General features: G+C 42.7%; 3 protein-coding genes and 1 pseudogene across 5 annotated transcripts; 2 read left to right on the top strand and 2 right to left on the bottom strand.

The window, feature by feature from the left end:
• Positions 1 to 20,824: 20,824 nt before the first annotated feature.
• Positions 20,825 to 23,223, bottom strand: Ripply1 (ripply transcriptional repressor 1). Its single transcript, XM_057760710.1, has 4 exons — positions 23,123 to 23,223; positions 22,181 to 22,256; positions 21,569 to 21,633; positions 20,825 to 21,080 (listed from the first exon to the last, which is right to left on the bottom strand). The coding sequence occupies exons 1-4, from the start codon at positions 23,221 to 23,223 to the stop codon at positions 20,825 to 20,827; spliced, it is 498 nt and encodes a 165-aa protein (XP_057616693.1).
• A 26,152-nt stretch (positions 23,224 to 49,375) lies between these two features.
• Cldn2 (claudin 2) lies at positions 49,376 to 50,202 on the top strand. The gene has a single exon (XM_057760328.1). It carries the CDS (start codon positions 49,497 to 49,499, stop codon positions 50,187 to 50,189), a length of 693 nt encoding a protein of 230 aa, XP_057616311.1. The 5' UTR covers positions 49,376 to 49,496; the 3' UTR covers positions 50,190 to 50,202.
• Positions 50,203 to 59,787: 9,585 nt separating this feature from the next.
• On the top strand, positions 59,788 to 60,402 carry LOC130868523 (negative elongation factor E-like; annotated as a pseudogene).
• Positions 60,403 to 63,539: 3,137 nt separating this feature from the next.
• Positions 63,540 to 122,640, bottom strand: Morc4 (MORC family CW-type zinc finger 4). Of its 3 annotated transcripts, none has more exons than XM_057759408.1 (18): positions 122,284 to 122,640; positions 122,082 to 122,154; positions 115,405 to 115,537; positions 108,388 to 108,605; positions 107,324 to 107,471; positions 104,740 to 104,872; positions 104,305 to 104,433; positions 101,968 to 102,087; positions 100,480 to 100,580; positions 89,071 to 89,164; positions 87,833 to 87,837; positions 84,647 to 84,775; positions 83,281 to 83,346; positions 82,771 to 82,822; positions 81,288 to 81,460; positions 65,559 to 66,234; positions 64,730 to 65,013; positions 63,540 to 64,420 (listed from the first exon to the last, which is right to left on the bottom strand). In XM_057759408.1, the coding sequence occupies exons 1-18, from the start codon at positions 122,383 to 122,385 to the stop codon at positions 64,267 to 64,269; spliced, it is 2,790 nt and encodes a 929-aa protein (XP_057615391.1). In that variant the 5' UTR covers positions 122,386 to 122,640; the 3' UTR covers positions 63,540 to 64,266. The 3 variants fall into 3 exon arrangements, with proteins under 3 accessions (XP_057615391.1, XP_057615392.1, XP_057615393.1); XM_057759409.1 differs by having other exon boundaries at positions 64,340 to 64,420; positions 64,768 to 65,013; XM_057759410.1 differs by lacking the exons at positions 63,540 to 64,420; positions 87,833 to 87,837 and having other exon boundaries at positions 64,711 to 65,013; positions 84,647 to 84,771.
• Between the last annotated feature and the right edge of the window lie 21,539 nt (positions 122,641 to 144,179).

The following is a 144,179-nucleotide window of genomic DNA, read 5'->3' as shown; positions in this document are numbered from 1 at the left end:
CTAAGTGTCTGATTTCAACTAGTGAGACTATCTCACTTCCTTGCCTACCACTCTTGGAGGAATCTCCTTATATGATTGCAATTAAAAGTTGTAGTTATCTATAGCTCTTATTTACACTAGCAGTCAAAGGCCACAGGTTATTAATTGTTCCTCTCTCCTAAATCAAAATACGAATGAAAACACTGAAAGTGATTGAAGGTGGGCTCTTTGTCTGATCCCTGGTTTGTAAAATACCAACAGTGGAATACAGCAAGACTGAAATGGGAACCCATGGATTTCTATTTTCTGTCTTCCATCCTCTCTGGATTTTTCATCATTTCTTTAACAATATTCAGTAGAAGTAACTCCTCTATTACTAAAATTTCTTCAACAAAAATTGTGTATATTTATGGAACACAATGTGAAAATTTCATTTGTGTATATTGGAATGAATAAATTAAGCAAGTTAGCATATAACACTTTAAATTTTTTTGTGATAAGAATACTTAAAATGTACTCTTTCTGGAAATTTAAAACACATATTACATCATGATTAACTATGATTCCTATGCTCTGCAATAAATCCATAAAACATTTCACTTTGACCCTCATACCATCTTTCCTCATTTCCTCCTCACCTATGAGGCTGTGACCTCCAGTGCTCTAAGTGCACCTGAATGATGGCTTGAAGGAAAACACAAACCATTCTTGTATCAACTTCTTTCAGTTGAACTTTTTAAAATGTACATGTACCTTTATGTTATTTGTCTTTCTGTACCTGTTACTTGTTATAGCAAGTGAACTAGATGAAAGAAATCATTTTAAACAGGTTTCTCTAGCTAATGAGTTTACTTTTTACATGTTTTGAATATTGGCCCTTTGTCAGATGAATAGATTGAAAGTACTTTCTTCTAATTTGTTGGTTTCCTCACTCTCCTGGCTGTTTCCTCAACGATACCAGTGCTTTTAGTTTGATGCAATCCCATGGTTTTGTTGTTGCCTGTTTTGCTTTTTGTTTTTTTTGTTTTGTTTTGTTTTGTTTTTGTTTTTGTTTTTTGATTCATAGTCAGGAAACTGCTTATGGCAATTTCATAGAGTTTTATAAACTTTAGTCTGTTGTAATAAGGAGCGGCAGGGCTGCGTCTCCGGCACCCGGCCGCCCACATGGCTAGCTTATGCCCCCAAATAATTACACGGAAACTGTATTCTTTTAATCACTGCCTGGCCCATTAGTTCCAGCCTCTTATTGGCTAGCTCTTACATATTGATCTAACCCATTCCTAATATTCTGTGTAGTACCACGAGCTGGCTTACCAGGAAAGATCTTAACCTGCGTCTGTCTGGAGTGGGAGAATCATGGCGACTCCTGACTCGGCTTCTTTCTCCCAGAATTCTGTTCTGTCTACTCCACCCACCTAAGGGCTGGCCTATAAATGGGCCAAGGCAGTTTCTTTATTAAATGAAAGTAATTCCTCCATCATTTCCCCTTTTTTTGTTTAAACAAAAAAAAAAGGCTTTAACTTTAACATAATAAAATTACATATAACAAAATGGTTATCAAGCAAGAATTACAGTTACAATATTTATATCTATTTTATCTCTTATCATAACTAAGGAAAACTATAACTATCTATCCATTCTTCAACTCCATCAAAGACTCCAGAAGGATATAATATTACCTAAGTAAACAAGAAATCCAAAACTCTAGAAATGACAGAGACATTTCGCTGCCTGGACAGTCACCCAAAGTTCCTCTGTACTGTTGGGGCATCCATCTTCAGCCTACAGGCCCATAGTATCCAGCAGACATTTTCATGAAGCAGGAAATTCCAAAGACAGTTCAGTCACTTTCTGCTGTGTCCTGCAGAATGTCTTGCAGACTCTTTTATGAGTCAGGAACCCCGAAAAACCATCTCACCTTTAGGCAAGTTCAGCAGTCCTCTTTCTGCGGGTTCTCTGTGTCCAGTTTATGCAATAGTCCAGGCAAGAACAGTTTCTTGCCCAAGTGGCTATCAAACTCCATAAGGAGCCTCTTCAATGCCCATCTTCCTCTTGAAGTAGCTGGTGCTGCCAGAAGCAGACGTGTCTCATTGTCATGAAAAGCCCTAAATTATTAAAACATTTAAAATGCCATATTCTGCAGTCTTTGAAAGATATGAAGAATGCCTATCTAGCTGAAATATATCTATGCACATCTAGAAAATTTAACTAACATGACTAAAAACTTGACAATTATCGATGATTATCCATTAACAACCTATATACATTACATTTTTAAAGGAACTATACAATCACAATACCTTAATCAAGATTAGAAATATGCATATACATATAACAAAATTGACCTTCAAATCCACACCAATGTAAATTATTCATATCTATATCATATCCCCCTTTAAATGTAAAAAAGAACATTTATAAACAATATATGGGAACATGGGCGCAGTTTTCTCTCCAAACTGCTTCCTGCTGAATGGGGGCGCTGTTATTCAGATCTTTCATGGTGTGACCTGTGTGTCAGGGTCATCTCGGTTGGCAGTTGAGTGAAGTAATTTTCTGAAGGTGTTCACAGCAACCTTTCAGGAGGGCGTGGTCTATCATACCACATTGGGATAGATGCAATCCACAGAGTCTCATCCTCTGTGAAAACAAAAGAAGACCCTCTCCAAAGCATCATATCCTTAGACCTATATTCTGAAATCATAATACCCTTAAATCCATTCTGGTTTAGCTTGGCAGCCCATGTAATGAAATGTCTCTCTGTCCTTAGCTCCTTTATAGTCAAAAATTTTAAAGAAAACACAATAATACAAAGAATCCAGACTCTCTGTGAATTTTCCATTTTTACGTGGCTTATTTTTCTTTATTTCTTTTAATCTATAACTATCTGTACTCTGTCTCTTTAAAGACTTTACCCTTTTTTTTAAGACATTAACTTTATTCTTTATATATATATTTTTCTCTCTCTCAAGCCTACGTACATTCATCCAACAGTGTCTGAATCAGTTCTATTGTGAATTAATTTTTTTTTTACTATCCAAGAGCACTTTGTTTTGTGCTTTTAAATCGCTAAGCACTTAAGAATCTAAGCTGTGACATTCCTAGGTCAAAAACAGGTACTGCTTGCTTGCCCTGCCCAGTCCAACATGGCGGAGCCGCTCGTGCCTCTGATCCTTGCACATTGCACCAGTAGCATGGTGGAGCTGTTTGTGCCTCTGAGCCGCAGCACAAAATGACTTCCTTTTAGGCACACAGTGAGTCTAGTTGTCATCAAACAAATCGTAGCACTTTACTCCAAATGCTCCATTCAAAAGCTCTGTCTCTTGCAGGAACCAGACAGAGATCACAATGGCGGCACAGCCCAGAAAGCCGGCATTTTAAAACAGCCAGTTTTTTCCTGTTGCTGAGTCAGGACAATTTCTTTGCGGCATGCAACCCACAAACAGCAAAAAGCTTTCTTAAATTCTCTCTCTCTCCTTTTTAAGCCCTCTCAGGTTTTACGTGGAGTTCATTAGCACGCTGGGCGCCACTCTGTTGTAATAAGAGCGGCTGGGCTGCGTCTCCGGCACCCGGCCGCCCACATGGCTAGCTTATGCCCCCAAATAATTACACGGAAACTGTATTCTTTTAATCACTGCCTGGCCCATTAGTTCCAGCCTCTTATTGGCTAGCTCTTACATATTGATCTAACCCATTCCTAATATTCTGTGTAGTACCACGAGCTGGCTTACCAGGAAAGATCTTAACCTGCGTCTGTCTGGAGTGGGAGAATCATGGCGACTCCTGACTCGGCTTCTTTCTCCCAGAATTCTGTTCTGTCTACTCCACCCACCTAAGGGCTGGCCTATAAATGGGCCAAGGCAGTTTCTTTATTAAATGAAAGTAATTCCTCCATCATTAGTCCATTTTGAGGTGACTTTATATGGCAAATATTCAATTGTCCTAATTTTTTGAAAAGACTTTCTGATCTGATCAACTTCATTAAAATCTCCCAGCCATAAGATGGGTGTGGTGGTGAAGGCCTTTAATCCTAGCACTCAGGAGGCAGAGGCAAGTGGATTTCCTTGAGTTTGAGGGCAGCCAGGGCTACACAGACAGACTTTCAAAAAAAAGATAAAAGAAAACAAAAAGATAAAAAACTGGAATAAATCTTCAGATTTATTTATGTACATAGCCTTATTCAAAAAATTGTTTAGGGGTGGTGATATAGTCATTGGTAGAGCACACGTACACTGCCCTGTGTTCTAATCTCAGCACCATAAAAATTAATAAGTGAAGCATTCTGTAAGGAAGGACATGCCCTATCTTCTCTTGATATATGCTTCAGTGAGGAGCAGTCCTGGCTGCCCCTAAGGTGTGTCCTTCTGTAGGCTTCTTGGTGTAAATTCTTGTGCTGATTCTCAGTACTGCTCAACTGTCTTCTTTACATATATTACATTATTTTCAAATAACAAAGTCTAGACAGATATTCTTGAAAAGCCAAATCTATAGTGACAAAGAAGAGCCCAGTGATTGCCCCAGGGTACTGGTAGATGTGACCACAAAGAAGCAACCTGAGTTTTAGGAATTGATGGAACTTTTCTGTATCCTGTAGTTAAGACTGGCCTCAAACTCATAATCCTCCTGCCTCTACCTCCTAAGTGCCACCTGCCTCACTACCATGCCCGACTTTGTTTTTTTTTTTTAATAATTTGGGGGATATTTTACAATTCTTAATCGGCAAGACAGAACATGTCCAGGCAAAGCAATATGAAACAAAAAGTCTCCAAAAAATACCATTGAGTTTTTCTTGGCTTGGCCATCTACTGCTGATCATGAGGCCCATTCTTAAGTGTGGTAAATGTACCCAGTGATTCTCCATTAAAGAAAACTCAGTTTTCCTTTGCAAGGAGATCTCAATTGGAGATAGATTCTTGGTTGGGTGTGGGCATCCATGTCCACTTCTCTCTGTCAAAACTAGGACCCCAGTCACAGGCCCTGGAAATTCTAAGTGACTTATTTTGCTCTATGAACCCCAAGCACACAGTTCAATGGACGCAGTCTTGCTGAATGGACATATTTCTTGGACACATTATAGAGCCCCGCCCCCTGCTGAGCCTTAGCCCTTTCTCTTCCCTCCAGAGATAATACTGATTGATTTCTAAAACCACAAAATTGTTTTGCAGATTTTTGAAAACTATATACATGGAATCTCACGGCCCTGATGAAATATGTATTCTTTCGTGTTTAGCTTCTTTGACTCAGCATTGTGCTTATGGAATGCTCTCCTATGGTGTCTCAACACAGCTCCCTTTATTATACTGTGAGAGTTCATTGTATAGATATAGTAAAAAAACAAAAGTCCTTCTACTTTTGATGAAAATTTGCCTGTCCAATTTGGGAGTATTATAAATAATGTGTCTATGAGGATTCTTGTATTTGGGTTTTTGTGCCCATATTTGTGCATTTCTTTGAGGTATTTTTATATCTAGAAATAGAATTACTGAGGCATATGGTAACTCCGTGTTGAATATTTTAAGGCACTGGCAGATTGTTCTCTAACGTGCTTGAGCAGCTTTACATTTTCAGTAGCACTGGATCAGGTTTCCACTGTCTCTGCATCCTTGCTAGCACCTGTTCTTTTCTGTCTTTTCATTACAGCTCTCTTAGGATATAGTAATATTTAGTTGCAGGTTTTAATTTGTCTTGCCCTGATGCTTAATATTGACCACCATTTTATGATCTTATTTGTTGTCAGGAGATGATCCTGTGTCCACCATGAAATCCAATCCCCATTACCTCATAATGTGACCATATTTGGAAACAAAGCTTTTAAGGAGTTGATTAAATTAAATATAAGGCCTTGTCCCAATACCCACCAAAAGCCAGTAGTCCCCTAAGGAGAGAAAGGGTCGCATGAGTCTTGCCCTCATTCATGACTGACTGTGCTCAAGCCCAGTCTTAAAGGGGCTGGGAGAGAGAAAGGAGAGAGTGAAGGATAAGAATCATCAGGATACATTACATGCACATGTAATGTTGTTGAACAATATATTTAATTTAAAAATGAGGCCTTTACATTGGGGTGTTTTGGGTCAAGAAAGACAGACCTGCACAATTTTATACATATGTAAAATTATCTGAAGTTGTTTTTCAGTAATTGATAAAAAAAATTGCAGCATGCATGGGGAAAGAATTCACAGGGCACTGGGGAGTACTGGGGGGTGGAGTGAGGAGTGGGGGGTAAATATTGCCAGTACATTGTATACCTACATTAAAATTTCAAAGAATGAATACAGATATTTTTAAAATATTTTAATTTTTTAAGAAAAGAAGGTTAGACACCAGGGGTGTGTGTAAACAGAAGGATGAGGATATGAAGAAGCCATGGGAAGGCAGCCATCTCCAAGCTGAGGAGACAGGCTTCGGAACCCAGCACTGTTAACATCTTGGTCTTGGCTCTCTAGCTGCCAGAATTATGAGACAGTTATTTGTACTGTTTAACTCACACAGCCTGCGCTATTTTGTTATGGCAGACCTAGCAATGGAATGTCGCTGATGATGCTGGACATCTTCCCATGTGCTGATTTGCCATCTGTATACTCCCATGGGCGAGGTGTTTGTTCGTGCCCTTTGCCCATTTCCTAACTGGTTGGCATATCTACTTCTCTTTTTTTTCTTGTTTAGTTTTTGCTGTTGCATTTGAGGACTCTATAATCTAGATGCCAGTATTTGTTCTTTGTCTCATGGAAATCGTTTCTCTGGCTCAAAGGCTCTTTAACAGAACAGGAGTTGTTATTTTAATGAGATCCAGTTTAGCCATTTTTTTCTTTGCAGTATCATAAATTTAATGTTGTATTGGCACTCTGCCTGCTTGGGGACCTCAAAGATTGTCTAGTTCCCATTGCTCTATGATGCATTTTTAAAAAATACATATATTTATTGTGTATATTACCATATATTTATTGTAAGTGCGTATGTGCATGCACACATATGCCATGACACACATGTAGGTGAAAGTAACTTGCTACGTAACCCTAGCTGGCCTGGAATTTACAAACTATCTCAGTATGCTTTACACTTAGAGCAGTCCTCCTGCCTCAGCCTCCCAAGTATGGGTATTATACAGTGGCATGTGCCAACATGCCCGGCTCTGTCAGCATTTTTCAAAACTACAACATATTGCCCATAACCATAGTTATCCTGCTATACAATAGGTCCCTTGAACTCGCTTGTCAGTAACTGAGATTCTATGTCCTTCCACCAATATCTCTCCAGCCTCCTTTCTTTGCTCTCTATCCTCTGCCCTAAGCAACCACCATCCTGTCTCTACAAGGTAAACTTTAGGAAATGAAATCAGTGTGTTGAAAAGATAATTATACTCCTATGGTCTTTCTAGCACTGCACACAGTAGCGTACAAATACAATAACTCGCAGGTGAATGGATGAGGCAAAGATGGTATGCATGCACCATGAATGCTGTTTGGCCTTTGAATGGAAAGCAACCCTGCCATTCGTGATGTCTGACTGGAGGGTACCATCCTAAGTGAAGCCACCCGCAGAGAGACAAATGGCAGATGATCTCACTTATATGTGGCATCTGAAAGAGCTGATTCACTTTGAATTTTTTAATAAAATAGGAGGTTAAATTCAAGCTTCGGATTTTGTGCCTCTGCCTGTGCAGTTGTTCCAGCACCATTTCTTTTTTCTTTTGTTTGTTTTTTTGTTTGTTTGTTTGTTTGTTTTTTGAGACAGGGTTTCTCTGTGGTTTTGGAGCCTGTCCTGGAACTAGCTCTTGTAGACCAGACTGGTCTCGAACTCACAGAGATCCGCCTGCCTCTGCCTCCCGAATGCTGGGATTAAAGGCATGCGCCACCGCCCGGCTTTTTTTTTTTTTTTTTTTTTTGTTCTTTTTTTTTTGTTCTTTTGGACAAAATCTTTTTCCCCCAGAATTGCTTCTGTGCTTTTGACAAAACTCAATTTGCTGTATGTATGTGGGTGGATTCACTTTCATTTTTAAAAGGCATTTTTTTCTGGATATCAACTTCTAGATTACTTTTTTGTGTTTGTTTATTGTTTCCAGGACTTTAACAAGATTATTCTATTGTGTTTGGCTTTTATTGATTCCATGCAGCTGCTAGTTCTATTGTGTCTCTTTTGAGACTAACGTATCTGGTGGTTTTTTTGTTTTGTTTTGTTTTTTCTTTTTTTGGCCTCTAGCAGCTGAACCCTTGACTTAAATCCTAAAAGACCAATGTAAGCCTTCTAAGGAGCATTTGGAAAACACATGTATATAAATTAAAATCTCACAGATATGCACTCATAGATATTGTTTGTGTATTTTAATGGTTAGTTTTCAACCCACCCCTTTCCTTTTGAAAATATCTATTACTTATTTATGAATTAATGGCAGGCTCTCACTATGTAATTAAGGCTAACCTCAGACTCACAGACTTCCTGCCTCCACCACCAGAGTGCTGGGATTACTGTTTAAGCCACTGTGCAAGCTTTGTTTCTCTTTTCTTTTTAACAATGTGTTTTTATTTTATTTTATTTTATTTTATTTTAGTGTGTGTATATGTGTCACATGTGTGGATGCTCAAAAAGAAAAGAAGATGACATGAGATCCCTTGGAGCTGAAGTTATATATGTTTGTGAGAATCCTTCTTGTTCCTATAGAGGATGCAGGCTCACTTCCCAGCAATCACATCTCCATGTCAGATGTAAAAATTCTCTTCAGATCTGGAGCTTTGTTGACTGCAACATGCTTCTTCTTCTTGGGCTGGTTCTACTCCCTGTTAGTAACTTTCCTTGGAAGGTATCCCATGGCCTTGGCATTTCCAACATCTTGGGGTCTCCAAAGCAGTCCAGGCTTCAACGTTACAGGTTCACACAATGGCCTCTCTAGTCTTCCTATCAGGGACACCCCTAACAAATGCCAGGCCTCAGCAGCTTTCCTTAGTTGAGGAGGCAAATTCCATAGCCCCTTTCTTCTATCATTAACTCCAGAACCACGTGGCTGAAACTGCCACGTTCTGCTGATTGCTGGGGCTGTAACATGGCCCCCTCATTCAGTAACATCTTCACCAACTTTCTGTTTTCAAATGTTACCTTTACCACCTAAGCTCTGCTGTCCTGAGACTGGATCTGTAGACCATGCTAGCCTCAAACTTCTGGTCTCTTACTCTGGAGTTCTGGGATTAAAGGTATACACCACCACATCTGGCTCTAAGCTTTTCTTTAATTACTCTTCACAAGTTGGAAACTTAGTTGAATAGGATCTTACCCTGAGGCTACCATTCCCTTTATTCCATTTCTAAATCTTTGAACATGGAATTTAGCTTCAATCCATTTCCTGGTGCTCCTTTTCTCCTCAAATTGTACATTTTATATGTTTCCTTGCTCAGCTTGCTCATTTTCATTGTATATCTTCATCAGAGTTAATACTAATAACCACATGACAGGGTCTATACTGGACTGTTTTAAGATGTCCTCTTCTAATGGAATTAATTCCAAGCTCTTCACTTTAGCTTCAGGCAGACTTTTTGGTCAAATGTAAAAACAGCAACATTCTTCACCAAAATATCAGAAAAACAATATCTAACCAACATACTAAAATTCTCCTCTGAAACCTCTTGAGCCAGGCCCTCACAGTTTGTCAAATCATACTCAGCACCACTGTCTTCCATGCTCCTACTAGTATGGACCATTAAGCACCACTTAAAGCATCCAACTGCTTGTCTAATCCACATCCCCAAGGTCCATATTCCTTCAAGCAAAAACATGTTCAGGCCCATCACAGCTATACCCCAGTCTGTGGTGCCATCTTCTGTTTTAGTTATGGTTTTTATTGCTGTGAAAAGACACCATGATCATGGCAATTTTTATAAAGAAAAACATTTACATGGGTGGCTTACAGTTTCAGAGGTTCAGTCCATTATCATCATGGTTAGATATGGCAGTATACACACAGACATGGTGCTAGAGAAGGAACTGAGAATTCTACATCTTGAGCTGCAAGCAACAGGAAGTGAGCTGAGACACTGGGCATATCTTAAGCATAGGAGAACTCAAAACCCCCCATGTGACACACTTCCTCTAACAAGGCCACACCTTCTCCAAAAAAAGTCACCCCTCCTAATAGCAACACTCCTATTGAGCTTATGGGGGCCATTTTCTTTCAAACCACCATAGGAGCAGAGTTAGAAGCAAGAAGATCTATAGCTCAAAGTTATCTTCTGTGGCTGCATAATATGCTCAAGACAAGCCTATCATACATGAGACCCTTCTCAAGAAACAAACAAAAGAGAATAATTTTGTGTTCTAAGCTTGTTTTGCTTTGTTTTAGCATGGGTCATAGTTTCCCAAGAATGTCCTGCTGATCAAACAGGTTTCCATGGTTATGTACAGATGGAGTTTTCACTGTTATCCTAAGGCACAGTCCCTACTCCCAGAGTTACTACATGATGACTGTGAGAATGCTGTGAACAACTGGAAGCTCGGCACAGCACTTAAATAAGAGAAGCACAGAAAAGCAAGTGCCATGTGTTCTTATTGGCATGTAGAAATATTAGAGCATCTCAGAGCACTGGAGGATGACAAGTGTATGAGAGGATGGGAACTGATGATTATTAAAGGGCATAGGAATACCGTTGAGTAGAAAAAAATGACTCCCTATGTTCTATGTAGAATGGAGGAATTACTGACTAACAAGGATCAATCAAATAATTCAAAATGACCAGTACAGAGTTTTAATGTTCCTAACATAGAAGAAATCTTTGTAGGAGATAGGTAAGCCAATTACCATGATGCTGTCTTTACTTGGCGTTATAAAAGTACCGGAATCCCCAATGATAGCATGCACCATTAGTGTGTCAGTTTAAACGTTATTAACTTATAAAAAGAATTTGAATTAAATTTGAATGTATGCTCCGGTTCCTCAGAAGTCAGTGATGGATGAGAAAGATGAATATGTGCCCCCTTTCTGCCCACGGCGGGCACAGGCTGAAAGAGACTGAAACCCTAGGTGCTGTAGGTTCAAAGTCAAGTTTTCATACCAGAGTCTTAACATTCACCCTTCTCTCCGACGAAGCAGAACATACTAATAAAACTTGATTTGAGAGTCTAGCATTGGCTTGTTGACCTCTTCTTTCCCCCAGCCTTTCAATTCGAGGGGATTCTGATTTTGAGGAATTGGGAAAAGGCAGTATAAGGACCCTTCTTTCTGAGCCTGAGAAGCCAAAGGCTTCAAAATGGATTTGGCCTGACCTAATAATCTAGTAGTGGATGGACTGTGTACTCACAGATGGGTATCAGTTCTTGCTATGATGACTCTGCTCACTAATGACAGGAGACCCAGGGCTTGATCTCCAGCTAATCCGATTAGTAACTCCCATGTAGAAAGCCTGAAGATAGGGATATATGAAGTGCCTGGAATTATGAGTGGAAGTATTTGCCCTCTGCCGTAGACCATGGCTAAAGCACGGAGAGAGGGTTAAAAATGTTCTGCTTCCCTAATATTAGACAGTGTGCACTTGCTGCTTCACAAATACCTATTGGTAAGGCATTGATCTCAATGCTGGCTCCATCACTTGGGTTGTCATGGTGATGAGAGAGTGAAGATCAAGTGACAGCACAAAGAGAAATTCTGTCATTCAGAAATACAGCAGGAGAAAGTAACAAGATTTTCCCTCTCCACAGAGCCGTGTTTGCCAGGGCTCCCATGTCAAATAAGGGCCAGGGAGGGGGTCTCTGGGCTCGGTATTTTATCTCAGTCCTGCTTGGATGATTGCCAGTGTGTTAGAATAGGAGGAGACAGCCTCTGGTACTGACTGTCAAGCCTACATTCTCTGCCCCTGAGTCATGTCAAGTGACACTGAGAGCTTTGAGTTGTTTATTATCATTCCTCTTCCCCCACCCCCACGCCTGCAAAGAGATGCTGCCACCGGGATTCGTGCTGAGGACAAACATCGGCACTTTGCAGTCTTTGCACGGGCTAGAGACAAGTTGCCCTTCTGAGACCCAGTGGTTAGTTCTAACACGAGACGAGAGGCTGACCCAAGCTGGCTGTGAGCACAGCCAATTGCTCAGAAGTGCACCGTGCTTGACCGAGGAGATAATGTTCATGTCGCTTCAGACCTGTCATGTAGCCGTTGAGTGTATTCTTGCCATGGGCTCGAGATGTGGCTAGTTTTGGTCACCAGGCCTGACAACATGCTGCCATTTCTTTTATGTGAAGATTCCTAGTTTGACCGTCTACCCAGAATACAACCTCAGCCTCTGTGGAGTATCAGAGTCCAGTGATGTGACTTTCAAGAGTCAGTCATGTGCTGGGGTAAAAATGCCTCATACCTGGGCAGAACTCAGGGCCATGGGTGACCACAGGGGCTGGTGGAAAATGCTGAGCTTGGCATGAAGGCTCTGGGCACCGGTCCTGACTCCTGCGCAGTCTTGAATACAGCATTCCCTTTCTCACCGCCCTCCAGTTCTTTAGTGAGCATGAAAAGAACCAAACGAGAGCGCGAATGCAAAAGTACTCTAAAACAGAAAGGGCCAAGCACCTGTGTGAGGCAACTGTGACACCTCAAGAGACAGGCGATGTGCAGCTGAGAGTCTTAAAAATATACTTGGAGAAAAACAAGCATGCTAGCCGGTCTGGCCCACATGTGCTAAGTCAGGCATCTGAAACGGTTACACTCATAACCCCTTTTCATTGAACAAAATTTTGCATAGCCCTGGGTACGCAAATATATAAGATAGTTATACACATCAAAATATTTACCTAAAATAAATCGTAAAGATCTGTTGTTTTTTAATTTTTTGGTAGACATATAATTTTACCATTTACTAAAGGTGAAAGCAGGGCTGTTTTTTTGGGTATAGACTCAGGAGGTAAAATACTTGCTGTGCAAACCTGATGACTTGAGTTTGATACCCAGATTCTATGATGGAGGGAGAGAGTTGACTGTGACAAGTTGTCCTCTGACCTCCACATGAGCACCGTGGTATGCTCCCTCACACAGACACACATCATGCAAGTACACACAAGAACAGCAACAATAGGAAATATAGAACGAATAAACCTTGCTCGCAGGTGAGATAGATGTGCTTGTCTGTTTTTACATAAAGAAGTAAACCTTGGTGGAACACGTGGTCCTGCAGGCTGGAGAGCATCTTTCCCATTTTGCAGAGTTGGCCAATACATGTGGATTTCATAATTGTGGGTGCTGAGAACGCCGCTTTACCTAAGTGTGTAGTTCGAAACGGTAACATGTTTCGGACCATTGCAGAAATTGTTGGAAATGCTGTATTAATTCCAAGCCAAAGTTAATATGATGATTGTTTTACCTCACCTCAAATCGGCAGCACCAGCCACAAATTTTAAAATCAAACAATAAAATTCAAAATAAGCACTAACTTGATGCAGGCTGAGAAACGATGGGAAGAAGCTGGTGAAAGTCTGTAGACCATAATCAGACAATAATATCTCTGTAAGAACAGAGAACGCTTTCTGGATTGGAGAAGCACTACAGTTTTTAAATGCAGTAATCTTGGATCTGACCCAGGGCGCTTCAGACAGCAGTCATTGGCGCTGCACGGTGTCACTGCTTCCCTGTGGGCCCTGCACAGCGCACGCCCGACTCGTGCTATGTTTGATCGGGGAAGTAATCTTCCACTTCTTTTATTTCATTTTTTCTGGCAATGTGTTTCTATGGTGTTCCCCCTGGTCTAATGCCTCCAAGATCTTCCCCTCCTCCCCACCCACCCAACTGGATGGAGTCTCCCCCCTTAGCTTTCTCCCTCTCTCTCAAGAAAAGAACAAAAATGAAAAGCAAACCGAAAAGAAGCCCGATAATACAAAAAATGTCAAAACAAAAAATGCACACAGACACACACACACACACACGTGTGCGCGCACACGCATGCGTGCACACATAAACAGTGGTAACAATAACAACAAACCACAACCAGGAAGTTCCTTTCAGATTGACCCTAGGACCTGCCCTGGAATATGGTTGCTATTTTCAGTGACCCTCTGCTGGGAGAAAACTGATTTGGGGAATTACATGTTGATATGCACATTCAGAAAACGTTTATTGTTGCCTAAAAAAAAAATTTCTACCCCCTGATTCAGTTACATAACCGCGCCCAAGGTCAGGACCCATAGTTCAAGAAGCTATGCCTTACATGATCGTTGGCAGTGAATCCTTTGGGCCAACTGGAGACAGAACAGAGAAAAATGAAGACGGTCACCAAGGTGGGGGAGGGAGTGGAAGTCAGAGATGTGACGAAACCATCAGCTTGGTATGGCAGCACATGCCTGTGACGCCACCAGTACTTAAGATGAAGTCAGGGGGCCATGTTCATCACCTATGTAGTGAGTTCGAGGCCAGCCCAAGCCACATGAGATTGTCTATAAACATGTGTGCATGTGTGTCTATATGTGTACATGTGCATATGTAAGGTGTGCGTCTCTAAAAGGAAAGAAGTCAGAAGGGAGGAAAGAAGGAAAAGAGGAAGGAAGGAGAACTAAGCCTTAAGAATTAATGTTCTAGTGACTGCTTAGCTAGAGAAGAGTGTTTGATTGAGACTTATTAAATGACACAGGCCATCCCCATAACAACCAGACACTGAAAATTGCTGCCCGAGTCTAGTGGTGCCTTCCCGTAGTCTCAGCTTTGTAAGTGTCTGATGTGGAAGGATAGCTTAAACTCAGAAGATGAAGTCCAGCAAGACCCACAAGAGCAACAAAACAACTTGCAATGAGGTGACTTATTCTTGTAGGTTTTGTTGAAATTTGATGGATGATGTATTTTTATATCAAACCACATATTAAGCCTTTCTATTGCATTTTAAGCTGTCCTGGATCTATGGACAAATTGAAAATAGGCTAAATTTTACCTTGTTTTTGAACAGTGTCCTACTGAACTATTGGAAATGGCTTTCATCAATTTTAATGGTTCCGTCCCAGTCTCATGTGGCAAGTTCTTAATATTTTGTGTAGCCCTTCTTTTTGGTGGAGACATTTTAAGTGATACTTTTTATATTATTTTCGTCAATTTTCATGTAGACCTTATTCAAACAAGATTTCTGAACGCGTTTCCTAGAATTTTTGCTGTTGCAGACAACTTGTAGATGTCAGCTTTTTTTCTCCCATTTACTCAGAAAATACACGCTGGTTTTTTTTTTTTAATCATAATCGCAGATGAAAGAACAAGTTAGAACCCTAAAACTGTAGGTTTAGGACTCAGCCACGAGAGGGCGCTGGGTCTCTTTTTGGCAATGAACACCAGTTGAAGAGAGAGCTCAGGGCTCTTTCTGTCTAGTGATTCCAGTTTGTTCTAGGGTTGTCTCTCAGTCTTTTAAAATCTGCACTCCTCATCGGGCTTCGGGTGTCACCAATGACAAGTATAGGTGACAGTTTACACACTTTTTCCTGTAGTTTGTGGGTGGCAGCTTGCCTGCAGGGCTCCTGGGGCTTCTCTGGGGAGTAGAGGGAGGACCCAGCAGTCACAAGTCATGACTCTATAGTTGCACTGTTGCAGGTCTCCAGCTGTCCCATTGTGTGACTGTTGCCTGGGTCACTCCACTTCTGTGAGTCAAAAGCATGTGTGCATGAGGACGAGCTCGCACACTCTACCGGGAAAGGCGCTTCCTGAGCAGAGTAAGAGGGGTGAAAAACATCACGCTTATCGTCTAGGGAGCTTGTGCGTAGCTTCCCAGCGGGAGCATGGTCTGGGCAGCTAAGGCCTGGCCCATTCCCAACCAGCATAGCACTCACTATTCCCTCATCTCTCTCATCAGTACCCCACCCCGGTAGCACTGTGCCTGATAGCTAGAATTCTGAAAGCTTGCTTTTCTCCACCCAGCGCCAGACCCCCAAAGTCCCTCCTCCTTCTGTGACTCCTTTCAGTGGCCTTCAGTTTTTTGTTTTGTTTTGTTTTGTTTCTGGCGTCTGGCCCAGAGTTCTTCACACCCTCTGACTCACTTCCCTCTGGGCAGCACCTAAACCTTTTCTTCTTGGCCCTCACACAGAACTAAACCTTTGCCAATTCCTGTTCATTTTCTCCATCTAGACAAAGAGAGCTTCAGACCGGAGGAGCCTCAATTCTACTTCTACCACTTCCCATCACTGTAACCGTGGGCCAATGCTGTCGTTTCTCAAATCTCTGCTTAGCCACTCAGTATATGTGTAACTGTGAGTAGGCGCCTTATTATCCCTGAACCTCCACTTCCTCGTTTATAAAATAAGGATGGGCCAGGCGGTGGTGGCGCACGCCTTTAATCCCAGCACTCGGGAAGCAGAGCCAGGAGGATCTCTGTGAGTTCGAGGCCAACCTGGTCTCCAAGAGCTAGTTCCAGGACAGCTAGGGCTGTTACACCAAGAAACCCTGTCTCGATAAAACCAAATAAAATAAAATAAGGACGACAGTGGCTGCTATACTGAGGGATGTTGGAAGGGTTAAACGAGGAGATTCACATGAAGACCTTGGCATTTACAAGTGCCTAGGTTATTGGATCTTATAAAACCATGCTAAGCCTCAGCTTCCCTAAATATCCATCCCTCAGGGATATATGAAAGTTTCATGTCAAATCTCCAAGCCTACTGCTTAGCAACACTTCAAGAACTATCTGTGGTTCTGCCACGCCTCCCAGTCATTTTTGCACCTGAGCCCTTTGGGGTGCAAAAGAGTTGCCTTTTCTGTCACCCCCACACTCTCAACTGGACCTCCGCGGTTAGAGTGGACAATTTGTCACCTTTTCTCCTCAGTCTCTGGTAGTAAAAATTTGGGCCTTGAGACCGGAGAGATGATTCAGTGGTTGAGAGCACTGGCTGCTCTTCCAACCGATTGGAGTTCGATTCCCTGCACACAGGGTGACTCACAACTTGTCGGTAACTCCAGCTCCAGGGGATCTGATGCCCTCTTCAGGCCTCCTCAGTTACTGCAGCCTCATGGTGCATTGATATAAAAGTATGTAAAAATCCATACATATTAATTTTTTATTATTAATTTCTTTTTCATATTATATATTTTTATAATATTCATTCCCCTCTCCCAACAACTCCTCCCAGCTGTTCTCCACCTGTATTTTTTTTTTTTTTTTTGGTTTTTTGGAGCCTGTCCTGGAACTAGCTCTTGGAGACCAGGCTGGTCTCGAACTCACAGAGATCTGCCTGCCTCTGCCTCCTGAGTGCTGGGATTAAAGGCGTGCGCCACCACTGCCCGGCCTCCACCTATCTTTTTTTACATCTCCCCCATTCACTTTGTTTTTATACACGGCATCCTTTGTTGTTTTGATCTCTCTGGGTCCTGGCATTTGTTGAACCGTTGTCCATATTTCAAGGCCCAACTCAAATACAGCCTCACCTTCCCCGAATGTTGTTACCCAGTAGGGGACAATCCATGCTGGGGTGATGGTGGATGGAGTACGAAGGGTGGGACAAGCAGAAGGCACTAGACGTCCTCTGGGACTGTGTGGATATTTTCCCCGGGGTCAAGGAGGTGGCATAGAGTTGCTAGAAAGTCAGAATCACTGGCTCTGCCTAATTAGAACAGAAAATTCCAGTCACTAGGCAACTGTGCAGGGGGAGAAGGATTGGAAGCCATTTCAGGACACGAGCCTGGGAAGAACCTAAGACAAAATGTCAGTCTAGTAAATGGTATGTGAGGAGGAAGGGGGAGGGGGCAAGGGAGAAGTGCTCCCTCGGAGTTGAGAATTACTATTGCACGGGATTTAGGGTCTTTAAGCCCATGAGGATTTAAGGATTTGTAATTCTATGCTATATAATACCTTAAAAGCAAGGATATTGGGATTCCAAGGATTTTAAAGCCCTATAACCTATGGTAGAAGAAGAACTTAGGCAATTTATGAGCTATGCAATGCTAGGAGCTTAGGACTCAAAACAAGGGCTTTAAGCGGAACATTGGACATGTGAAATTACTAATAAATCCTCCTTGGGTTTCAAATCATTCTTGACTTAACTCTGGGGTTAGTATTTCCAAATTGTCTCCCCGCAGTCTGGGAATCCTTGAAGGTGTTTCTCACAGAGAAAAATGAGAGAGTCAACTTACAAGAGATAGTACCAAGAGACGGGACTTACAAGAGAGGGGACTTCTGCCATCCCACCTCACAGTCCAACTTTTGGCTTCCCTGGGGCAGCTCTATTTTTATCTGATTTACATGCTAGTCTTTTGCGTTCAATTTAGATGAAAGGGTTTCTTGGTAAAGACTATGAAGTTTTAAAACCTCTGTCCCGGGATAAAGGAACCTTAAAACCTAGCGACCACTTGAATGTAGAGTGCTCGGTCCAGCGAGTCACAGCAGGCCTTTCTTGTGTCTTCATTGTCTATAAATGCTGCCATCTTTGCTTTGGCTGGTAAGCCATCAAATGCTGACAAAGATTAACCAAGGAGACCTGAGACATACTCATTAGTTCAGTAAGTCAGTCACCATCACGCTCAAGTCTGGAAACCGACCTCATTTATACTATCAGCAATTCCTAGTTACAGATGCTATCCCTGTGAACAGCGCTGTCTTGCGAGCAGTCGTCCGAAGTGCCAGGGCCGGTGCTGTTTCTTCGTTCCCTCTCACGTAATCGGCACAGCCACGCTGACAGCAACTCTCACCCATCTCTTCATCATGATACACAGAGAAAGAGAATGGAGCTCAGGATGAAGAAGCAACTCACCCAGGAGCTCTCAGGAGATTCTGTTTCACTTACCAGACGAAAGAAAATGAGCCAAAGGAATTGAAGGGGTCAAAGTTCAACAGCCGGCTAGCCTTCTTCCAAGAGCAAGGTTCAATTTTAACCGATAGATGGCAGCCTGTCCATCCCATTTAGGGAAGTCCCAACTAGGGCTCAAAACAGGAGCAACTATCTTAGGTTGAGAGGGAAGGACAAGGGAAGGAGGCACCATTTTGCTTTTCAATAAGATGCCCTCACGGTTAAGGTAAGATTTGAGAAAGTAGGCAAGTTGATCAACAGTGCTTCTCCTGAGAACTGCTTTGAGAACACCTGGACGATTTTCCTTTATGATATTCTGAGCCATCTTGTGTGAGGGGTGCTAGGCTACAAAGTTGCATGGGATAGCAAACGAGAATTCCTGCAAAGGCAAGGTGGAGGCAGGCGCTGTCACAGATGAGACTTGGGCATGTGAGGTTATCCATCCTGGACTTGGGGGCGTGGAGACGCCCCCCAAAAGGTAATGTAAGGCACTTCTGTTGAATGAATCAGAGCTTAAAAGGCTCAGGAGAGTGGAAACCCATCGCAGGCAGGAGCTTAAAGCCACAGAAGAGCTAAAAAGCATGCTACATTCAAGGGCAAATTAAACAAATTTTAAGGGCACAGAGATGAATTTAAAACGATGGTCAGAAGTTGGATGGAAGTAGCACCAGGCATTGGGGCAGACACCTGTAACCCCAGCAGTGGAGAGTTAAGACAGGAGGATTGCTGTCTTTTTTTTTTTTTTTTTTTTTTGGTTTTTCGAGACAGGGTTTCTCTGTGGTTTTGGAGCCTGTCCTGGAACTAGCTCTTGTAGACCAGGCTGGTCTCGAACTCACAGAGATCCGCCTGCCTCTGCCTCCCGAGTGCTGGGGAGGATTGCTGTCTTAACAGCAATAGTGCCAGAACAGCTAGGAATACATATCAAGACCTTGTCTCTAAAAAAAAAAAAGCCACAAACAAACAAACACACACACAAAAGCAGATGATTAAAGAATCCAGAATACCACAGTAAAGACTTGGTTCATGAACGTAGAGTGTTGGATGTCCACATGTGTTTTCCTAAAAAGTTGTACTGTCTCATGATAATCTGTCACCCACTTCCAGTCCCCCCAAAAAAGAACCAACCATAAGTCTAGCTGTTGGTGAGGCAAGACCATGACCTGGTTTGGTGGCCCGTGTGCAGACAGATTGTAAAACAAAATGCTGGAAGTAAGAAAATTTGTTGAAGAGTAATTGGGACAGAAGTAAACATGAAGGCCCAAGTTATGGTTGCTACTGAGGGAACCAAAGAGATACAATTGACAGTATTTAGTGGGTGCCCAAGCGTTCCCCCTCATTTGACAGTGGCCCCCAACGACTAAATGAGAAAATGCATCTCACCTTTACCCCAGCCCTCACCTCATCCTCTGATTTCATAAGTGAACAGAGAGGCCTGGCATTTTGAGGCTCTGTCCCCAACATGACATTCTCCGAGGAGAAAAACCTTTTGGCTGACCTCAGGTAGAGCAACAAACTGACCTCCACCTATGACTTCAAAACATGGGCAGAGTTCAGTTAAGAAATCAGCACAATTCCAAGAAAAAGGCAAACATCATTCCATTTATTTTTCTCCTGATTCATCTTATGCCAATACCCAGACTGAATGAATAACAGGCAAAGAGGATGCAGGTTCCCAGACAAGCAGATTCTCAAGATGCCTTCTTCTGTTCCCTTCCCTTCCCTCAAGAGGCTCCAGTATTGCTTGGATCTGGTGATGGTATCTCTGGAGAAGAAGCTGGAGGCCAGCCTCGCTCCCCTGGAGACTGGTTCATATGGCTGCTACCTTCGAAAACTGGGGGATCAAACGGCCCTGGAGGAGTGACTGCTTTCTTGTCCAAGGGCATCCCTTGCCCTGCTCTACTTCCTGAGGCCTTCAGCAATCAAGTCTTCCTAATCCCCTTATAGGTCTTAGGAACCTCCTACTGTTGGCACAAGAGCAGCTCAGACAAGAACATGCCAGAGGCCTAGCCTTGCAAGCCCATCAGAAAAGCCAGGGTGTGCTAGACAGCCCGAAGACACTGGTTTTGGTCCAGAAAGTCTGTGTCTGGAGACTCTTCGTTAATTGATGCCCTTGGAAACCTGCCAAGTGTAACCAGGATTGCTTCAGTTTGGACAGGTCAGGGGTGGGTCAGCGGAATGAGCTGTGGCCTTGTTTGGTGTGGCCTCTGGTACCCCCGCACACCCTTCTGGCCCTATTTCATTGACCTCTTCCTCTACATGCTCCTCCTTTTCCTCCCCATCTTCCTCGCTATCAGAATCCTCATACAAGTTGATGGTGGCCTGGACGGGGAAATTCTGTAGTAGCATCTCCCCAGCACTGTACAGGTAGTCAAAGGAGCGGGATTTCGGCCAGAAGAGCCTGCGGGCAAAAGAGAAACAGGGTGCCTAACTTAGGCAACTCTCAGATGTAGAGGGACCAGTAGGGGCAAGAAGGAAGAAGACCCTTAGAGCTGCTTGCTGGCTTCAGGAAGGGTCTTAGAGGGAAAGGAAGAAGTAACTCTGGCTCAGAATATTTGCAATTGTTACAAAATGGTTCCAGGAAGGAATGTCACCTCTGACAGACCTATAACTGTGGCAGAGGGTAAGCCACCTCAGCGTCTCTCAGTTCTAGCGCTGACATCACTCACCACTCCAGCCCTTCTTTTCCTATTAAGGAAGAATTCTGTGATTGCTCAGGGTTCCAGGATTTTACCCTTAGGTCTCAGTGACGGGGAAGTCCTCCGGGGCAAGTCACTTTGGCCTCCTAAGTCTCATGGTCTTTTTCCTCCTGAGTCATGGCTTTGTCATGAGCAGGCACAGTGCTCGGGGCTGTTTGTCACATTCTGAACTCGAGCACCAGAGGCTTACCTGACAGGATGACGGAACCCAGACTCGGCCTTGGTGACCTCCGCAGCTGTCGCCCCAGCAGCAGCCTGTCCAAAGCAAAAGCTAGTATGTGGTTAAAGTGCCTCTCCCCCATCGAGGGGCAGAGATCTGCCACTTCGGAAGATCTGCAAAAGACTCTAGGCATCTCTTGAGATCAGTCACCTCCCAGCCCGGCCCTGCAGGAAGGGGTCAGTCTTAGATCTTGGTAAAACGTAAGCAGAGTCATTGTGGGGCTTGTTTTCTTCCCTGCCCCTGTTCCCCGGGCCTGTTTGGAGGCTGTCCAGGGGGCAGAGTTCCCTTAGAGGACAAAACATTCATGGAGCAGCATGGGAGAGCAGGAGTCAAGGGATCGAGAGACCGGAGTCCAGCATCAGTGAGGAGTCCAGCCCAGGTCCCTTACCCACTTTCCCAATCTTGTTTGTTGTGGAAACCTTGGCCCTGCCCTCCTCCCAGAGCTGCAGTGGCGATAGAATGTTAACAGAGTGGGCATGATGCTGCCCCAGAGGAGCATCTTTGGAATGAAGGCAGGAGATGTCTGAGAAGGGAGATGGCTGTAAGGGCCCGTGTAAATATGTCACTGGGTTTCAAACTCACCGAGTCCACCGGCATCCTCACCTGCCTTGGTTGGTCATTGGTGGAGGGCAGCCAGGGTCTCCAAAGACGTGTTTCTCTAGGGTAAACAGAAAAGATCAATTGGTAGAGAAAGAGGCCTAAATGTAGGCTTCCTCTGGTCACAGAGTGGCCTCCTAAAAGCTTAGCTCAAGCCATCTGCCCCAGAACACCTTTTGTCCCTTGACTACTGAATCAGCACTCCTATCCCCCAGTTCTGCTATTGTCTGCCTGCGCCCCTTAGGCTGAAAGATACGTATGGGTATGTCTGAAACCTCAATCCCTACTAGGACGCCCCATACACAGGAGGGACTTAAAAGTGTTTTGAATATGAACGTGAAATATGTGGAGGAGAGAACGCCCATTGTATAGGGAGTATCTTGCTACCTACTTCCTGCACCAAGTAGTAGTGAACAGAATTACGCCGTTTTCCTAGCTAGAGAAAAGACCCAGAATAGTCCTGGGCCCATTGCTTCTCCTCTAGACTTCTAGAGGCAAGGAAAAGGAAATACGAAACTTGTGGCATGCCCAGGACATGAGGCAGCACCCCAACCAAAGGCCTCTTTAGACTTTGTCCCTTTCACCTTATGTCACCTGCCACCATCTAGGTCCCAAAGTCCAGGCTGCACTAAGCCCAATTTCCACGGCAACTTCTGTTCCCTCGGGGAATTGTAGACTAACCCATGAGGGTCAGGCTACTTGGCTTTCTGCTTTGGCAATGTCCACTGTCTCTCAGCCCACTCCTGTCACCTGGAGTGATGAGTGAGGTAAAATGGTCCAGCTAAAGGTATAGAGGAAGGTTTGAGGTTCTTTGGTGTCTCCCCGTTCAAAGAGAACAAGGCCAACCCCATCGCGGCCGTCCTACCTTCTACCAGCTTTATCTCCCTAAGCCCGAGTTCAGGCTGTCAAAGGCCAAGCTCCACTTACCTTTCATTTCCAGAAACTTCTCGTCCACCGATTTGTGCCTGGACGGGGGCTTGGGCCGGGGCCAGGCCAGGGGGAGCAGCAGCAGGAGCAGCAGGATCCATCCTTGGGACACCAAGCCAGGCGACTGTGACTCTCCCAGTTCTCGGAACCTTCTGCACTCGTTTGGCTTTTCCCCCAGAGACCCTTTTATAAGGCCCGCCTTGACTCATCAGTTATTCAGGCGGAGCAGGGGGTGGGGGAATGTGGGACGGATTGTGAAAATTTAGGGAGGGGGCTCGTGGAGAGAGAGCGACATTCTTGGGTGTGAAATCTCTCCCAGTTCAATAAACAGGGTCCAGGTGAAGGTGAGGGGTCTGCATAGCTCCAAGGCAGAAAGGAAAACAAAGAAGGGGCCAATTTCACACCATTTGTGTTATTTCCCCAGGCAGCATCAAGGCCCAAGGTGGGAAGGAGGGGTGCTCATTAGCACCCAAAGGCACCCAGGCTTGGCTGGGACAGGGGGCTGGGTACTTGGACCTTTTAGCAAAGTTGGGTCCCAGTGAGAAAAGAAGGCTGTCAGCTCTAAGGAGAGTGAAGGACTCACCCGGTTTTTCAGCTCAAATCCCAGGTAGATTTGCCAGGTGGACCTGATACAGGGTCACTGCCATGAAGCCTGCCATGTGGCTTCGGATAAAGAGGGGTTCTGGGGGGAGCAGGTCCAATCTCTTGCAGAGTGAACCCCAAGTCACCTTTCAATGCCTCCCCACACCCCTCCTCACTGCTCAGTTGACTTGCAAGAGTGTCTAAAGCCCCTCTCTGGCCTCAGCAGAAAGCTGTGTGGTGTGGGGAGCAGGCCCAGGGAGTTTGCAGGGCAGATTCCAAATGGCACAGCTCAGCTTCTGGTTTGGGAGTCCAGGTGCTGGAGACTGGGAGGGTTTCTGCCCAGCACTGTGCCGCCAAAGGACCATCCCAGGCCTCAGTCCTCTCACGTGAGATGAGGCTGCTGGCCCAGTGGTCCCCAAGGACCTGCCAGCCTGAGTACTCTGTGACAAGGGCTGGGGAATGAATACTGACCCCAGCAAGCCAAAAGGTTGGAGCAGAGCGCTTGGTGTTCGCCACCTTTTGGGCCTTAGCCAAAAAGCTTCCAGTTACACCAACTGGCAGGCACTTTATGCTTAGAGGTTTCAAAAATATTCCTCCTGACCTCAGTGGCCAGCACCTGCCTAGATTTAGTGTCTTGGATGTTCATCACAGCCCGGTTTGTAATGTGCAAAAATTAGAAACAACCTCAGTGTCCAATTATAGGAAACCCGTTAGTTTTATTAATTGTGGTCAATCCTTGTAATCACACACTAAGCAGACAGTCAAAATCGGGGTACCAATGCAGCGAATTGGGAAAGGCGGAGGCTAAAGAGTGTGACTCAGCTCCCACCTCCAAGCCCTCGGAATTCCAGCCACACTATGATCTGTACAGAAAAAAAAAGTCCGGGCCAGAGCTGAGGATACGGCTTAGCGGTGGAGCGTGGCCACAGCAGGGTTTGACCCCTACTCCAGAAGAGCAATGAAGAAAACAACTCCATATGAAGAAGAGTGCCTTGGTGGAAGAATCTGTAAACAGGTAACGCGGTCAAGAGTGAACTACGTAAGTTTCAAAAACGTCACTCAGGATGATCCCATTGTGATAAGGGAACCATCTGGAATGTAGAGTATGCACAGAAAAAGCTAGGCCAGGTAGAAGGAGAGATGCTGTCGCTGTCGGCTCAGGGACGAAGAGAGCAAGGTGGGGCGTTCCTTTCTTCTTTTTGATGTTGTGATGTTTGGAAGCAATTCCCACAGCTGATCTGATATTGTTTGGCAAACAAAAAGTAAAAACAAAAACACGAAGTTGAGTGGGTATGGATTGCGGGCGGATCTGGAAGGGGATGAGGGGCTGAAAAATAGGATGCATGGAATTCGCAATAAAAATTAAAAAAAAAAAATGTTGGGCTGGATGCTGGTGGTACATGCCTTTAATCCCAGCACTCTGGAGGCAGAGGTGAGTGGATCTCTGTGAGACCAGGAGGCGAGCCTGGTCTACAAGAGCTAGTTCCAGGACAGCCAGGGGCTGTTACACAGAGAAGCCCTGTCTCGGTAAAAAGAATGTGTGTATGTATGTGCACATTTTGTTCACATAGTCTTTATTTGAACAACTAATTTATAAAATTGTACATATTTTTAAAATATAAACAAAGAAAAAACATTTATCTGTGAAGCAGAGAAAACTCTTGGAGAGATGGCAGCCATTTTGAAATACCTGAGGTTTAGACTGAAGTGAATTCTACTTTTCTGTGTGACTTCCAAGGCCAAGCTAGAGAGAGGCTCAATCAAAGGAAAAGTTTCTAACGGCTCAACCACCTAAAGACCTGGCACTGTACCTGCTGTCCCCAAACAGAGGTTTATTTTATGAGATGCATGAAGTCCTGTGGGATGTGCTACCTCAGACTGGGGTAAGCTCTCTGATGCTGAACTTTGTTAAGTGGGAGCTGGAGGCTGTATCCTCAACGGGGGTGGGGGGGATCCTGTAGAAATTTGCTCAAAGGAGGGAGAAGGAACCGGGAAAAGGAACAAAGCCAAAAGGACTGGGCTGAAAAGAGACAGCATGCAAAGTGAACAGAACCCAGGATATATTATCACACCCTAGAATCACAATGACCTCTGACAATAAGCAGGAGGTCAGAGGGAAAGGGGGAGGACAAACATTTCTCTGGAGATCCCAGGTCACGCTCAACCCGACTTAGTCATATTACCCACCATGCCACCTTTGACCTTGAAACTGTATTCCTCCAGCCACTTCCTTCTCACCAAAGCAGGCCTCACAGGATGTCTGTACTCAGCTTCCAGCTACGCTCCTGACTCTGCGGCAGCCTTCAGTCCTGTCTCCGCAACTCTTAGTTCTCCCTATACAACTGTTGCCTCCTAAGACGCAGCTTAGCATCACCCAGCCATGGAGGAGATGAAGGCATTGGCCGTTGTGGGATAAAGGCCTGTTGCTGAGCCAAAATATCAGGGCCTGCCCATTCTCTCTAGTACCTAGTACATGGTCAAACAGATAGCAGGAAAGACCAGGATAAGCCACAACAAGGGAACTTCCAATAAAAGCAATTAAGATAACAACTAATTTCTCAATCAATTATAGTGTGCAAGGGTTATCCATGACTGTCCGGACTTTTCTGAGAGGAGTTAGGCACATTCTCTGGGCCAGATACTTCGTTAGGCCCTGCTTGGCAAGAAGATGGGCTAGAATAAGGAAGGTGCTGTGGCTCCTGCCCCAAGGTGCTCCCAGCTTAGAGGGTGGAGGAAGACAGGCTTAATCAGCCTCTGCCAAACCGGAACCCCTCCACCAACCTCAGACAGGTTCTGTCAAGGCCTCAGAGCAGCCTCCACGTTTCTCTGGGCCTCATTCCAAATTTCCTTCAGTTCCTTACCATGTTCCTGCCGCACCCTTCTCCCTCCTACTTCCCTGAGAAAACAGAGGCCTTCAAGCATGGGTTACTTCAGTGCCCTGCCCCAACCCCCAAAATGGGTTTGCCTCTCCAACGTCTTTTCCCACCCTCCACCCTCTACTCTACCCTCCCCTAACAAGGGATAAGGTGCCCCTTTCGTTAAAGGCTAATCCTCCCTGCCCCCCCCCCCACTGCCATGGTCTGGCCTCATCCACCGTCTTCTGGGCCCTCTCTCCAGGACAGTATCCTCTTTCCCTTCAGGAATACTTCACTTCCATACACCAGAGTGTAAAATGTCTGTAGCTGCGACTCACCCCTGTTCTCTCTCCATCACTTCCTTTCTCTTCCTGCCTCCTTACCACCCTCTTTTCTTTTCTTTCCGTGGCTCTCAAGTGTGTTGAACGGAGAGTCTAACTTCTAGGCTTTCCTCAGCTTCCCAGTCACACCTCAGCCAATGGCAATTTGGCTCCAGTTCCATCATCCCAGTGAAGAGGCCCTGACAAAGGTCACCAATGACCTCCTAATTGGCAAATCTGATGAAATCTCTGAACTGTAGCTCCTCTTTTTAGTCCATCCCCTTGCTATGCAATGCCCAGCAATAGCCACTCCCTCGTCCCCTCTTCCTCTTCCTCTCTGCCATCTCTCTCCTGGAAATGAAACCTCAATTCTTCTCTTCTTATTGTTTTGGAATTTTTGAGTCAGGCTCTTTCTCGCATAGCCCATACCAGCCTGGAACTCGGGTTCCTTCCTCTTCGGCTTCCACTTCCTGCGCTGATTCCAGGCATGCTCCAGCAGGCCTGGATCAACCTTTGAAGCTGACCACTCTTTCTCCACTCAGTGGCCCTCAGATCCCTATAACACCATGATGCTTCCAACGGGTCCGAGCAAACTTCACGCAGAGAAACTTCACCAGGAGAATTTCTCAACAGTTTAAAGTTACTGAATTCCAAACAACCGGCCTTCATTCGAAGATTCTATCCTTCCTAGTTTGGGGTGATAAGCGGATCCCTTTTTCAAAATGAAGGTTATCGTGAATGCTAATTTATTTCGTTAATGTTCACGCTTGGCAGAGGGAAACATTAATTGCTCAGAATTGATTTTATAAATATTTATAGGCTGAGTGAAAGAGCAAGAGCCATATTTCCAGCCTGGAATTTTCCCAGTGGGCATCTCAAATTCATTCCAAAGTTGAACAATTCTCCCCCAACAAACCTTCTGCGTACCCACCTTACAGTCAGCATCGTATTGAGCCAGTCACTCCATGTAAAATTCTCCACCTCTGTGTGTTGTCAGTTTTGTTCCTTGTTCTCCTTCACTGTCATCTCCCCCAGCACATCCATTCGTTGTGTAACGGCTCCCCCTGTCTAGTCTCACCTGGACGGTGGTTTACTATAAAAGGAGCTGTGGTTTTTACATTGTAGAAATTTGTCATTTGATGTTAGAGTGATACATTATTTTCTTTCTTTTTTTTCCTTCTTTTTGGGGATTTTTTTTTTTTTTTTTTTTGAGATAGGGTTTTTCTGTGTAGCCCTGGCTGTCCGGAAACTCACTCTGTAGACCAGGCTGGCCTTGAACTCAAGACATCTGCCTGCTCCGCCTCCCTGAATGCTGGGATTAAAGGCATGCATCATCACTGCCCAGTTGACTAATTCATTCTTAAATAAGTGTGGTTATGTCATATACCATTTTAACGTGCATTCTTTCTCTATGTCCTTTTGTTGATGACTTGTTACTAGTTATCTATTTTTATTTTTATTTTTGAGACAGGGTTTCTGTGTATGTAGCCTTGGCGTCCTGGAACTCACTCTGTATACCAGACTGGCCTCAAATTCACAAAGATCTGCGTGCTTCTGCCTCCCAAGTTCTGGGATTAAAGACATGTGCCACCATGACTAGCTATTTGTTTATTTCTATTAAAATGTATTTATTTTTATTTTATGTGTATGGGTATGTTGCCTGCATGTCATCTGCCAGTGCCTCACATGCATGCAGTGCCCGTTGCGGCCAGAAGAGGGCGTCAGATTCCCTGGACGTGAAGTTATAGATGGTTGTGTGCTGTCACGTGGGCACTGGGATTTGAACTTGGGTCTTCTGGAAGAGCAATCTGTGCTCTTCCACTGACTCATCTCTTTAGGGCCATTCCTTGTTACTTATTTTATGTTTATTTTATACTCTACAAATGGTGTTAGACAAAAAGCAAATTTTAGTGATTTTTCTTAGACAACTTCAAAATAATTGTAAAAGAGCAAAGACGACTCATAACATAATCAACACATTTAGCCTAGGAATGGCTAAGAAACATGTGTGCAGTGGTGGTTCCAGAAGTTTTACAGAGAGCAGACAAGAGCTTGGAAGATGCACATGATGCTTGGCTACCAGAATCTGCCAACAACTAATCAGAGCTGATCCTGTTCTAACTACAGTAGACACTGCCAAAGAATTCATCATGGACTGTTTAATAGCCACTCAGAAGAAGAAGAAAATGGGAATAGAGTAAATACTCAATGGGTGGATTCTAAAATATATTTGAAATAATCAATCTTCCCTTATTATTCTAGTCAACAGCAATAAACCATTTCTCAACTGGCTTTGTGATAGACAATAATCTTGGTGGTTGGAGTGATAAGTTTGAAACTTCTTCCCAAAACCAAACTTGTACCAGAAACTGAGCCATGAGCACTGTTGGGTGGTGTGATACCTGCCAGATGCAGTACAACTATCTGGCCCTCTAGTGAAGCCATTACATCTGAGCAGTGTGCTCAGCACAGTGATGAGATGAACCCAAGACTACAATGTGTACAGCCAGTATCGTCCAAAGAAAGGGTCCAGTTCTTCACAACAATACCTGAAGCCATGTAACGCAATCAAAGCTTAAAGGAGGCGTGGATGGAGGAGGGATATTGACATGGGTGGGTGGGGGACAAAAACCAGAATGAAGAGTGAGAGTGCTTTGAATGGATGCATTGTCTATGTGTATTAAATTAGCACTGAACAGATTTAATTAATAAAGAAAGAGAATGAGAAACCTGAGCTTCTAAATCTTGCCTCATCTGGCATTTCAACCAAGCTCTCAGCAACTGGCTACCACATCTTTAAGCATCTAGACATCATTTTGCAGAGCAAATACTTCCCCAATCAGACGGATGCAGAAAATGCTTTCTAAGGGTTTGTTAAATTCTGAATCGCAAACTTTTATGCTACAGGAATAAACATACTTCCTTCTTGTTGGCAAAAATAAGTTGATAGTATAGTTTCCATGAAGATGTTTGGGATTAGTTTTAATCTTTAAAAACTATAGTCTGAAACCATAATTCTTTTTGAAGCAATGTAGCTTCCTGATTGTCCTTGATTTAGCTTTGCTATCGCAATGTCCTCCCAGGTATCCCATAATCTTCCTATAACCGTCCTGTGGATGATCTTCCTCTGCTTAAATACTTCTAATCACACCCATTATGAATGGGAAAAAGCCAAATTCCTCTGTATGGCAGTCCCTTGTCACTGGAGCCCAGGCTGCCTCTCCAGGCCCCGCCTCTTCAGCTCCCGGTGACTATCTATCTGCGTTTCACAAACAGGCCATTCCTCTGGAATCCATTCACACTTTGCATCCTGTGAAAATCTTGCTCTCACTCTGGAGTGTATTAGCGAGTCTCCAGGTTATCCCTGTGGCTGAGTTTCTCAGACCTCGGGTCATAACTCAGGGCAGGCTTCAAAACCAACTTAGTAGGTTGAGATCTGCACTTAATGAAATGAATAGCAAACCTAAGAAGGAACCCCACCTGGGTGTGTGGTGGCGCATGCTCTCATTACCAGCACTCAGGAGGGAGAGGCAGGTGGATCGCTGTTTGAAGCCAGGTTAGCTTACATAGTGAGTTCCAGGACAGCTACATAGTGAGACCATATCTCAATATGTATTAAATCCCACTTAACAAGGATGGGTAGTGTTATTTGGAGAAACTTTTATTTTATACACATGGATAGATGATAGATAGATAGATAGATAGATAGATAGATAGATACATAGATCCATAGATATAGATATAGATATATAGATGATAGACAGATTTGTGTACTGAGTTGTACTATAAAGTATATTTCTCATTGCGAGTCACAGTAAAAAGAAATGGCAGCATTAAAGTAGTTAATACAGATGTTATTCTGTAGTTCATTTTCTTCATATAGTTCTTTGCTCTTAACAACAGAATGGTTAATTCCAGAAAAACTATTGGGTGAGGGGGCAAGTGAACTGAGCTGTGTTTAAGGACGCCTCAAGGAGGAGACGTGATGTTGGGAGGGAGAAGCAGCACAGCGCAGATACTAAGAGCAGAGAACATTAGTTAAACTTTGATTGCTAGACAACATTTTAAGCACTTTTATGGGGCTTAATGTGGCCTCACAAGCAAACTTAGAAGAAAGATATTACTAAAGGCTCCATTCTGCAGACGAGAGATTAGACATTTGCCTAAGGTCAACGAGCTCAAAGTGACAAAGCTGTGTTGTGAACTCAACCACTATGCTCAACATTGCCCTACAGTGTTGACACAGCGAAGAAGAGGGGCTACCAAGGATGCAGGAAATGCCTCAGTCGGCAGGCACGGATAATGCAGCCCCCCGAAGTCTGAGCTGAAAGTCCCCAGAACCAGTGTCCTCTCACGTCTGGAAAACGCATCCTATTCTTTCTTCCCAGTGTCTGTTTCTTGAATCAGCACCTTTGGCCAAGGATCCAAAACCCAGATACCCAGCTGAGGGTGCCAGGCAATGGAGACAAGAAACAAGGCAGGCAGGGGCTGCTCGGAAAGATGAGAAAAGGAGGTCTCTCCCCCAAGCCAAGCATGTTCCCAAAGCACAGATAGCAAATGGTGCCTGGGACCTCTGCCCTCAAGTCCAAATGTCCCAAATGTGCCAAGTTTTGGAGACAGCCCCTCAGGTTGCTGGGACAAGGAGTTCCCTCTGGAGAACAGTTTGTTACTACCCCGCTCTCCTGCAGCCGCTGCCAGCGGCCTGCCCACCATTTGAGTCAGGGCTACAGTCCCTGTGGTGTTGCTCTCTTGGCAGAGCCTCTTGCGGCTCCCCATTTGCTTCTCATTTGGACTGTAGAGGCCTAGAAAAACAAAGCTATAGGGTAAGGAGGAGGCTAGACTGGAGAGGGCCCACAAAGGTCACGCCCACCAGGGCTCTCTCCCTCTTATTCTTTAACAGGTTGGGTGGAGGCCTGGCTTTTCCATCTCAGCCTCCCCATTCTACCCCTTCTGATAGTGCCTCCTTTCCCTGACTAGCATGAGGCTTTCAGATGGGGCTGAATTCCCTGTGGTACATTCTTTTTTTCTTGTCTTTTAAATCTTCATATCCTGGTAACCACTGACAGATGCCTTCCTGGGAGGCAGCTGCCGGCCAGCTAATAAAATGGCAATAACAGAATTGTTAACCAGCTTACATGGTTAAGCACTTTATTATCTTATTTTATTTACTCCTTCTACAAACCTTATGAGGGATTATTGCTCCCACTCAAAATTAACAGTAATGGAGGTACAGAATTCCTGGTCAGCTAAAGGTGTGGAGTGACTTAGTGGCCATTTGGTTTTAGGCCCCTATCATCTTATGCCTGTGTTTCTGCAGGAAACCTTCAAGCAGGAAATCTTGGCTCCCTCGTTAGACTTGGGTATGAGGATCTCTACCTCAGATGCCTACAGAGAAGACTAAACAAACAGTACATACATTTTCCTCAAAGTCTGATGTGGGTCCGGCACTCAGTATACAGTGACTTTTTCTGTTTTTGTTATTCCATTTTCCCTTCATCGCTGTGGCTACTCAGAGCTTAGACAGTGGGGCAGAAATTCCTAGTTTGAAAGAATTTCCCTGTAGGTTACCATTGGGGTGACTTGGAGTAAGTTGGCTCAACTCTCTGAGCCTCAAATTCCTGCAGATGAAAATGCCAAGGCCCATCTCCCGGGGCTGGAGTGAGAAGAAATAAGATGCCAGAGATTGGCTGCTTCTAGTTGCTTGGCTCTCGCACACCTTCGGGTGTTTTCTGCATGTGGGGCCAGTTTTGGCTTCCATCCTGCTCACCCACATTTGGTAGCAACTAGTGCCTGGCCCCCACGATTTGTTCTCATACTTTCGGTCTGATGCTCAGCGCCATATAGCTTCCTCATCACTCCCATGATTAATACTCTTGCTGCATAGTCAAAAAGGTCTCCCTCACCTCTCTAACGAGAAATCAGTCTCTCCTATGAGCTCAACTGTGAACCCACATGGATTCCAGGGAGCCTTCAAGTCACACTAGTGTCTGCCTTCCCCCAGAGGCCCCTCATCTGAAGCCCCCTCCCATGAAGACTCTCCTCTCGGGGCTGGAGAGATGGCTCAGTGATTAAGAGCATTGCCTGCTCTTCCAAAGGTTCTGAGTTCAATTCCTAGCAACCATCTGTAATAAGGTCTGGTGCCCTCTTCTGGCCTGCAGGCATACACACAGATAGACTATTGTATACATAACAAATAAATAAATATTTTTTTAAAAAAGACTGTCCTTTGAGTGTGTCCTCTGTGGTTGTGAAGTAAGCCTCTTTATGTAGGTGTTCTGCCAACAGCCAATGGCTTCCTCCCTCCCTTAGCACCTGGCACTGAACTACTTCCATAGCAAGCACTTGCTCTTCGTGAGTAGAACGGTGTTCGACACAAGGCATTTATTTGGTCTGAGAGACAACCAGCTCTAGACTAGTAGAGCCACAGGGGACAAGGGTGGACTAGCAAACAGCTAGGGCAGGTGCCCAGGCCACAACAGGATGCCCTCTTGGCTTTTTGGCCATTTGATACAGAACATGTAAGATCTCAGGATGCAGGCGACCTTAGAGGGCAGCTATTGCCTTCAGACACAAGGTGACTCGGGAGTAGGAGAGGGGCAGACTGCAAGTCCATGGGAGAATGAACCTGGAAATGTTTTCCTCGTTTCCTTATAGCCAGCCATTTTAAAATTTTCTTCCCTTCCCTCCTTGTCTTGGCTTAGACCAGCAGCCCTAAAAATGCAGTCTAAAGAAAAAGGGGGCCCCTGAGATCGTGAAGGTTCAATGGACTTTTGTAAGGCTCTGACACTTAGTAGCCTTTTCCTGTCAAAAGCGCAAACAGTGGGAGCAAGGGGGTAAGAGTTCCATTGCCTCATCGTGGATGAAGGCAGTGTTCTTACTCAGTCTTCATAAGCAATGCATTTACTCCTGACAGAGGAAATGCCACTTCAGAACATCTTGGCCAAATGACCCAAATTATTGCATTTCACTCAGGTGTGGTAGCCCCGGGCCTGGAAACTCACTACTTTAGGGTGTTGAAGCAGAAGGACTAGGAACCGAAGCCAGCCTAATCTCTTCAAACAAATATACAACATGGTCTCCAGGGCTCCATAGAAAGACTCCATCCCTTAAACAAGCAAAAAATATAATGGAGCCAGCAAGATAGCTCAGTAGGTGGTGGTGTTTGCTTCACACATCTGGTGATGTGCCTTGGATATCTTGATCCCCCACACAGGTGGAAGTGAAGAAAAACAAACAAACAGAAAAACAACAACAAAGCCAAATGTCCACAAGGTTCTCTTCTGGGCCTCTACACTGGTACCATGGTACTCCCATCGATGCCCACAGACTTACAATAATAATAAATGACTTTTAAGTTAGGCTTTATTCTATGTTAAATCATTAACTATATCTTTTTAAATATTGTGTGTGTGTGTGTGTGTGTGTGTGTGTGTGTGTGTGTAAATAGGAAAGGAGCATTTGCACCTCTCACTGAAGTATTTACGCAACTAACTGAAAACCACCCTGGCGAACTTCTAATCCCCCCTTCTGAAGAAGCACTATCCAATTTTTCCTGGAGCATTGTCTTTACTTGAAATCAATAGACAGGCTGTGGTTATTCAGAGTTGGGTATTTGGCTAGTGTTTTGTTGAAAATCAACAGTCATCCTGTCACCATAAGGAAAACAACGGGTGGTATTTGCTGTCAATCAGAAAATTTAAGCCTTCAGGTAAAATGTACAAAGCCTGAAAACCTCTATCTCACACTGTAAGCTTGAGAACTTCCTTATACCCTTAAAGACCTTTATGATAAGATTAGTAGTGATATTAGGTGAGCCTGAGCTGTTTATATTGTGTAGTCAAGAATGAGTCAACAATCGGAAGATCTCTATAACCAGTGAACTGATAGTTTTCTAATGACTAATGTATGATGTTCTAAAAAACCATGCATGGATAATTGATCCATTCAAAGTACAAGATAAACCGGGGGTTTTAATGTAACAGAGTACAAAAGGTTCGTTGATAGGGTTTTAGTTTCAACAGTGCAAATAAATATTAAGAAACTACCACTTGTGGAGTTTAGTTATCATAAAGAATCCCACACAATTCATTTCTATTGCTGCCATAAGAAATTACAACAAACTTAACAACTTAATACAACACTATTATCTCATAGTGACGTAGGTAAGAAGTCCAGATGGGTTCGTCTGTGTTCTCTGCTTAGGGTCTTACCAATGCTGAAGTCATATTATCAGATGGGCTGGGCTCTTATCAGGATAATCTGAGAAAACATTTCCTTCCAAGGTTGTTATCAGAATCCACTTTCTTCTGAGCCTGTTTTGAGGTCCCTGTGGCCTTGCTGGCTGTCAAAGGGAGGCAGTTCTCAATATCTAAAGACTACGTGCATCTCTTCTCATATAGAGCCTGTAGTTTGAAACCATCAAGGACCCATGAACCACTTCTCACTTTCAAAGACCTATGACTTCCTTGCCTGCTACTGGAAGACTTATTTAAAGTGGGTTTATAATTAGATGATTTCTATTTGTTCTGTAACTAATACAATGGTAAGAATATCTCACTATAAATACCTATTCTCAAAGGTCAGAGATTCTTCATAGTTAAGAGTCATCTGTAGGTCAGTGCTAGAATTGTTCCTGGAAAGGGTTGCAGTGCCCCTCTTGGTCAACCACCTATCCTTGTGAGGCCTGACTTTCAATGTGGACTCCAGCCCCAGACAACATCTGGAGTGTAAGAGCCAAGTCGAGCATCTGGCTGCCCTTCCTTCCTTCAGCAAATTTACAAGCATGTCATATAATGCAATTTTTGTTCTGAAAAATACAATGATTTTTTCATGGATATGTGCTGTTTATCACATAATAGATTTATAATATATAAGGACACACACAATTCACTCTTTTATTGGTCAGCTCTGTGACGCTTTTGTTTTGAGACAGGCTCTGGGGAAGCCTAGGCAGGCCCTGATCTCACTATGTAACTGGGGATGAACTCCTGATCTTCCTGCTCCCGACAGCCGAGAGCTGGAGTACAGGCAGGTACCACTATGCCTAGATCCGGAATGCATAGAGTTGTTGCAGCAATAGTTAGCGGGCCAATAACTAAATCAACTTCCTATGTACTTCATTTCATTCCATTCCTTCCCCATTTCATCCCTATAATCCCGTCACTCTGAGAAGGCCACACAAATGTAAGCACCCTTTGGAGTCTGACTTCCTTGACTGAGAAGAACACATTTGAGCTTCATTCATACAGTTGTGGGGATCAGTAATACCATCAATAGCAGTCACGGGAGATGAGCTACCTTTCAGCTAACATGTTTTTGAATTCATTTGCATTAGACCTAGTGAAACCCCACTGCTCTGAGATGTGGATCAGCTGACAGCTGAGAAACACTGGCTTGGCCTTTCATGACACCTCAATAACATGTTCCTTGTTCTACAATTTGGTGCACATGGACATGATAACCTTGCCAATGTCAACCCTAGCCACTGTGCCCTGGGGCTTTCCAAAGGTACCCTGCATACCTGTCTGGAGTTTATTGGCCCCAGCACAGGACAAAAGATTGTGGATGAATTCCCCAGGAAAGACTGATTGTCTGCCTGTAAGCAGTCTTTAATCGTATATAGCTCTTTATCTAGGGGTGGGGCCTTGTGAGATCTCCATCCAGGTTCTCCTTCCTTCTCAAATCTACGTATCAGGCAACAGTGCACTATAACCACCTACTCCACACCTCTCTGCCTAGATCTTCATATCCATGTCCTCAAATGCCGTCAAACACCATCATACTCTCTTGTCTCGCAAAGATATCTGTAGACTTTCCTCTTGTACTCCCAAGAAGTCTTCTCCATGTGTGTTTCTGTTACAGAATCCTCTTATATCTCCCTCTTCTCCCAACGTCCTCCAATCCCTGATATATCCCCCCACTTCTCTTTCTTATTACATTGTCTTCTCAGTTCAATTGAATCTGTCCTATGGAAACCATATTACATGCTAATGGCTGTAGAATAGATGAATGAAAATGATGAATAAAAGCCACACTCTCTGGGCAATTATAGATTAGTGTGTGGGAGGGGAGCAGCCACTACATCCCAGGAGGACTGGGAGTGGGGGTGAGGGGATCAAACAGGGATAACAAAGTGCTTTGAGTGTAGAGAAAAAGGATAACCAGCAAAGGGTCACCAAGCATCAGGTAAGCAATGTGTAAACTGAGAACCGCTGAAGGAGTACGTGGCAGGCTTGAGAAGCTGAAAGGAAGAGGTGGCAAGTGTCTTGAGGGAGAGAGACAATCAGTGTGGCACACTAGAGCATTCAGAGGTACTGTAGTCAGAGCTGACAGAGGGCCACAAACAGGAAGCTGTAGCTTTGTCTAGGCAGGAGACACTAGCAATAAAGGCAGGGAGTGGAAACCAGCCGGAGGAACGAAAAAGCCATAGGTGGGAGACAGGATGAGAAGGACTTCCAGAGGAGATGAGCAGAGGAAATTAAATCAAGGCCAACTTTGAGGTTTTGGGCTTAAGAAACCAACTTTTTCAAACACAGAATCATGAAGGAGGACCGGTTTTGGTTCAAAGAAAAATTAAGGGCATAATTTGGGGCCAGCCATGGCTGCACTTACCTGTAATCCTACCCCTTGAGAGGCTGAGGCAGTGAACGGTGAGCCAGAGGTCTATCTGGGCTACATATTAAGATTACCTCTCAACAAAAAGGGACATGATTTGAGGTGCAAGGAGCCACTAAAAAGATATCAGTACAGAGAGATGTAAAACTCAGAAAAATCGGAACTGGCAGTGATGGTGTGGAAGCCATCCAATTGCACAGGGTAACTGAGACCATTCAGGACATGGAAGGTGTCCGAGAGTGGGAATGCAGAATCAGAGGAAACAGCTTGAGCCAGGCTCTTGAGAAGCACCCAAATTTTATCAATAAATTTCAGGCATGTATATAATGCATTCCAACTATTTCCTCACCCCTCTTAATTCCCTCCCACTCTTGCTAGAACGCCCATCTTTTTCTTTTTTCTTTTGGTTTTTTCGAGACAGGGTTTCTCTGTGGTTTTGGAGCCTGTCCTGGAACTAGCTCTGTTGTAGACCAGGCTGGTCTCGAACTCACAGAGATCCACCTGCCTCTGCTTCCCGAGTGCTGGGATTAAAGGCGTGCGCCACCACCGCCCGGCAAAACGCCCATCTTTTAAGACAATTTTTGAAGTATTAGAAAAGGAACCTTGGGCCATATGTATATTAGGCAAGCAGTTTGCCACTTATATAACCTCAGACTCCTAAAATATTTTGAAATATTTAATTGGCACGTAACATGCAACACAGTGTGATGTTTTGATGTATGTGTGCAGTGTGTAATCATTAGATTAGGATAACTGATATGACCATAACCCCAAAGGAGTCTTTAAAATTCCTCTTTATTTTATTATTTCATGTAAATGGATGTATGTCTATGCACCATATGTGTATAGTGCCTTTGGAGGCCAAAGGAGGCATTGAACTCCCTGTAACTGGAGTTACAGATGGTTGTAAGCAGCCAGGTATATGCTGGGAATCAAACCAGGGTCCTGTGCAAAAGTAACCAGTGCTCTTAACATCCAAGGCACCCCCCCACAGCCCCACCTGAAATAATTCTTACTTACTTTTATGGGAAACATTCAAGATCTTCCTCAATAGCTGTTTTAAAACATTAATTGTTGTCAAGCCTAAGTAACCTATGAAGACATGGCACATTAGAAGCTATATGCCCTATACAATTGCGCCCAGGTCCCCATTAACCATTGATTCCCCATTGCCCTCATTTCATGTCCTTCTGAGGCTCTGGCAATCACTCTTCAGCTCTCTAATCTTGTGAAACACCAATTCTTAGTGTCTGAAAGAGGAGAAAGAGCCAAGGAAAACGGAGTTCAAGAGGTAGGGTGAAGAACCATGGGGGTGTTGTGTCAGAAGCCAAGAAGGGTATCTCATGAGGATACTTATGAGGTTACAGGAAGTTGTAAGGAAGTAAGGGAAGCTAAGGCCTCAAAAGTAGCCACTAGGTTTTTTTGACATGGGGTCACTGGTGACAAGAAAGTCTTGGTTTGGTGGAATGATCAGGTAGCACTATCTCAAATCTTTTCCCTGACACAGACCCGCCGACTCTTCCAGAGTCCTTTTGTCCTTATCCCTGCCTCAAGTTGCTGTTGTTTGTCCTTCTAGATTCCTTTAATCTTGTTTCCTTCTTGTTGTTCTGTGAATTATTGTTATCTGAGACATAGTCTCTGTAGTCCAGGTTAGCTTGAAATTCACCATGTACCACAGGTTGGCCCTGAAGCCATGGCAATCCCGCTTCAACCTCTGATTGTATAAGGATCATGGGCACATGGCATGCCCAGCTTTATGCCATGCTTCATAGAACCCCTGGCTTCCTGCATGTTAGGCAAACGGTCTGCTTATTAAGCTATATCCCCAGCTCCAGACTTCTCTTTCTGTCACACCATCTTGTCCCTCTCCAAGACCTTGCTTTATCTAGATGACTTCCATCCTCTTCCTCAAACACTGCTCTCTCACCTCTTCCGCCCCCTTCTCCTCGTTCCCTTTCAGACCTTCCTTCCGCCCCAGCTTCGTTCTCATACTCACTCTTCTCCTTAGCCAGCGCCTGCTCTCCCCAGACTGCTGCTCTCTCCCTTTCCTCTGTATTCTTCTCCATCCTCTCCCGAGATAGGCTGGCTGGATCTCAGCTGGGGGTCTCAGCAGAATCATCACTAAGATCCCTCGCAACCTCAAAACCCAGGGCTTATACACTTTGGCAGGGGGCCACCAGGATCTGTCAGTGCCGACCTGTGTGAAGCATTGTTAGAACCTAGTCCTTGAATGCTTGCCAACACAGTAACCACATCCTTCAAACACAGTGCCCTCATCCGCCCTGGCTCCTGCCCGTAAGATTTCTGCCTTTTTCTACCCTCAGTTGCCCAGTATCAGTGAGAGCTGATAAACTGCCCCAGTACCACGAAGTCAAACATCTTGCCTCCAGCCAGCATTTTTGAAGTGTCAAAACACTTTCAGATTCATTAGTCTGGGCTTGAAAAGTCAGCTGTGGGGAGCCTGGAAAAAAAAATATGGAAAGATTTGCTCAGGGTCACAGAGCTAGTTAGAGGATTAGCATGTTGTCCTTATTGCCCCTGTGGCCTTGCCTGCCTTCATACTGAGTCCCCAGGCCTGGTGCAGGCCTCACTGACCTTAACCTTGTCCCAGCCTGCCAAGGGGGACAATCCTGAAGAGCCTCTTGGGCAGGCATATTTGGCGGGGTGGGTTGGGAGGGGGGTCAGTGACCCATTCATATCTGCAAGGCAGGGATGGGCCATCTTAGGAAAGGCGATGAATTCTGCTTTGCTTCATTGAATTCTCCCTAGGCAACAAATCTGTTTGTTTTGATATTACTTTAAAAAAAAAAACCAAACACCTAAAGTACACTGATTCAGAGTCCAAGTCCAGAGTGGGCCAGGTTTAGTACTCGGGTGTGCTTCTGCTCGGCATTAGCTCAGTGAGAGCATGCGTGAGAAAAGTCTCAGCACAGTGGTCTGCAGAGTGGTCCCTGACCTGAAGACCATTTCTATATGGGATTCTCTAGGAATCACAGTGTGTCCGCCCAAAAGTTTACTCAACTAGACACCTAGATACCTTGAGTTGCAACTTTCACCTCACTAGTCAAGTAAGTCTAGGCCTGGGAATTTGTTGCAATTATATGGAAGGGTGAGATTTCTTCTTTTTACTAGCAAAAAGAAAAAAAATGGTATATGACAAAATGTCTGTTTATGGTTAAAGAAATCATTTTACATGATGGACTGCATTGCAGGCATTGGAGATTTTCAAAAGCTCTGATTTTTAATTGGTATGGGAACAGCTCCATGGTGCAGTCTTTAGAAATGATGAAGTGCACAGTGAATTTGAGGCTAGCCTGGGCTACATAGATAACCTGTCATGATTTTAAAAAAGAGAGGGGGGGATGATTGTGTTCCACTTGATGGGAACCCTAATCATTGCACTATGCAGAACTTTTAAGGGTGCTCAAAGGGCATAGTATTTAGTACTTCTGTGTTTGGTGGTAGGGCGTAAGAGGCCTATTATTATGGTAGCCTTGTCAGGCTGACTGTGCAGGACCTGCTCTGAGCCCACAGGGACTGCATCTGTAATCTCTCTTGGTAAGAGAAAAGATATTCTTTTTCTGGGAGGGACAAAGAAAAGAAAGGAGGAAGGAGAGAAGACAAGAGAGAGGGAGACTACCCTTATATAGTCAGCTTTCTTTCTTTCTTCCTTTCTTTCTTTCTTTGAGTTCAGGTCTCATATAGCTCAAATGCTCTCAAACCTCCTGCCTCCACCTCCCATATGCCGGGGTTACAGTTACAGGCCGGGGCTCCATGCCCAGTTTTTTTTTTTTTTTTTTTGTTTCGAGACAGGGTTTCTCCACAGCTTTTTTTGGTTCCTGTCCTGGAACTAGCTCTTGTACACCAGGCTGGCCTCGAACTCACAGAGATCTGCCTGCCTCTGCCTCCCGAGTGCTGGGATTAAAGGCGTGCGCCACCACCGCCCTGCTCCATGCCCAGTTTTATGGGTACTGAGAATCAAACCAAGCTCTCTATCAGCTGACCTACATTCCCTAGCCCAGAGAGCATATGTTTAAAAAGAGATGCTTATGTCTCTCCCTTTGACTATCAAACTGTTGAAAAAATCACAGAAAGAATTAAAATTCCCCAGGAATCCCATGCTGGGAGAAGGGCAAGACTGGAGTCTGGGGGGGGGGGGGGGGGATGGGCAAGTGTGGAGCCTGGTGGGGGATGGGCAAGGGTGGAGCCTGGTGGGAAAGAAGCCTTGTCCAGGCAAAGGAGGAACTTGCTTCCCAGGAAGAAACTGCACATGAGGTATGAGACCACCTTGCAGGCCAGAGGGGAGCTAGAGATACAGACAATCAACGATGGGCAGAACTGCCCCATGGCCAGGATTGCTCAATCACTGCACACCTTCCTTCTACAGAAACCTAACCCTCAGGTCAACACCCTGAAGATGAACTTGCAGGATCCCTGAGCCCCTTTATTTATTCTTCCTCCCAAAGTCTCCATATTGCATGAATCTCCTTTTTCTGCTTTTTGCTATTACTTGGGTCTTTGACGTAGTACAGGCAATGGTGAAGCCTAGTTTGCTGGGTCTGCGAGAGCCCAGGTTTTCACCCTAAAAATTCTGATAACAAATCTCTGATATGCATGTTTTCCCTTGGGAAGTTGGCCTTGGAGGCAGAGTAGGGCTGGGAGCCTTACCAAAGAGCCACCGTGAGTTAAAGAGTCCCTGGAGGCCTGGCAGCACAGAACTGTCATGCCAGGCCACTTGGGCCCTAGTCCGCCCAGGCCTGTTTATGAGGGTTACTTCCTGCTGAGCCTTGGGGCTGCAAGCCAGGGACACCTAATGGGCGTAATAGAACACCCTTCCCCCCCCCCCAAAGCAGGAATGTTCTGAATTCCTCCTTGACCCCAATCCCCCTCCCCAAAGGTTTCCCCTGGGCTCACAGAGGTCCACCACACAAAAGCGCAGCTGGAGTTTTTGACAGGGTAAACATAAAACCCACCAAACATTTTTGAAAGAGTACCTCAATTTTTTCCAGCCTCCAGGGGTTTAATTCTCATCTGTAAGAAGGCTTAGACTTACAGGTGGATTTTTGCAAAGCTGTGGCTAACAATTAGAAATCCCTTACCACACAGTCTGTGGCCCCTTGGAACCAGTTTACCTTCCTCAGGACCCAGGCCTCAGTCCCCGGGGCCATCTCTTCAGCGGGACCTCTTCAAAAGAACAGCTTCTCTGTAAGTATCCTGACGTGGGTGCTGTCCTTCAGGGTCACTTAGGTGGATAGTTTCAAACCTAGTTGCACTTACTGGAGCCCATGATGGAGTCAGGTGGGCTACCTTGGGATGCGGAGAGAAGGATATGGAAGTGGGCACATGGGTTGGCGCTATGTGCTGTCTTCAAGTTGTAACACACTTTGCCATCTTTTAAGGTGAAGGGCCAGAAGATCCTTTCTTCAGATCAGCTCATATGAAATGAAGGAACCCGGGAGAATACAGGAGGAAGGGGGCTGGAGCTTTCCCTTTGCCGGACCACAGGGGGTTTAGCAGGATGGGAAGCAACAATGCCCTCCTGGGCATAAGAACCTGAGGGGCAACACAAGGTGGGTTCCCCTGTGACTCTCCTTTCAAGCCCCTCAATCTCTTTCCATGAATGCTCCCATCTCAGACACTGTTCTTTTCATGTGTTTTAAAAACAGAGTTGGAGCTAAAACACTCACAGCACCTATAGGTAGGGAGACAGTGGTGGCTTTTTGTCTCACAAATCCTTCCTTTCTGCTTTGAATTATGCGTGCTTTTACTTTGGTGATCTGAACAAAAATAAACTTCTTTTTAAAGAAAATTATAAAATCCCTTACTCTAGCTGTAATTCCCATAGCTGTCATCTATCGGCTCATGCAGAAAGGTTGAGCCCTTGGGATGTGGGAGTAGGGTACAGGGGAGAGAGAAATGGTCTCAGATTCCTCTGAGGAGCTGTGAAATCTAAGGGATGGAGACATGAGGATGACTGGCAAACAGGCTTTGATGGCTTCCATTCTTAACAGAGGCTGCATTAATGTCCTTCCTTGAGCCAGAGACTCTCATGCTCCTGCCACACCCATGTTTCTGAGCGTATCTTCCATAGAGACACACCAGGCACCATAGATGGGGAGACTATCAAGGCAACTGCCCTGGCGAGAAGGAGTTAAGTCAGGCGTGACCCTTTTAATCCTCTCCTGCAGTTCCAATCCTTCCCCTAAGGAAAATTAGGTAAAGGGCCAGAGGGAATTTTCTTGGTCAGCTTTTGGCCATGGAGGATGCTGGCTTCACTCCCAGGAGCCGAATTCAGCTAGCAAGGCCTAGAGTCTCTGAATCCTCAAGGTAGGTGGTACCTGACTTTCAGAAGGACTCCTGAAAGAAAGGTTTCTTTTAAAGCCTTCTGCTTCAAATAGCAGCTTCCTAGTTATCTGTGTATGTAAAAATGGCCTCCTCTCTTCACTACCTAATTCTACTGATGAACAAAGTCAGGCATAAGAAACTCGGGGGGTTCCTCAGCAGGTTGTAGGTACCACTGAGACAAGCAACTAGAATTCTAGACACCCGGGGAAGGATCCTTCATCTTCATGGTGTCTGTCCTCAGTTCTCCTGCTCACCATAGATGAGTCCAGCCGGGCTCACCACACCACCCAATCATGGGCTAGTTTGTCAACTTTGTCTTCCTGACCGGAAGGAAGAATTAACTTCCAGGGAGCCACTTTTCCTCCCACTCGCTACGCATGATGACAAGTCCCTCTCTGAAGATCCAGTCTTCCGGTAGGGCATGTTCTTGGCTGCACTCCAGATGCTTCCTCTCACGAAAACTAAGTCAGGCCTGGCTCTCAGGAGAGCTTCTCCTCTTGTGTTTTATTTTGAAGGTATATCTAGCAAGACTTCATACGATTACATGTCAAGAAAACACAAGGAAGTCAGTTGTGGTGGCTCATTCTTATAATCCCAGAATTCAGAGGCTAAAGAGGAAGGGTTGTTACAAGTTCAAAGTCAGTCTGGGCTATATAGCAAGATACTATCTCAGAAAGAAGAAAACAAAAACAAAGAAAACAGAAAAATTGAAAAATCAAGGCTTGCTGCCTTGGGTTTCTGGATGGTGGATTATACTACTGAGACAGGGAAGTGAAGAACAGTTTGAGGATGGAAAAAAGTGGGCAGAGACTTCAGCTTTGTGTGTGTTGAGTTTGGGGTGCCATTAATATATTAATACATTCGTGGGTGGCCATTCCAAATGCAGCTGTCTAGACAAAGCTTGAATTCAAAAGCGAGATCTATGGGAGAGGTATGAATTTAACATCCATTGTCAAGCTAAGGCAAGAGGATTTGCTGGGAGTCTGAAGTCAACCTGGGCTACGTAGTGAGTATCAAAGCCAGCTACAGCACCATTTGGAAGTCCTGTCTTTAAAAAGAGAGGAAGAAGAATGGCGGCACTGGAAGCACTATAGGAAACAAGGGAGACGTCAGAAGGCGAGAGGCAAGGGAAGATGGCAGATAGACGAATGTTAGACGTTAGAATCAGGAAATGATTAACTTTGTTGAGAGCACTCTCGGTGGAGAGCAAACGGCAGAAGCAAGGCGACAGCAGAAAAGTGTGTGCAAAGGTCAAGTGGTGGCAGCGATATTCAAGGGGTTAAGAAGGCCGGCTGAAAAGAGAAAGGTCAAGACTGACAGTAATAGCTGCATAATAAAAGAGCAGTAGGGGGGAAGGGCACTTTAAAAAGTGTTGAAAATGTGAACTATTCACCAGGAAGATGCTTACGTCCGAGCCTTGCTGAGATGTGCCTCTGAGACCTGGATAGGCGCGGTTGTGACTAGAGGAGCAGAAGAAAACCTGTGCCAGGAAAGGACTAGCCCCTTGTCGTAGCTGTACATGGCAAAGTTTGCTACGTGGGCTTTGCACAGACACCGCCATCACAGCAGCACTGATGGACAGGGCTACCAAGGCTGTGTCTTCCACTGCGAAAGCATGTCACAAGTCTGGCATGCTTTTCCCCTTCAACTGAACAGGCAAGATAGTCAACAAATGAAGGGAGGGAGGGAGGAAGGGAGGGAGGGAGGAAAGGACAGAGGAGCGCTACTGTGTATTTCTCCATCTTGTCCTCCTCTAGGTATCTCTTCTTCGGATCCCCTTCATTTTCTGCGCGAGCAACATCTTGGTAATCCTTTCTCTGCAATGTTCATGGACTCATTATAGTCTCCTGGGGCCCTTGAAACCTGTTCACTGGTTTTATTCTTTCATTAAGAGGCTAGGCAAACTGGTGCAAACTTGTAATCCCAGCATTTAGGAGATAAAGGTAGGAGCCCAAGGGCAACCTGGATTACATAGCAAGTACCAGACCAGTAGGGTCACAGAGAAAGACCCTGTCTCTGTTTCCCCCCCACCCCCAAAGCATGTTTAAACAGTTATTTAGGGTTAAGGAACTGTGTAAGGCGTATGAAATACAGACATAAATAAGAGACCATTGCTACCATCAAGTACCTCCCATACAAGCAGAGAAAAATGAGTTTAAACAGGAAATTACAATATAACACAAGTATGTCATGACCTTAGTTTTCTTGCCTATTATGCAGTCGAGAGTATGCGTGTATCTATCATGAAATGGTTAATAATTAATCAACATATAAAGTGCTTATAATAGTCTCATGAGAAACACTGTATTTCCTGGCACAATGGTGCATGCCTGTATTCCTATCACTTGGATGGCTGAGGTAAGAAGACCACACGTTTGAGGCAAGTTTGGGCTACACAGTGGGTTCCAGGCAGGTCTGGCCTAGATAGTGAAATGCTGTCTCAAAACAAAACAAAAACTAACGAAAAGGAAGCAATAAGTAGTATGTGTGTTGTTGTAATTACTGCCGTTATGGTGATGATGGAAGTACATGAATATAAGGTACTAAAATAATATAGAAGAGTGTCCTGGAGAGATGCTTCAGTGGTGAATGGCATTGAATGTTCTTCCAGAGGACCCAGGTTCAAATCTCAGCACCTACACATTGGCTTATAACCATCTATAACCCTAGTTCCAGGGAATCCAATGCCCTCTTTTGGTACCCTGCACATATGGGCACACAGACATTTCACAGAGGCAAGACATTTACATACATAAAAAATCTTCAGAGAAAATATAGAAGAGGGGCACTGGACCATGTCTAGAATGAAAGCTATCCAAGCCAAGTCTTCAAGACATTCCTTACAGTACAGCCTGTGCTCAGACGTGGGAGCAAAACACCACAGGGCATGACGGAAGTGCTGAGAGCAGTTTAGCTCAGCCACAGTGTGGATTATGAGTGGGTGAATAGCAAGAGGAGAATCCTGGGGCTCATGGAGCGCAAACAAATTTGGATTATTTTCCTTTGGGCAACAGTGGGCCACTGGAATGTCTTAAGAGTAGTGACTTGTTGTGAAAGCATGAAGACTCGAGTTCAGACCCCCAAGAAAAATGTAAAAAAAATCTGGGTGTGGAGGTGTGTGCACTCAGAGTGGGAGAGGAGGAGAAAGATTGCAAGGCTTCACTTGCCAGCCAAAACAACAAGCTCCAGGTTCAGCAAGAAGAACATCTCAAAAAAAAAAAAGGCAGAAAGTGAAGATATAGCTCAGTGAGTAAAGGCACTTGCGGCCAAGTCTAACAGCTTACATTTGATACCGTAACTCACATGGTGGAAGAAGAGAACCAACTCCCCACAAGTTGTCCTGACCTCCACATGCATGCACATGTATGCATAGATGCATGATAAAATAAATTACCAAAACTCAAAACATGCTGGGTCGTGGTGGTGCACTCCTTTAATCCCAGCACTCGGGAAGCAGAGGTAGGTGAATCGCTGTGAGTTTGAGGCCAGCCTGGTCTACAAGAGCAAGTTCCAGGACAGACAAGGATACACAAAGAAACCCTGTCTCAAAAAAAAAACTGAAAAGAAAAAAATTCAAAACATAAGATGGAGAAAAATCAAGAAAATACCTGAAGTCAATGTCTAGTCTCCACGGGTCTATGCGTCAAGTGGCATCCCTCTTCCTACCCTGTGAATATTTATTTGTGTGTGTGTCCACACAACTACATGTCTGCACAGGTAGACACACACTCAGATGACTTCTTCAGATTAATGTGCTGAAAGATCACCATGGCAACCATATGGAGACTGAATTGGAAGAGAGGACTGGAAGTAAGAGCAACCACAAAACTACTGTTTCCCTAGGCAAGGAAGGTAGAATGCTGAAGTCCTGCACTAGAGAGCACTGGTGGGGATGAGAAGCAAGAGTCACACATTCCAAGTAGCTCAGAAGACAGAACTAGCAGAACTTCATAGTTGTGCAAGGATAAACGGGAGCAGGGTGTCAAGGTTCATTCCTAGGATACTGGTCTGGATGGGGAGGGTTACCATTTGGTGACAACTTGAAACCCAGGCAAGAACTGATCAGGAGGTACAGAGGGGGAGGCGCTGTGTTCTTTTGAAAATGTCAGATGAGGTTGTCATGAGATTTTCCATGCTCCCACTGAGCTAAATCCCAATCCTCCTGGAATTTTTTTATTAGGAGATCCCTTTGCCTGTGCTGACTATTAGGAGAGTTTCCACTGAAAATTCAGATTTGGATAGGGAACAGATTAGGTAACCGAGTAGATGTGCTTGCTTATTTCTAGAGTTTTAATTCGGGAAAGAATGGATCCCTGAGCAACGGGAGAGATTTTAAAACATTTGCTTGTTCTAGTTTATGCATATGAGTGCTTTGCCTGTATGTAGTCTATGTGTGTACCAGCACCTGCAGAGGCCAGAAGAGCGGATCGGACCTGGAGCTGGAGTTACAGACAGTTATGAGCCCCCACGTAGATGCTGGGAATTGAACCTAGGTCTTCTGGAAGAGCTACTAGTGCTCTTAACCACTGAGCTATCTCTCTAGCCCCACCCCCCAGATTTTTGGAGGAAGGTGGAGATGGAGTAGCAATGCTGCCTTGGAAGAAAGAGAGAAAGCTGCTAATGCTGCAAAGTCCCATCTATCACTGAATGCCCGCTTACTACCTCTTGCGAAGCCCACTAGCCTGGGAGCAGTTTCCTTTCCCTCCTCTTTTTCTGCTGTCTCTGACAAACCAGGGACTTGGAGGACTCCTAGGACCTGGAACAGCTTTTCTCTAGAGACCTCTCATGTCATTTGAGAGGCTGGCCATGGGATCATCTTTTCGGAGAGGAGACAGGAAATAGCCAGTGTCCTACACCTTTGGGGACCCTTATGCTACCTTGCCGGGAGGGATGGATCTGGACAAGGCTAGAAAGACCTGATCTCTTAGAGAATGGACAGGAAGCTTTGCTGCTCACCCTGATCTACCCTGGAAGCACATTATTGCCTTAGGCAAAATGATTCTGGGCTAAGCCAGTACTCTTTTTAGTCCCTTGGCTATTAGCAGCCGCTAGCAGGCTGGAGTCCAAAGCCACATTCTAAGACTTGTTCAGCAGGATCCAGTCTCCTGGAGTTTGGCCTCAGACTGCAGTTGAGGCGCCCCGTGGTGCAGTTGCTTGGCAATATGTTAAATAGCAGGCCTTGGAGACTAGCAGTGCCGTTAACACAGCACAAGTGCTCTTGCCATCACTACCTTCTCGGAAAGCAGTCACCTGTCTGGCCCCTGCCTTTGTCTGACTGCCAACGTAAAGCATGTGCCTACGCAGGAGGTGATGACATTTTGGCTCTACCTCCAAAGTTTTTTTTTTCTTTCTCATGTGTTATTTTTAAAGATAACAAAGGTCAAAAGGCATCCAGCGTTTTCTGGTTTCTCATAAGCTTCTGGTCAATATTTAATCTGGTTTATGGTGGTTTTTTTTTTTTTTTTTTTTTTTTAAGGTTTTCTAGATGCCTTCTTGAGCCTGCTTGTGGCCACCCACAGACACTTGTAAGACGGAAAGAAGTCAGTTTGCCAGAGACACTGTGAAATGAGGGATTAGAGTCCGGGACCCAAGAAACAAGAGCAGCAGCCAAAAGACGAGCGAACGGGCTCCGAAGAGACTTATATTGAGAGGTCTGCCATGGCCTCCCTTGGCGTCCAACTGGTGGGTTACATCCTAGGCCTTTTGGGTCTCTTAGGCACATCGATTGCCATGCTGCTTCCCAACTGGCGAACAAGTTCTTATGTTGGTGCCAGCATCGTGACAGCCGTTGGCTTTTCCAAGGGCCTCTGGATGGAGTGTGCTACTCACAGTACGGGCATCACCCAGTGTGATATCTACAGTACACTTCTAGGACTTCCTGCTGACATCCAGGCTGCCCAGGCCATGATGGTGACATCCAGTGCTATGTCCTCACTGGCCTGCATTATCTCTGTGGTGGGCATGAGATGCACAGTGTTCTGCCAGGAATCTCGAGCTAAGGACAGAGTGGCTGTTGTGGGTGGAGTTTTCTTCATCCTCGGCGGCATCCTGGGTTTTATCCCAGTTGCCTGGAATCTTCATGGCATCCTCCGGGACTTCTACTCACCCCTGGTTCCTGATAGCATGAAATTCGAGATTGGAGAGGCTCTTTACTTGGGCATTATTTCAGCCCTGTTCTCCCTGGTGGCTGGAGTCATCCTCTGCTTTTCCTGCTCTTCTCAGGGGAATCGTACCAACTACTACGATGGCTACCAGGCCCAGCCTCTTGCTACTAGGAGCTCTCCAAGGCCTAGCCAACAGCCCAAAGCCAAGAGTGAGTTCAACTCCTACAGCTTGACTGGGTATGTGTGAAGAACCAGGGGCTAGAGCTAGGGGTGGGTTGGGGTGGGGTCTGGGACTGCAAAAACAAATAGTGGACAATGTTCCGAGGGTCTCAGGCAAGGGATATTGCCACTGAATCATGTGTAAGGTGCTGCTGAGGATAGACCGACTTTGGCTATTGGATGGAGTGAAGGCAGAGACGGGGACTGGTGTGACAGCGTGGAGGTGGAATTGCCAAGGACACTCATCAAGCTAGCCTTTCTAGTTCCCTTACCTTGCTTCACCAAGGCACCTCTGTACCTTGAATGCTCAACCTAGAGCCACTTTTGGCTAAACCCAGAGATGCCTTCTGATCTTTAGTTTACCTGGAAATCTATGCCCCTAACCCACTAATCATAACCCACTGACTGACTGTCTGTGATCAGAAGACCCTCTGCCTCTGGCTAATGTTGGCTCTTAACTCAATCGCTGGGGGACAGAGAGAAGAAAAAGTGGTGGCTTCTGTGAGCATGGCTCTAGCTCCCTTCTCAAACCTCCATCTGAAGAAATGGACTGATCAGAAGCAGGCCCTGAGGCCTCTCTCCCACTTTTGTTATGAATGTAACTGCGTCCAGACTGGTCTGTGAATGAACTGAAGGAAAGCTATCTCATGGCATCCAGCAGAAAGCAAGTGGGTGCAGGATGGGAGGCCGCCTGGGACCACCAAACAATCAGAATCACTTCCTGCAAGAAAGCACAAGGCTGCAGCACTCTGACTCCACGGAGGCATGGCCAAGAAGCTGAAGTTAACAAACTACCACCTGAGCCACCTGCCACCCTCTGGGGTGTCTGGTCTAGCCTCCTGGCTAAGCCACAAGACTTGGAGCCCCAGACAAAGGTTTCCTTGGGGACAGTAAACCAGTTTTTCTAGAACTAGATACTACGCCTTAACCCTGGCCAAGATAGAATAAGGACTTCGGTATCTAAGAAGCTGGGTGGACATGGACAGTGGCTGTTGTATGTGCTCCTACTGTTTCATAGAGGAAGCCCTATCAGAAACTTCAGACTTAACGGCAAAGGAACCCTTCGTTCGGGTCTATACCCAGAGCACTACAGAGCCTTCGAAAGACCATAGCACCAGATAAGTTGTTGGTCACTTTTAATATTCGTGTCGTCACCCATCAGAAGGTATTTTGGCAGGGATGCAAGGTCTCCAGGGTGGACATCTATGACCTGAGTGATAGGTGAACTGCCGTCTGGGATTGTGCTTGAGGTGGGGGAACAGAGAATGCTTCTCAGCCGAACTGTTTCACTTTCAAGGTCTTAAAAAGCTCAGTTCCCCCTGTGATAGGTGGGGACCAGAAACAGACTTTTCCCCCACCAGCCTATTATCACCAGCTTCAGAAGATGCCCAGCACACCTCGTCCAAACCTCAGTGCCAGCCAGGGAGGCCCATCTATGAGGTTTCCTCTACCACGTCTTTCCTTTTTCTACCATGTTACCTATGTTCAAGCTGTTTTACCGACCTGGAAGCCATTTCCTCTTCACATCCCCATGCTTGGAGAACTTGCTCGGCATCACCTCCTTCAATGAGCCTTCTTGGACCACTCCTTCCTGCTTGTACGGCTCCCTCCTCAAATTCCCCAACATATAAATCGCTTATTAGTCATAATTTTGATTGATAACTAGATAGTCCTCGAATGTGCACTTGTGTGTGTGTGTGTGTCTGTCTGTCTGTCTGTCTGTCTGAGTGATATCAAAAGTTCACTGTAAGTACTTGAGGGCCGTTGTTATATCTTCGACCTGTCTGTATGTATACCTAAGAGTGTCACAGTGCTGGGCACACACAAGATGATCAATAAATGCTTGTTGATTGAGCAATTGTTTTATTGACTAAAAATGGTTAAGACAGGGCACATGTGGTGGAAAGGAATTGGGTTAGGAGGGGCAGGTGGGGGTCTGTTTCTCTGTGCACAAGGGTGCACAGAAAATTCCAGGTTTTGAGAATACAACCAGACTAGATGGCAAGACTCCCAAAAAAGAAATGAAGTCTTCATCTTGCCCAGGCCTTGTTCTTTCTCAGAAAAACTTAATTGGAGTTGGTTATTAAATGGTCATGTGCCTATTTCCTCTCATTCTCCAACTGACGAACATGAGGAAGCTGAACCTGACCCGATTACCTCCATTTGGCATATAGGAAAATGAAGACCCAAACAAGTAAAAGTTTTCCCAGGACTACATAGCTGGAGTTAGTGGCCTAGTCTCTTGACTCTGAAAATAGGACCCTGCTGATCCAACAGTTTTCACAGCCAATAAGAACAGCCTTCCAGAAATTCCCATGTAGTTTAAAGAAATTTACTTAGGGCCTGCAAAGGAACAATGAGACTTGCGGGCTCCCCTGTTCACCCAGGAAGGTGATCTTGGGAAGTGGGAATTCATAAAGCATTACTGCTTGCTGCTCCTACCATGCTAGCTGTCTCAGCAGGGGGTGCCAGGTTGTCATCTAAGATCCAGTATCTCAGTTCTAAATCCTCTAACTCTGGGGGAGTTAGGGATTCCAATGCTTTGACTTTATAAGGCAATAACAAAGCCCACGAAGAAGGGATACAACACTAAAAGTAATGGGGTCCTATGAGTATGGCTTTGCCAGTCCTTGTACTTAGTGGGCATCTGCATATAGCAGCTGGTTATTACAAACACCAGCCTTGCACGTCTGAAGTGGACCCTCTTTGGTACACAGGATTGAAAACAGCATCCAAGTCCATTTAGAAGGAAGGTCAGGGTAAAGGAGGACCCACTGCATGGTAAGAAGTCATCTCTTGTCTGGTACCAGAATTCCCAGTGCTTGACTTGGGACAAATGGAGGCTGAAAGATGGGTTAGCTTTGACGACTCTCCCTTGATGGGTTAGCATTGACGATTCTCCCTTGATGGGTTAGCTTTGACGACTCTCCCTTGATGAGTTAGCTTTGACGACTTTCCCTTGATGGCTCTTGAGTATGGATGGTTCTGATTACCCACCATGTGGCAACCAAGGCATTTGCATCCTCTCAAACACCTCAGGGCAGTAGGTTTTTTACGGGAGATGAAATGGAGGACCAAGGAGGTGAACAAAGCCTCTGAGTTTCCAGTGTCAGAATCTGGATAGAAGCTTGGCAACTATTCCCATGGTAACATGGATCTGTGATTCTAATCCAAGAAGCTATGTGAGGGTATTGCTCTTCAAATTTGAAGACTCCTGCTCTCTGGTGGCCATGGCCTACAAGAGTTCATGAGGGAAGTGAGCCAACTAATTGCCCTTTGTTTAGGCTGAGTTGTCCTGGTGCCTCCTAGAGGCTTCTTTCGTTCTTTCTTTTTCTTTCTCTCTCTTTCTTTTTCCTTCCTTCCCTCTTCCTTCCTTCCTTCTTCCTTCCTTTCCTTTCTTTCTTCTTTCCTTTCTTTCGTTCTTTCTTTCCAAGACAGTGTTTCTCCATAGCTTTGTTTGTCCTGGAACTTGCTCTGTAGACCAGGCTGGCCTCGAATTCACAGAGATCCACCTGTCTCTGCCTCCTGAGTGCTGGGATTAATGGGATGCACCACCACTGCCCAGCCCTACAGCCTTTTTTAATCAAGAAAGTTTAAATGGAAGGAATTAAAAGTTCATCCACGGCTAGAAAATATCACAGCCCACCTGGGAAAAAGCCATGGGTCCCTTTGGTTAGTTGAGCAAGGAAAGCCTTGCTCTGAATGGCTTCCTAGAAATGTCCTGAGTCCTGGTCCAAACTGAACAGTTTCCAGCTCCTTCATTGCCCTGCCATCCATCATAAAGTAATTTAGATTAACCATAGGCTGAGGGCATAGTAAAGGCCATTGTGTTAATGCCCCCGCCTCATGGCTCTGGACCTTGTACAAAGAGAGATGTTTTTGGCCTCTTTCTTTCCTCTGATACTGGCGTGACTCATGTTTTCCCCTCTTGGGGCCCTAGTGACCCATTCTTGTGTGATCATTAATGGAGGTAGGGAGACCGAAACTGCCTTCTTAGTGGAAAGGCAAGCTCCATTCTAAGCCCTTTATCCAGTCAAAGACTCATTCAAAACTGTCCAGCCTCTGAGCCAGCCAGTCAGCCAGGCCACACTGCCTGAACTTTTATTTCGTGTAAAATGTGCCAAGTCAGGGCTCTGAGGGCGACAGGAATGAACAATGGATGAAGTCGACAGACAGCTTAGGTGGGAAGAAAAGTCATGTACATGTAACTTTAGTACAAAGCAGAACAGACTGTCCCTGAAGAGATGGGGGGTGCCTAAGATCACAGGTGTCAGGGACAAATATTTATGTAAATCCTCTTAAATCCCAAGTCATTTGAAATAAGGATCCAACACTATTTGAGCCTGGGAAGGTTGAAGGATGATTGAAAAACCAAGCCTATTTCTTCCAGCTGAAAGTTCTACGGGAGCTTGGGAAACAGAATGAAGAGCCATGCTGAGGAGGAAATAGGGCTTCGCTACATTGGTAAGCCATTAACCTCCAGAATTGTTCTCACCAGACCCTCTGCAGGGCTCCAAGAGAAGGAGTGACCCTGGGGCTCACGGGGCTCTACCTGCCCTCCTCTTTCTCCTTCCTTTAGGTAGTTCTTCGGAGATTGCTGGGACAGCAGAAGCAGAGTCAATCCGGGTATCCTGGGCCCTCTTGGCTCTGGACTAGAGTATAAACACAGTGTGGGAGGAGGAGCAGTGGTATAGGTCTTACATAGGAGGGGTAAATGAGGCCTTGCAGGACCAATTGCTTCCTCTTTCCGGATGAGCTGAGGATCTTTTTATGCCTGTAATGGATGCCTGCCCTGACCACAGAGGCCAGACTGTAAAGTGTATATCTTTCTCCTCAGCTGGCTGAAGCCTGGCCCTTACCCAGCCTGGTCCCTCCAAGCGGCTCCCTGGCTTTGAGGAGACCTAGTGTTATCTCAAGAAGGAAAGGAACTTCAAACAGGAAGTCCAGCAGGTTATCTCTCTCTTCTGCCCTGAGTGGTAGTTCATTTAGTTGTGGTGTGATCACTGATAAAGGATTAGCAGGTGGCTATCAGGTACACTGCTAGGGAGACCCTGATCTGACCACGCCCTCTTCCTCCCACAGCTGACCACACTTCTGGGAACCCAGACTCTCTCTCTCACCATTTTCTGTTGCAAGAGTCAATGCCCTAGATGACAAGCAGGGCTTTGACAAAGCAGGAAACACGGTACAAGGGCACATTCTCCCGTCCTTTTGAGGAGAGGGTTGCTGCTTTTTTTTTTGTCACCCCTGAAGTCCCTTTTCTTCACAATGACCCTCTCACCACTTCTCAAGTCACCCAGGAGGGCTTTGAAGAAGTCCACACACACTCATGATCTTGTGGAGAGAGAACACTAAGAGCATTTGTATACTTTAAAAAGAGCGCAGAGGGAGGGGAGGGGAGGGAAGTGGGAGGAGGGGAGGAGGTGGAAATTTTCAATAAAAAACATAAATTTTTTAAAAAAAAGAGCGCAGAGGTAGCAAGGTGGTGCATTAAATGGCAAATGAGCGGCGTGGCAAACACACCATTTATACGCACTTACCACTCTGAGATACCTAAAACACTTCAGCAAGAGCCGCTGGAGACAAAGGGCAGCAGTACAGAGAGAAAAGGCTCCTTTGCCTGAGTTTGCTTGGGGGAATGGGATGAAAGAAGATGGAGTAGCAGCTCCCACAAAAGACTAGCTGATGACACTGTGAACACCCCAGTCCCCTCATTTAAAGGCACCGAAGAGCTTGGTTTAAAGATCAAGTACCTTTTCTGGGAAGAGAAACACATTCAGCCACAGATCAGCCATTGACTACAGACACTGCACTCGTTTTTCGGTTTGGTCCTGAAAGGAGCCAGGAGAGTCCACTTCAAAACAAAAACAGAACTCCAACAGTAACTGGGAAACACTGGGGAGCAGGAGCCTTTTTTTTTTTTTTTTTTGAATAATGCATGCATCCTTGAAATAGACGAATCAGCAGCTTCAGAGGTGAGAATAGCAGAGAAATAAGAAAAAGGCAGACAGGATAAGCAAGGGGGTCCTCTCATGCCGTTGGCATTCCAGGACATCGCGAGTGGTTAATTTTACTCTTCTTTGTGTAATAATAAACCAGTATGTTCTCGAGTGTCACTTTTTCACTCCCGAGACATGTCCAACTCAGCACAGTCTGGGAAGGGGGGTTCAATGAAGCCAGAGAGCACACTCCAGGCAGAGGCCAACAAGTCCAAGACCTCCCGGAGTGTAGGATTAGGATCCCAATGACTGTTTTGATATCAGGAAAGCTGCCAAGGAACAGCCTGAGTGAAAAACCCAGTCAAGAGGAAATGAATTTCCAGGTTGTTAGGAGAGATATTCGTTACACAAGCGAGCGATTTCCGATCATGAGGGCAGTTAAACATTGTGTGTGATTTGGGATCACTCCTATCAGTGTGGGCTGCCTTTAGCCTTTTCTTACTGAAAGGAGAAAGACGAGACTGGTTATGTGGAGCAACTGTCAAATAGCTAGGCTTCTGGAGTCAGGCAAACCTCGATTTAGATTTTTTTCTTAACATTTTGGGAAAACCATGTCAATCCTCTACATTGGTTTTCTTGTTTGTAAAATAGAACAATCCCACACTTTAGCACAGTCTTGGCATACAGTAAATTCAAAATGGTTAACTGATATCTAAACAGAAATGGTGACCTAAAAGGCTGTATCTGTATCGGTGCTCCCTAGGGACACACACACACACACACACACACACACACACACACACGTTATAGTTTCTTCTCCATGCTGACTTCAACTCCCTGTCTCCTAATGCAGCTGAAGATAGCGTTGGTTGAACTTCTGATCTTTCTGCCCCTACTCTCCAAACATTTGGGTCAAAGAATGGTCACTGCTACCAAGCCTGTTTTATATGGTGCTGAGAATCAGTTAAGGCCTTTGCTGCATGCCAGGCATTAACCAAAGTGCATTTTCTTTAAAAAAAAAATGTATTATGGCAATTTATCCTCCCACCCCCATGCCTGCCATTTGGGTTCTGGGAATTTAACAAGTTATTAGGATTAGCAGCAAGTGCCTTTACCCACTAAGCTATGTCACTGGGTCACCCAAGTACATTTTCTACCATGGATATGAATTTAATTTCAATAAGTTGTCTTTTCAAGGTAAAAACTTTTCAAGATTCTTTCCCAAAGTTTTATTTGCCTGAAGATCTTGGATAAGTTTCTATATGTAAGGTTCTATTAACAGAACAATCTGGAAAATAAATCTATAGTAATAGATTTTACTTTACTTGTAAGAATCTGGGGTAGGCCTGGCAGTGATGCACATGCCTTTAATCTCAGCACTCAGGGGACAAAGGCAGTCATATCTCTGTGAGTTCGAGACCAGCCTGGTCTGCAGAGCAAGTTTCAGGACAGGCTCCAAAGATACACTCTCTCTTTGTGGAGAGAGAGAGAGAGAGAGAGAGAGAGAGAGAGAGAGAGAGAGAGAGAGAGAGAGAATCTGGGGTGGAGTTGTGGAGTGGAAGAAAACTAAGCACTCATTGTATCCCACTGCTAGAGGAGACCTCAGTCCTCAGGGCACAGCAGACTGGGTCTAATTTCCTGAATTTACAGATTGCTTAGGAGATTTCAACGGCCACTTTCTAATTCAGAACCTCCCAAAGTTCTTTGGGATACAAAGTACTTCAAGCTGGATATTCACTTTAACCCTTGTGCTTAGCCTACATCTTTCTGTATTTCTGCTACCATAATGTGATTATTTATATTACTTCCAAATAACTGGGAAATGCTCTCCTCATACTGCACCTTCCAATTCTTTAAAATTTCAGGGCTCATCTGGATGAGTAGATGTAGGGAATTGGGCACCTTTTCTTATTCTTCTCTTAAGTTATCATCTATGACTTTCAGAAGACAATGGGCAGGTGTGAAGAATGTGTTTTGCATGCAGAAAGCAATGAAAGCATTTGTACGACATTATCGAAAAGAGGGCTGGGGGTTTATGGCAATTCACACCAAAATGCTAAGTTACAAAAAATTTGTCTTTAGATTTTTTTTCCATCACAAAACTGGGTGGGGTTTATAGTTCACTAGTACCATGTATATTTAGCATGCACAAAGCCCCACCTCAATATTCAGAGCCAATGAATAAAATTAAATTACTACTCATGTCTCATCTATGAACGACTTTTTGTATGCCCAAGGCTATGAGGTCAGTTCTTACAACTATTTAGTTTATTATCCAAACATGTGCCTTTATTTGTGAGACCCGATCTCACTGCGCAGTCAACACTGACCTTGACTCTGGATCTTCGTGCCTCAGCCTCTTGAGTGCTGAGCTGACGAACCACCTCACCCCGACTTTTTTTTAAAGATCCACTTGGTTATCAGTTATGTGCATGTGCCATACGTACATGCAGCTGTCTGCAGAGCCAGACTAGGGTTCAGACCTCCTGGAGCAAAAGCTGGAGGCAGCTGGAAGCTCCCCAGTACGGGTGCTGGGAACTGAACCTCTGCAAGAGCAGCAGGCTCTCTTAATCACCGAGCCATCTCTCCAGCCTGCACTGACTTCTGAATCAGAGCTTATGGTTCCCGACATAAATCATGAGGAAGGGTTTGGTCCTCATGAAATGTGCCAGTCTTTAGGGGAACTCTTACTTGCCTTAGCCTAACCTTACACAGAGAATCCTTGAGAAGACTATAGTTTACTCCTAATGTAGTGCTACAGGAAGGGGCTTTAATTCACAGCACAGGGTTCTGAAACATGTTTTACCTCGAGATTGCCCTGGGAACTAGGAATGCAGCCTCTTCCTCTAAATTGTTAGGTCAGACAATGTGTAAGCAGGGCAAAAAGACCTTCCTGAACTCTGGTGCCACAGGCTCACTGGCCTGGTTATCACAGGTGCTCTTTTGTTCATCCAATAACACACATGGAACTCGCTTCCTCGAAGCCTGCTCTATTCTTAGCTTTGGGATAACACTTTTTTTTTTTTTTTAACAGCTGAAACAAACCACCATCACTTGAAAAGACTGAAGAGTAATTCTTAGAATTTTTTCTGTTTAGTTCTTACTCACAAGATCTGGTCTGTACAGTAGTCTCCTGGTTAAATTTTGTACTTTTCAGTATTTAGTGACTCTTCAGTATGAATAATTCAACTATGAAAAAGAAAAGGGAGATGGGCGGTCTTTACACAAACAATCTGAATAAATACTGAAACACCAGGCTGCTCACAACAACCCCACTCCCTATAGCCTGAAGCACCTACTGTGTTAGCCTTTCATTTTAAGAGGTTAACACCCAGGACTGTTATCTACCTCACTCACACTGATTTATATACCCTCCTCAATGAATGGGAAATTGTTTTAGATTAGAGGTGGAGATATGAAGAAAACACAATTCTATCATTAAACCATTCATCAACAGTCATTCATTGCTTCTTTACTATATCCCAGGTACTAGGATAAGGAGTAGGGTACAGTGGTTAGCAAACCAGTATGGCCTTATAGAACTTACTGAAACAGGTATATAAGAACAGTGCGTGTTAGATTCACCACTGGGTATCACTCAGCACATAGCAGGCACTCCAATGTTTGTTGAATGAATGAAAATGGTTAAGTATATAAGCCTGCTATGAGCTGGAAACAAACAAGGAAATGAGCCGAGATAGGGACCAGGACAAAGACCGCGACAGAGATCGGGATTGAGACAGAGACCGTGACAGAGACAAAGACAGAGACCGCGACAGAGATCGAGACAAAGATAAAGACCGGGAGCGAAACAGGGAGCGGGAGCGAAACAGGGAGCGGGAGCGAGAGGGCCCTTTCCGCAGGTCAGACTCGTTCCCCGAGAGGAGGGCCTCGGAAGGGGAACACTCTGTATGTGTATGGAGAGGACATGACGCCCACCCTCTTCCGAGGGGCCTTCTCTCCCTTTGGAAACATCATTGATATCTCCATGGATCCACCCAGAAACTGTGCCTTCGTCACCTATGAGAAGATGGAGTCTGCGGATCAGGCCGTGGCTGAGCTCAATGGAACCCAGGTGGAATCCGTGCAGCTCAAAGTCAACATAGCCCGCAAACAGCCCATGCTGGACGCTGCTATTGGCAAGTCTGTCTGGGGCTCCCTTGCCGTCCAGAACAGCCCTAAGGGCTGCCACCGGGACAAGAGGACCCAGATTGTGTACAGTGACGATCTGTAGGAAACCTTTGTGGATGGCTTCTAGGACACGAAGCTGGATTCCTTGTGCCTCATATGCCCCCAAACTGGTCTCAGTAAAATCCTGGGGCAGAAGCTCAAAAAAAAAAAAAAAAAAAAAGATAAAGATAATATGGTAGAAATAGAGAAAAAAAGCACGGCATATCTAGGAAGAAGAGAGAAGCAAGAAGAGTGAACCATGGCAAGACTGGAAACACAGCATTCCAGTTGGACAAAATGGGGAGAGAACATCTCAAGAGAAGGCATAATCTAGATGAGGGCTCTGAGCTTAAGCGAGAGCTTGATATGTTTCAGCTGGAAGCCAAGTGTGTGGGGGGGGGAGCAGGGGGAGGGGGTTTATAAAGAGGTAAGTGATGAAAGATCATTGAGACCAATGTAAGAGGTAAGCAGGAGTCTTGTAGGACATTGTAATGGGGAGTGATTTTCCTCTAAATCAAATGGGAAGCGAATGAGAAGTGACTTATTGCCTTAAGCAGAGTCACATGATTTGATTTGTATTTTCGTTTTTAAAAACACACTCTTTCTAATGATAGGACAATTAATTGTGAGCACAAGAGAGGACCCACGGTCTCTAGTTAGTTGTTAAGATCCAAACGAAGGAATGATGGGAGTTTAGACTAAGGCTATTGTGGTAAAAGTGAGTAGAGTCAAGATTATGCACTGGAAATAGAAACAACAGACATGTTGACAGACTGGATGCAGGGAATGAGAAGAGGAATTAAGGATGACTTCCAGGTTTCTAGCTTAAGCAACTGGGTGGGAGGAGGTGCCATTTCCTAACATGAAGAACTGTGGGGGAGGAGAAGTCCTGGGGTATGGCGCTGTTTATTCTTAGCATGATTTTCTTGAAACGTCTGTGAGCTATGTAAGTGTAAATGTCAAGTAGGCAGTTGAATATCAATCTGGAGCTTTCTAATAGGAAGTTTATGACACAAGTCTTATAAGTGGCACAAGGTTTAACACGTCCAAAGAAAAATTTCATGCCTTCCTGGGCTAGAGGAATCTTCAGAAATAAGTTGGCATTAGAAGCAAAGGAAAGATGATTAAGGAGAACATTCCAGGAGTGGACTAGAAAAGGCAGACGACAAAAATCCGAAGGTGCATTTAGAAATCGAAAAGCAGCTCAACGTGGATGGGAGAGAGCTTTGTATTTGGCTTGTTGGAAGATGGGTGTATAGAAGAGGGTACCCCAGACAACATAGGGCTTGAGAACCACACTAAAGAATTTGTGTAACATTTTGTGGGCAAAAGTGAGTAAAAGCCAGTTTTTGTTCAGAGACATGACCTGATAAGATGTTAAGAGCTATTTAGTGATATTAAGAAGTGCCTATTGAGGAATGGGAATAGGAGATGAAGGAGGCCAATTAAGAATCGATTTCAATTGTCAAGAAGTGAGATAATAAGCACCTACATGCTAACTGAAAAGTAAAGGGAAATATTTGTAAGGAGATTTATGTTAACCTCAGAGGAAAGCCAGGAGGAGGCACCTCTCTTTTCTTTATTGTTAGTACCTGTTTTGATGCTAGATCATGGCTTCTGGTAAGGATGGGCAATACTCCAGTCTTTCCACAATGGTATTTAACATGAGTTCAAGATGTACAGGACTGTTTGTTTATCTATGATGGGTCACCTTTCAAAGTGTTTTGTCTGGAACTAGAGAATCCTTTTATTGCAGTGAGGTCACAGAATGTATCTGAGGGCAGAGTACCAGAGTAGCCTTTGAGGTTAGCTGACAGTGTGCCATGTTTCCAGAAGGAAACACCATGGAAGGCTGCTGACATACAGGTAGGGGGCCTTGTAGGACATTTGTAAAAGGTTTGAATTTTACCATAAGTGTCTGTATGGCATCAAGGTAACCAGGTAAGAAAGCAAAGGCTCTGCTACCGGAGCAGATAGACTAACACAGGCGAGTGCTGCTGGAAGAAAAATTGTGAGTTCAAAGCCATGGGCGGACAGGACACGGACCAGGGAGTTTGTACAGACAGGAAGCACTGGTAAAGATGAGTTAAGTTTTCAATCTTTTCCCCTCTAGAGCTCTGTTATCTGCCCCTCCCCATCCAACAAACAGCTACACAGGCTGAACTTTCCATTCACTGAAATTCCTCCTCGCCTGGGCTCCCATTCATAGTATTCGGATTTGTGCTAAACCCCACCCTTCCCCAGCCCCATCTGACAAACAAGTATCACTGAGAAAATAATTGCATGTGATCCTTCTCTTGTTAATAAGCCCATTGAGACAACCGAGGTCTTAGATAAACTGATGCAAATGTCGGAAACGGAAGTTAATAATACAGCCTGCTAGAGCTGCGGTGAGATAGAGTGGTAGGAGCATGGGTATGTTTGGGTACCATTCTAATGGGGAAGCCTGGCTATGGCCTCATCATATTCTCCACAGACTCCCAGGAACATCTATTTATGATGGGCCTCCCTTCAAAGGAGGTAAGGTATCCTTGGGACAGTCCTCTGAAATAAATCTACTGAGGAAAACAGAATGACTACCCCAAGTGTTTTGTTTATACTAGGGAATCCTTTTACTGCTGGTGGATTCTGCCTTCCTGTTATTATTCCTATCCTCTACATCCTAGTTTTCAATGCAGACATACACACATACATAGGTGTATGTGTGTGTAGTGTGTGTATGTATATATATACAAATATGTATGTATACTTATATGTGTATATAATATATATATTATATATACCATTCACTGTTCAGCAACCTTTCAGGAGTACTTACAGACTATATACCTCATAAATATAATAAAGCAACAGATCCATAAAATACCTTCTTTTCATGAGTATCACTCTGAATAGCCTAGAAATTATGCAGTTACACTACAAGGGATAGCAACTAAATATTTCTAATCTAAAATATTTTTTGATACCTGAAATTTAACAATGTAGTGATACATAAATTGTGATCCTCATATATTTATTTTCACATATCTATTATTAAAATAATAATATCATGGGGAACTGATGAGTTGGTTGGTAGGTTTCTTTTATGCAAACCTATCAGTCTTACCAAACACATTTTTCACATTGTGGATTTCTGCACATTTGTTTATGCTGTCTCTCCAGAGGTAGTGTTAAACTCAACAGAAAGTATAAATGTAAAATGACTTTAGACTTTCAGAAATGTCTCATTTGACACCCAAACTCAAGCCTACTTGTTAGCTTTCAAAACAATTTATTTTGCAACATAAGAAGAACAACGAGAATGTAATAGAAAATTTGAAAAGGGCAAGAAGATAGGAAGAAGGAAAACTATCAACCATAATCCTACCACTTAAGCAACAACCGTCATTAAGAGCGTTGCTATGCTCACTCTTTAACCTTCATTAGATCCTACTTATGGTGTACTGCCTTCCTTTAAGTTGCTCGCCTCTGTCTTCCATGTCACGCTTATACCACTCAGGCACACCATACCCTTCTTTGTATAGTTAGTTAACTTGCTGTGACTTGTGCTTCCAACTAGACTGTTAGAACCCTGGCAGGGCTGGCAGCATGACTTTTCCCACCAGGTGCATTGGACCCAACATTTGCTGACTGATTTAACCTAAATGAAGACGAACCATTAGCAGAACACGAAATAGGCCACGTATCTAGATCATGAAAATTAGTGCTTTCCAGTCACCTAACTTGGTGACTATTGCTTTTCTGTTCCTGGACTCTTAAAAGGCTATTTAATGGGCCTCTTTCTTCACACCCACACTGAATGTGAAGTACACTGATTAAGAACCAGGACTTATTCAAAGACTTTCAATATAAGGCATAAAGGTGAAAGGGAAAGAAGGAGGCTGGGGGAGGGATAAGAAGGGAGAAGGGAAGAAGAAGCAGCAGCAGCTGGGGAGACATATAGTACACAGGCAGTAAAGCAAAAAGAAAGCTAGGAGAGGATATATAGTCTGGTGCTCAATCCAGTATGTGATTTGCCTCCAGCACTGTGTACAGGATCCCATCCACTTGTTCTGAGTCATACCCGATCTCACGAAGCTCCAAGTGAGGGAGGACAGAAGTAAGGAGATAGCTGACGTGGATACGTAGCCGCGTAAGCTTTGCCAAAGCCCTGTATGATGGAGTGAGGGGTAGGAGAAGAGATGACAGGAAGTCATTAGCCAACAGAATAATACGAAGTCCCTTCACAATGGGCCTATAGGTCTTAATAATTAGGTCTCCATTAGGTAGGAAGAAGGCAGACAGAACCATGCCATCAAACACAGGGAGACTGGCTGCGGCTTTCTAAGGAATAATTACTCAATCCGTGGTGGTCAATGAATTAAGACTTTCTCCCCTGTCTATGACCAGTAAACTGGGGGTCTTAGTGGATTATTCCCCTTAGTACTCACAAGGTGATAACTAAACCCTAGTAATTAACCTTTCTAGGTCATCTCCCTCTGTGTTCCGGTAGGAGACCTGGGCCTTCTGCAATACTTCCAGGTGTGTCTCTGTCTCTTTCAGTTTCTCTTTCAGTTCTTGCTTCTCCTCTTTGGTTCTTTCTAGCTCCGCTTTCAGAATCTGGAATTCAGCTTGGCGATAACCCATGTGCTTCTTGCTCCAGTATAAGCCTTCAGTCTCCTGGGTACTATAGGTCACCAATTCATGTTGAGCTTTCTTAAATTCAGAATGCCAGTGATTCTTCTCCTGTTCCAGCTCCTCTACCTGCATTCCAAGAAAGACAAAGTCAGTGATTCATACAACCAAAAGTTAGAGTATCCCGAACCATTTCTACTAAATCTATCCTGTGGTTCTATTATTTATAATGCTTTATATACTTATGCAAATCTCTTGTCAAACCTAAAATACAGAGGGAAAGCCCATTAGGGTCCTCTCATTCTGAGACATACCACAGACTGGTTTAACGGCATATTTTGTTTAAAAGCTTCAGAATATGAAAGAAACCACCAAAATATCAGTACCCCCATCCAGTGGTTCTCAACCTGTGGGTCATGACCCAACGGGATTTCAAATGACCCTTTCATAGGGATCACCTAAGGCCATCAGAAAACATGGTATTTACAATATGATTCATAACAATAGCAAAATTAAGAGTTATGAAGTAATAAAACAATTTTATAGTTAGGGGTTCCCACAACATAATGAACTATATTAAAAGGTCGCAGCATTAGGAAGGTTGAGAAGCACTGCCCTTGTCCCTTGGTTACAATGACCTCTACTTATCTCTACTGGTAAGGCATTGCCCAAACCTTTTGCTGGAACAGATTCCTTTCAGCCAAAACCCGCTCCAATTTTTCTGTGGTTCTCTTCAACTCTTCCAGTTCTTTCTGGTTCTTTATCTTTGGCATGTTCCGACTTCCACTTTCCTGGTAGCCTTTTCCTTTCCCTGCAGTAGCTGTGGCAGGGGCCACAGAAGAATAAGGATTCAGGTTCCAAGGTTCCGCTGCTGCCTTTCTTCTGCCTACGAACTCCTCCCGGTTGAAAGGGATTAGCTGGATGGGAGCGCCTGAATCTGCAAGTCCTTTCGCAACTCCGACCACTGCTACAAAAGGCCCTTTATTCACTTCTCTATTCTCGCTACTCCTGTTAGACTCTTCTGCTACCAATCTTGGCATCTGATCTTCTAATTCTTCAGGAAGCAGGGACTCCTGGTCTTGGTCCTGGGACCCTAGACAAAGTGCTGGAGCTTCCCTGTTGTGGCCTGTACTCTTGTTTGCTTCTGGGTATTCTGGTAAGAGGTATGGTGGTGTGCTTCTCTCAGAACTGGATTTCTCAGAGCTGTCCTCTCCTCCTAGGTCGGCAATAGCGGCCTCTCCCCTCCTGTAAGGACTGGACATGGAGTAATCTATAGGAGATAGTGTCATATCATTTTGGAACCTCCTTCGTTTCTCCACAGGCTCCTCACTTAGGATCAATTTGTATTTACTGCAGAAAGAAGAAATAAAATTGTAAGCTGTCACAGTACAGGTTAAGAATATTCTTACTCTACAAATCCCTCTTCAAGGCACATATTCTTTCAGGGTAGGACTATTATTGCCACGGGCAAGAGATGCTTTCTTCCTGAGAGTGTACTGGATGCTGTCCCTAGCATGTCAATGTTAACAGATGATGTGGGATTTTTACTAGGAAGCCCCTTGTGGAGATTGTTAGGTCACAGGCTGGGGGTGGGGGGAGCGTTGTGTTATCCTCAGAAGGGATTTATTTGGGCAGCACTCGTGGGACAGTGAGTTAGTTCTCAGGAAAATCAGATGCTGTAAAAGATGTAATGGCTTTCTCTTGCACACAACCCTAATACTGTGATCCCACCCACCATATGGCTTTCACCAGAGCCAAGAGGAAAGCAGCACACACCGTGCCCTTGAATCTCTAGTCCTGTGAGCTGAACAAACATTTTGTTTCTTGTAAAGTTACCCGATCTAACACATTTTGTTACATCAAGCAGTACAACAACTCAGCCCCCTCCCCAAGCCTCAACCCCTTCACTCGTGCAACTGGATGAACTGACAGCTGGTGCTAAGAGAGAAATAAAGTTGATAGGTTTTAAGGGTTAGCATAAAATAGCACTGTTAGAACAAAACAGGAGGGGACTGACCTTGGTAGAATGTTTTCAAAATGAATTTTAAACCACCCTAACTGTCAAGCTTCCTAAAAGCAAATAGAGGAAGACAAACAAAAACTAAACACACACACACACACACACACAGAATCTCTTAACACAGATGGAATAAAAGGTCATTTAAAAAAGCCTAGCAGTATATGCAGAAAAGAAAGCCAGCTCGTTAATTTTAAAGTATCACAAACCCTCCAGTATCAAAGACTTAGCATGTTTTTATATTGCAATAGTACTCCACACAATTCCTTGCCAGCCAAGTGGATTATGTCTATTACCCACTATTCCCTTGTAAAAGTTAATTAAAACACAAGGCCCTGATTAGAAACAAAGAAAGTAAACCAATCAGATCAAGTTATTTCCCCATTATGACCAACACCTTCACTTGGTCAGGCCCGAACTGGAGCTCCCTTTGTTCTTCAGGGAAAGCCAGATTCCATGGCCTCAAATCACCTTCCCTTTCTGGCTACTACAAGCACTAATGTGTTGTGGAATATTAATTTAAGATGTATTACATTTGTTTATGCTGTGGAACATTTGTTTAATGATGCAAAGATGTGTTTCATTCTTTTCCGTTGCATTTGTTTAAGTCTGTGAAGCTGAGTTACCTTGCCTGTCTAAAATACTTGATTTGTCTAATAAAGAGCTGAGTGGCCAATAGTAAGGCAGGAGAAAGGATAAGCGGGGCTGGCAGGCAGAGAATAAATAGAAAGACAAAAAGAGAGAAACGGTAGCAAAAGAGAGGAAGGACACTAGGGGCTAGTCCCCGAGCTACACAGCCGGCCAAAAAGGTCTGATCTCCAAAATATATAAAGAACTCAAGAAACTAGACTTTAAAATGCTAATTAACCCAATAAAAAAATGGGGCACTGAACTGAACAGAGAATTCTCAACAGAAGAAATTCAAATGGCCAAAAGACACTTAAAGTCATGCTCAACCTCCTTAGCGATAAGGGAAATGCAAATTAAAACAACTTTGAGATACCATCTTACACCTGTCAGAATGGCTAAAATCAAAAACACCAATGATAGCCTGTGCTGGAGAGGTTGTGGAGAAAGGGGCACACTCATCCATTGCTGGTGGGAACGCAAACTTGTGCAACCACTTTGAAAATCAGTGTGGCGATTTCTCAGGAAATTTGGGATCAACCTACCCCAAGATCCAGTAATACCACTATTGGGAATATACCCAAGGGATGCCCTATCATATGACAAAAGTATCTGTTCAACTATGTTCATAGCAGCATTGTTTGTAATAGCCAGGACCTGGAAACAACCTAGATGCCCTTCAATGGAGGAATGGATCAAGAAAGTGTGGAATATATACATATTAGAGTACTACTCAGCAGTAAAAAAAAATGACTTCTCGAATTTTGCATGCAAGTGGATGGAAATAGAAAACACTATCCTGAGTGAGGTATCCCAGACCCAAAAAGAGGAACATGGGATGTACTCACTCATAATCGGTTTCTAGCCATAAATAAAGGACACTGAGCATATAATTTGTGACCCTAGAGAAGCTAAATAAGAAAGTGAACCCAAAGAAAAACGTATAGTCATCCGCCTGGATAGGGGAAGTAGACAAGATTGCAGGGCAAAAACTGGGAACTTGCGGGTGAGGTGGCATGGGTCAAAGGGGAAATGGGATGAGAAACGTGAGAAGGGGAGGATGGGAGGAGCTTGGGGGATTTGGATGCTTGGGATATAGGAAGGGTGGATACGGGAGCAGCGAAGTATATATCCTAACTAAGGGAGCCATCTTAGGGTTGGCAAGAGACTTGACTCGAGGGGTTCGCAGGTGTCCAGGGAGATGTCCCCAGCTGGTACCTTGGGCAACTGAGGAGAGGGAACCTGAAACGACCCTATCCTATACTGATGAATATCTTACATATCACCTTAGAACCTTCATCTGGCGAGGGATCGAGGTAGAGACAGAGACTCAATTTGGAGCAACGGTCTGAGCTCTTAAGGTCTCTTAAGGAAGGAGAACATGAGCAAGAAAATCAGGACCACGAGGGATGCACCCACCCACTGTGACAGTGGAACTGATTTATTGGGAGCACTCCAAGGCCAGCTGGACTGGGACTGAATAAGCATGGGTTGAAACTGGACTCTCTGAGCATGGCGGACAATGAAGTCTGATGAGAAGCCAAGGACAATGGCACTAGGTTTCGATCCTAATACATGAACTGGCTTTGTGGGAGCTTAGCCTGTTTAGACGCTCACCTTCCTGGACGTAGATAGAAGACCTTCGTCTTCCCGCAGGGCAGGGAATTTGGACTGCTCTTCAGTATCGAGAGGGAGGGGGAATGGTGTGGGGGGAGGAGAAGAGGAGTGGGGATAGGGGGAGGGGAGTGGGGGGAGGGGGCAATATTTGGGAGGAGGGGAGGGAAATGGGAAACGGGGAGCAGGTGGAAAAAGTGAAAGAAAGATATACAGAAGTAAGAAAAGGGAAAAGTCCAGAGGCAATAGGTAGATGGGATAATTTAAGTTAAGGAAATCTGGCTAAAAACAAGCCAAGCTAAGACCAGACATTCATAGAAAGAATAAGCCCCCGTGTGTGGGAGCTGAGTGGCAGGCCCCCAAAGAGTAAAGAGTTAAAAAACAAACAACTACACTAACGGGTAAAGAATCTATCAAAACAGTTGGTGCCAGAGAAATCCATAGTGATCTTCAATAGGCAGAAGGATTGGAAAGCCATTTCCCTTCTTGTAATCGCCCCCCTCTACAGGTGACCAAGAGATGCCAAGGTAAAAAATCAGCTGTTGAACTTTGGGTGAGAAAGGATCAGGCATGTAATTAGCCTCCTCAGAGGACCTCAAGGCCACCCACGTCTCTGTGGCTTCTGAGGGCAAGTGTGAGACCTGTCCATCTTAACCTCTGAGAACACTCTATGAGTTTCTTGGAATCCAAACGGGCCTGCCATCTTAACAGCTCCTGTGATATCCTTTTAGCAGTTTGTACAATACTACGCAGAAAGAAACGCTGGGCACAGTGGTGCATGCCTCTAATCTCGGCCCTTAGGAAGCTGACGCAGGAAGATTGATGCAAGTTTGAAGCCAGCCTTGGCTACAGGCCTGTCAGGGAAGGCTACACACTGAAGCTGTCTTAAAAAAAAAAAAAAAAGAACAAAGACAAAAGCAAGTTTTGTGAAAGTAAATAAAGTTGTATTATTTGATCTTCATTTGCCCAACTCTAAAGGCTCTGTTCATAACAATTTCCGATTTGACTATGATCTTTCCTCTTAGGAATCTCAGACTGTTGGCTCCAACCTACGGGAGGGCACACCCCCCACATTCTCCTAAGTCCTAACCCCAATACTGACTTTAGAACTGCTTAGCACACCTTTCTTCCTGGAGGTACCAATGGTATCTCCAATTCGGTGTGTATAAAACTGACTCCTGACATGCTCCTTCAAACATGTTTCTTATCTCCTGTTTCTTACTGGTGTTAACATCATCCAACTGGTGGCATTTTTTACAGTTTTATGTGGTGACTTACACTCGCAACATGCTGCTTAGGCTACCATTACCTTTCTGGATGGCTGCAGCGGCTTCCTATGACCACCCCCCCCCCCCCCCCCCCCCCCCCCCGCCGCCAGCTCATTCACTATGGTAATCTCCTAAAGCTAGGCTTTAACATATTTAATTCCTTTTTAAAAACTTTTTATGTGTTGTTGCCTCTAACATAAAAGTCTAAATGTCTTAACTGGACAATCAAATCTTCCCATGCCAAAACACAAGGAACCTCTATGCTAGGTAGTGTGTTAAGCCTTATCTGATTCTCTCAATTGGAAGGCAGGCAGGAATATTATCTTAACTGCTTTAAGGGACGGTCAGGAAAAGGTTGTAATTGACTGCAGCTGCTAAGTGGCAGAGCTGGGGCATATAATTTGGCCCTAGCTTTATCTTCCATTACTAGACAAACACCGGACAAACTTAATTGCTGGGTGATTTCTTATTGTGATCCATTTGGCCACAACAACCTCTCTTTTCTAGCATTACACATTTAAATCCTGCTTGCATGGTACTTTGCCTTTCTGTAATAGTGTGTGTGTGTATGCACATGCATACTGCATGTGAAGGCCAGCGGTCAGCATCAGGTGTAGCTCTGCAAGACTCACTACCTTGTTTTCTGAGACAGGGTCTTTCACCGCGGCTCGGGCTTGTGACCAGGCAAGGTTCCAGGCAAGGTTGGCGGGAGAGCAGGTCCCCAGGGACTCTTCTGTGTCTGTTTCCCCAGTGACAGGATTACAAGCAGGCACTGCTGAATCTGGCTTGTTATGTGGGTGCTGTGGATGGAACCTGGGGCTTTGCGCTTGAGTAGTAAGCACTTTATCAACTGAGCTATCTCCCCAGGACCGCTTGGAGCAATCTTAACATTCTTTTGTAAGACGTGTTACCATCTATGGGATAAGAGTGTACATGTATGTGTGCACATCGTACTTGTGTACAGAATTAGAACTTCCTTGGCAGAGAGCACTTAATGTGGTAGAAAGAGAGGAACAAAACTTTGATGTAAGTGGAAATCAGAATAGGATTCTTATCCCAGGTGGTGGTGACCCACGTATTTAACCCCAGCACTCAGGAGGCAGAGGCAGGTGGATCTCTGAGTTTAAGGCCAGCCTGGGCTACACAGCGAGTTCCAGAACAATCAGGGCTACACAGAAAAAACACACAACAAAAACAGAACTATGGATTTCTGTTATTTATTCTATATTTCTCCAGAAACTCTGGTTCTGCCCTCTAGGAATCGATCCTAATACGGGACCTATACCTGTTCCTTGGGTAAAGATTAACTGTAGGTTTTATATGCTTGGAATTCAACAACATTGTTTTCTTTTCATTTTCTCTTTTTTACCACATTATCTGTTGTTAATTTATATTTTAAATTTTCTTCTAAGTCTTTTACATGTTCTGACACAGCTACACAAACCATCCTTCTGCTACTCAGAATGCTCCCTGCAGCACTTCTGTTTGGCTGTGAGTTGGCTACTTCACAAAGAACATGCAGAAGACTATATTGAAATTAGAATATTTTAGTTTTTGGACATTCATTACCTTGTTTTTGACTCTGTTTAAGACACCATAATAGGCAAAAATAAGAATCAAAACTGTGGCTTCTGTACAGTGTGTATGCACTCATTTGTGATGACCTCTTTTTAAAATGCTGTGCATTTACCCATTTAGAGTATGCATGTCTATCAACGGCAATTCTTTGCTTCAGACTTTGAACAGCTGGGATAACAAGCCCGGCTTTTCATAACTGATCTCTAGTATTTAGTGTGTTTCCAACATTTATCCAAGGTGTATCAGTATATTATTGTCTCTCTGGTGTTGATATGGTTTGAGTATGCACCCCAATAATTTACATGTAAAAATCTAATCCCCCTTGTGAGATACAAAATATGGAAACTCAACTCAAGTATGTCTGGAGGTAGGGTCTTTGGGAGGTGATTAGGGTTAGATAAAGCCATTAGGGGAAAGCTCTAATGATTACTAGTGAGGGTCATCAGAACATAGGAAGAAACAGAAAATCAGGTGAGACAGAAGAGGACAGTGGCGAGGGAAAGAGACGACAGAGACTGACAACATATAGAACACATATGCAGACACAGATGTGTGCTCCGTCTTTTGCCATGTGATGCCCTGCACTGTCTCAGCACTCTGCCAGCAAGAAGGCCTTCCTTCTCCAAAGCTAGGGATGTGTTACTTAGATTTAAAGCTTCCAGAACTAAATTAAATCCATCTGATTTGCCCTAGGGTTACACAGCCTAGAGCATTTCATTATAGTAAGAAAAAGTTTATTTTTACCAGTCCTTTATATGGCTAAGCAATATTCCATTGTATAGCTCTTTAACTTTAAATATTTTATTTTTGAGAATATTATAATAAAATGTACTTTGATCATATTCATCCCCTCCTCCAACTCCTCCCCTTCCTACTTTTCCTCTTCTCCTTAGCTCCCTAATTTTGAGTCTTCTTCCTCTCACTTTTCACCCTCATCAAGTACAGTTCATGTTACTAGACTAGTCTTGAGAGTGGGCCTACCCTGGAGTGTGGCTGACCTACCAGGGGCTACATCATTAAAGAAAACAGGACCATCTCATTAGATACAAAAAAGACCTTTGACAAAACCCAACATCCCTTCATGATGGAGTTTTATCACCAAGAGATGTTGCATTTTGTCAAATTTCTTTTTTTTTTAAATCTAAAAACTCCCAGAGAATTTAGGGATTCAAAGTTATTATCTCAACATATTAAAGATTCAACCACAAATTTCCCACATGTGATAAATATATTCAGCAAAGAAAGTATCAGGAAACAAAATCAACTCTCTCTCTCTCTCTCTCTCTCTCTCTCTCTCTCTCTCTCTCACACACACACACAGAGACACACAGAGAGAGACAGAGACACAGAGAGAGCAACCTTTCTATATATAAACAAATAAACAACAAACATATTCAGAAGAAAATTAGGGAAACAATCCCATTCATAATAGCATCAGAAAATTAAAATGCCTTGGAGTAAGTCTAAGGAAGTGAAAGTCATATAATAAAAACTGTAAGACAATAAAGAAAGAAATTGAAGAGGATATTATATATTCTCTATCATCTTCTCAGATGATGGGAATTTCAGCTGCTTTTACCCTCTATCTACTGTAAACAATGCTGCTATGAACACATGTACAGTTTCTGTATGAATACACATTCTCACTTTTCTAAAATATATATTTTCAAGTGGAATTACTGGATCATAAACTATTTGAAAACATTTAACACTTCCAGGCTTTTCTACTGAAGCAAGTGCAATATTTTGCATTTATATCAATACACAAAAGTTCTGCTTGCGCCACATCATCACCAACACAAATGATCTGCCTTCTTGAAGACAGCAATCTTATTGGCTGTGAAGTAAAAGTTCATTTTGGTTTTGATTTGTAGATCCTTGATGGTTACTGATACTAAGCTTCCTATCATTTGCTTATTCGTCATCTTGTGTATCTTCACTGGCCCATTAAGCTGTTTCATTAGTGAGTTGTGACGGGCTTTATATAGTCTGGATTCCAACCCTTCATTACATACAACTTTTCTAAAGTGGTCTCCCTCAACTCTATGGGTAGTCGGTTTTACTTTATTGTTGTTGCTGCTATTATTTTTGGTGACAGGGTTTCACTACAACTCAAGCTAGCCTTGAAATCCCAATTCTTCTTCCTCAGCCTCTTATTACCTTATCATCAAGGTTCTTCGCAGCTCTTTTTTGTTTTGTTTTTGTTCTTGAGGCAGGGTTTCTTTGTGTAACAGTTTTTGCTATCCTGGAAATCATATTGTAGACCCGGCTGGCCTGGAACTCACAGAGATGTCTCTGCCTCCCGAGTGCTGAGATTAAAGGTGTACACCACCACTGCCTGGCTCCTCTTGTTGTTAAAGATTTATTATGTATTTTCAGTCATGTATGATAATTTGCCTGGTCAGGCGGTGGTGGCGCACGCCTTTAATCCCAGCACTCGGGAGGCAGAGGCAGGTGGATCTCTGTGAGTTCGAGGCCAGCCTGGTCTACCAAAGCTACAGAGAAACCCTGTCTCGAAAAATTCAAAAGAGAGAGAGAGAGAGAGAGAGAGAGAGAGAGAATTTGCCTGCACGTATTTATGTACATACACTGCATGTGTGCCTAGTACCTGCAAAGGCCAGCAGAGGGTTTCAGACTCACTGAAACTGGAGTTAGAGGTGGTTGTGGGTGCTGGGAACTGAACTTGGGTTCTTTGGAAGAGTAGCAAGTGCTCTTAATCACTGAGTCGCCACCTCTGCAGCTTCTCAAATCTTTTATTTTTTTTACAGCTATCAATTAAACTATTTTTCATCATTCCTTCCATTTTTGGTGCTATATCCAAGAAACTGTAGCCTAGTCCAAGGTTATAAAATGTTACTCTTTATTTTAAAGGTTTCACACTTAGCTGTTACACTTAGATCTGAAAGCTCCAGTCAGTTAAATGTGTATAGTGCGGGGTTAGGGATTCATCCTCATTTTGTTGCATTCAAATCTATTGAGCATAAATGTATGGTTATGTGTTTCTTTTCTTTTCCAGTGAAGTGTGTGCCTAACCTTATACCACTACTATGCTGTCCTGACTACTGCGGATTATTAAAGGCGAGGGAGACTCTAACTTCCTTCTCTTTCAAGATTGTTGTACTGATTCTATGTCCTAGAATTTCTATGTGAATTTTAGGATGGCACTGCTGACTACTGCAACAGAGACATCTGGTGTTCTGAAAGAGATTATACTGCATCTGTAGACCAGTTTGAGATTACTGCGATATTTTTTAAAGTAACAAACCCTCTGGGAACAGAAATGATAGATGTCTTTCTATTCATTTAGGTTACCTTTAATTCAACAATATTTTGTTTTTTTAGTGTATAGATATTATTTGTACCAAGTCTGTTAAACTTATTCTAAATATTTTTAAGCTATCATAAATATAATTGCTTTGTGGTTTTTTTCTTAAATTTTTTGGCTCTTTCAAAAATGTAAATTTTGGTCTTGATTCTTTTTTAATGTTTTGCTATTCTCCATTTCATTTCCACTTTAATCTTTAACAATATCCTTCCTTCTGTTTGGTTATGCTTAATCATTTTTTTGTTTTGTTTTGTTTGTTTGTTTGTTTGAGACAGGGTTTCTCTGAGTAACAGCCCTGGCTGTCCTGGAACTAGCTCTTGTAGGCGAGGCTGGCCTTGAACTCACAGAGATTCACCCACCACTGCCCAGCATAGTAATTTTCTTATTATGCCTTCACAATGGGGGCTTTTTCATTATGAAATGTCTCTTTTTATATCTAGAATACTTTTTTTAAATGCACGTAATTTTAAACTGTCTTGTTTTGTAGCACAGGCTGACCTCAAAGTGATGGTGATCCTCCTGCCCCTTCCTCCTGAGTGCTAGGATTACAGGTGTACACCACCACATTTGGCATTAGAATATATTTTATCTGGTGTCAGAATAACTGTCTAGGTCTATTAATTTGCTGTTTATATGGTATGCAGTTTCTGTCCTTTACTTTTGACTCATTTGCAGATTTGATTTTAAAGTGTCTCCTCTGGCTGACATATCTAGACTTTTAAAGGAAATCCAATGTAACCACATCTGCCTTTTGACTGAACTGTCTAACGCAGATACACTGTGTTCATTACTGATATGGTAGAATTTATAATGGCTATTTAGATTTTGTTTTCCATTTGTGTTATGGAAATGTTTCTGTTTCTGCTCTCTGTTTCTCCAGTATTATTCCTTTTCTATGTTATGTAGATACTTTTAGTAGAATATTTACAGGTCTAAGAAGTTATTATTTTATCTTTTATTTTTCCAGCTGATTACTTATTTTGCATATGTAAGTATGCATATGTACACAAGCATGTGCTACACACAGCCTCTATATTCAAGTCAGAGGATGTGTAAGAGCTGGCTCTCTCCTTTCATCCTCTAGATTCCAGGGATCAAGCTTCAGGTTGTCAGGCTTGGGGTCAGGTGCCTTTACCTGCTCAACTATCTAGCCCAAAATTATTTCAGCAATTATTACTTTTTTACAATATTCCATCATTTGAGGAATCTATAAGAAGAAAACAGAGCAAGTAAAAATTTCCAAGACAGGCTTTTCTCTGTGTAGCCCTGCCTGGCTGTCCTCTGTAGACCAGGCTGGCCTCAAATTCAGAGATCCGCCTGCCTCTACCTCCTGAGTGCTGGGATTAAAGGCGTGTGCCACCACTGCCTGGCACAAGTACAATTTTCTTATATTGTCACTGCTTAATTTTTGCTGTCTTCATCTCTGACTATGCATCAAAGGTCCTCTCTGTACTGTTTCACCATTCACTGCCTTTGTGTTTGCTATTGTCAAAAATATTTATATACAAAATAAGTTCAATGATAAAGTTCTATGCACATGTAATTACATATAAATGTCTTAAGTAATTATTCCTTAAATTGGTCAATAGAATGAAGAGTGACATTATATTGTTTTGTAGTTCTTTACACAATTATCTTTATCAGCATTCAGATTATTGTCTAATTTCATAAGAAATTACTAAAAGACAGCTCTTGTCCTGCAAAACATCCTTTAGTATTTCTTATATGGCAGGTCTGCTATATAAGATTATATATATATATATATATATATACATACACACACATATTCTTACAGATTTAGTGTATAAATTTACACATCAAAGAATAAATTTATAGCATTTAATGTCTTAAAGATAATTTTATTGGAATTAAGCTTTTGGTTGACAGTCTTTTTTCTAGCACTTTAAATAATTCGTCTTTCTTTAGTCTGTTTCACAAGAGTGGGTATCTTATTAGGAAAGGGGTAATTATTTGGGGCCATAGTTCTGGGTGCTGTTAAAATCAGGTGGCTGATTTAGTTGGCTTCTGGAGAAAGTCTCACTACAGCCTGACTCATGGCAGAAAGTAGAAGAGCATGCAAAAGACAGAGACCTTCATGATGCTCACACCTCTTAATAGTCTGATGAACACTGGTACACTAGCAATTAAATATCAAGCCAAGTTTGGCTGGGGACAAACCATATCCAAGTCACAGGAGCATTCCAATACCTTCTGTTCTCCATTGATTTTTATGAGAAATCACCTGTTAATCTTAATGAGACCCGCTAGCACAAGGCCGTTCACTTTTACTCTCTGTACTTCTCCAGCTATTTTTTCAAAAAAATGCATTTTAGATTTTATTTGTTTGTGACTTGGAAGCTGCCACCAAAATTTAAGCAGTCTGTTTTTTGTAACACACTCATTTACTAATAGCTTAGATTGTCCCTTTTTAGTCACCTCCAAGAGAGCATAGAAATATATCTATATATATCTATATGTGTGTGTGTGTGTGTGTATTCCAAATTATCAGGGATGTGATTTTATGTTTAAACCTGGCCTCTTAGGAATCATCACTGGATCAGAACATTGTTTGGCCAGTGGTTGGTGGTCATAGTATTAAAATCCATGCCAGGGGGCAGGGGGTTGCTGTCTGTCTGCTGTTTGATCTAAATGCAGCTTGGATATTGCTTTCAAGTTCATCTTCTGTTTTATTCTGTTTGTTTCTTAGTGGGTGCCGGTTTGTGTTTATGCAGACCCTTGCTGACACCCAGAATAAACTGCCATCTCAAGAAAATTGCCTCAATTGTCTTTCTCTCTTTCCATTACCAAAATTCTGGCTATCTCGCTATTTTATTTTTTGCAAGTTTTATCATGGAGTTATAAGCACTCTCTTAATTAGTATCTATCATAATCTATGGCCTATTTTATTTCTGACAGTGTCCTTAGGCGTGAAATTATACTTTGCTCTAGATAAAGTCAGTTCCTTTAGGTAGAGCTATGGAGTTCAACCGTAATGCTTGCCTTTTTCTCAAAGCTGAACAACTTATGCAAAAAGTAGAAGTAAAGACAATGGCCTGTTTCTTCCAGAGATGAATCTCTTCATTATGGATGAGGACTGGGGTGAATCTGCACTTGCTCCATCCACAATGAACCTTTGATCTATGAGCAATCTTGAGCTGGGGCAATGGAGGTCAAGTTTTGTCAGCTTGCTTTGCCTGAGTGATTGCCTCCACCCTACAAGTTGGGGAAGATAAAGGTGGATGGGAGAAGAGAGACCCAGTCCTTTTGGGTCAATCTCTATTTACCTTCCACAATAGAAAACTGGGGGAAATGGAAGCAGTCAGAGGCTTGCTCCTCTGTGGGGAAATGAGATTTCCTGGGCAGAAGTATCTTTTCAAATGTAAACTCATCAGCTCTTGTCATAACTTATTCACAATATATACATAAACTACAATCACTAATTGTTTCCTTTGCTGATACACTTATGGCTATTTTAGTCCTTAGTTTGTACCACTTGTAAGGGAACTTGCATACACTGGAGATATGTAGTCACTGATTATCCCATCACCTTGATCCCTTATTACCCTAAAAGAATAGATTTCATAGAGCAGAATGAATGAACAGAAGTAAATTACTTTCTTTACCAGAAGTAAGCTGTTATCCCATAAAAGGTTATGACTGACAGCTTACATCCTAGCTGAATCTATTCTTCATTGTATTGGAATTCCAATCTCCCCGTTTTAGATGCAGAAGACTATTCATAATGTCATTTCCAATGTCCTTCATGGAGGCCCCTCTAACCTACACCAGCATGACTTCTTAAAGATCTCCTGAACAGACTAGGCTTTATTTTGTATAGTTATAAAGCAGGACTACAAAACTCAAAGGCTTGTATTATGTCTTAGGTTTTTGATAATGAAGGAAAGCTTTGCAACTCTTGGTTAAACCTATTACTTCATTAATACCCTTTTGTCAGAAACTCTATTTTATTAAACCTGCGAACATCCCCATTTCCCACTTCCAGATGAAAGCCCTGCTAATACGCTACTCTGCCTCAACAAACTTGAATGGTTCTATATGTGCAGCCTTAAATAGTGTAATTATTATCATTTGCTAATTTTACCATAAGATATAGTATTAGCAGCATTGGGTATCATTTAGCTCCTAAAAGAATTTTACTCAACAAAATGAAATTACACATAAATTTTCAAAGCACTCTACAGCATAAACCTTATATTCCACAAAGACCCATACAAACTCTCTGATAAAAGCTAACGAGGTATGCCACCCAATGGATGTAGTACAGTACTGCACCCAGAACATATATACTGTACTATCCCAAATACCATTCGTAATCCCCCTGAGGTTTCCATAAGCCACCACAGAGTTCCCAAACAAATGTAGGCAGAAAAAGAAAAGTGGTCATTAAAATGTAAGAATTTGAAAACATGGTATGAAAATAGCCAGATGACCAAGAAAGAGAAGTAATATTTACTGTGCACCCCTTCAAGCCTGCAATGAATGTTGAAAAACTAATGAAAGCAATAGGGTAGAGTTAGGATCAAATTACGGAGACCAGGGTGGACTATTGTTTTCTACCCCCTTGCTACAAAATTCAATTTTCTAAATTGCTCTTTCAATCTGACTGGGATTTAAACATTGTTTCCTGAGTACTGAGCACGTTCCAAGCAAGGCTTGGGATGTTTTCCCATAGATTGTCATTTACTTCTTCTAATAGCTTTATGTCCAAAAGTTCACTTTCTCTTGAGGCCACCTGCTCATGTTCAGGAGATCTAACAATTCCTGTATTAGCTACAAAGCTTAATTGTGTGTGGAAGAATCAGTACAGGGGACTCGCAAACTTGTACAAGTCTTTGTTTATGAGGCTGAAAGACTTACCTAAGAAGAAACGAGCCAGCAAAGACTCTATATCACTAGCGGGAGAGGTTAGCTGACCCTTATGGCCTCTGCCCTATGCTATGTTATGAAAGGGGCACTGAGAAACTCACAACTGTTTTGTAAGAATCACATTAATGACGACTGTAGACATTTCTACTATTTGAGAGCAATTCTCTGTTTGCCCTTCACAAACGAAAACAGCAAGGAAGAGAAATGCAAGGTGTGGCAATTAGGAGTACTGTGTTCATTGCTAGTGGCAATACGGGGGCTGCTGTATGTTTTAGTACCTCAGAGACGCCTAAGAAAATTCATAGTTATCCTCCTCCCTATTACATGGACTAACAACATTGACGAGGCAGTAGAAAACGAAGTGAAGCCCAAGAACAAACTTTTTTCCAGACAGGATCTCACTGTGTAACCTGGCTGGCCTGGAATCCACTATGCAGACAAGGCTGTGCTCAAACACATGGGAGCCTCTGCCTCGTGGACGCTGGGATTAAAGACTTGTACCACCATGTCATGGAAGAAAAAACTTTGGGGGATACTTACTTTCTAGTAAACAGTGTATGATCATGAGGGACACATTTCTACTAGTTAATTTTACACAGAGCCAACACATCATAGACCTATGAATCCTCCGTAGACTTTAATATTAATGAAGTATAGGGACGATGATTTTCTATATAGCATTACCTTATTTATATAGCACTTTATACTTTTCAAAGACTTCAGTAGAAAACACAAGACAGCGACCATTTCAAAAATATATAGGCTCGACATAGCATTTATAAGAAGGAAAAACTAGGGGGTGCATGCAAGACACAATTCTATCAATCCCAAATTATATTTTCATGAATGAACTTCATGTGTTAAGAAAAAAACTTACCTGGCATGGTGGTACACGCCATTAGTACTAGCACTTGAAAGGAAGAGGGAGGTGGATCTCTTTGTGATGTGAGGTCAGACAACACATGCACATACATACATTACATATATAGTACATATAATAGGTATTATAAGTGACATCAAATTACTCTACAGGAAAACAGACTCTGAGACTTATTTTTGAAAGCAAATGATGGATGATTTTAGTCACCTGGAAAACTGAAAAACACTGGAATCCAGAGACTTCAGTTGAAGAGGTGATTTGTTTTCTTCTCCACCGGATGGAAGAAGGCTCGGGCTATTGATTTGCTCATATCCAATCATCTTGTCATTTAGTTCAGCCATCTCTGGGGTAGTAGTAATCTTTGGTGGATTACTGAGGACCTAACAAAAAAGAAATAGTTCATAAAAATCCCAACTTTGAGCAAAATACCAAAAGATGTGTCAATTCTTCTGATGCTAGGAAAGAATGCTTGGCCAAATAAACAGAACAAACAGTGCACAGCAATGTACACTAGAACGCTGACCCCAAACACAGTCAGTCACTAATTATCAGCTAGACACCAACAGACTCTTCCCAACTCTTGTATTGGTTACTAGACCTATCCCTCCCACAAGACAAACCCAGGTCCCAATCGCTGTCTATTTCGCTCCCGCGACCCAGGTGAAGGCTGGGCTTTCATCCTTCCGAGCTCTGTGTTGAAAACGTGGGTGGAGAGGAAAAGCACTGCAGCAAGTATCTGCTGGTTTAGGAGACACATGCCAGAGGCCACCACATGTTCACAGTGCACACAACAGAGACATGCACCTGGGATCTGGTCGGAGAGCCAGCATATGAAGAAAATACGAGTAATTAGGGTGAAAGAATAAAGGGAAGGCAAACTGAATGAGGATAGGGCAGTCCTGGAAATCCTGGTCTCTGTACAGACATAGGATATGAACCGTGATTACTCACACGCCTCGGTTTGTGTAGGGTACGTGAAGAAGCGTTATTAGTGTTAAACTGCCTCTCTCCTCACTAGTCTGACCTGCCCGACTGGGAAAGTAAGTGTATCTAACATGCGACTAGCAGATCTCTGGGAGATAGGGTCGAGAGGGAAATCATGCAGAAAGGCAAGGAGGGGTGGGAGAGATATATGGGTGCTATGGTGGCTGTCAGGAAAGGAGTGTCCCTGAAAGGACGGCCAACCTTATTGCACCCTTCAGCGTCCGGAGCTGGGCAACCATGTCCGAGAGACAGTGCTCCTGAAAATTCAAAACAGCAGAGTCTTTATAAAGCCAGCCAGCCTGAAAGCAGGGATGGGTGGGGGCGGGGAGGCACAAAGAACCAACCCTTCTTCCCAAGAGAAAAGAGTTAGGAATGAATCCCTGAATCCCAAATGAAAGGAGACAGGGAAACCAGACACTCAAGAGCAGCAGCTTATGAAGATGGCACACAACTGCTAATGACACAAAGGTGTCAATCCCATTGCCCAGAATCGGGATGGATCCAAGTCTGGAAAATAAATGACGTCATTCTTCTGTTTCAGTGATATGAACGGCAACGACGGAAGATCAACACAAAACCCAAAGAGCCAATCCGAAGAAGAGAGCACAAGAAGAAACCCTCAGCATTGCTGGGCAGTGGTCTTCAACCTGAATCCTGTGGGGGCGGAAGACGGTGTGAGAAGAGGAAGAATGGACCTGTCTCTCACCTGGTGCTTGTCACTTTCCATAGGCTGCTGCTTCTTCTCAATGGTTTCATCTCTAGAAGATAAAAGTGCTATTTAGATTCTGGAGGCCAACATAGGGGGACTGCAAGCTCAAAGCCAGCCTGGTCTACAGAGTGAGTTACTGGTAAGTCTAGACTGCGTACTGAGACTGTAAATAACGTGCTATTTAGTGCACTCATGAAGTTCAGAGAAACTGGGCTATATTCCTGAACTATGCTACTGGAGAGATTTTAAACTCTCGCTCCGTGTCTGTGCGTGCGTGTGTGTGCGCGTGTGCGTCAGTCTAATGAGCAGGGAGAATGACCAAGCAGAGCAGGACAAGTTGAGGCATTCTGGATTAGGTGACAGAAGGAAGAATGGGCAGAGCACACAGGCAAGGGAGGCAAGCACGGAGCCCTGCAGAGCTATCTCCCTCCTCAAGCCTTTGTGTTGTGACAGGGAGAGTGGCCCCTCGGCTCTAGGAAGCAGAGCACCGCCTCACGTATACTCAACTGTTGCTTAGCCTTGCTCAGGTATAAGTCTTCAGTGCGTTCTTGTTCTTCTGGAACAGAGCATCGCCTGTGGTACAGACAGGAAGTCATCTTTCGGAAGCAAAACATGGTTCGAGCTTTTACTCTTTACCTCCCTTAAGGGCAACTTAATGATAGAGCAGCTTGATTGGGTAATCTTCTCCAGTTTGGATCCCATTCACACCACACAAGCTAGCTATGTGTATAGTACTGGGAGGGAATCTCAGGAGGAAGAACCAAAGGCAAGAACAAATTTATTCGGTGGCCACAAGTAATGCAAAAAAAAAAAAAAAAAAAAAAAAACGATAAACAGGAGTATCAGTTGGCAATTGTATTATATTCATTTTGCAAGGGAGTAAAGCGGATTAGAAGGATCTCTCCTGGCCTAACCGTTAATAGATAAAAGACAGCATAGTCCAAAGAAAAAAGCATTAACAAAGAAACTTCTAGAAGTCAATTTCATAACCTGACCACTCAGTCTCATTTCCTGTCTACAGGCACATGTGGAGACCCTGGAGGTGCCGCTTCCAAATTACACATCTAGCCTTCACTCATGTACTTTCTTCCCCTTTGGATATTTTCTCTAAAAAGCATACTCTGTTGGACTACCTTCTATTTACCAGCATGTGGTCCGTGAAAAGAAGAGTAGGTAAGAGATCACAGCTGGATGGAAACAGACTGACTTGTTAGGAACACACGTAACTACTGAGTTATGTCGGGCACTGTTTAGATGTTGCCTGCTCTAAGGAACATATGGCACACTAGGAACACAAAGAAGCAAACAAACAGCACTGACTGTACAACAGATCCTATTTACATGGATCCTACAGAGACATATGAAAGCTATTGACTCAATGTGCAATGTAAGGAACCTAGTCTTAAAGAACAAAGGCTCCTGTAGAATCAAACATAAATAAGAAACAAACTCCCAAAAAATACCCCCAAGTACAAAATGGCATAGGAACAAAAGTCAAGAATCAAATGCTGCGGGAGGTCAGAGTGAAATCATCGAAAATTGCTATTAAGAGGAAAAGCTGCCACAAAAGAGTTCAGCTCCTCAGACTGTTATGATTTGAAATGGAACATGGGATACAGAAAGTCATTTCAATCAAGAGAAACGACACTATCAGAGTCATGGAGGGGAGAGGAGCCATGGCATCTGTAGGGAATAGTGCCTTATACGGGTTTGGTAAAGTACAATGAAAAATAAGGTTAGCTACATAGTTAAAATGGGGCCAGCCAGCACAGGGGGCTTGAATGCCAGGCTAAAGAAGACAGATTTGCTATGAAGTGGTTCTGTGGAATAGAAATCAGGAGTCATCAAAAGAATACTGCGTCCTAGAAATTACCTGTACTTTGGATGGGGATTATAGTAACAAAACCATCTGGCAGGTAATGTGGATGGGTCCACCTTCCCAGGAAGTCTCCTCCATTTAAGACATTCATCACACTGTGCCCATGTCTGGTCGGGAATCTTCCTGGGTGAGGAAAAACAGAAATGTTATTGTATAGATCCTAGCTCTGGGCTTTGTACTAAAAATGAAAACAAAACTTTTATGTGGAAAAATGCCTAGAAATTGTATAATCTTGATGTCTGAAATGTGTGTATTGAGAGCAATCTAGACAACTATATCAGATGTGGATACAAAACATATATACTGATCTACAATTATTTGTAAAGGATAATAATATTTATTCTAGAATCTTTTTTGAGAAAATAATAGGTTAGTTAGTTTTACCTCTGAGATTTATTAACTTGAGAAAAGTATGTGTATCATACATTGCTATAAAGAAATAAAACTCACCCAATTGTTTTATTTCCTTGTCCATTCACTGAACAAATTTTAAATGTATTTACAGGAGGCACAGAGGAAGCATTGTCTTCAAAATCTCTCCCCTACTTCCGAGTACACTCCTAATTTCTCTCGCTGTCATCAAAATCTTGCCTCCACTTCCCTGAACGCTTTTGCTTTCTCTTTTCCCTTTCACAACCTGCCCTTTGGGCTTAAGGATGTAGCTCAGTGTGCAGCTTGACTCCAGCATCACATCAAACCACGTGTTTATAATGCCTCAATCACATTACTGTGTCGCTATTCCCAACATCCATCACAAAAGGCAATATACTTTGGTTAAATTTCCTAACTATAAATAATGGCTCCAACAATTGGTCAAAATGATTACGATAAACTCATCCAGGGCTGACCTCTCCAAATGCATATCCACCCTCATCAATTCCAGAAGTGTGCAACCAAATCACTTGTAGATGAAACTGAATTCATTTCCCCATGGAAGAGAGTAGTGCGGATGTAGCAGGAGGTATAAATAGTGTGCAGAGTTGTACCGGAGAGCACCAAGGCTGATGAAAACACACAGGGAGGAGAGAGGCACCTCCGGCCCACTTTACTCCCAGGGCAAGTTTTGTGTATCCTGTACATTACAGCTCTTCTACCAGACTGTTCGGTGAGCTGGTATGCTTCTATTATGACTTCTTTCAGTCATTTTTTCATTGTATTAAGTCCTGCTTTTTTATTACTAGTTTTAAAGTAGCATTATCCCATTATGAAAAACTATAAAATAGAGAACTATATAAAGAAGAAAATAAAAGGAACTTGTGCCACTCAAATACTCTTTTTTTTTTTTTAAAAAAATCTATTTAGCCAAGTTTTCGCAGACTTTTGGACCTCCCTATTGCTCTAGGTTGCTCCAGACTTGCAACCTTGAAGCTCTATGCTCAGGCCTGACCTCTGCTGTCTGTTACTTTCACACAGCTACAAAGCCGGAGCCCTTGGCAAGAAGTTTCAGCAGAAGTGGAGGAGGAGAGGAAAGGTTGTGTTAGCTTTGTTTTAGATGCATTCGCGCAGAAGAACGTCTTGCAAAAAGATGCCTGTATTACTCTTGAGGACAAGAACTCTAAGAGGCAGCAGTTACAAACACACCATGGTGAATCCTTCAACCCAGGCAGAAAGAAGGGCTGTAGAGCTTCTGCCTGCAGTAAATACAAAGTTAAAGGAGTTATATATATTGCCCTTGCTATATCCCTCCAGAAGAGTGTAGCTTCAAGAACCTGGGTGCTTAATTTGAACCTTAGTTCTACTGTATTCTACTTGGCTAATCCTGTGCAAAGGGTGTAAGTTCTTTGTGTGCTGGGCTTTCTATTTGCAAAGTAATAATACCTGTATAGTGAGAGTTCTGTGGATTACTGAATAAATTATTACATGAAAGGAACTAAGAATAATGTCTGGAACTTAAGTAATATTCAATAAATAATCTCTATTATTAAAATTCTGCTGCTAGAGAAACACTTAAAGAAATGTTCAGTATCCTTAGCCATTAGGGAAATGCAAATCAAAACCACTTGGAGATTTCATCTTATACCCATCAGAATGGCAAAAATCAAAAACACAAATGATAGCTTATGCTGGAGAGAATGTGGAGCAAAGGGAACATTCCTGGTAGGAGTGTAAACTTGTACAGCCACTTTGGAAATCAACATGGCGGTTTCTCAAACTACCTCAAGACCCACCTATATATATCACTCTTGGGAATGTACACAAAGGATGCTCAATTATACCACAAGGACATTCATTCGTTCAACTATATTCATAGCAGCTTTATTTGTAATAGCCAGAACCTAGAAACAACGTGAATGGCCCTCAACTGAAAAACAGATTTTAAAAAATGTGGTACATTCATACAATGGAGTATTTACTCGGCTGTTAAAAACTACATCAGGAAATCTGAAGGCAAATTGATGGAACTAGAAAAAAATCATCCTGGTATGTACTAACTCATAAGTGGATATTAGCTGTAGAACAAAAGATAACTATGCTGCAATCCACACACCCCGAGAGGCTAAGTAACAAGGAGGGCCCAAGGGGAAATTCATGGATCTCCCTGAGAAGGGGAAACAGAAGAGATCTCCTGGGTGGGCTGGAGGCAGGTGGGGATGGAAACTTGAGGGACTGGGTTTGGGAGTGGATGGGGAGATAGTATTGAAAGAGATGACTGGAAAGGGAGGCTTTTGGGGATCAGGTAGAAACGTGATATAAGGGAAACTCCCACAAATCTACAAGGATGGATGACCCCAGCTAAGACTCCTAGCAATAGTGGAGAGGATGGCCTTCTGCTATTGATGACTACCCCTATTGTCATCAGAAAGCCTTCATCCAGTAACTGATGGAAAGAGATGCAGAGACCCATAGCCCAACATTAGACTGAGCTCGGGAATCCTGCTGAAGAGAGGGAGGAAGGATTGTAGGAGCCAGAGGGTCAAGGACATCACAAGAAAACCCATAGAATCAACTATCCTGGGTCATAAGAACTCACAGAGTATGAACCAACAACTAGGGAACTTGCACGGGATCGATCTAGGTCCTCTACATATATGTGATAGTCGTGTAGCTTGTTCTACTTCTGGGACTCCTAACAGTGGGAGAAGAGGCTGTCTCTAATGTTTTGGCTCTTGGAAACCTATTTCTCACACGGATTGCCTTGCCCAGTCTTAATTTAATACAAAGGGAGATGCTTAGTCTTACGGCAACTTGATATGCCATGCTTTGTTGATACCCATGTGAGGCCTGCACCTTTCTGAACAGAAACAGGAGTGGATTGAGTTGCGGGGTGAAGGAGAGGTGAAAGGATAGGAGGGAGGGGGAAACTGGATGCAAAATAAATTAATTAAATAATAATTTTAAACGGAAAAAAATCTGCTGTTAGATCTTACATGCCCCAGCAATATATGAACTTCTGTCTCACTACATTAATCAGTGCTAATTTGAAAGAACAAATATCATTTGATCTTAATTAAATTTTTTGGCAAAAATGGTGGATTGAAATCAGTTGAGATCTTTAGAATAATGTAGAAATATACATACAGCATTCAGACTGCATTTGAAACAGAATTTTGCACCATACATTAATCTAGTAATTTCTATTTTAAAACGTAGAAGCCTCCCCTCATATGAGAAGGGCAGTGTAATCTCTCCCACTTTGATATCCAGCTTGGTGATGTTATAACTAACTGTGTGTATGTTGTTATGCGGTCTGTCTTCTGTGCTGATCTTGGTGATGTTATAACTAAATGTGTGTATGTATGTTCTTATGCAGTCTGTCTTCTGTGCTGATCTTGGTGATGTTATAACTAACTGTGTGTATGCTGTTATGCGGTCTGTCTTCTGTGCTGATCTTGGTGATGTTATAACTAAATGTGTTTATGTTGTTATGCGGTCTGTCTTCTGGGCTGATCTGTTTCGCCAGATCTACAAGGAATAAACTCTGCTTTTCCTCTAATGTGTTTCGTTCTCTATTTCTGCTCTGAAATACCTGTTCAGTCACAATAAAATGTAGCAAGAATAAAGAGGAAGCAAGTTTGTTAGCATGTCTGAACACTTACCCTACGCCATGCACTGTTCTAAAATCATGGAGTCTAACTCAGTACAGAGAGGTGAAGTGACTCACTGAAGTGCACTCAACGATCAAGAAGCAGGTCTAGACTTTCCACCGAGGAGTGTCTGATTTAAATGGCCATAATCCCCCACTGTATTAGTCTCTCCTAAACTGACAGCATTAAGCCCTTCACATCTATTATCCAAACCACATACATCTTAAAACAGAATGAAGAGGTAAAATGATGTAATTAGTACCTGTGCTTTCCCTATTGCAGTTAATCAACCTTCCTGGTGTGAAAAACACTACGTTATCCTTGTTTCTTCCATTTGATGGAAGGACATTACCCTTAATGCTTTCACATTCTATATTTTATTATTGATGGTACTGGCCTGGATGCAGGTAAGTTCTCAAAATTCTCTTGAGATGTTTTTTCCTTCCAATAAGCATTGAGCTTCTGGGCAAGCGCACTTATTGTCAACCTGAAAGAAAATGCAAGGAGTATGTCAAGGTCCAGCACTTGAATAATTTTTTCTCTCTCAGAAGATCCTGTTGAACAGAACCCAGCAACTTAGAATAGTCAGCATAATTTTGAATACCTACAACTTAAAAAACTAATAAAAGGTCAACTGCCTTTGATACATCCTATAATAAAACCACAATGAAAACTATATCCGAAAAAATAGCATAATGTTACCATCATAATTATTGATAGTCTCTGGCTGTGAAGTTAAAATGGTTGTAAGATCCAAAAAAGTAGAATGGTCTAGATTTTTTCAAGTCTTATAGAATAATGGAATGAGTATGCTGTTGTCATTAGAGACTATGACAGAATGAGGGCAGAGACAAATACTGATGAATTAATAAATTTTCAGATAATTATAGGGACATAACTCAGGATCAAATAGAAAAGTTAGAGGCTCATACACAAAAACTTATCTATTTAAAATCAATCAAACGTTAGCTTGATCTGTCATTATAGTTCATCTGCAGATACTAACCACAGCAGCACTGTAGTAACATGGAAAATGTTTCTTCAACGTTTTTCTACAACGCTGCTGTTACAAGATGAATCTGAGTTTGCTTTCTTATCTAATGAATAATTTCTATTAAGTTCTAGTTCCCAAGATTACAACTTAATGCAAATGTACACATACTTGGAACACTATACACTTGAGAAATTTCAAGCCTCTTTCCACCGTTGGGATCATTACTTGGCATGTTTGCGGATCTCTTCTTCCATACACCTCTTCCTTACTGCCACCTTACCCATTTCAGTTAGATTTTCACTACATACACAAGACTAAAATCACCATAGGCACGTTCCTAGATTAATCATCCCTCTCCTACTACCAATGCTTTCACCACTCTGTTAACAGCCTCCCCTCAAGTCATATTACATGTTCTCTTTCCTCTTCGAGGTCTACTTGATAGAGAAAATGTGATGGGACCCTGGGAAGGTAAGACGGAGGCATGTGAAATCGCTCTCCTTGTCTAGATAGCAACTGCACTGGCACAATCTGCCTCATCACAGAGAACTAAGACTAATAGGGAGAATGTTTCCTTGGCATTTTACTGCACAGCTGCTATAAGAGCCTGAAACAAATTCAGTTAATATTTAACAATCAGTATTTTTGGAACACTTAGGTGGTAATTGTGGTTAATTTTGGTCTATTTCTGTTCTTAGTATTCTCCACTTCTAGTGCCATGACAGAGAATCCTTCAGGCATTCCCCAAGTCACTTATAAGAACCATGATAGGGAAAAGGGTTCCTATCCTTCAAGGATAGTGGCCCGTGCTCTCAGTGCTACTATTTTAGATCACACAATGGGCAAGTGGCCTTTTCTGTTATATTCTCCATGATTACAAGTTTCTCCTCTAACTGAAATGATGTCCAGGATGTTCAAAGTGATAAAACTTTATTTTCACCTCTTCATTTTTTTCTTGTTTGGGGAGCCAGATGTTAAAAATGAAGATATCAAAAAAGCATATACACATATGTATATACATAGCATATGCATGGATACATATACACAACCACACATATATGCATATATAGAAAATTAGAACGTCACTTTGAATTTCCAGGGGAAATACAGGTTCAGAAAACAAGTGAGACAATTTTAAGTTTACATTCTACCAAGTCTCTGGTACAGAGATAGCTTACAGCAAACCACACCACTGACATCAAATAAACAAAAACAACACAGCAAATCCTAGGAAAGGGGGAAAACCTAATTTCCAGAATTATTGTTATAAAAATCACAGTGCATACAAAGAAACTAGAAAATATGGTATGATCAAAGAAAAATGAAATCCAAATAAACAGTCACTGAAAAAGTTCTGGGTTAAAGATAAAAAAAAAAAACCAAGGAAGGTGTGAATAAAGTCAAGTTCAAAGAGGTTTTGAAAAAAATGGTAATAGCAAAAAGAAGACAGAAAACTTTTTAAAAAGAACTGAAAGTCCGGGTCTTCTATTTGATTCCATTGGTCGACTTCTCTGTTTTTATGCCAATACCAAGTTGTTTTCAATACTGTAGCTCTGTAATAGAGTTTGAAGTCAGGGATGGTAATGCCTCCAGATGATCCTTTATTGTATAAGATTGTTTTGGCTATCCTGGGTTTTTTGTTTTTCCATATAAAGTTGATTATTGTCTTTTCCAGATCTGTGAAGAATTTTGATGGGATTTTGATGGGGATTGCATTGAATCTATAGATTGCTTTTGGTAGAATTGCCATTTTTACTATGTTGATCCTCCCAATCCAAGAGCAAGGGACATCCTTCCATTTTCTGGTGTCCTCTTCAATTTTTTTCTTCAAAGACTTAAAGTTCTTGTCAAATAGATCTTTCACTTCCTTGGTCAGAGTTACCCCAAGATATTTTATGCTATTTGTGGCTATCGTGAAAGGTGATGCTTCTCTGATTTCCCTCTCTGCTTCCTTATCCTTAGTGTATAGGAAGGCAACTGACTTTTTGGAGTTGATTTTGTAACCTGCCACATTACCAAAGGTGTTTATCAGCTGTAGGAGTTCTTTGGTAGAGTTTTTGGGGTCGCTTATGTATACTATCATATTTTGGCTGGAAATCATGCAGGTGAAACACTATATTTTAAGAGCTGAGGCTGAGAATGGTCAAATTAGAATTCTGTGCTCAGCACTAATCCTTTAAAAAAAATTTAAGGAACAAAGAGACTTTCACACATCCTCAAAAACAGATAACTCATTGTCACCATATATGTATTAGATGTTAAAGTGTATCTTCAGGAAGAAAGAACTGGAATAAAGACAGACTGAATAAATAGCAGGGCAGTGGTGAGCAGACAGAGGGAGCAAGTAACAGCAGCAAATCTGTTTTCACCAAGCTCCTTAGGAGCCCTTGAACCAAGGCTCATTTGGGTCCCTGACTGGCCACTCCCTTTTGAGCTTCACTGTTCTCTTTGCTTCTGTTCCAGGAGAGTCCTACATCTGGTGCCAGACCTGAGCCCCCTTCTGTCTGCTTCCAAATCTCTCACTTCAACTCTGCTGACCTGTCTCTTCTTCCCTAGCCACCGTCCTTCCCAAGACAGCTGGTATCTCTTGCATACTCAGTGTTTTATTCCTTCCAGTTGTCTTCCTTCCACCGTGTCCTGCTCCATTTCAACCACCCAGAATGGAGGCTAGCTTGCCTTTAAGATGATCTTACTCTGCAGCCCACTATTATTTATGCTCTATTTTAGTTCATACTTTTTTTTTAAATTTTTGCATGGGCACTTATTCCATCATTGTAACGATAATTACAATGTTGCTGATATCAATAAAAACCTATGATGGGTAATGATTGCATAAACAAAAAAAATGTATATTTTGAATAGAAAAGAAAAAGAACTGAAATAAAATGTAGAACAGACCATTCACTTGACAGATTTCAAAAGTGGTGTAGTGATGAGATGAGCAGGCCTGCTTTTTGCCCCGCCCAGCTCCCGCATGGTTAGCTTTACACCCGAAATAACAACACACAAATTGTATTCACTTAAACAATGCCTGGCCCATTAGCTCTATCCTCTTACTGGCTAACTCTCACATCTTGATTAACCCATTTCTAATAATCTGTGTACCACCATGAAGTGGTAGCTTACTGGGAAGATTCTAACCACCGTCCATCTTGGGTAGGAGATCATGGCGTCTGCCTCACTTCCCTTCTTCCCAGCATTCCATTCTGTCTACTCTACCCACCTATGTTCTGACCTATTACGCCAAGCAGTTTCTTTATTAATTAACCAATGAGAGCAACACATAGAAAGAAGACCCACCTATATCAAAGTGGGACAGAAAGACGAATCTGGGAACTTTAAAAAATTACTAAAATTGATGATCAATAAGAAAGAAAACTGGAGATGGAAACAAAGCCTGAAGGACATGTGAGGCACCACCAGTGGTCCATCATAGGCACTGTAGAAGTCTAAAGCCAAAAGAAAGAGACAGAGGCATCTTATATGTAGCCTCTATGATAACTATGTGGAAAATAGCTAGATGGTGTATATAAAAAGGAAACAAGAAAAGAATTTAAGGTGGCTGGAGAGATGGCTCAGAGGAATAGAGCACTGGCTGCTCTTCCAGAGGTCCTGAGTTCAATTCTCAGCAACCACATGGTGGCTCACAACCATCTGTAATAATATCTGGTGTCCTCTTCTGTACTGCAGGATACATGAAGGAAGAAACCTATACACATAATAAATAAAAATTTAAAAAAAAGAAAAGAATTTAAGCAATCTACTATAAAACATCACCTAAACATAAAACACAGCAATGTGGGAAATGAGAGAGGCTATGAAACACACTGCCAAATGACAGAAGTCTTCCCTTACCAATGATCATTTTAAATCCAAATGGCATCAACCCAAATTCACAAATATGATGCAATATGATATGACAAAAAGAATACAGGTCCCTCGATCTGGTTCAGTGGGTAAAACATGCTATCAATCTTCAGGTCCCAAGCCTGCATATGCTCACACGTGTGTGCACATACACATAAATATTTTTAAAAATTCAATAGGAAAGAATATGGCAGATTGTGGTACCTAGAAACAGAATACTACTAGAAAAAAAACAACTAAAGATGAAGAAGTTTCTTTGGGACTGAAATTTAGCAGCCTGGGACATTTCGAGGGATCAGGAGTTCAAGGTTGTCTTTGGCTATATGGTGATCTTGAGGCTACACAAGACCCTGTCTAAAAACAGAATAAAAGGAAAATAAAGAAATCTGGCAAAGGTTTAAGAAACACGCCAGAGCCTAAATCGCATCAAGCAGACTGGCAATCGATATCTGGATGGATGTTAACTAAACTGATGAGGGCTTAGGAGAAAGTGGAGAAGCATGATAGAGAAGAAGCTAGAGACTGCCTTAAAGAATGTCTAAATCACTGTAAACAGAGTTAGAAAGACAAATGGTAAAGCCACTCTAATCAAGGCTCAGGGAAAATGACCCCACACGTTACTGGAAAATAGGAAATATGATCCTAGCTACATAGTCACAGAAAGCTTAGCAGAAACATGTCCTGTACATCCACGGAGCGCAGAGCTTGTACCTGCTGAACTTGTACATCTGGCTGAGGAGATCTCCAGAAAAACTGCTCAAGTTGTGTCCTCTTGCTGGTCATGGAAAAGGCAGGAAAGCAAAGATACATGAAAAGAACTGGTAATGGGAAAGGAATCAGAATTTTACAATCTGGAGTGTTCTCAGGCAGTCAAAATCACAAAAGATATTAAAATGTACAGATTCATTGTTTGGGCTGTGAGCTCTGTGAATGAAGAGTAGGGTTGGACAATCATTAGCTACTATCGCAGTCAGATCAAAAGGTCACAATATCCAGTCACATACGAGGCTCTTTGGACATATGAAGCATGTGACTCACAGACCTTCACAACCATCTCAGCTGAGGCCAAGAAGAGAAATCAGATTGTCTAGGAAAGATTAGTCAAGAGCCTCTTGTTAAATGGAATGAATATTCATCACATCCGTGGAAGACCTACAAGATTTTTGAGAAGGCAGGAACACAAACACTTTCAGCTCCAATTGACATGAATAAATGAGGGAGAATATATAATGAAAGAACCCTAGTGAATTTCTAAAACTATATACCTATAAGTAACATTATACAGACGGAGCAGGCTGTAATTAAGATTACATATGTATACATGCATACATACGTGTATGTATCAATGACTGCTGACACAAGAAGTCATGAATTTGAAAGAGCAAAGAGGAGTATATGGGTTTGGAGAGAGGAAAGGGAAAATGATACAATTATCATCACAAAAATAAAATTAATAACTAAAAAGACTCTAATGAAGATAAAATTGACAAAACTACTCTGCTGTAAAAAATATACTAGTCTTCATGAACAGATAATTTTGAGAGTTGAACCACAGCCCTGAAGGCATAGTTTTAGTGATGGGGGCAGTGTTATACGTCCCACAAAATTATGTCTTGTGTTTGCTATTTAATGGAATTTGCCTAGCTGGATTTATGAAATTGCTTGGTGCCTGTAACTCTTTTTTTTTCTTTTCTATTTAAACCCCACTTGACACAGAACTTTTATATAACTGGTGTCCTGTGCATCTCCTGCTATTATATTTTAGCATTAAAGTATGTATGTATGTGAGAGAGAGAGAGAGAGAGAGAGAGAGAGAGAGAGAGAGAGAGAGAGGGAGGAAGAGAGAGGGAGAGAGAGGGACAGAGGGACAGAGGGACAGAGGGACAGAGGGAGAGGGAGAGGGAGAGAGAGACTCAGAGGAGGCGATGTGATTATGGAAAAAGAAAGGAAGACAGCCTGCCAACACCTTGATTTTAGCCCAGTGAGATCTGAGTCAAGACTTCTAACGTACTTTTGAGCTGATGGCATTTGCTTAAGACTTTAGACTCTGAAAATTTTGATGATGTTGGGATGGAATAGGGCAATCACTTTTTGAATGTGAGAAATAAATCTTGAAGCACTAGAGGACAGACTGATAAATAAAATAATAGCCTTTCAAAGATGTCTAGGTCCCATACCTAAAGTCTGTGAATAACTTAGGTTATACACAGTAAAATCTGTGACTATCTTATGTGATACACAGTAAGAGAGTTACTGCTACTCACTGACTCTCCTTAAAGTAGGAAAAGCTTCTAAATGATACAATGAAACTACAGGCTTTCAAGTATGAAAGAGTGAGGCAGAGGAGTCAGAGTCTGAGGAGGCAATGTGATTATGGAAGCAGGGTTACCGAAATGATGCAACGCAAGGAGGATGCAACTCATCACTGCTGACTTTGAAGTTGGAGAAGAGGGCCTTGGGCCAAGGAATGCTGGCAGTCTCTAAAGTTGGAAAAGAAAAGGAATCGGATTCTCCCCTAGAGTCTCCAGAAAGGAAGACGGCCTGCCAACACCTTGATTTTAGTCCAGTGAGATCTGAGTCAAGCCTTCTAACCTACAGAACTCTAACACAGTAAATTAGTGTTATATTAAGCCACTAAATTTATGGTAATTTTTACAATAGAAGATGCTTTCCGCTGCTTGTAGACAGAAGTTGAGCATACTGTTCTTCCCTAAAATGTAAATTATTGTCTGATTCCTCTGAATCCATTAGATATAACTTGGCACACAGTTCAGATATAGGGTTCTAAGAAAAGTGTGTGCTAACTATAGCCTGGACTCATTGCCTTTTTTGTGAACAAAACTGTGCTGGAACAATACTCGCTCCTTTACTTTCTGTCAATGTATACTTTCATACTATGACAGAATTAAAAAGTTGGGTAAGAGACTGTGTGTGGCCTATAAAAGCCCAAATATTTCTCTCTGGCCTTCTCAGAAAATACTTGCTAGTCTCTGCTTTAGGACATGGCCCTACATTATCCATTTTGTTTGATTTTCTTCACTCTAGTATATCACCTCATCTCCACTTCCCCTTCAGAGTTCTTGTCATGCCATAACTCTATACTAGAATTCCCTTCCTTTTCTGCATCCTGTATCCTTTTAATTGTTTATTATTTATTTATATATGTGGGTGTTTCCTCTGCATGCATGTATGTACACCACATCTGTCCCTTGTGCCCATGGAGGCCAGAAGTAGCTGCTGGATCCCCAGGAGCTATAATTACAGGCAGTTGTGAGCCATCATGTGAGTGCTGGGAATCAAATCTGGGTCACATGGAAGAGCAGCCAGAGCTCTTAGCCACAGAACCATCTCTCTATAGCTCTAGTCTTGTACCTTTTAGGGAATATCTCTTGTGTCTGCTTGCATTTTTTTGAGACAGAGTTTCTCCGTGTAACCTTGACTGTCCTGAAATTCGCTCCATAGACCAGGCTGGTCATGAACTCATAGATCCACTTAAGGCTATCTTAAGTCACATCATCTACCTAAAATTTTCCTTATCTGTCTCATCAGAGCATTTTCCCTGCACAGCACCAAAGAGATCTATGAGCCATTTTACTGCTATTTAGTTGTTTTTAATGTGTGATGATCTATTATTACAAACAGAATGCAAAGCCCTTAAGCAACTCTGTTTTGAAATTCCTTGGAAGATTCTACAAAACTTAGTCACTGTGTTATGTGTTAATGGCTTGCTCAGTTAATATGCTTTGGTTGCATTTTTTAAGGTGAAATTGACTCTAAAAATGTTTTAAGCTTCAACCATGATATTTATAGCTAAAATCTAATATCCAGTTGGTTCATAGTGATGTATTAAGATTATTTCTTTGTAGATATTTTAGTAGTATAACAACTTATATTTCCTTTATCATTTCTACTTTTGAATCTGTAATAGTCACAGGAATTTGTGACAGCAATATTTTCTAATCCTCTCAAATTCAGATTTTTGACAGGGACAAAGGAAATGGAGGTTCTTGCTATGTAGATGAGAATGCCCAAGAACTCATTCTGTAGCCCAGGTTGGCCTTGAATTCACAATCCCATTGCCATAGACCCTGAGTGTTGGGATTAGCAGTCTATGCCCCCATATTTGTTTTCAAATTCCCATGATTTTATCTAAAATCTTCTTATTTTGTATAAAGTTTACATAAAGGTCAATAGGGCTGGGGATATAACTCAGTAATAGATTTGTGCTTATATATGTATGATGTGGGACAGCCTTCTGTATGCTGTAAATGTGTTGCTTTTATTGGCTGAAGAATAAAGCTGCTTTGGCCTATGGCAAGGCAGAATACAGCTAGGCACAAAATCCCAGCAGAGATAGAAGGAGAAAGAAGGTGGAGTGGAGGGCAATGCCAGCAGCTGCCCAAGAAGAAAGCTAAAGGTAAAAAGCTACAAGCCTTGTGGTAAATATGGAACAGTAGAAGTGGGTTAATTTAAGTTGTAAGAGCTAGTTAATAATAAGCCTGAGCCAATAGTTCAACCAGTTTGTAATTAATATTAAACCTCAGAGTGATTATTTGGGATCTAGCCTGTGGGAGAGAAACTTCCAGTTACGTATGTGGGTTTAGTTCCCAGCATAAAACATAGGGCATGATGATTCAGTCTTTTCATCATAGCACTTGTGAGCTGTAGGGCTGAAGCACAAGAATTCAAAGCTACCTTCAGCTACATAGTGAGTTTGAGGCAAGCATGAACTATATGAGACATATAAACTCTATGAGATCTTGTCTTTAAAAAAATTGGGCTAGATAGAGGAGTCAGTGGTTAAGTGTAGTTGCTGCTCTTGGAGGACCCAGGTTCTGTGCTCAGCTCCCATACAGCAGCTCACAACTGTCTGCAACGTCAGTTCCAGGGGACTTGTTCTCTTCTGCCATGCACCATCACTGGGCACAATATGATACACTTATACACACACAGGAAATATACACATAAAAGAACAATAAATATTTTAAAAAGAGATAGCAATGATGCCTGTACTGGCAAATTTATTACGCACAAAACTCTATGTATGTTAGTGCTGTCATTCTGGTTTTAGGAAAATAAATGTGCAGTAACGATTAAATTACGGAAGCAGAAATCCTACATGCTTATAGAATGCCTTTCTGTGAACTCTCTCCAATCACCTCAAATTCATCATACAAAAACTGCATCCAAAGCCAAATGTCTAATGTATTCAAAAGAAAAAAAATATAGATTTTTATGGTTGGTACATTGGCAACAATAATATGGAAAGCTGCTAAAACATTTTAATGTCTAACATTTGAACTTCACAGATATTATTTAGGTAATTATCATAAATTCATCACTTTCACTCAAAAGAAAGAATATCTAGTTCCATTAAACCAATGTTATTTCTAAACTTTCACATTTAGGAGACAAGTCTTGGTTAAAGGTCTTCATTACGGGTCAGACTCACATTTAAATGATTAATTTATTTGGCTCCAGAGCACACCATTGCCATAACCACTGATAAGCCTGAGTGACTAAAACCCAATTGTGCTGAAATTAATTTGGAATTGCCATTCAAATTGCTATCTCTTTGTCAAATCCTGCATCTCAAATTCTTGCAGTCTCAAATAAATGAAGGAACATTTAATTAATTTTGTTGTAGCTTGGAGCACAGAAAACATTTCTGAGAAATTATTTTTTCCTCCCACTCTTAGAAAAAAATACCGCTGGGATTTTAAATTGAATGATACTCAGTGTTCTCCCATCTTCTCTTTCTTCACATCCCAAGAACATCCCTGGCCTTTCTGTGCCATTACCCATACTCTACTTTGCTCACAAGAGCGGTTCTCAACCTGGGGTCGCAACCCCTTTGACAAACTATCTCCAAAACTATTCACATTATGATTCATAACAGTAGCAAAATTCCAGTTATGAAGTAGTGGTGAAATAATGTTATGGCTGGGGTCAACACAGCATGAGGAGCTGTATTAAAGAGTCGCAGCATCAGGAAGGTTGAGAGCCACTGCTCTAGAGTACCCTTCTCAATAGTTCACTGAGAAAACACCAGCTTTTCCTTTAAGTTTAAGCTCAAATTTAATTTGTTTTGTGAAGCTTTCCTTGATTTTCTTTAGTCATATTTAAAATTTTCCTCAGCCAGGTAGTGGTGGCGCATGCAAGTGGATCTCTGTGAGTTTGAGGCTAGCCTGGCCTACAGAGTGAGTTCCAGGACAACCAGGGGCACACAGAGGAATAATATCTTGAAAAACAATAAACAAACAAATAAACCAAGAATTTCTTCAGTTTGCATATACACATTAGTTATTTATGTGTATTTAAGTTTCACATTTTCATATACCACATGTGTTCATAACAATCAAGGATTCTAATTTTTCATCCTATGTCCTTTACCTAACACATAAGAGGTATCAGATCTAGGGTCTCCTGCGTGCTAAGCTAGCATTCTACTATTGAGCTGTATCTTAAATCCCAAACCTATTTTCAGCCCGATTTTAACAATTCCTTTCTTTAATTCCCAAAATATCCCATTGGTTTAATGTCAATGTCAAGTTCCTTTCTGATCCTGAGCTATGTTGTCTTCCCTAGATGCTTCCATGAGAGCACACCTGTCTTCCTTGTTCTAACACATCTGAAAGTGTTCGCTGGCTTCTGGAAAACGGATGGGGCAAATTTCAATTTCTCGCCCCAAAATGTGCTGTAACGAAAGACAAGGTCCTTCACTTTACCAGAAATAGTTTGTCAAAATACTTCTATAATTGGTAATTTCTAAAGGTAAAATGAGAAAGAGCAAACTCATCTCTAATCTTGGAAAATATACTTGAAGAAGCCATTGTGAGTTAACGTCTCCGTCTGGCTTTCAGCGGCGCTTTAGAAAGTGCAGAGAACAGAACAGTACCTGAGCGATTTATCAGAAACATCTGAGGTTGAGAGTGACTCACCGGTACTCCTTGGTATACTCAAAGTCTTGTTTGTTGTAGGCAGGTTTTAGGAAATTGCACTCAATGACTCCAATTACTCCCACACCTTCTCCACAAGTTGGCTTAGAAGAAAATGTTAATTTCAACACATTACTATTGACAGCCCGGAGGCATTTCCTTTTGATTCCAAAAACTAATGGAAAAAGTTACACAGTATTCATGGGTAAGGAAAAGCCATGAAGATGTTGAGGAACACTTAGAATAGATTGGATCCTGACCAGTGCAACAGTAAAGATTTTCTTTTCTTTTTTTTTTAATCCGTTGAAAATAGACTTTTTCATGTAATATACCCAGTTATGGTTTCCCCTCCCTCTACTCTTCCCAGTCCTTCAGTTCTCCTCCACCTCCCCGCCCATCCGGATCCACCCCCTTTCTGTCTCTCAGATAAGCAATGGTTCACAGATCCCTAGAATTCCTCAGCTCTAGTAACTATCTATACTTCATCCACGCAACCTCACTTGTCATGTGTCTCATATTCTAAGACTGCCAAGAGGTTCACTGGAATAAAGAACTTACACTACTAAAAAAGCAAGACCATATACTAATGCTCTGCACAACCGAAATGAGCCCTTCTTCACAAACTAGGGGTGTGGTGTAATCAGTACACTGAATCTTATAACATAGGGCATTTCCACACATAGACAAGCCACCAAGGAACTCCCAGAGTCAGAGGTGAAGTGTAAGAGATTTGGGCATTTTAAAGCGTCTTTACTCTTTCCTGACACATAACCAGAAGTTGTTTAAAGATGATGTAACAGGAAAAACCAAGGCCTCACAGTCAGCTCTCCTGGGGCTTAGACAACTGTCCTACCATGTCACACAAAGCAGTGTGACATCCACTGAGTATCAGCCACCTGATCTTCAGACCAGGAATGAAACAGTTGCTTGCGGAAATCACTACTCTAAATGATCATTAAAGCATCAAAGATAATGGTAGCATTTGTGGTATTTGGCTTAGGAAATATTTCGTATCATTTATCACAACCAATCCCTTTTAACCTTCTAAACTTAAAGGAAGATAAAACTTTTTCCATTTTTCTAGCATAGAAATTGAACTTCAAAGGAATTACTTGATTTACCCAGGGATATGCTTTATAGATAGGGCGCAAATCTTGATTTCCAACCACTAAATGTTATGAACCTTCCAATATACCTTTATTGTCTCCACACGATAATAATTAGAGCTATTTGACACGTTAATAAGCTGATATACACGGTGGGACTGAATTCTACTCTTTAAGAATAGATACCTAGTTGGCCTGTCAGCACCTGAGAAATAACAGTTTTTTTTCCCACATAGGACTCCTTGTCTATTGATGCAGAGTTTCAGCATCAGAATCTAATAACTGACATGACATGGGGCTGAAAACCTTTAATGAATCTGTCTTCCCTGCGATTCTCTTCCCATTCTTTGCAGGCCTCTATGACAAAGCGACAGTAACCACTCACCTTTAACTGGCAGCCCACCTTCTCAAAGGCCTTAATAAGGCGGTTGTTATGATACATCATTACTCCAAACTGGTTATGGTATTTGCAAGAGAATCCAAATGTGATTTTCACCTGCTTATTCTGAGGAGAAAATCATTAAGGACACAAACACTAGAGGTTTCAGGAGAAAAGAAAAGTATTATAAAAACAAAATTTCCACCAAATGTCATTACATGTGAATCAATGTAAACCTTCATGAAGGTATTTAAAAACACAAGCAATCGCTTGTTCTACATTTTTATTTTTTTGAGACAGGAACAGCCTGGCTATTCTGGAACTTGCTCTGTAGACCAGGCTGGCGTTGAACTCACAGAGATCCACCTGCTTCTACCTTCCAAGTGCTGGAATTTAAGGTGTGCGCCACCACTGCTTGCTCTACTTTTTCAACTACTTTTGTGAGCTTGCTACACCATCTCTTTCTTGCACAATGGACTGGATCTCTGAAAGCATGAGCTAAAATAAATCTTTCTTTTCTTAGTTTCTCTTACTATCTGTCACAGAAATAAAAAAAAATACCTTACACAGTCTCTGTAAATGACAAGCTATGTACATCAATACCATATGATAAATGGATTAGATAGGATAGGAAATGTGATACAACTGGTAAGCCTAGTACTCTAATATTTGACTCAGAACATATCAAGTTTCTGGGTTCTAGGAACTCAAGACAAACTTCAAATAGGATCTTATTCCAAAACAAAACAAAAGAAATAAAGTTTTTTACTTTCCAAAATCAATCAAAATTCTCACACCACAAGACTGACATTTTAAAGATAGTGATTGTCAAATAATTTTTTTTTTTGCTGTACACATTTAAAATCGTGAGGAATGGGCCCTCGAGGGTACCCTGTGGGGAAATGTACAGAATTTGTATGTAGAGTACAGAGAAGAGCGATATGGCTTTTCTGATGACTGAAGAAGAAATAAATCCAGGAAATAGTTCCAGTACTCGGGATTTCATTTCCGTCACGCCAACAGTGATGCTGTTTAGCTAGAACTGTAGTGTGACAAGATAACTGAATTCACAGGAGAGGGGCTGAGATAAATCTAGAAAACAAGCACTGAAGTTGGCCTGATAGAAACCCCCAACAGGAAGAATCCACGCTCAGGAAAGGGACATATCGTAAAAGAGAAGCAGGAAAACATGCAGTTGGAAGGACTCTGCTAAGTGCACAGCACTATAGTCCTAACCTACACAAGGTGAAGTTATAAATGACGGTCTCACTTGCTAGCCCTGCCTCTAAGTTGAGTTTATTTAGGGCTTTAAGAGAAAATTTCCTAGTAGAGAAGGTATGTGTTTCCAAAAAGGAAAAAAACCCACTGTGAGTACTAACTACACAGTTCATTTTAAATGAACAATTTCTAATTGTGGCAGTAGAAAAAAGACCAAGGAAAATAATGTCTTGATTTAAAAAATGCAGAGAACATGTCTATAGGGCCAAGAGTTGTATTTGGTTACTAGAAAATAAAAAAGCAAGTTTTCATAAATACTTGAGTTCTCTGTCTTCTGAAGACTATCCCCCCCACCAACACCAATGACGATGGTTAATTAGCATAACTCATCGCAAGAATGTCCCTAGTATGTGACATCCACTTGCAGTGCAATGAGGTGTAGAAAATGAGCAAGCGTTCTACTGGATGGCTGTCATTATGAAAAGTTCCCAGGAAATCCATGCCGAGCTTGAGAGTGATTCATCTCCTCCTAGAAATACCTTTAATTTCCACTCACTAATTCACATCCAAGTCTAAATCTGGACCTAGTACAACATAAGCTGTAAGCTGAACAACGCCAACTAAAACTTTTTAATCGAATGTGATGGGAGTGACTATGGATGGGCTTCTCAAATCTGACTGCCTACTGGCATACAGGGAGGATATAAAAACAAATATAGATAATAAAAAAGATTTAAAAGCGAGGTGTGGCAGCATATGATTGCGATCTTAGCACTCCGGAGGCTGAGGCAGGAGGATCACCTCAAGTTTGCGGCTGGCCTGTGCTACACAATGAGTTCCAGGCCCTGTCTTAAGATAAATAAATAAGTAAATCAATATTAGATTTTAAAATATAACTGAGCCACAGTCTTCAAACTCACTATGACTTTTATTTCATAATCTGTCAGTTTCTGACAAAGCCGGTGCACCAACACTTAAAAAATTATTCCTTCAATGGCAATGTTTCAGCCCACAATTTTGGCTGTTTTAGCACACAACTTTGAATCGGAATAAGGCAGGGTTTTGGCTGCATACCAATAGAGAGATTTACCCCAGAATGAAGACGTCAACTGCAATGAAGGATACGGTGAAGGGAGACGTATACACATCGTGCTCCACATCGGCAAGGCTCTTAGCAATCATCTGGGTAGTCACCTTCTTTTGCCGCAGAAAAATCTTCATCCGTGGCTTCATATATAGAACACTACAAAATGCCTATAGATTTGTGAAAGGCAAATTGTTATGTATATTGCCAACTCTACAGATATCTCCCCAAATCATCACCAGCCAACTGGGCCCAGGCTTGCAAATACTTGGCTGAGTTTCTGTACATTTTCACAATGCACTAGCTACCATTCTGAGACGGAAGTAGCTATATTCACAAACTGCTTCAGCATAGACAGTGAAAAGAAATCCCAGCAGAGCATCATCTCTCCACACCTGCGCTTCAGTTCTGTTATACGATATTTTCACGTTATAAGAAATCGTACTTTTCACGGCTGAAGGACTATTCTCACTCACCCGTAGGGAATACTCTGTTTCTGGCGGCTTGGAGGGAACACCACCAATCTCCTTTTCTTCAGCATCGAAGTCTGATACTAGGATATCATATTGATCTGTATCAAAGTCCAGCTCAGACTTTCCATCTTTGTTTCTAAGTAAAATAGACAAGTACCAATTTAAAGAACTGGTTCCAGCGGGCTCGCAGGGGCAGGGGATGCATTAAGAACTCAACACAAGTGAAATATAAGTCAATACTCAGGTATATGATGCTTTTTCTGACTGCCACTCCAAAGGAACTATGAACTATGCAATTTGAGGACCACACATTAATTAAGTTGTTCCTGTTCTGAATCAATCTACCTGTTTCACAGTGCTGCTGATGCTAGGTTCATAAGGAAAGACAAGAAGGAGTGTTAAATATCTGGGATCTGATGAGCAGAACGGATGTCAGCTACCCTCAAAGCAAGATCTTAAATACCAGCTTTCTGACTGCTGCCAAAGAAGTCACTAAATAGCACTGTTCCAACTTAATGATCATATCCACCCAGTCAATTTCTGCTGGCTTCAGCAGCAGAATATGAACTAATAAGATGCCAGCATTTTCCTCAGATCTAGTCCTGTATCCCCCCCTCCGCGCAAGACAGGGTCTCACTATGTATCTCAGACTGACCTAGAACTTATTTTTATAGACCAGGCTGGCCTCAAACTCTGAGAAATCCATCAACCTCTTCTTCTGAAGTGCAGTGATTAAAACCACGCGCCATCATGATGCCTGACCTAGCACTAGGACTTAAATGGCTAAAAGGCAACACACACACACACACACACACACACACAGAAACAGAGAGAGAGCTACTACTACTGCTACGACAGAACACCACCTATTTTCTAGCCTCTAAAACATGGAATGATAGTACACATATAAGAACACTGGTATCCCTTTCATATGGACATTTCTCACTCTCAATCATTTTTGGCTACTTAGCTTTCTAAGTACTTGAAAAGCTACTTCCCTCCAAGACATGGGCAAGCTCTCCATTCAACAGCAGGGGGAAAACCATAAAGAATCACCTTTGTTCCTGAAAAAAAAACTTTTTAAATTTGTTTTTTAAAAGACGGATTACAGAGACAATCGCTGTTTTAAAACAATAGTTTTTGAAATTCATTCTGTGGAACAGTAGTTCCTGGAGATATTCTTAACTAAGAAAAAAAGAAATAAAAGTTATGTGAACAAATAAAATTGAGACACAACTCTTAGCTTATAGAGGCACCTCAGGCTCTAATGTTAACCCCCTTCACATTCAAATTCAAGCTCAGAGTTGCTAGGCTGAAAACTTAGCTTCACTCTCAAAGTTGACCAGGGACCACTGTGGCATCCAGCCTGTATAAAGCCCACACCACATTAAAATTGGATCCTGGATTTTTCAGTATATTTGTGATTCTTTCTATCCTAGAACACTCTAGTACAGACACTCTGAGAAAGGCCCCTATCTTCCCTTCCCCTTGCCTTTGCCATCCAAGAAAAAAAGGTCTGGAAAAACATTTTTTTTAAAAAAAAATGGATATACTAATACTATAATACTCTCTTAAATATTTAGCACATGAATGTGTCTAAAGTCTTTCAAGAAAGCAATACCGTAGGCTTTAAGGCAGCTTTTCTCAACATTATTTAACCATGCAAATAATTTTAATTATAACTAAGGAACAATGCACAAAGGAAAAGTGTGTTTAATATGTGTAAATCATTGAAAATACCACATCAGATCAGTCCTTTCTCAATAGGACATATGAGCTCTCCTTACCTTTTATTTTTAATTATATGAGCTCTCCTTACCTTTTACTTTTAATTATAATTACACTGTTGGTATAAACCAGTATTCTTTTAACACACACACACACATATACACACACACACACAGCTAAGAAGTTAGAAAAGTGCTTGACATATAGGGAAAAAATGAACATATTTGTGAATTGTTCTATTTAATACATAATCATTCAATGCTATATTAAAAGCTATTAGGGTTGTGTGTTTACACTTTAATGCACTCTTAAATGTATCCTATTTGCCATGTCAAAATTAAAAGATGCATCGTAGAATTTCTCTTAATTGTTGTATTATCTTTAAAGTTATGATCTTAATACAGCTTCATTATAGTAAAAACGACCTGCTTCAAAGATTGTCTATTCCAGATGCATAAATACAGAATTTTTTTCATGCTATCACTTAAAAACTAAGTATTTCACTATAATCTTTCTTATTAATTCATTTTAATTGGCGAATGCATAAAATAACCATCATCCGCCAATCTTAAAACAATGTCAATAAACATGGAATGGAAGTGTAAAGGATTCTGAGGATGTCACAGTAATGCCGTGTTGTATTGTGATCATTAGTGGCTACAACGTCAGGATATGCATATTTTCATCTTATATACGCACCATCTGATCACCAAGAACCACTATTTCAACAGAATCAAGGGAGTTACAGAGAGCTAACTTTCTCACTATGTATCTAATCTAATCTAGGAAATACTTCTCAAAATGTACTTTATCATACAATGCTGGCTTATTAGAATCTAACACCTCTGGAATACCATACCTCCGGACATTCCAAATGAGAACACGGGTGCCTTTTTTGCCTGGAATGGCATCGAACTGGGATAGCAGGTCTTTTTCACTGTTGAAAATTGAATAGTTCAAGATGGCTTCTAGGCTGGGCAAAGAATCTTCAGTAACAACCATTTTTTGTAAAAATAAATCAGTCAAAGAAAATTAATATCTTATGAGGATGATATCAAGAAGTAAGAGTCATAATGAAACTGGCTGGGTCACAAAATGGGACATGAGAAAAAGGAGGGCTAGCTGAGAAGAGGAAGAGGATCAGTGGGAGGGGACAAGAGAGGGTGGGGTAAATATGATCCAACACAGTATATACACAAGAATTTGATGAGACACACTATTATACAGTTATACAAACTAATAAGTACTATAAAGAGGGCCTTTGGGGTTTCATGTAGACACAAAATCGACATGAAAGGGACAGGCATTACTGCTACGAGAAAAAAGAAGTGAAGAGTTGAGAACAGCTGTTTATTCAAACATGAAAATCAGTTATACTTGCTGAATACAGCTGCAAAGATGCGATGTAAACAAAGAAAGTGCTTCGCCTGACCAAAAAAAAAAAAGGGGGGGGGGCAAAGGCCAAAATTTTAACTGTCTGGAAGCAGCTGAGTCCCATTCTTCCTGCCGTATTCTCCCATCAGAAATGAGAGTCCATCCAGGTACGGACAAATGAACCATTCTGCTAGCAGGATATCTGGGAAGTAGGACATTGCAAGAAGCATAACCACAAATGCAGTTAGCACTTATGGAGCAAAAGCCCCGAGAACTTTACCACAGAACAGTGTCTAGCAAAAAAGTAATTATATAAATCAAACTTAACAGTGAGAATTTGAACACAGAAAACAATTAAACTTCTGCTAAGGGTCCAGTATTTTAAAAAATATTTTAGCTACATTCCAGATGTCTGAATAGCTCTTTAAATATAAAAACATTTGAAATAGTAAATATCAAGTAACAGCTGGATTTGACCCATAGAAGAGGTTCCACCAAAACAGTCAAACTAATATTTAATCAATTACTCTCCATTTATAGGAAGGATATTGCTTTGCTGGCTGAATGGGACAATTGGTACAATAACTGCCTGGGCCTGGATACACTCCAGGTAGGTCTGTGACAGAAGTCCAACAGTGAGGGTACCCCCATTCTTGGTGAAGACAAGAGCATCTTTTCCTAGGCGCATGGAGCCCGACTTGAAACCATTACCAAAGACCCCGATGGGACACTGGCTCTTCTTTATTACTTTATCTGTAAAGCCAAAGCTGAAATTACAGAAGAAAAAAGAAATGAGCAAGGTAAAAAGCATCCTAGAATAGTTCGCAGAGAGAATGGTTAGCTTGCACATACGGAACAGCAACAAGTTCTGTTTTCACTCCCTTTGGTATTTCCAGGCAAAACATAGGAAATTACGATTGAGCTATGATACCAATTTTCCAGTGTGGCTTGTGTGTACTTAAATATTAAATAGTTCTATATGCCAGAGTCACACTTTGTAAATGAAATGCTCCCATTGGCTAACATAACAGCAGGAGCCAGGGAAGGCCCTGTGCAGCTGCTTTTCTTGTTTAGATGAATCGGGCTGACTGCTCTGAGTTGTGGCTATATGAAGAGAGTTGTTACCTGGAGAGGGTCATAAAAGTACCAGTGGTGCTAAGTGGGGTACTTACACTAAGCGCCTTCTCGTCTGGTCACATCATTCTCCAAAAATCTAAAAGAGATCATTTATCTTGACAATTCCAACTCCCCACCCAAAGGATAACCCTCCTAATTCTAAGCCTCTGTTTCATCGGCTGGGACAGTTCCCTGGAACACTGCCAAGGGACAAAAATAGGTAGTCCTGCCTGGGAATATCTGCAGACAGCTGCAGTATAAAGTCTCTCTTGTTCTATTAAAGGCCTCTCACTGAGTCACCTCAGCAAACTCAGCAGCCCCTTGTCATCAGCCTACTCCGAGAGTCAAAATCCTTCCCTTTCTTATGTTTTCCGTTTAGATACTCAGATACACATCCAAATAACAGAATACAAAAGTATTTAAACATTAACACCTACAAAATGAGCTTCCTCTTGTATCCTCCACCACCACAAAGAAATGCTAATTTTGAGAACTGTCTATCTCCAGATTACCCAATTTCACAATGATGTACACTGCATTAGCTTACCATTCATTGATGCCCTATGATTTGTGGATTATGCTAAGCACTGGAGACGCAAATGGTAATACAACACATATGATTCTTGCCCTCTTAGCTGATAGCCAACAGGATTTCATGTATTAGCTGCTTCTCCAATATCAATGAAAGAGACACTAGCCCATATGGCACAACCGAGCAGGCTGCTTCTGGCCTTACTCTTTCCAGTGGGAGAAGGGTTTAGCTACCTGGTTTCCATTTCCAGAAGACTGTGCTTTTGTGTTTACTACCCAATAAAAGGGACCAGCCTTCAATTTTCTGTTAAACGATGTTATGTAACGATGTACTGATGTTCTCTAGGTCTCTGTGCATCCTACAAATAAATCTAATGTGAGCTGAAAGCAATTTTCAGGGAAGTGGTCCTCCAAAAAGAGAACACTGAGTTAATGTTATGTTTGGGCCTTAATGATTCCAGGAAGAACGGCTTATAAACTGCTAAGATTCTGATATTTTTATCTTTAATTTTAAACTGATTCTAGGATTTATTTTGAGAACGGGAATGTACTGTTCCTTATCTGTCCTCCGGATCTAATGACACATCTAAAATTCGGGGCTCTTCATAAACAGGCCTGCCACACAAAATGAATTTGTATGGTCATTTGGATTTTTTTCCAATATCACATAACTTTCCATTAGGTAGTCAAGGGAAAGTGGTACAACAGGCAATCAGTCAGTCTCTTATTTTCTAGTCTCCTCTACTCTTTGTCACCTATTACCCCCAATGTACACAGGTCCTTGTATTAGATACTGTAAGGAAAACAGATGGTAATATAAGGGTGAAAAGGTAAGTAACAGGCCTGCGTCAAAACCAGGATGGAAAAGGATAAAATAAAGGAGAAGAGACAAGGAAGCTTTAGACTTGGTTCTGTTACTAACACTTCCATGTGCTGTTTCAACTAAGGTCCCACGTTAAGCATTCTATTTAACTGCAAATACCTAAGACAAGAGTGCTCACCATACTTAATAACAGAAATGTATCAGGTTGTATAGCTTTATATAGCTAAAATAATTTCAGAAGAGCTATCTTGGCTTAGATGGCTCATCTTCACTAAGTTAATCTTGTTCTATCCTCTCTTGTAACAAATACTATTGTCTATATACCAAGGGACTTGAAGACTGGTACTCTCGATGCAATACAATAATATAGCAATTTTCGCTCAAATACCCTTAAGATGTCAGGAATCTAGATTCTAGAGGGATGAATTTAAGTTGGTTTGCTAGCCGGGTGGTGGCACACGCCTTTAATCCCAGCACTAGGGGGCAGAGGCAGGCGGATCTCTGTGAGTTCAAGGCCAGCCTGGTCTACAAGAGCTAGTTCCAGGACAGGCTCCAAAGCTACAGAGAAACCCTGTCTCAAAAAACCAAAAATAGATAGATAGATAGATAGATAGATAGATAGATAGATAGATAGATAGATTGATAGATAGATAGATAGATAGATAAAATTTGGCTGCTGACCAATGAAACACACCTTAGCAAAACTCCAGGGAAATACACAAGTAAGCATTTGTGGGCTTGTTTCCTAGGCATAGTGGTGATCTAACTTGTACTATAAGTGACTGAAAGACTGACAAGCAAGCCGGACAGTGGTGGCAGACACCTTTAATCCCAGCACTCAGGAGGCAGAGGCAGGCAGATCTCTGAGTTTGAGGCCAGCCTGGTCTACAAAAGCTAGTTCCAGGACAGGCTCCAAAGCTACAGAGAAACCCTATCTCAAAACAAAACAAAACAAAACAAAACAAACAAACAAACAAAAAGACTGACAAACAGGCTGTTACTCTCTGGCTGCTGTCTTGGAGCAGACAGACCTACTATGCTCTGTGATTCTAAGTGGAGGCAGCAAAGACCTTCAATCTGACTTCGTGCTTCTTTTTAATCCTTGACCTTTGGAAGAGGCTTCCCACAGTGCTGGGAAAGGCTGCTGAATGGATATATATGGATTCCCATACTATCCAGGAAGTCAAAAAGGACAGAACAGTAGGACTTTAAAAAAAACTGAATGAAAGATTTTCTTTGATTTTGTTTTGTTCTTCCCCTTGAGGTGCCTTCACATGCCAGGCAAGTGCTCACTTACTCAGAGGAACTACCTATTCAGCCCAGACTTTCCTTTTGTAGCTTACTTTTCATGGGTTTCTGTGTTTATGAAAGAAGCTGCTCCTTCAGTTTTGCACCCTAGTTTATCAGCCTGAAAACAGGAAGAGTAGCATAATGAGTTACGAAAACAGGCACAGGATACCGATAAATGTCAGAGGGCAAACAGAATGGCTATAGGCTTAATACTTTCACATGCTTTGCACAATGACTTCTATTATTTTTTTCCAAATATAAAATAAATGTAGCACAAAATGAAAAACAGAAAAAATACCTTACACAGTAATATATCAAAACTACCTCTAAAGTTGACAATTTTTTTTCCTTCAAAAACTGTGGTGGGCTAGGGCTATGGGGACCAGCTAGAGCAGTACTTGCTGGCTGTGTACAACGTATTGCTAGAAAAACAATTGTGGGAAGTGAAGTCTTGGGTGGAATAGATTAGACTAAATGATCACCTTTAAATAAACGATAGACTTTAGCTAGTGTGCATTTACTTTGAGATACAATCACAAGAAAAATCCAGTATACACACTATATGAAGTACTCATTAGTACAGTTTCCTAAAATTAAGTTTTAAATATAAAAAAAATGTGCTCTGTGAAAATCAATGGGAAATATATTTGGTGTGATGGGGAAAAAAATGTTATGGCTATGTAAGGTTCTGCCTGTTTTGGCTTCTTTGGGTGAGGCAAAATTTTGAATGGGTGATACTGATCCTTCATATTTTGCCTCAAATGTCATTTTGTGAGCCATCAAGATGTCTCAGTAGGCAAAGGCACTTCCACCAAGCCTGAAGGCCTGAGTTCAATCCCCCAAACACATGATGGAACAAGAGAGCAAACTATTCAAAGTTGTCCTCTGAATTCCACATACAGGCTTCCCAACACACACACACACACACACACACACACGCACGCACGCACGCACGCACGCACACATGCACACACATGCACAAGTTATTTCTTTGTGTAATTTTTTTTAACTTCATAGGCTAGATTAATTTCCTTCTGCTAAATGGACTCAAAATTTGTACTCTTTCTTACCACTTACCTCTGGGTGAAAGAGCCTACTTACCCATAGCACTAGCCAGCTTCCCTTTTCCACTATACTGTCGACAATTTTAGAGCAAAGACTGTATCTGTCTAGGTTACCACTGGCATTTGAAATAAGGCTTTGCTTCTGATTCATTCATTCATTCATTCATTTGGTAGGAATTTACTGAATGAATGAGTGATTATTCTTGAAAGTATTTTATTTATTTTTACTTTATGTAAATAGGTATTTTGCCTGCATGTATTTCTGCACATCGCATGCATACAGTGCCCATGGAGGAAAAAACAGGGTGTCAGACTCCCTAGAACTGGAGTTACAGACATGTGTGAGCCACCATGTGGATGCTGGGAATTGATCCCAAGTCCTCTGGAAGAACAGTCAGTGCTCTTAAACATTGAACCATCTCTCAGGGCCCTGAAATTATTTTTAAATCATCCTCTTCTTCCCTTCTTTCTTATAACTATATCAACTTTCATATAAATAGATGCACAGAAAACATGGAAGGTGTTTCTATATTTGCTGGACCTACTGTTTGGTGCCCACGTAAATGGGATAAGGTGTTGTGGGAGGAAGTCAGTAAGTAAGGTGATCAGTGGGAGCTAGGGAGGGGGCTCGGTGAGTAAGCTGCTTGATGACTGAGCAAGAAGTTCAGGTCTCCAGCACCCACATAAAAGCCTAAACTCAACAAAGCATGCCTATAACCCCATCATCGAGGAGGTGGAAACAGAGGGATTATCTGGGGATTGCTGGCATGCTAGTCTAGATGAAGGTAAAACCCCAGGTTCAATGGGGAAAAAAGTGGGGAGGGGAGAGTAATTGAGGACAACATCTGACAACAACCTCTGGCTTTCACAACACGGACATGCATGTACACACAGATACACAAACATGCACATACACACAAACACATACAAAAACAGGTGACCAGCAATTTCAGAGAAATGTTGTAATACATAAATATTAATAGTTCTATCCTATGTAAATTGTCTTCTTTTTAGCATGTACTATTAATTCTAGGAATAAAACTGATGTTGTGAATTAGAAAATCAAATCAAGTCTCTACCTCCACATTTACCACATACTGGACATATTTGGCCTCACTTCTAGAGATTTCCCTTGAGTTTTTGTTGGTTCTGTCTTATTTTGGCAAAACTTTGTAGCACAGACAAGCCTAGAACTCTCAATATGCCTAGCTTCTCTGGGATCACAGGCATGCACTATTATACCTGGCACTCAAACATTCTTCTAGAGAGTAAAGGCTGGAGAGGCAGCTCACTGGATAAGAGAGTAAGGGCTGGAGAGGTGGCTCACTGGTTAAGCACATCAGTTGTTTTTCCAAAGAACCTGGGTTCAATTCCCAGAACACATATGGCAGCTCAGAGCTTTCTGTAGGTCCAGTTCCAGGGTATCTGGGACACTACATGTGCACAAAACATGCATATACATAAAACAAAATATTGTTTTTAAAGAAAGAGAGACTAAGGTAAAAGATACACAGACTGCTGAGTAGCAAAATATAACCTCTTACTTTGACCAAATTTCATTTTTGTTTCTTTGAGGAACAAAGGGATTTCCTAAAAACATCTACTAATTCAGAACACTTTCCAATAAAACTACAAGACAATGAATTTGTTTTCCATTTTTAGGATTCTGAGCCCTTTCGCTCCTGGTCAGCACTGCTCCATTGTTACCCATGCTTTACATGCTCCAGTTCAGGAAGCACACGGAGAGTTAACAACCACATCTGCTCAAAAGGAAAAAAAGAAGGAAAGGGTTGAAGAAACACCCATCTTGCACCAAGTGATACGGGGAGACAATAAATCACAAACATTCACCACCACAAACGTTGAAAAATAAGTAAACGAACTCGGTATGTCAGTAGGAATTTATCTTCAGCTTCACTGGTCAGAAAATACCCCTTCTTAACTCCACAGCTCTACGGTAAAAGCTTCCAAGACTATGCATGTGAAGCCTTTAATTCACCTTGCATGGGGTTTCCTTATGCTCAGGCACTTCACAGTTCTGACCCATGAGTCATCCCAACTCCAGTACTTAAGCCTTAAGAAGGAGTTTAGGTGAATTATGAACTGGAGAAAGGGATCAGATAAATGAAGAAATTCAGGGTGGTTTTTTTTTTTTTTGTTTGTTTGTTTGTTTTTGGATTTTTTGAGACAGGGTTTCTCCGTAGCTTTTTTGGTTCCTGTCCTGGAACTAGCTCTTGTAGACCAGGCTGGCCTCGAACTCACAGAGATCCGCCTGCCTCTGCCTCCCAAGTGCTAGGATTAAAGGCATGCGCCACCACCGCCCAGCTGAAATTCAGGGTTTTATTTAGAACATTTTCTCTTCTTGAACTGCCAGGCCTTGCTCCCTACCCTTTCTTACCTTGTTAAATTTGAGCCATCCTTCACATCTCAATGTGAACAGCTCTCTAACTAGGAGACTTTCAGAGACCTCTGAGGTTCCATGTAGCTCATGCTTTCCTATTTTTAAGCTTAGAGTCTTTTATTATCGTTACTTGCCTCAATCATCTGAATTGGCAGCTAGATTCTAAGTTCCTTGCAGGTAGAAATACTGTCTGCTTCACAATCAGAGTCCTCACACTAAGATATGCTTCATAACTATCCATAGCGTAAAGAGAGATAAGTTAAAATACTACAGAAAAGTTATTGAACTGCAAATAAAGTTTGTGAAGTCAAGATAACGACATCGAATAGAGACGTTTTTACCTGAGCATTCGGTGGAGTTTGTGAGGTGTCATCCCACATCCATCATCAGTAAATGTCAAACAAGGTTTATTCTTGACCTCCTCAACATCTATAAAGACCGTCCTGGCAGATACATCTGGGTCTACAGCATTATCTGCAAAAAGGAGAAATCAATAATCTATCAAAACCTCCAGTTCAGTACCAAGACATATAAATCTGTCTTTAATTCCTTCCTATGAAAGTCCCAGGAGATAAGGATGGAAACAATAACAGTGGTGCGCTTACTGAGTTACGGAGAACAGTGGACTTGATGGCAGACGGAGCCATGAAGCTGATTTCTAGGTTTCACAGAATGGATGATCCTGCAGTCTGATTTTCTCCTTATAAAAGTCAGGGTCTATGGGAAAATGGGCTATTTGCAAAGAATTTTGCTTTGATTTGGCTTTCTTACCTCTTGCCTCTAAGACACTTTACAGCTCATGAACACAGTGAAAGGTGGATAGAGTGAACAAATTGAGCCAGCACTTTGGGTAAAAAGAATGAATGTTATGTACATTACAGTTTCTTTGTAAAAAGGAATTATCTTCTGCTTTTTGATATCCTCTGTTAAAGAACATGGGTATTGATGTGGTGGCACATACCTTTAATCCCAGCGCTAGAGGGACAGAGGCAGGATGATCTCTGTGAGTTCAAGGCCAGTCTGATCTACATAGCAAACTCCAGGACAGTCAGAGATATCAGAAATACATAGTAGAGAGTCTCTCTCTCTCTCTCTCTCTCTCTCTCTCTCTCTCTCTCACACACACACACACACACACACACACATATTTTTGTTATCCTTGTTTATAGTTATAAAGATCTCAAGGAGTCACAGGTTAAAATTAAAACATTTAATTGCCTCCTTAAATCCTAGTGATGACAACAAGCCTGTTTTGAGAGAAACAGTGATTCTGCTGTTTTTCTCTGTGTTAAATGTGAGGATTTCTAGCCCTTGAAATGGAGATCCGAATTAATGTAAAAAAACTTCATAGAAACTTCCATGATTCCTCCTGAAGTATATCTTCACAAACAGCGAATTACTTTCAAACTTAACCATATTAAATGTGCCATGTCCTTTATGCCAGAGACTACCACTATCTGAAAGGCCACATCTATTGCCATGGGCACCAGTTTACACAGTCATTAACTAGTATGGATTACTAGTCTCAGAAGGCTTCACTAGTCCTGTTAGAAGTGTATTCTATACAAATGGTGGATAGTACTATTGGTTGGCTATGGTTTGTGCCCTAAAGGCTTACATGCTAGAAGCTCTGCCTTTGGTGGGATGAAGAGATGGCAGGACCTTTAAGAAGCAAAATCTAATACAATATAATTAGGTCACTGAGGATGCTGCCTTGGAAGGGACTGATACTGTCAGATTTGAAAGGACTGGATTACTTCCTACTAAAATGAGTTGTTTTAATCCAAGGCCACCCTGTGTGTTTGGCTCCTTCTGTACATGTCGAGCTCTGTTTTGACTTCTCTGGCACATTGTGATGCCTTGTGATGCAGCTAGGGGGCCCTTCCAGGAAGGCTGGCATGATGCCATTTGGACGTTCCAGGAGCCAGAATCATGATTCAAATAAACTTCTTTATTTACAATGCATTTATGCTTGGGCACTTTGTTAGAGCGACACAAAATGGACTTCTACAGCTAGGTACCTACATCATTTCAATTTCTACTAGGTTTTTTAAACAACAGAGATCTTCCTTTCTATATATCCTTCCTTGTCTTGCTGACATTCTATATGACTTTACTGATACCATAGAGACGGCCTGAGATAGCCATGTGGGGTCTTGATCAGTATCGTTGAACAAATCATGTCATTTCTCCATTGGGAACATCTCTTAGAATCAAGAAAAGTATTACACTTACTCAAAATACACATTTTTACAATATAATTATCAGTATCAGTTACAGCCACTTGGATGTGTGGAAAGTCTGCCAAATAAAACGAGAGGCAGATTAATTTCAAGCGATATGACAGTGTTGCCAGTCATTAATAAAACTGTTACTGGCTGCAATCTGAAAAAAATCTGGACAGCCCCAGAAAGGGGTTACGAGGTCTAGTACAGTGGATTTGCAAGATCCAAGGAGGCCCTAAGCCCCATGTAAATGCGGCATTAGTACTGGGGCTATATTTGAGCAGAAGTCACACGTTGATAAACAAAGGAAGCATTAACAGAAATGCAGTTCTTTACTTTGTAAGAGGCAGGGTTTTTTTTTCTTAACCATCAGGAAGACCTAGCATTTTACATCTGTCAGCATTCAGGAAATTTTATTTGGCAAGCAGGCTCTTATCAGTCACTCCTGCTGGTAGACAGCCAAAGCCATTGAGACCAATACAACTTGTCAACCAGCTGGACAGCATTTATGCATGGAAAATGATGACTATTGAGGGCCTTTTCTAATACTTTATGGACATTCCCAGTTCAAACACACAACACACACTGATTCCAATTACACACATGTACATTGGGACATGAAATGAATCAATTTAAGGACCTCAACAAAATCACTTCTTTTTTTCTCTCTCTTCACAGTTTGGGCCAAACTTCACTAGGTTGTTTTTATTTGTTTGTTTTCTAGGAGTGTACCAAAGAACAAAGGCAGTTCATGAGTTACATGTCTGGGACAGTCAGATATGAGTGGTGGCTTCATGAAGTACAGAGAATATGGGGCCCAGGAGAAGTCAGAGTTGGACAGTGCATCAGGGAAATTGAGATCAGTGGGCATGGACTGGCAAGCAGAGCTTTGCATTTAATTCCTGGTTCCACGTGGCCTTTTATGAGGCCTCAACAAATGATAGTTTAACAACATGATCAGTCCAATGGATGAACTTATACGGTGCTGTCAAGGCAAGCAGTTTCAATCCTACCTCCTGTTGTTCAGCACGGTAAGAACTGGCCAATGTGTAGCATATCCTATCACATCTCAAGGAATCGATCTTCTAGCCCAGTCCAGCCCATTTAGACTATGAACAGATACAATGAGAGAACCCCAACTCCTTTACCTAGAGTTAGATGAGAGCTGTCCCATCTTCATCTGGATTCACAATTCCATACACTAATACACTCTTACCTCTTCTCTCTTAGTCTGTGCCATCCCTTAGCGAGAAGGGTCTAGCTCCACCTTGCCTTTGGCTTCCAAGTTACTTTAGCAAGAACATGAAAATCCTTACAGCCTAAGCAGTTCCACATTTACCCTCTACATGATTCCTTCTCTCTCTTTTTTTTTTCTTTTTTCTTCTTATTTGGTATTTCAAGACAGGGTTTCTCTGTAGCTTTGGAGCCTGTCCTGGAACTAGTTCTTGTGGACCAGGCTGGCCTCGAACTCACAGAGATCCACTTGCTTCTGCCTCCCCAATGCTGGGTTCCTTGTCTTAAAAAAAAAAAAAAAGGAGTTCTGTAAGTGAAGGTTCATCCCTCGTGGGAACCTGGTGGTACCTGGTGGTGGCGGCAGCAGGAAAGGAGGAGCCTAACAAATCTTTCAGTGAGAAGAGAGATAAGGAAGGAGAGCCTGCTTTGAAACTTCACAAGCCTCCATCTGTTCCTGCTTCAGTACGTGGAGATGTGCAAGGTTGCCAGGGACAGGCTACTGCACTACGAGGCAACTTGCAAGCAGATAGAAATATAAAAGTAAGGTAGGTAATTTTTGGTCACAAGGCTATTCTTTGCGCGCACGCACATACACACACACATACACACACGCGCGCCCAATCATTCCAATGGCCAGTACGACTGGAGTTGTAGCTCCGTAGAATACTTGTCTAGTATGTGTGAAACTGTGAGTTTGGTATTTAAAAAGATGGTTTTCTGGAGCTGAAGAGACGGCTCAGTGGTTAAGATCAATTGCTGCTCTTGCAGGGGATCCTGGCTTGGCTTCCAGTACCCACTGGCACAACTGTCTACAATTCAAATTCCAGGGGATCTGATACCCTCTTCTAGCCTACCTGGGAACTGCCCTCATTTGTACGGGTACATTTACATACATGGTAAAACATTCATACACATAAAAATAACAAATCTTTTTAAAGCTATTTTTAATCCATCCATCTTTCTGCTCTATACACCCCCAGGTTCTGTTACATCTTGCTTTTTCTGCTCTTGTTGTCATTTTTCTTAACTTACAGGGTTTATCCCCTCTCATCTGTATTATTGCAATAGCTTCCTAACAATCTTAAAAACCTGTGTCTCTCTTCTCCAACTCCTCTCGGGTAAGATCAACCACCCTGAAGGAGCGCTCTAAGCACGAACTCTCCTTGTCAGGCTAGCAGGTCAAATGTCAAGCCTCCCAGCCACATCCTGGTTGCAGCTCACCTTTCTAACCTCATTTCCTACTTGGAATTTAAGTAAAATGACCCATGTTTGTGACCTCAACCTGCCACTTACTTAGACATGTGACCTTAGAAATATACACTATCTCCAATCCTCTTTTTACTCATCTTTGAAAGAAAAAAAACACTGCTCATTTCCAAGGATAAACTACAAGGATATGTTTGAAAGCTCTTTCTTTAATCAGTTAAAAGCATGTGCTTTTCGACTGTTTGTGAACTCGGTGCTCTAATTAAATTCAAGGACCAAGTAGACAGTCTTCACGCTTTTGCTCATCCACTTTTTCCTTGTGAGTGGAATGTCGTCCCCTCCATCCCACTCACCATATCCACATGCCCCAACCCTTCAGAGCACTGCTCAAATGCCCCCTCCTCCACAAAACGTTTTCTGAGCCCTCTGCTCCTGACCAGCGTGAGTCACTCCTCTTCTGTCTGTACTCCTACAGCCCTCGTGGGCATCTCTTTTCATACAGCGTTTGGGATATACTACATGGTTGTTCCAGAAGCTGATACATGTTTTGTCACACCTACTAATAACGTGGATCTGGATTATATCCATTTTCTACCTAGCTCGGTGACTTTGTATATAGGATGTTTAATACATGTCTATCAAATAGTGTTCCCCTAAAAATTAATTCAGAAGGAAAGAAAACTGTTGAAGGAAAAGACAAATGAAAGGTATGAATTCCCAGTAAACATTCTGATGTTCCTTTGCCCTATCAATATTTGTGACTTAGTTTTTTTAAAAAAATCTGTCTTTGTGTCTGTGTGTGTGTGTGTATACATATACATATATCATACACATATTTGAATTCATGATAGTCATCTTAGGCCAGATCTATTTTTTTTAACTCAGTGCTTTAAAAAAATCATGATGTGAGGTGAGTGTAGTGGAGCATGCCTGTAATCCTAGCATTAGAAGGCAGGCACAGATCTGTGTGCTAAAGGCTAGCCTGAGCTACACAGCAAGTTTCAGGTCAGTTGGGCTACACAGTGAGCCACTGTCTCTAAAAGAAAAGAAAATCATATAAAGTTATTGTCATAGCTTAGTGGCAGAGCTCTTGCTTAGCATTTATGGGGTTCTGGGTTCAATTCCTTGCATCACCAAAAAAGGGGAGGTGGACAAATCATGTATTTCGAGATTACAGTTTGAAAATATCCTTAACTTTCCTCTCTTTTGTCTTTTAAAAATAAGCTACATGCACATAGATCTCATCCCACTATTCGAAGGCTCTCTGAAGACATAGTGAAAAGCCTAAGACAGAGTCGCCTCAGCCTGGAACTTCAAACTGCATCAATGCCACTCTCCTCCTGAACTTTCTAGACTGCAATCAGCAATCTACTATATAGCATTTTGGGTTATAGCCAAACTAATCATCAGAATTCTCCATCACCTTCCAAATAACTCTGCTGGCTCTTCCCCTCGCCCACCGACATCATTACAAAAACAAGTCTCATGGCATGGCCATAGCGGTGGCTTAAGTACTCACTGGGGTTCATTCACGTAGCTTTGAAGCCATTTTCAAGATTTTTGTTCTGTGCTAACTGGCCCCATAAATCTGTCTCCCTTCTTTGGGTTTCTGAAATATTTATAATGTGCCTGCTCTCCGTGCTGCTGAACTGTGTGCAGAACTGCTTTTCTCTTTTGCGTTCTGAGCCGAACGCCACTGCAGAAGCGGATGCAGCCAGCTCCAAGGAAGCAACTGAAAATGCTCCTTAAGCAAGCACCGGTGCACCCAGAGGTTAAGTCCTTAAGTCCTCCGGATTCATTCCAGCGGTGTGAGGGCGCTCGTGGACTACGAACCCAGCCCTCTGCAGTCTCAGGGAGCCAAATGCACTCGTGTCATCATCTCTTAAGAGATGTCCCATCATTCCTAGACTTTGTCTCTAAAGTTAAAGAAGTCGGTTCCAGATCTTTCCAAGGAGTCTACACGCTCCTCTGCACTGTTCCTTTGCCAGCTTGGGGCCCTCTGTCGGCCGCCAGCCGCTGTCGAACCCAGGCGCCTCGGGGCCCGATATTTTTATGCATTGCTTTTTGATTATTTACTAAGAATCCTAAAGTGACTGGAACATCACGAACCAGACAGAACAACGGCGCAGGAACCCTACCAAACTCTTCATACACACCTCGCTTCCTGGGCTTTCCTGGCAGGATCTAGTTCCCCTACCCCAGCCCCCGAGAGAACACTGTGGCCGAGGCCCCCCAACCCTTCCCGGGCGGACCCGCCCCACGCGCCTCGTGCATTCCTCTCGCGTCCACCGCACCACGCTGGCACCGCTGCCCCGGCTTGCGACCCCGCGGCCCGGCCCACCGTCGCCACTCACCTAGCAGCTCCGCGATGGCACTGAAGGGTCGCGTGTGACTGCTGGAGTTGCTCTGGAGGTAGCGGGGGCTCATCTGGGGGCGAGAAAAGGTCCCGTCCCGCGTGAGGCCTCGGCCCGCCGGGCCCACCCCGTGCGCCCCCCGCAGCCCGGGGACCCGCGCTGGCTCGCGCGAGTCCGTCCCCTCGGGGGGCCCCCGACCTACCGTGCTCAGGCGAATCCCGAAGGCCTGCGGGACACTGCCCGCCCGGGCCAGTCCGCCGCCCGGAGCGCCAGGGCCCGCGGGGGCCCCTCGGTACAGGAGCATTTTTTTGGCCGCCAGGATACTCGTTTGCCGCTGCCGGACCCTTCGGCCGGCTGTCCCACACTAGACCGCGCTGTCCCCGGACTCGCAGATGGCAGTGGCCGTCCCGGACTGGCCCTCCCTGGTTCCCACTCGCAGCTGGCGGAGGCGGGGCGCACTGCAGCCACCTGTCCCCAGCGGGAGGGGGTGAAGCTGGAGGAGCCCAGCGTCTGCCCCGCCTTGTCAGCACCTCTCCTGACCCACCGACTGCGGGGGCTGCCCCACGGGCCGTACAGAAATATGGCGATCTCCTGACAGACGCTCCTCCATCCCCGCCCCTAATTAATTCTTGGCGTTTGCCATAGGCCAAGCGGCCGAGCGGGAAAAGCGCGAGGGGAGGGGGGGGGGATGGCGGTGCGTGGGGAGGGGCGGGAATGTGGCAAGAGGAGGGAGAGCGTGCATGGGATTTCTGGAGTCCCACTTAGGCTGCATGACTAACAGGCAGGATAAGACAAGTCTTTCAAGTTTGAAGGACTACAGTCTTGCTATCTGTGAAGATAGGAAACTGAAGCTAAGGGAAGTCATTCCAATAGCGGCTTCGAAAGTGTATGGAAGCACCCGGAACTTTCTAGAATGCAATTGGCAAAATGCCTACCAATCCTTCAAGCATGCAGAGCGACTTTATAAAAGGAGAAACTGAATTGACTTACTGCGAAATAGGGCATCGATTAAGTTATAGAATGTGCATAAATTAATATGCAACTTTGTGTGTTTGCAGGCTTGCGACTGCACAGTGCATATACCACTTGTGTTGTTGCACAGAGCACACACCACTTGTGTTTGAAGGCCAGACACTGAAATCCCGTGTCTCTGTGGCTGGGGTGACAAGCTTGCACTTTACCCACTGAGCCATCTCCCCAGCCCCTAAGGAATGTGAAATTTTTATTTTAAAAAGTTTTTATTACTGCACTCAATTATTTTGTGTGTGTTTGAGCATCTGTGTTTGTGTCCTCATGTGGAGATCAACGCACAGTTTGCGGAAGTAGGTTTTCACCTTCCACCGTGTCATGTGGGTTTAGGGATCCAACTCAGGTTCTAAGGCCTGGTGGCAATCACCACTGAGTCATTTCACCCAGCCCAATATTCAACTTTAAAAGGACAAGCCTGTTGTAGATGAATCTACATTTACAGATGCTGTATTGGTCAAACGAGGATGGTCAGCGTGTTGGCTTCATATACTTATATTTTTTTCATATAATGAAAGAATCAAACCCAGGTCTTTTAAGGACACACCAGGCAAGTATCCTACCACCAAGCTGCATCCCTCATTTCTTTTTCTGCATGTGTGCACGTGTGTGTGTGTGTGTCTGTAGGGGGGGTGGAAGCCCTACATTGCATGTCTTTTTCAATGAAGCTTACCAATTTAGCTAGACTGCCTAGTCAGTGAGTTCCAGGGATCTACCCTCCCAATACCCCCACCACCTCAGCACTGGGGTACACTTTCAGGCGGGTGCTGGGGATATGAAGTCGGGTCCCCAGGCTTTGTATGACAAGTTCTTTAAGCTTTATCGACTAAGCCACCTCTCCAGCCTCCCTTTGCGTGTGTGTACATGTTTTCATGTGGGGAGGTAGCCTGTGTGTGTATGCGTGTGCGTGTGTTTGTGTGTGTGTGTGTGTGTGTGTGTGTGTGTGAAAGCCAGAGGTCAACTCTACCTTGTGTTTTTGAGACAGCGTCTTTCAGTGGCCTAGAATTCACTGTGTAGAATGACTAGCCTGATTCTGTCTCTCGGGTGGTAGGAGTAGAAGAGGACGCCCACCTTGCTTGTTATAGAGCATGTGTTCCTAGGATTGAACTTAGGTTCTTATCCTGGCACAGCAAACACTTTCTTAACTGAGCTATTCGACAGACATCCCCCCCCCACACACACACAGAGACACTTTTTTTTGAGACAGACTCTTAGTTCTCACCTCAGACAGGCCTTTATCTCTCTATCTTCCTTCATCAGCCTGTGCTTGGAACAAGGGGGAGGGCCTCCATGCCCTTTTGTTTGTGATGAAAATGTTTTTAAAAGTGTAGCTATTTAGAATTGTTTAGCAGTTTATTGTACTCCCCAGACTCCTTATTGTTTGGTAACATAGCAGAACTTCTTCCTTCTAACTACACACCTGCTGCCCAACTTCTGCCGGTGCCTGCCTCTCTCAACTAGCAGTTCACCTGTGGTCGGACATTGAAGGGGAATGTTAATTTTCGCTAGAGTGACTAGTACTGCAATAAACATGGAAGTGCAGATGTCTCTTCTGTAGTCACTTCATTTCCTTTGGAAACGTTCCCAACTTTGGGATTTCTAGACTCCGTTGTAATACTGTGTCTAAATTTTTAAAGGAAGCTCCATACACTTTTTCATAATGTGTACCCTAATTTGCATTCCCACCAACCGCTTACAAAGGTTTCCTTTTTGCCACACCCATAGCAGCAATTGTTTTCTTGGTCATTTTGTCATTCTGAGGTGTCCTCAATGAGGTGTCCTCTCATTGTGATTTTCATTTTCGTTTTAGCTACACTGGGATTTTGGTGTACATGTATACTGAGTTGGACCTGGGGCATCATGCCCCATCACACTACCACCGAACTATCTATTTCCGGCTTCCTTTTTACCTTTTATTTTGAGATAGGGTGCCCAGGCTGGCTTTGAAATTCCTTTGCAGTCCCAATAGGCTGAGCATGCAGTCACCTTTCCTTAATATTCACAATAGCTTGGATTGCAGGCCCATGCCATCAAGGCCAATGAGTATTTTAAACTAACTTATGGGCTTTTTATGGTTTTTTTTTTTTTTTTGAGAAATCGACTTCCGCTGTAAGTCTCATGAAACTGGGTAAGTAGTTATATAGATAGTAAGCGATTAGTGGGGAAGAGGCAATTCTTCCATGGTATAAAAATGTGCAAGTTGTCCAGGGCACTCTGGTGATACAGGTTTTTATGAGCAGTCGCCCATGCTGGGGTAATGTTTTTTGGCAAAGCAGCTGCCTGAATCACCCATGTTCCTCTAAGTAGCCCCTCACCCATGTCCCTGTAAGTAAGCCCCCCAAAACCCATTGATTCATCAAACTGTATTTGAATGGAATAATTTCTTTGATCTGCTCTTGTTCTATCTGGCGCAAATAGAAAGAGATTCCACAAGTAAAGTCATACAACACTGTGTGGCATGGTACCTTTTATTGGGAAATCAAGTATATATGTATGCATTTACACATAGATCTATGTTCAGCATATGTATCCAGTCAACTCAGTGTCCATGGGGCACTGGTTATAGAACCCCCGAATACACCCAATTCTGTATACGCTCAAGTTCTGTGCATAAAATGGTATAACAATTGCATATAACCTACCCCTATTTTCTCATATACTTTAAATAATCTCTAGATTGCTTTTAATATGTAAAAATGTACATATTATGTAAATCAATGTTGTGCTGTACTGTTTGCAAAAAGTGACAAGAAAAAAATTGTGCCCATTCAGTTCAAAAATATTTTTAATCTGGGGTTGGTTAAATAAATATATATAATATAAACTAACTAAATATATAAATATGCCTGGTCTACAGAGTGAGTTCCAGGACTGGTTCCAAAGCTATACACAGAGAAACCCTGTCTCAAAAACCAAATATATATATATACATATATATATATATATCCTAAGTAATATAAATGTGTATATGTGGCAAGTAATTATACGTGTATAACAAATACATGTATGTAATGAAATATATAATAAAATATACAAATATATGTATAGATACAGAACCCATAGGTACAAAAAGCTAATTGTAGACACACAATAAAAACAATATATAATTCCTTGTATTTCTATTTTAAAACCTATCTTTTTCTTTAAATCTTCCAAAATACACAAAAGTACAGACAACAAAATGATTAATCTCTGTTGACATATTACTTAGGTGCAGAAACGATTAAACTCACACAGCTACCCATACTCACAAATAAAATTAATAATTCTTTTAAAATGTCTATTTTAGAGATGCCTTAACAGGAATGCTTATGTCTGATGACATATTCAATCCCTTTTTCAGAGCAACCCAGGCCATCTGTTCCTCCATAAGCAGAGCCCAGCATTTGTAAAGTCTTGTTCTTTTGGTTTTTGTAGTCAAGCCTTGATCATCTTTCAATGGGCTCTCTAACTGCCTTCTTCTGAGATGTGTACTATGATCCTCCTGTTTTGCTTGCTTCTGGGCATTGTGACTGTATTTTACTATTGTGGGATTTGGGGTCTGTGGCCTCATAAGCATTTAGTATCGTGACTGGCAACCGGGGTTCCACGCATTTCTCAGATGTCTCCAGCTCTCTATGTCAGAAGTGATCCCCAGAGGCAAGTGAACTGGGAAGAGTTCAGGGCTTAGCCTCTAGCTTCCCTGCCTCTAGGCATCCCTAAACAAGACAGTAAATGAATCTACGCAAATTCTATCAGTGCTGCTCCATGGGGCAATCAAAGGGCCGTGACATGAAGTTCCACTGTGTCGTCCCCAAACAAGGCTTCTGTGGCAGCTGGGACATTAGTGAAGGAAGATGGATTCCAGAGTACTGGGCTGTGGTGAAACCCTGGGGTTTGCTACACTACACAGAACCAGAAAGTGCTTCTGCGGGATGGGGCAGAACCATGGAGCATCCCACTGTTTCTGTCCTGGAGCTGAGCTGTAGGAATCAAGTCCAGTGTCCCCCTGCTCTGAACCTTTTATGTGATCTTTGCTCTTTCATGCTGTCTGTTCATTTGGTCAAGGTTGAATGCCTTGCCCTGGAGGAATCACACACAGAAGCACTTGGCATTGTCACATTGGGTTCCAGGGTGTGTGTGAGTTTCTTCCATCGTGTCCTGACCTATTCTCGAAGGTCACATACCCCAAGTTCCTGGACGAACATGCTGAAGCCCGAAAGGTATCAAGGAGGGAGGTCAGCCGGGTGCTTTTGGAAAGCTGAGCAGAGGAAGGCACGGGTTCCTGTCCGACTCCTCCCTCCACTGAGCTGGCCTGTGATCTTAGAAACAGATAATCATCCCAAGAAAGCACACCTAACCAGATCATGTGGGCTGAAGGATGCGGGACACTCTCAGGATAGACACCTTCAGAGAGTGAGAAAACAGTGCTGTACGGAGAGAGGGAAGTGGAGCGAAGAGGCAGCTTCAGTGACATTTCAGAAGGCTGCTTGGGCGCTCCAAGAGGTCATGATTTGGGACACAGAGCCAGACATTTATACGCCATCTTTGAGCAGTCCCTGGATACAGGCTATCACCTGGGGATGATGCACACACCCTTAGACACCTTTGGCTTGCTTCAAGCAAAGCCATTCCTGGAATCGGAATCATCATGTACTGTGACCACCAGCGTTCCCGGCAGCTGATGGGGGTTGAGTGCGTCAATAATAAAGTAAAGCAATTGTAAACATGGAGGAGGGGCTTTGGAGCTAGATTTCGGTTGGAATCCAGGAGTCATATGCTGTGAAATGTTAGAAAAGTCACGTATACTCTCTAACGCTATTTATTCATTGAAATGAATGAAATTATTGGTCTTCTCTGCGTGGTTGTTGGAAGAAGCAAGTAGGTAGGATGGGGGAATGTCCCTGTAAAGCTTCACAGAACTTAGTAATTCTTAGTTCTTGTCTCTGACCCCAAACTACATCGTCCAAACAATGGTTTGAAGCCTAGTTTGTAATGAAGAAATGCTGTGTAAATTGGAATCGGTCTTGCTAACTCGTAACTCTAGAAAAACTGAAGTTCCTTCAAAGGCTGCCCCATGCCAGCGAAATCCCCAGTACATGGTCACGCTGCCCCTGGCCTGCCCGTCTCTTGTTGTTCCATGCCCCTCAGTCCTAAGAACACAGATTACTTCATGTTCCCTCTGTCAAGAAACATCAGTCAACATCACATGGACATTCCAAGGAGGTGCATTCTCAGCCACCACGTGTGGGGCCAGCATACCAAGTTACTGTAGGTGGGTCCCAATTGTCACTGCTCTGGAACTCAGGGCTCATCATGGGTCACCGACTCTGGGGATAATTAGTGCCTCAGTTCCCTCCACCACTCTCTCATGAAGGACGAGCAAGACGTGACAGCAGGCATTTAAAAAGAAAACAAGGACAACAGCAATACCAGAAAGGGCAGGGCTTTTGCCACCAGGTCTTGGTTTTAATCTGTACTCTTTGCAACTACTGAGATCCAGGGGTAGGTTGCTGGGCCCCGCCTGTGAATGGCTAGAACCTCCTCGTTGCCTCTGCACAAGCTCCCCTGGGTCCAGAGACCCTTGACCTCTAAAGCTGTGTTTCTTCATGTGTTTACACCAGACCAACAGCACCCGCACCCCCTGGGGAAGTGTGTCACACAGCGCATTCTCAGACCCACCCCACACCACTTCAGGTGATTCTGATAGGGGTCCGGGTTCAGGACTAGACGCTGGCTTTAGTTGCATAAATCACATTACAAGCTCAGGGTGGCTCTAATTTGCTTGCTTTGAGGCGAGAGGGGGAGCTTTGAGACAATGTCTCCTGTCGTTCCAGATGCCTTGGAACTTGCTATACAACCAAGGATGACCCTGAAATGCAGACCCCGCCCCCAGCTTCTACCTCCCAGGTGCTAGAGCTACAGTTGTGTACCACATACCAGGCTATAATTTGCTTCTTCCTCTTCACATTTTCTGGCAACGTTTTCCGCACTATGCGAAGAAATCACGGAAGACAGCAGCACACTGATGGAGAGGGTTTCTAATGCCACATTTCCTCATCAGAAGGCGCTCCTTTCCCACTTTCCTTCCAATTTATGTCCTGACCACTGATTTTGAATCAGGCTGGTGGCTGATCTGGCTTGATTTGCACTTAACGCTTATTTCTCCAGTGGCTTGCTGCTACTGGAAAAAGCTTTGGCATCCCAAACAGAACATTTGGAATATAATGCAAACAACCATTTTGAACAGAGAGTTAAAGCAAATTCAGTACAGCCACTAGCTCGGCATGTTTTGCAGATTTGATTTTAACTCAACTTGCAAAAACCCAGGGAAAGCAAACAGATCACCAGAACAGAAAGAAGATCAAGGGCAGAGGTGAGCAAGTTCCACTCCCTAAACGACAGATCAATTAAAGGTCTAAATGGATCGAGGAAGCTAAATTAGTGCTGTTACTCTACAGGGGAAAAAAGCGTGTGAAGTCCACCACAGTTGGGCACAATTAAGCCTGGAACCCTCCCTGGGGAAGGAGGTCACTGGGGCACAGTAGGGCTGGCTAAGAGCCTAGGGAGGAAGCACAAGGGACATGAGGAAATTATGTGAGAAGTTCAGAAGGGCACACCAGGGCTGGGAGCTCTGGCCTAGGGGCTGGCAGTGTGAAATAGAGGGAAGACAGCGTGGCAAGTGGACTCGGGTCTGCTCTGGAGAAAGGCAAAAGGCTTCCAGGGAGAGGCTGGAGCCAACAGTTTCTCCGTACCTGCCAATCCTGTGTGATGGCAATAAGAAAATATTCAATTGTAATGGAATTAGAAATTCTCTACCAGAAATGCCAGGCTGGGAGCTAACTGTGAGCCAGTCTGTAAATTCTGGCCCCTTAGGCCAGGGGAGAGGCTTGTCTACAAAGGTAGGGAACTAGGACTCACAGCTAGATTTGCACGTCCATGTTTTCTGGCTTTTGCTTCAGCTTTTCTATAAATTGTAGCATTAATATGGGCAAGAAGTATACAGACTGAGATGTAAGCTTTTTCCTTAATTTTGACCCAAACTGTAAATTTACTCTCTTACTTACAACATGTTTAGTTGTTGGAAATCAAACAAAACTTTGCAGCTGCTAAGCGAGCACGCTCACTGAGCGAGTCCATATTGTCTAGTTTTCTCTTTTCCCTTCTGTTTGTTTGTTTTTCTAATATCAGCTTTTGTTCTGGAGTTCTCGATGCTTTTGAATGCATGCCAACCTTCTAGTCTCATCTTCTAGAGTGCTAGGATTGCAGGCATGGGTCACCGTGACTGGTTCGTTTTTTCTTAATGTGGGTGAACATTTATACTCAGAGCCAGACCTTATGGATGAGGGCTCCTCTAAGAGCCTCTTCCTCTCAATGTCCCCACACCCTAGTTAAACCTAGCTGAGGCTTATTTCTTCCTTTTTGCAGAGTTGACATGAAACTACAGCAGGGGCTGAATGAAAATGAGTCTGTCCGAAAGAATTCTCCTACTTGTGCTGGATGCGTATGCTGGATGTGTATTTAAAGTGAGCCCCCTCTCTCCCTTCTCTTGGGACTTATTTGGAGACCAAGTAAGGTCCAAGGACTTGGTCACTGGCTTTGAACAGAACATGTGTGCTCAAGAAATTTTTGTTTTCCTGTCATGACGATTTATGACTGTGGTGACAGAGTACTGTGGAGAAAAGCGGAGGGACAGTCTAACTGCTTCGAGGGACAGGAAAAGGAGTGCCTGTGACTTCGGACCAGGCAGAAGTACCCTGTTGGCGCAGAATCTGTCTTTGGGAAACTTGGTGGCTCTTGGTCACCAGCTAGTCATGGACGCCAGTCTTCATTGGATAATCAAGAAGATTTTCTCCTGGGTGTGTGTCATTCAGAAGAAAAAAACATTTGTCTTACTGGCACTCAGTGGCATAGATGGTGTGTGTTGTGTGCGTGGCTTCACCCAGCCAGGCTTGTTCCAGGTGAATGGGTATGTTTGGGGAGACACACGTAAATGGTAGACTAAGAAGGCTGTGTGCATTGTCAAAAACATCAAAGATTTTTAGATGTTATTATGTGAAATTTTTACCTAAAGGTAACCATGAACAAAGAAACGGTCCGCAAAACAAAAAGAACTGTAAGTAAACATTGATCTTGAAAGATATGCATGCAGCAGTATTGTAGACCTTCTGTCTGCAACTTTGAAATGCATACAAAAATTAGATGGGTTGATATAGGAATAGAAGAACACAGGAACAAATGATGCCAGTATAGCAAAATATACATTTACATTTTTTACTTATCAATTGCCTGATTCTTTAGACTTTTTAAAAGTTTGAAAATGGAGAATTGCACAAATGATATTGTTTTCAGCAGGCAGATGCTGAAATTAGGATCATTCTTAAAGATTGAATGTATTAGAATCCAATCTCATATCTATGTTAAATTCCTCCATTCTGATTTCTGGAATGGGGGAAAAGCTTGGGAAATCACAGATGTTGTAACAGCATCAAATTAGTGTTCTACTTTCTACTTCTGTGCTAGAGGTGGAATGTTTGTTGGAGAGGATGAACACATCTTTGGGTGTACGATACGTGGCTAATAATTGAGTCAGGGTATTCCCTTCTCTACTATTTAGAATCGATGATAAAGTTCAGATCCACAGAACTTAGACACGAGTACACATTAGTGGACTCTGTCTCCTGTGCGGTGCTGGGGATCGACTCCAGTGTTTTTATATGCTGCCTCTGAGCAGCACCCGCACACAATAGACATTTCTCATTTCTCATTCGCTACATCGTTCTGTTAACTCTCTAAGCTCCTGCTGGGTAATAGTGTGAAGAAAACTGGCTTCCCACATGATGCCACATTGATCCACCGCATCAAAACACGAAATCACTTTCACATTGGTTGCTTAAGCAATGTACAATCAATCACTCACAACACAGAGGATAATCTCTGTGAAGATTAAAGGCCCCACCACATCAATAAATTTTTAGGTGCTCTTGATTAGGGAACAAAGCAACTGCAACCCATGTAAACGACAGAAAGTAAAAGATCTGGGTTTTCCATGTAGGGGCCTGTCCTGATCCAGTAAAAACCTAGGATGATCCATGTGCTAGATGATACAAATTCCCTGTATCTTTGAGCAGGGGCCAAAACAAGAAAGCACTCTGCGGCCCCCTTACACTACCTTGTCATGCTGTTTGGAGCACGTGACCAATACACCCTATAGTGGTGAGGAAGTGGCTAAATCGAATTTATACCAAGCCTACGGGGGTAATCACAATGAAGACCTTAAGGACTTAAGAAAGAGGGCATGGCACTTTCAAAGGATGATTATAAGCCTTTGACAAAAAATGTTTGTGTGTTGGGGGCTGGTATAATTGGAGCAAATGAATGTGAGGAAAACAAATAAGCTTGGGCCTACAGCTGTTTATTATGTCCTGACGTCAGTCATTCCCACCAAATACTATGTCAGATGGACCTAGTAATAAGCTTTCATAAAGAAGGGGTAGATCCAACATGAGAAGACAAATGGAGACAAGTATCAGTTATAGCCAGGGCCCAAAGTCAGGCCATCCACTATGGTTTTACCAGCATCTCTTCGAAGCACACACTTGTGGTATATAGGTATGATTTACTTCTGACCAGCAGACAAAGGAGGGAAATAGCCTGGACTTGGTCCATGGATGGACTATCAGGAGGTACAGGTGCAAGCTGGAAGTGAATGACAGCCACGCTCTTCAGGGTGGCTTTGAAAGATAGTGATGAGGGACTCTGACTGGCCATTCATATGAGACCATCTTTGGGTCTGTGTAAGAGAGAAACTTCTCTATCTGTCCCCGTCTCCCTTTCTCTTTCATTGGTGCTGAGTCAAAGATATTTCTTAACTATTGACCTGGTCACTAACAGCATCTCAGGTTGCTTCTTAGTTCAGAAGTACTTGTTTTTCTTTCACTTTTAAATTTGCAAGATTTTTTTTTAACATCAGGGATATTACTGTATGTGTTACAGATACCTTCTTCTAATGTAGCCTTTATTCTTTTAACATTATTTAAAATATTTTTGGTAAGCCAGAGGCTGGAGAGGAGGGCTATGAACTGCTGTCTTCTAGTCATGATGTGACTATTGCACGCATGAACTCATAGCTGCTGTGGTTACCTACACACGACCTGCACAAGATCAAGCAGCCAAAATTCCAGCATTAGCAATGCTTCTTCCTTTTTCTTAGGTTACCAGCAGAAAGCCTGTGTTTCCTTATATCCCTCAGATAAAAAAGTCTAGTCCCGCCACATTCATGGATTTTCTCACATACCCTGGTACTGACTTCTGGGGACTGGACCCTCAAATCATCAGCAATACAGCATAGATGGGGTAGATGACCCCTAAACCCCAATCCCTACCGAGGAGCCATTGTCAGCAGATGGTTGCTAGGGGAAGGAGTTTCATTCTTTATTAAGGTTGTATCCGCTGGTACATCCCCCATGGTCCAGGTAATTACCGAAACTCAAGCACACATGGGAAGCACTAACTACACTTAGTGGACTGTTAGAAAAAGTTCTTGAAGCTTAGAGGAGGATGTGCATAGGTGGGCAGATATTAGGGCAGTTGGAGGGAGAAATGGTAGTAAATATGATCATATTTCGTTGTGTGTGTATGAAATTCTCAAGAATAAATAAAAATTAAGTATTTATTTCAAATAAAAATTATTTGAAAACCAAATAATTCAGTTTTAACTGAATATTTTATAGTCCCCCAATACCTATCAAAAACTTTTGTTTTAGCCGGGCGGTGGTGGCGCACGCCTTTAATCCCAGCACTCGGGAGGCAGAGGCAGGCGGATCTCTGTGAGTTTGAGGCAAGCCTGGTCTACAAGAGCTAGTTCCAGGACAGGAACCAAAAACTACGGAGAAACCCTGTCTCAAAAATCAAAAAAAAAAATTTGTTTTTAGGCATGAAAGGAAGCATGGTATAGTAAGGGATAAAATCAAGCTACAAGATAAAAAATTGAGAACTTTTACCAAACCCTTTTTTGATTATAGGATTCACTAAAAAGAAGTTGAGGAGGAACTTTCTCCACTGTGTGTTTAAATGTGTTCCATATCATAGAATAGGTGTAAAGCTGCATACCAGATCAACATTGCTTCCTCTTGGTGGAGGAAACCAGAGGAAGTGAGAACATGGCGTCATTATGTATATAGTTCTGTTATTCTTATGAGAACGGCTTGGAATTACCTACGACTTTCCTTTAATCTGTTGGTTTTTAAAGGCATGTCAAAAAGCCTTCAAAAATCAGGAGTAACATAAAGCAGTTCGTGAGACATTCAGGAAGGCAGGCCTGTTTCTTGGCCAAGCCGTTCTTCTCAGTCTAGCTACAACATCAGGCATTTCCCCTGAATAAAGGCAGCTAATCCTGGCTAGACTTGTACCTATGGGACCATGAAATAGTTAACAGAGTTTCTATGTTGTTAAAATTTTGGTTCACACCAAAAATAGTTTATACAGGTTGTGTAACAGCTGCTGTTGGAATTATGTCTAATGGAAGGTTTTGATTCACACCAAAAACACTTACATGTGTTTTGAGTGGCTGAAACTTCTGGTTTCCTAGGAACTAACTATACAAGTCTCCCCTGGGGACTCTGAAATCATCCTTCTTACTTTTTTGCCTGGTTCACTGCCTTGGAAACATTCAAAACAGATTGGCTGATCTGCTTCTAGGCATTGGGATTATGAGACTTGCTTGTCTTTTTATTTAGAAAAAAATGTTTTTCTGATTATGCAAGTAATTACATGCTTACTGTAGAAAATTTGAAAAAGACAGAAAAGCATAAAAGAAATAAAATAAGAATCACTCATAACCCTACTTTTCAGAAGCAACCACTGTTAACCTCTTGGCACATGACCTTCCAGTATCATTTCCATGCACTTTTTAAAATAGAGTTGAGCTCATCTTGGATATGGAATTTTGTATACTGTTTTTATTATGTGGCATAATATAAATAAACAATGTCTAATAAGTTATGCATTTATAATGTCTCATCTTCTTTAGATGACATTCTGATTTACTTTACAACTTCCATTTTAATTACATTAAGTTGTTTCTGTTCTGAAAGTAACATCAAAGTTTATCCATCTGGGAATACAACTACATGTGAGGGGATGAAGGGGTGGCTCACCAGATGAGAGTGTTTTCTGCTCTTCCAGAGGACTTCCTAACACCCACGTCAGTCGGCTCATAGCTGCATGTGACTCTAGCTCCAGGGAGGTGCACACCTTCTTCTGGCCTCTGCAGAGGTATGCACACACAGAAGCACACATAAATAAAAACACATCATAAGGCCTTCTCACTGAAGGCACTACCCATATCTAAGGCTGAAGATGCTGCTGGCTAACAGTTGTACCGTAATTGGAGACTTAAACAGTTTTTCTTTTTTTATTTTATTTTCTTTAAACTAAAAAAACTATCTTTTTTTTTCATTTTACATACCAATCCAGATTCCCATTCCCTCCTCTCCTCCCATTCCTCCCACCCCCATCCACGCCACAGAGAGGGGAAGGCACATTGCTTTGGGGAAGGTCCAAGGCCCTCCCTACTATATCTAGGCTGAGCGAGGTATCCATCCAAAGAGAATGGGTTCCCAAAAAGCCAGCACAAGGAGTAGGGATAAATCCTGGTGCCACTGTAGTTAACACAGTACAAGTCCAGATATCTTAAGTCCCCCAACTAAGGAAGCTGACTTCCAGAAAACAGAGGACAAGGAAACAAACAGAATTCTAGTTCCAGTGACAGAAAAAAATACATATGCTATCTAAAGTACAAATATAATGAGCTTCCACAACAGTAACAACAATGATATCTTTATATAAAATGAAAATGTCAATGTATCTATTCTGGCATTGTGCTTTGTTCTTATCCGAGGTGTTCAGTCAAAAACTGATACATAATTGTTTATTCTGGCTGAACTCTGCCAAAACAACCTTGTCTGCTAGATGTCCTAATGCCACACAAGACATCTCATTAAAATATTTTTCTTTTCAGTTAAATTGAGCGCCTTTTTACAGCTACAAGAGTTCTGACGGTTGGGAAGATACATACTTTCTTATTCTGCTTTGATGTTCTTTTGAAACTTTTGGAATAACAAGACCGTAGTTGTTTTTTGATTATTTAAAGGTTAAAATATAATTACATCACTCCCCACTTGGCTTTTCTCCCTCGAACCCCTCTCATGCCCCCTCCCTTCAATCCCGCTGAAGTCTGTAGTTGTTCGAAAACAACGCTCTTCCCAAAGCAGGTTAGTAAAATGTTGCTAGTTTTTAGAAGTACAGACTGACTATCAACTATGCTATTACGCTCGGAATTTTCCATAAGACGAAGAAAGAAATGGAAGGAGAGAGAGTGAGAGAGTAAGAGTGCGATTCGGTGAGAGAGAGGGAAAAGAGACTAAAGAAACTAAAAAGCATCTAGAAATGAAAAGAACAAATCCAAACAATCCATATGACTGTCATAGAAACGATAACATTTCACTTGGTTTTGAGTTAGAATTTTCTCACCTGTAAGCCATTTTCTAAAATAGTTAGGTAACTGCATAGCCAATTTTAAAGGCTACACTCAAATATGTGGTTTCTTGACCATAATATTTTAGCTGTGGTAAGCAGAAATCCTACTGACTCCTAAATAATTGAAGAACTCATATTGTGTTGACTTAGAAACTGTACTGCAATCAATCACTACCACCTTACAGTTCTTGCAGAAAACAAAGGTAGGTGACAAACTTTACAGTTTCACAGAGGCCAGCCAGTCTTTCCACAGATAAAAGCACTGCACAGAAAAACAGCTTTTCTAACAGCACACCCTCACCCCCATCCCCACCTCCACCCCCCATGCTGACTGCTGACTTCCTCAGCAGAACCAGTTATTCTAGCCAGTTTTTCCAAGTCTGTCCCAGCCTCTGGCATATGATACTGTGATATTTCTCTCTGCTGATCTTTCTCCCCTCTAAAATGACAGCTACTTTGAAGTCAAGCCTCTGTCTCGCCCAGTTTTTTTTTGTTTTGTTTTCTTTTCTTTTCTTTTGTTTTCAAAGTCCCTAGGACAGTCCCTGGAAAGTCATAGGGAGCATAAATACATGGGACGTGAACAAAGGCATAAATACACAGAAGTCCCGAAACTGGAGTCTGGCAATGGATGGCTAAGATCTGGGCTGGCTTCTAGGTTTTTAGCTCTTCCAGGCTTAAGAAAGTTCCTCAACCTCTGTGAGTCTCAGCTGCGAATTAACAATGCCAATGCCGAACTTTCCTCCTTCGCCACATTATTGCAAAACTCCGAATCCACTGGAAGCCATGCATGTGAAAGTATTCCCAAAAGCGAAAGGAAAGAAGGCCATCTGTGTTGTGTTGAGAGAGACAGCTAGTGTTTGTGGTTGCTTTTCCTGAGTCGCTGTGAGACTGAAACGACTGATGTATGTAAAACACTTGGCAAGGCACCTGGGACAAAGCAACCTTCTCAGAAATGCGGAATATTCCCTTGAATGGGAAAGGGTCCATGGCGGTGAGATTATCTGGGAGTTGGTAGTATGGACTAGATGATCTTTAAAACAACCATCTGACCTCTGATGTCATGATAGTCAATGTCTTCATGATCCACATATATGCCATCGTAATCCACATATAGTCTCTTTACAGCCAGCTGTTGCCTTCCCTGGCTCTGAGCATGGCCTTTCCCTGTGTGTATACATGTGTATTGCCTATGAGAATATATGTGTGTGCATATACTTGCATGTATCTGTCCATAAGTGGGATATGTTTATATGAATATATTGTATTGAGCCTGATGATAGTCACAACTGAAGTACCTCTATGTTTGTCTATGAAAATATTTGTGAGTTGTTATACATGTCTGTATGTATAAACTACATTCATAAATACATACACATAGTTAGATGAATATTTGTGTTCTTGTATCTCGACACAAGAACATGTATCTTGATAAAGGTTGATCACCCTGACTGATTCGAATGCAGGGATGAACAGAAGCTATAGTTCTCCTGGGTCCAGGGTTAGAGAAGGCCACAGGTCCACGCCACACTGTTAATTAACATGGCTCTGCGGTACTCGGTGGAACATTGTAAGGAAGAAGGCTGGGCAGGCATGGCTAGGAGGGGATGGATCTCCATGGCACGGATAGACATAGCGGAGGCCACAGGGGCGTGAAAGAGAGGACAAAGATTGGAACATTGGAATGTCAGGAAGTGTGGCCACAAGAAGGAGCAATTACAGGCTGGTGTGAGGAGCCTGTGCACAGAGAAAAATGCTTTGCCCTGGGGCCTCCACTAAGGAATGTGGAGGAAAGGGAAAGAGCTGCAGTGCCCAGGGGAATAAAGGGTCAAGGGTCATATCTGCAGCACTTATTAATTCCCCCAGAGTTCTCTCAGACTGGATCGCTCTGAGTCAAAAATCAACGCTAAAGAAAATGGCCTTGTCATGAAAGACACACAAAACAGCCGCATTTCCCTTTGACAGACTGTTGCACAGAAGGGCACAAGCAGAAGCAACAATATTTCCGGAAGCAGAGATTTAAACAGTCCAGTTCTCCTTTCCCCTAAGTTAGCCCATGGATGACTTCATTATGCTCATGGTATTTCAGAGAACCACAAACACTATGTAAAAGCTGAAGTCCTCATGGAACTGCCAACTCAAGATTTTTATCTGCTTCGCTTTAGATTTTTCAGGAGACTCAAGAGGAAGAGGACTATCCAGTGATGTAAGAAATCTTACATAAGCATTTTCTTACTGTCTCACTTGAGATGACGAGAAGGCTGGTGGGAAGGCACTCTCTGAAAAAGGTTCATTTCTTCATCTCTCTCAAACCCCCTTTCCTCAAACAAATCCAAAACGTTGCCTTTTTTTTTTTTTTAATCACCTGGGATTAGCAAATGGAGACATAGGCAAGCCCATTTCTAACAGAGTCAACTGGGTTCTGAGTCCAATGGCTCACAAACTATGCTAGACTGCTTCTAAAAGATGACCACAAGCCACAGTGTCCTGCAGGTTCGTTCAATATGACCAGGATGTTCCCAGCCTCAAGTAGAAGGGGCTGTTTTCCCTCTTTTCTTCTCTTTATTTCCCCTCTGTTATTTTGTGGAGACAGGGTTTCTCTATGTAACCCTGGCTGTGCCGGAACTCAGCCTCTGCCATCCGAGTGCTGGGATGAAAGGCGTGAGCAACCACACCAGGCACAAGAGGCTATTTTCAATGCAAGCCAGGCCTGGGATTGGTTTTGACAAATGGGATAAATAAGCAATGAGCTCAAACTAGATCTGAAAAGGCCTCAGTAGCTTCTGGTTTTGAACACTTTGGAAGTTTCCCTATGGAAAGAGAATCTACAGGGACAAAAACTGGGACATATTATCCAAGAATAGGGACCAAGAGGCAAGACTTGTGTGATGCTACTTTGACTCGTCTAGTCCCTCAGATGATGTATGTGAGGCATTTTTTAAATTGTGTCACTTTAGATGGATAACACAGATAAGTTGGTGAGATGGCACTCTCTGAAAAAGAGAGCATATGGCCCGAGTTTCTGAACCACAAGATGGGGCAAATGGACTTGATGTTGTCTTCCTCTGTTATGCAGTCATTGATAACTGTCTAGAAAAAAAGAATCCAAAACCAACCAATCGAGGATGAAGTTGACTCCTACAGGGTCTATACAGGCCACCCACTTTACAACAGTTGGCCAGACCAGCCCTGACAACAACTAAACAGAATGGCCTTTGTGCGTACTGCCTGCTTTTATTTTTTAAGCAGTTTTGGATTTTTACAATGTTACGTGCATGAGTGTTTTGCCAGAATGTATGTTTCTGCAGCAAGTGCACGCCTGGGGGCCTGCAGGGTCAGGGGAGGTCTTTAGGTCGTCTGGAGCTGGAGTTATGAATGGTTGTGAGTCACCATGAGGGTGCTAGGAATTGAACCTTGGTGTTCCGCAAGAGAAACAAGTGCTCTTTCTTAACTGCTGACTCATTTCTCCAGATCACCCTGCTTTCTCAAGTAATCAAAAAAGTACTTAGGAGGCAAAGATCTCAAAACCCTTTGAAAGGCTCAGTTTAGTGACTTGAGCTTACAGTAAGTTACATACACGAAAGAGTCCAGCTCATCTCAACTTCTTCAGCAACCTTCTTTAGATAAATAAGGCTGTTTTCATTTTACAGTTGGGAAACTTACGGTCCAATCCATCAGTCCAGCTGGGGAAAGTAGGCCGCTGAGACCGTGTATTTGAAGACCATTTCTTGTCTCTGGCTCCTTCCTTTCACTCGCTGCTTTCTGCTTGTCATGAAGCAAGCAGTTTTCGTCTCCCTCGCCTAGCCACGGTGCTTCAGCCTACCACAGACTTGAAAGCAGCCGAGACACTTAGGCAAGGATTTAAATCTGTGAAACAAGGAGTCAACATCTGTCCTCCATTACTTTATTACCTTGGCTATTTTGTCACAGAGACAAAAACTTAACACATGCACACCATTGCCTCATCCTCTCTTCGGGTTACACAGGCAGCTGATCGTGGTTTTCAGAACATACTATGTTCTGGTGAAGAGGCGAGAAGAGTATCAGGAAGGAAAGGTCTCAGCAGTCTCACCTCTCATCCTCTCTTGCTCTTATCACTCTAGGTGTCAAAGGGAAAATTCCCTATTCTGCCTCCTAAATACAAACCCTACCCATAGTGACGTTGGTCTAGGAAATGGTTGACGTACCATTTCTTTAAGAAGTCAGGCAGATAGCCATACTGATGAATATCTTGCATATCACCATAGAACCTTCATCTGGCGATGGATGGAGATAGAAACAGAGACCCACACTGGAGCACCGGAATGATCTCCCAAGGTTATAATGAGGAGCAGAAGGAGGGAGAACATGAGCAAGGAAGTCAGGACAGCAAGGGGTGCACCCACCCACTGAGACGGTGGGGCTGATCTATTGGGAGCTCACCAAGGCCAGCTGGATTGGGACTGAAAAAGCATGGGATAAAACCGGACTCTCTGAACACGGCGGACAATGAGGACTGATGAGAAGCCAAGGACAATGGCACTGGGTTTTGATCCTACTTCATGTTCTGGCTTTGTGGGAGCTTAGCCAGTTTGGATGCTCACCTTCCTAGACCTAGATGGAGAGGGGAGGACCTTGGACTTTCCACAGTGCAGGGAACCCTGACTGCTCTTTGGACTGGAGAGGGAGGGAGAAAGGAGTGGGGGGAGGGGGAGAGGAGTGGGAGGAGGGGGAGGGAAATGGGAGGCTGGGAGGAGGCGGAAATTTTTTTTTTCAATAAAAAACAAAACAAAAAAAAGAAGTCAGGCAGACTTCCAGTGCTAGGAGACATGCCTACGCACATCCGAGACAGCACTGCTTTCTAACTGTCAAATATTAGAAACTCTCAGGATGGCCATCACAGTTCAGAGAGACAAGTGGTGCTACGTTTGCATGCTAGAATACTGCATGGCAATAGAAATGAACCAAAACATAGGCATCTACAATAACACAGCTAAAATGTCTCAAAAATATGGAGGGAAAGAAGGTAGTCACAATAAAGTATATACAGCAAATTACAAGCATGTAAGTGTGAACCTATGTAAATCAAAATTGGATTGTTTAGGAATGCTTATGTAGAAGATAAGAAATGATGTGGGAGAAGCAATGTCATGACTGGAATATAGTGGTGATGGGGAGCGGGTGAGGATTATGGAGCTGTTCTTTTCTTGCCCTGGTCAGCCATCACGTAAGTGATAGCATTACAAACATTCTTTTGCCAAGTAGTTGTCTTCTGAATGTTTCCATTTTTTTAAAAAGAAAATAGAATGATCACTAGCTAAGAATTAGGACGGGGAAGAAGGTATAGAAGGCAGCAGATAAGGAAGGGAACGTGATGAGAGAAGCTAGAAAGTAAAGAAAATAAGGAAGTGTAGTATTATTTTTTTTTCTTTTCCTTCTTTGTCTGGGCTAGCAGTGTGGTGGTGGTGATGGTCGTAGGGCTTCTCTGTGTAATAGCTCTGGCAGTCCCGAAACTCAAACTAACAGAGAAGTGCCTGCCTCTGCCTCCCACGTATTGACATTAAAGGCGTGCACCACCCTCTGGTTTTAATGGCTATTTTTAACACTCAAATGTATTGTTATTTAATGCATATGAATGAATTTAAATAGCTGTGTTATTAACCATAATTAAGACATAGCAATTTTGCATTATTTATGATGCAGTTCATATTTACACAATATTATACAGCGATCATGTGGAGATTGTACTTTGTCCTTCTCACTCCCCCCAATATTTTTGTTGGTTTTGGAGACAAGGACTTGTGTAGCACAAGTTGGCTTTGACATTACAGTCTTCCTGCCTCTTACTCCTGAATGCTGAGATTACAGGTTTGTAACTCTACACCTGAATCCTCCCCCTCAACTTTTATCCCAAACATCTTTAGGGCTAAGTACTAAACGTTATCATTATTTAAACAACTATCCATGTTTTTTTTTTTACATCTCTGTTTTATTTCAAGTTCTAAAAGTCATTTTTAAGACATCACATTGTCAGTATTTTAATTATTCATGCTGATATCACAGCATGAGCTATCAATATGCAAAAGTCCTAGGGAATAATTGCAATCTTAAATTTCACTCAAAAGAATTAAATAGCAAAAGGTGCCATATATACTATGCATATTTCTACCCTACTGCCTGCATTTTTATGTGAATCTATTTACAAAAATAATCATTTCAGTTATGACACATTTTAATTGTAGACGAACGTTCATTATTACTGAATTGCAAGTATCAAGCGATATCATGTAAATTAAAGTTTTCCTGCAGACAAATATTTAATCGGTGTAATTGTCTGGAGTCCTAGCTCGGTTCAGGCTGCCTGCAAAGTTCAGAGGGTGCTGTCTGCAATACCTTTTGTGGCCTTGCCACTTAGTTGAAAACTGACAGGTACTCTCAGTGAAAATAGCGGGGTTGGGACTTCTGGAAATTCTTCCTCCCATAAAAGCAGTAAGAATTCTGTCAAAAGAGGTCAAAGGACACGTGTTTATAATTTTAGAATTTAACCGAAGATTTGTAATACTCCAAAGAGTGTGTATTCACAAGCTTGCTGGATTTGGTTGAGAACTGTGAGTGGCGCTGTGCTTTTAGCTTGGCGTTCCTCTCACTTGCCCTTCCCTCCGCCCCATGGGAGGCTTCAGAAGTAAGCATCTCTGCATCTCTTTGGAAATCAGTACCCTAACAGCCAGTGGGACAGGCATGCGTTTTCAGTTTCTGCAAAGTTCCATATTCAGTTAACTGCCATGATTACCATGCCTGGAAGTTTCCTGGAAAATTACTTCCCCAAGGCCCATCTTTATTTGACTGGACTCAGAGTTTATTCAGTGTGAAAAGCCTTTTCCCCAGAAGCATTGTCAAAAACAATCAGCAGCGATTGCTTAACACAGCAGCAGCCTGGGGCTGTGAGAACCACTTGGGACAAAAACAAGCTGTCAAAAATCTTCAAATGAAAAGCCAGAGAATGAGATGTTCAAAGGTTTATTTTTTTTTTAAGTATCAACAAAATCCTTGGAATATGGAAGGTCATTTGCATGTATAAGGGCTGTGTGCCTGCTCCGAGCTGTGTATCTGATGTAGAAGAAACTCAAAGCAATAGAACCTATGTGAAAAAGAATTTACTAATAAATTTGTTTAGGCAATATGGAGCCACACAAGTGAAACTTAGCTGAAGGAGCTCTGGCTCCAGCACATCTCCAAAGATAAGCAGCATACTAACTAGGCCTGTTAGAGATAAGGGAACCTTCAGGATGCTGGGATGTAAATGACAGTTCACCGGAAATGATAACCTTTAGGCCCCATTCCTGTGAGAAAGGAGACAACCCTGACTTACACAACCAGTCATTAAACCCATGTCCAGAGCTAAGATCATCAGGAAGCATAAAGAACCCAGTTCTCTTCCGCCAGGCCACCAGGTGGGCAAGATAACCCTGGGCAACAACTGTTTAGCGTAGTTAAAATAATTCTGGCAAATGCAGTGTCTTTGCTGTGTAAGATTCCCATCTGCCCTAGTGGCCAGGCTTGCTGGGACCTGTCTCTGTT

Source organism: Chionomys nivalis, chromosome X (assembly GCF_950005125.1).
Source record: "Chionomys nivalis chromosome X, mChiNiv1.1, whole genome shotgun sequence".
NCBI lineage: Eukaryota > Metazoa > Chordata > Mammalia > Rodentia > Cricetidae > Chionomys > Chionomys nivalis.
The sequence above is the reverse complement of the archived record's forward strand: the minus strand, read 5'-3'. Positions and strand labels throughout refer to the sequence as shown.

Bases quoted from the DNA above. Each gene is read 5' to 3' on its own strand.
- Ripply1 (XM_057760710.1), bottom strand. From the start codon at position 23,223: ATGGATCCTGCTGCTCCTGCTGCTGCTCCCCCTGGCCTGGCCCCGGCC. The intron at 22,257-23,122 runs GTAAGTGGAGCT...TGTTTACCCTAG, and splicing joins GAAGTTTCTGGAAATGAAAG to AGAAACACGTCTTTGGAGAC. The intron at 21,081-21,568 runs GTAAGCCTCTGG...TTTTGCCCGCAG, and splicing joins GGGTTCCGTCATCCTGTCAG to GCTCTTCTGGCCGAAATCCC.
- Cldn2 (XM_057760328.1), top strand. From the start codon at position 49,497: ATGGCCTCCCTTGGCGTCCAACTGGTGGGTTACATCCTAGGCCTTTTG.
- Morc4 (XM_057759408.1), bottom strand. From the start codon at position 122,385: ATGCTCCTGTACCGAGGGGCCCCCGCGGGCCCTGGCGCTCCGGGCGGC. The intron at 81,461-82,770 runs GTGAGAGACAGG...CTTTTTTGTTAG, and splicing joins TGGAAAGTGACAAGCACCAG to GTCCTCAGTAATCCACCAAA. The intron at 64,421-64,729 runs GTTAATTACTAG...TCCATCATACAG, and splicing joins GAGGGAGATGACCTAGAAAG to GGCTTTGGCAAAGCTTACGC.